Below are 144,179 nucleotides of genomic sequence, written 5' to 3' on the forward strand. Positions count from 1 at the left end.
TTATGCATATTAAAATAACTTTATTTCTACTACCATAACACAGTTTTTGAGATCATGTAGTGCCTCTCTACATATTCTATTTAAAATATAATTTGCAATTAATGCATTCAGTGGCAGATCCAGGCACCCTCCTCTAAAAAAACAAGTTGATGTTGTGCTACTAAAAACCAGGCGCCATGTAGCTAGCTAACTCCTAAAAATTTTTGGTTGTGCAATAATATATATTAGTAATTGATTTATTGTAATTCTCGTAATTTGTAATTCATGAAATCTTCATAAATATTCACTAACATTGCTATGCACTGCTAAGGAAGCGCTTGTTTTAAACAAACCGTTTTAAACAACATATTACACACAGAAGTACCTTCTAAACTGTTTATAGTTTAACTATTGTGTTTTTTCCCACAAATTCTCTCAACAAAGCCTCAGAGCTTCTCTTCATATTTGTTCACATATGTAGGGATATGCCCCCTTCCCAAATTCAAAAGGATAGGCTATTCCTAGTAGTCAACAAGGCTAGCACTGTTGTTTCTCAATAATAAACACCTATAAATCCCGAATTCACAAAGTCTAAGGAGAGTTGCCACACCCGTATTTCAGACTGCCAAAAAGAAACCACCTCAGAGCAAAGTTTACCTGTACAGAAATTTAGTACAACCTTCATTTGCTTTTATTGCTTACGCAAAAGCTGATTTTACCATTTAGCGATTTTGCTCACGTGGGTGCATATGGACAAACATAGATAGGTAGATAGGAACACACACACACACTTTTCCAAAATTTTTTTTCGGTAAACCAGGCATGAAGGCTGGCAGTGGGCGCACGCCTGGTTTAAAAACCAGATCAAGATACTCTAATAAAGCAGTCAGTCAATTACTCTAATAGAACAGTCACCACATACAATACTATTGAGAATCCTACATAGTTGTGATAATATAAGTTTACAAAAACTACCATCTGTAGCACTATCCCATGCATGGACACACTTAGCCTGCTGAGCATATTTTGCAAGTGAAATGCACATGGTATTGTGTATGCCATTCTTTAGATCTATAGTAGCTTATAGTTAACTGAATGTACTCATGACTGTCCCTTATCCCTATACACTCTTCATCAATGTAGTCCACCTGGAGAGCAGTATGATTTAGATATTAATATTTTGTGCATAAACCACTCTACATCAAATTTTCAGTCCTGTAACATGCCATAACTTTAGCTTCTAGGGGGTGCCCACACCCTACTCCATATGCCTACTACCATTGTGTACCCCTTTTCCAAATCCTGGATCCGCCCCTGGCATCCATGCATATATTATTTTGCCACAATTTAAACTGGTTTTTATACGCAATCTATCATATGGAGGGAAAATTTAGTGAATCAAACAATATAGCACTGTTGGCAAGATAAAATTTGACAATTGAAATTATTTGCATAGCATGTACCCTTGTTTACTTAATTACTAACTGCTACACCTATTGTGCCATGCCTTTCATCTACTATTCGAGACTGTGCAGCAATTAACTACAAAAGTCAGATTAACATCCACATTCTGAACAATGGATATTGTAGCACTTCCGTTTTGTCTAGACTTCAGGGTTCGAGGATACTCTGAGTACTACTTACTAAAGCACAGCACAGCTTGTAAGTTTGATGGCATGCACTGGAAAGAGTCTGGATCAGTGGTGCAGTGGCCCTTCAGTGGTGGCTCAAGGGATTGCTTGGTTCCATTAATTGTAAATTCACAGTCATTCACCAAATTTACCAAAGTTTATTGGCACCACAAAGTTTCCCTCTGCACAATATATGTTTTTGGTGTGTGAACAACATACTCAGCACAATTAAGACTTTAAGCTATATAAATTACACATGTATATACAGTACAACAATGCTGTAATTTTCTTAATACAATACTGTACTGAAGCCCTACATCATAGCAAAACATTGTCTGGTATAATTGAGGTAGTTGCACATAAGTGCTCAGAAACCTTCAGTGGGATAGAAAGCTGTTATATCACAGCATTCATAGGATATCTTAGTTATTAACATTTATCCTTGACTTTACCTCAACCACCACTTCTTCTGTGACTATAATTTATATTAAGTTACTTCACTATAGCCTGCACATACTTGAACATAACCTATGAGGAAGGTCAACAGATCCAACCAAATTGTTCCACTCATTGCACCTGTCGTAATGGAGAGTTTGAGTGTGAAACTGTGTTGTGCTCAATTGATGGAGCTACTTGTGTGGCATCTGGTGGTCCTCATTATCAAACATTTGATCTTCAGTTCTTTGACTTTCAAGGAAATTGTGAATATATCCTCACTACTCCATGTGATAGTGACGAGTTTATTATCACTGTACAAAATGGTGCACATAATGAGCTTGTGTCTTGTACTGATCAAGTTAACATCACAATTGCTAACACTGAGATAATACTGGGAAGAGGTGACCATGTTACAGTTAATGGTGAGAATAGGACACAAACTAATGATGGTGTTATTAACACTACAAGTGAAGTACAAGTGTTAAGAGTTGGTGGGAACACTCATGTTATTCTTCTTGTTCAAAACATCAGGATATTCTGGGATGGAGTATATCGTGTGGAGGTCACTGTATCTACCACATGGCAGAATAGACTATGTGGACTATGTGGCAACTACAATGATGATGATACTGATGATTTCATGACTCCTGATACTACACTAGCTGCTAATGCTGATGAGTTTGGTACTAGTTGGATCACTAGTAACACATCTAATTGTGGCCTTCTTGCTGAAATACCACGTTGTCAATCATCAATCAGAGGTATTGGAATACACATTTGCAGTGCATTAAGAGGGCAGTCCTTTTCAGCATGTCACAGTACATTGGATCCTCAAATATTTCTTGTTAATTGTGTTTTTGATTACTGTAATTGCAATGCTGAAGATCGTGAGGAATATGTTTGTGAGTCTTTAGCCACTTATGCTTCTGCTTGCAGTGCTAATGGAATAATTCTACCAAACTGGAGTGACACATATTGTCGTAAGCTACATAGTGTTTTACTTTGTATGTACCTCAAACTCTTTTCCCTTGTAATGTATGCAGTATGCAAATACACAGCATTACTTTATATGTGTAAAGTTCCTTATTTTATATTCTCCACCTATTCAGTGTCCGGCTGGGATGGTCTACCAACAATGTGGTCCTATCTGTCCTCAAACTTGCACTAGCATTATTGAGACTTGTTATGGTGGATGTGCTGAAGGTTGCTTCTGTCCTGATGGTCAAGTTATTGACGAACAAGGACAATGTGTGGATAACTCTATATGCTCTGCTGGTTAGTACAATTTCTATGTATGTACGTAGATGTGTGTATGTACTGTAAATGTTATGGCCAGCTGGCACTAGTATATCTGCAGGTATAGGAAACCTTCCTTGTTTCACAACTTTCAGCTGCTCCCTTGTTTCCCAATTTTTTTGTTTTTTGATCCCTAATCCAGCTTAAAATTCTTAAATTTTCCTTCTTCTTGTTATAATATATCTAATCAAAAACAGCCAAGCTGTAAAAAAAGGTGCGGCCCCCAAAAAGGCCATGGTGAAAAAAGATGTGAAATCCAAGGTGGCGGCCAAGAAATGGCTGTGATGGTAGGTTAATGGTAAAAATTTTAATAACGACAATTCAGATGAATTTTGTGCCAAGACCAAGCGGCACAAAATTCATCTGAATTGTCGTTATTAAATTTTTTACCATTAACCTACCATCACAGCCATTTCTTGGCTGCCACCTTGGATTTCACATCTTTTTTCACCATGGCCTTTTTGGGGGCCGCACCTTTTTTTACAGCTTGGCTGTTTTTGATTAGATATCACTTCTTTTTGTATTTGTATACTGCAAAGCTGGCCAATGGCTGGCTTTGGGTTTTTTTTAACCCATGTGTTTTTTCTTTACCACAAGAAGAAGAAAAGAACTTAAAGAAGATTTTTAATACTTCAATTATTTTTGATTTTATTAGTAATTATACAAATTATATACATATATTTATTACATGCCCATTATTCCCCACAGGATATTATTTTGCAGCTGATCTCTCTACTGGGTGACTTGAAATGTAGCTGAACTATCTATAAGGTGACCTCTTCTATAGCTGATCTCTCTACAGGGTGATTTGTTTCTAGATGAACTCTCTACAGGTGATTTGTTTGCAGCTAAACTCTCTACATGGTGGTTTCTTTGTAGCTGAACTCTCTACACGATGGTTTCTTTGTAGCTGAACTCTCTACAAGGTGACTTCTTCTAGCTGAACTCTCTACAGGGTGATCTTTTTGTAGCTGAACTCTCTACAGGGTGATCGTTTTGTAGCTGAACTCTCTACAGGGTGATTTGTTTGCAGCTGAACTCTCTACATGATGGTTTCTTTGTAACTGAACACTCTACAAGGTGACTTCTTCTAGCTGATCTTTCTACAGGGTGCTTTCTTTGTAGCTGAATTCTCTATATGATGGTTTCTTTGTAGCTGAACTCTCTACAAGGTGACTTCTTCTAGCTGAACTCTCTACAGGGTGATCTTTTTGTAGCTGAACTCTCTACAGGGTGATTTGTTTGCAGCTGAACTCTTTACATGATGGTTTCTTTGTAGCTGAACTCTCTACAAGGTGACTTCTTCTAGCTGATCCCTCTACAGGGGGATTTGTTTGTAGCTGAACTCTCAACAAGTGATTTATTTGCAGCTGACCTCTTTATGTGGTGGTTTCTTTGTAGCTGAACTCACTATAAGATGACCTCTTCTAGCTGATCTCTCTCCAGGGTGATGTGTTTCTAGCTGAACTCTCTACTGGTGATTTGTTGCAGTTAAACTCTCTACATAGTGGTTTCTTTGTAGCTGAACTCTTTACAAGGTGACTTCTTCTAGCTGAACTCTCTACAAGGTGATTTCTTTGTAGCTGAACTCTCTACATGATGGTTTCTTTGTAGCTGAACTCTCTACAAGGTGACCTCTTCTAGCTGATCCTTCTACAGGGCGATTTGTTTGTAGTTGAATTCTCTACATGGTGATTTGTTTGAGGCAGAACTCTCTACATGGCGGTTTCTTTGTAGCTGAACTCTCTACAAGGTGACCTCTTCTAGCTGATCTCTCTACAGGGTGATTTGTTTCTAGCTGAACTCTCTACAGGTTATTTGTTTGCAGCTAAACTCTCTACATGGTGATTTCGTTGTAGCTGAACTCTCTACACGATGGTTTCTTTGTAGCTGAACTCTCTACAAGGTGACTTCTTCTAGCTGAACTCTCTACAGGGTGATCTTTTTGTAGCTGAACTCTCTACAGTGTGATTTGTTTGCAGATGAACTCTCTACATGATGGTTTCTTTGTAGCTGAACTCTCTACAAGGTGACCTCTTCTAGCTGATCTCTCTACAGGGTGATTTGTTTCTAGCTGTGTGAACTCTCTACAGGCGATATGTTTGCAGCTGAACTGTCTACATGGTGGTTTCTTTGTAGCTGAACTCTCTACAAGGTGACTTGTTTCTAGCTGATCCCTCTACAAGGTGACTTCCTCGAGCTGATCTCTCTACAGGTTGATTTGTTTGTAGCTGAACTCTCTACAGGGTGATTTGTTTGCAACTGAACTCTCTACAGGGTGATTTGTTTGTAGCTGAACCCTCTACAGGATGGTTTCTTTTGTTACTGAACTTTCTACAAGACAACTTTTTCTAGCTGATCTCTCTACAAAGTGACTTCCTCTAGCTGATCTCTCTATAGGGTGACTTGTATCTAGCTGAACTATCTACAGGATGATCTGTTCATAGTTGAACTCTCTACAGGTTAATTTGTTTGTAGCTGAAACCTCTTGTTTCAAACTGATCTTACTGTAGCATAACTTCTTTGTAGCTTAACTCTCTACAGAGGGATTTTTTTTGTAGCTGAACTGTATATAGGGTGATTTGTTTGTACCTGAACTTTCTACAGGGTTTCTTTGCAGCTGAGTTCTCTACAGGGTGACATCTTCTAGCTGACCTCTCTCTTGTTTGTAGCTGATCTCTCTACAGAGTAACTTGTTTGTATAGCTGAACTCTTTACAGAGTAGTATTTTGGTTGCTGAACTCTCTACACGGTGACTTGTTTGTAGCAAAATTCTTTACAGAGTGACTTGGTGGTAGCTGAATTCTCTACAGAGTGACTTATTTGTAGCTGAATTCTCTACAGAGTGACTTACTTGTAGCTGAATACTGTATAAACTATAAAGTGACTTGTCTGTAGCTGAACTCTCTTCAGGGTTACTTGTTTGCAGGTGATCTCTATAGGGTAACTTGTTTGTATAGATGAACTCTTTACAGGATAGTTTCTTTGTAGCTGAACTCTCTCCACAGTGACTTGTTTGTAGCTGAATTCTCTAGAGAGTGTAGCCAAACTCTCAACAGGGTGCATGACTTGTTTATAGCTGAACTCTCTTCAGTGTGACTTGCAATGTTATGAATCACTACAGCGATATATTTGTAGCTGAACTCTCTATAGGGTGACTTGCTTCTTGCTGAACTGTCTATAAGATTAACTGTTTGCAGCTGAACTCCCTACAGAATATGGTAATAGAATTCTATAATGGAGTAAATAAATTAGCTGAATGCTCTATTAGGGTGACTGTTCTATTAGAGTATCTCGATCTCGCATTTGCTACACGGAGTTGGCTTTCAAATCATAACTCAGTGGTTTGTAATCCAATTCTTCTATACTACTGCAAGTACTTTCAATGAAGATTATTCCAGCTATACACCGATTTTCAGCTCATTGCTCTAAGCGGTTTGCCTAGTAGGCGTGAAAACTAATACTTTTTTATTCATAAAAATCGATCGCGTAATTGTGACACAGGTTGGGTTTTGTGTCATATCTCCGTGATCTTTATCTCGATTCCTTTCAAACCACCAAAAGGCACTCCTACGATGGTTACCCCATCTACATAGCTATTTTCAACTCATTCCATGAAGCGGTTTACCCTGTAGGCGTGACAACAAATCGATCTTGTTTTACGCGAATAATCGGTCATAACTCCTGAATCATTCACCGGATTTGCACCAAATTTGATGCTAGAATTCGCCTTTGTACTCCCCTTCTGTGTGCCAAATTTTAAGGCGATCGGAGTAAGCGTTTGCGTTTTATAGCAATTTTTGCAAGTGTGTGAAAAGACGAAGAAGAAGAAAAAAAAAACGAAGAAAAAAAAACGAAACTTTGGCCACTCGTATCTCGGAAATGGCTTGAGTGATTTCCTTCAAATTTGGAATGTAGACTGCCCTAGCTGGTGGGCAACTCTGCAGCAAATTTGTTTCCAATCGGATGAGGTATCACCGAGATACAAATGTGTGAAATGACGTTTTCTTTCTTCCTGTCAATATACTCACGGTGTGGCGCGCCGGCTTCTTGGGCCGCACGATACACTATCGTGTGTCTTGATAACACATTGCAGTCTGAAAACTCACAGCCAATAAATTGTACATTATAATTCCCGCAAAATTGTGCAACTGACTAACTGTTTGATGAATTCAGCCTAGGACAACTCAACTATGGTATCACCAGGGCCTTTTTGCCTAATCAGCACCCATAATGGACGATGCATCATGCATGGACTTATCTTTGGCCTGATTTGTGTCCCATTTGTTTCTCTGTTACCATGTAGGAATTGATTTGCAGGTAGCGTGCCCTAGTTTCCTTATCATGTTTACAGCTACAGAAAATCATCCATAATTTCCATAGTCACTAGATTGATTGTAGAGGTACATCATGTCCTGCTGTTCAGGTATGTAACTGAATAGTCACTTTGTTTTTAGTAATTGAAAGTCAGGGCACTTGATCAAATGGGAATTAATTTGGTGCAATTCTATCCTTAGACGTGGTATTAACATGTTCACAATTATATTCCAAAAAAATTTTAAAATTTTAAAAAAATCAAGTAAGTGTGCAAGAAATATTCAAAAATTTAAAAATTTATATAGAAATAGAAAGTAATGGGACAAGGAGGTTGCCTACACCTTCAGTTGCTGTATAATATACAGTAGTAGACATTTAACCCCAACAGGAGAATAATTGTAATAATGAAAACAATTTAATGTACACTACTGCATAGCTACAGGTATAGGCAGCCATCCATATTCATTTGCTTTCTACTGCATATCTATGATCCTATAATACTCTACTTTAATAAAAATTCCTAACAACATCTTTTGCCTTCCCATTCCATTCTCAATCATGCTGAAAGTATTCTGCCATCTTACTTACCATCCTAATAAGAGCTACTCCAATATGACAAACCACAAAATTAACTATTAATTAAAAAATGAAAGCTCTTTGAAAATTGCATTTCCCATTGTAGGTGCAGTATGCAGATCAGAAAATGACACAACATGGGGAATAGAATGGCCAACCATACCTGTAGGATCTGTGGCTACTGAAAAATGTCCTGGACCAACTGTATCATCTGGAGATGACAATGGTGAGTATTGTGCACATCTACTGTATGTAGATGTCACTACCTTGTACTAAACTTCTTCAGTATAATCTATAATCCTGTAGAATTTGAATTACAGATTCTGTCAACTATTCGTAATATATATTTTTTGTCTCTGCAAAGCTCAAGGTGTTCTTACACTAAATAATTATTGTGAGACTGTAATAATTACAGCACTTCTAGTACTAGTGGATTTGTAAATAATTTTGACCTTTTCTGTAGTTTCTCATTTGTGTACAGTACTGTATATACATACTGTATTTTGTAGGATTAGCCTCAAGGACATGTTTACAAGATGATCAGTGGGATAATAACATTAATGTTACCCAGTGCAACACTGTGGAGTTGTTGTTACTAAATGATCGAGCTAATGAACTGGAAGATCTCTTAAGGAATAGTAACAATATTGTAGACCCCAGTGTGTTGAGTGAAGTACAAGCTATTAGTGAGGAGTTAGCAATATTAACTGATACCCCAGACAGACCTCTAGTACCAAATGATCTTAACACTTCCAATAGTGTTCTGAATACTTTGATAAGGTAGTTCATTGCTAATACAATATCACACTGTTTGGAAAATGTGCACCACAGCAAACTTTGAATCATCATTTTGAATTTCTTTGTTGGTCTTCACACCCATGGCCCTAATTTAGCTTTATCTTGTGCAACTACTATGTTGTTCAAACAGCCTTTCTATATTTGGTTTTTCCTTACCTGAATCTGCACTAGCATCTAAGAGATGAATATTATGCTCAATTCCAATTGTTTTGTAGAAGCATGTTCACGGTGTAACTGTCTTTCCTTGTGTCTACATTATCCATACTAAGCGTTTGGGATATTTTAAGTATGTGATAATTTTGCTGGCAAAATTTTTGGCTCAATGGATGGATAAAAGCAATGAGCAAAATGCTTGCATAATAGGTGAAAGTTTTGTGAAGTGGACATAAAAATTGCACAAAAGATTGAGATACTCTGATAGAACAGTCACACGCAATAAAATATCAACAACACATGGCTAATCGTTACGGGAAAAGTAAGTGGCGACTGAGATACCCCAATAGAACAATCACATAAATTATGTTAGCAATATTAGCTAGCTTCTTGCTACAGTATATATGGTAAGAGGAAGTGCAGATCAAGATACTCTAATAGAACAGTCACTAAAGGTGTAATTATAAATTTGCACATAGAAATGGTCAATTAACAAAGTTTTATGCTGAGCACAATACATAATTCTTGAGAAAAATATGGTGCATAATTGGTGAAATATAAAGAATTGCTGAAAAGAAAAATAGGTGGGAAAAAAGCAAAATAGACTTGTCCCTAGATATTTTAAGGCCTCCTTTATCAAAGCACTCTTTGTTAAACAGGTCTGACATTAAATGGACTTCACAGCAATACTGGTAGCTGGCCAAAGCAAAAAAATTAACATAAAACAAAAGCTCAGGTGAATGAAAACTGACTGTAAGTGTTGCAAAAAATACCTGAATTTTGTTTCCATTAAATGCAGTGATAAAACTGGAAGGGTGGCTACAGTATCAATAGTGTAAGTAAAAAGAGAGGATAGCTTAGGCTGTTAGCTACAAATACATACAAAGATGTAATGTATTATACCAACAAAGAAGAACAACAGTATCATATCATCCATTGAGCAATACAGAAATTCTTAGATACAGAACCACATAATTATATAAATTCAACATGCAGAAAACCTTCCTATATAAATAATATTTATCTACATCCATAGCTACACTTGCTCTGTAGTTATGTGTTTGATCATGAAAGTAAATCATGGCAGGAATCCCTCAAGATGACACATGCGCTCCAAAATTCCGCCTTTATAAATCACAATAGAAACATCTGATGTAACAAAAAGCTTTTTTACAAAAGAATTCTGGTCTAATTAATGTCAAATCAAGACACACGGTAGTGTGTCGTGCGGCCCAAGAAGCCGGCGCGCCACACCGTGAGTATATTGACAGGAAGAACGAAAATGTCATTTTCACACCTTTGTATCTCGGTGATCACTTATCTGATTGGAACCAAATTTGCTACACAGTTGCCCGCCAGCCAAGGGAGTCTACATTCCAAATTTGAAGGAAATCGCTCCAGCCATTTCCGAGATACGAGCTGCCAAAGTTTCGTTTTTTTTTTCTTCGTTTTTTCTTCTTTTTCTTCTTCTTCTTCGTCTTTTCGCACACTTGCAAAAATTGCTATAACAAGCAAACGCGTGCTCCGATCGCCTTGAAATTTGGCACACAGAAAGGGAGTCCAAAGACGTATCCTAGCATCAAATTTGGTACAAATCCGATGAATGTTTCAGGAGTTATGACCGATTATTCGCGTAAAACAAGATCGATTTGTTGTCACGCCTACAGGGTAAACCGCTTCATGGAATGAGTTGAAAATTTCTATGTAGATGGATTAACCATCGTAGGAGTGCCTTTTTGTGGTTTGAAAGGAATCGAGATAAAGACCACGGAGATATGACACAAAACCCAACCTGTGTCACAATTACGCGATCGATTTTTATGAATAAAAAAGTATTAGTTTTCACGCCTACTAGGCAAACCGCTTAGAGCAATGAGCTGAAAATCGGTGTATAGCTGGAATAATCTTCATAGAAAGTCCTTGCAGTAGTACAGTAGAATCGGATTACAAACCACTGAGTTATGATTCGAAAGCCAACTCCGTGTAGCAAATGCGAGATCGAGATACTCTAATAGAACAGTCACCCTAATAGAGCATTCGGCTAATTTATTTACTCCATTATAGAATTTTATTACATCACAAGTTATTCTGTAGGGAGTTCAGCTGCAAACAGTTAATCTTATAGACAGTTCAGCAAGAAGACAGTCACCATGTGGAGAGTTAAGCAAATATACCACTATAGAGATTCAGAACATTACAAGTCACACTGAAGAAAGTTCAGCTATAAACAAGTCATGCACTGTGTAGAGAATTCAGCTACAATTAAGTCACTCTCTAGAGAATTCAGTTACACAGAATTCAGCTACACACAAGTCACTGTGGAGAGAGTTCAGCTACAAACAAATTACCCTTTAGAGTGATCAGTTACAAACAAAACACTTTGCAGGGTGTTCAACTGCAACAAATCAATTACCTTTAGAGCGATCAGCAATGAACAAATCAACACAAATCTACCTGTAGAGAGATCAGCTAGAAACAAATCACCCTGAGGAGAGTTCAGCTCCAAAAACCACCCTGTAGAGACATCAGCTAGAAACTAGACACAATGTAAGGAGTTCAGCTACAAGCAATCACCCTGTAGAGAGTTCAGCTAAAACAAATCAACCTGCAGAGAGATCAGCTACAAACAAATCACCTTATAGAGAGTTCAGCTACAAACAGATTACCTGTAGAGAGATCGGCTACAAACAAATCAACCTGCAGAGAGATCAGCTATATACACACAAATCAACTTTTACAGAGATCAACTACAAACAAATCACCCTGTAGAGAGATCAGCTACAAACTACACACAATGTAAGGAGTTCAGCTACAAACAAATCACCCTGTAGAGAGATCAGCTACAAACTAGACACAAAGTAAGGAGTTCAGCTACAAGCAAATTACCCTGTAGAGAGTTCATCTACAAACAAACCAACCTGTAGAGCAATCAGCTAGAAACAAATCACCCTGAAGAGAGGTCAGCTACAAAAAATCACCCTGTAGAGAGATCAGCTAGAAACAAATCACCCTAAAGAGAGGTCAGCTACAAAAAAATCACCCTGTAGAGAGATCAGCTACAAACAAATTGCCCTGTAGAGAGATCGGCTACAAACAAATCAACCTGCAGAGAGATCAGCTACACACAAATCAACTTGTAGAGAGTTCAGCTACAAACAAATTACCCTGTAGAGAGATCGGCTACAAACAAATCAGCCTGTAGAGAGTTCAGCTAAAACAAATCAACCTGCAGAGAGATCAACTTCACCTTATAGAGAGTTCAGCTACAAACAAATTACCCTATAGAGAGATCGGCTACAAACAAATCAACCTGCAGAGAGATCAACTACACACAAATCAACTTGTAGAGAGATCATTTGCAAACAAATCACCCTGTAGAGAGATCAGCTAGAAACTACACACAATGTAAGGAGTTCAGCTACAAATAAATCACCTTATAGAGAGTTCAGCTACAAACAAATCGCTCTGTAGAGAGATCAGCTAGAAACTGGACACAATGTAAGGAGTTCAGCTACAAGCAAATCACCCTTTAGTGAGTTCACCTTGTACATAGTTCAGCTACAAAAAAATTACCCTGTAGAGAGATCGGCTACAAACAAATCAACCAGTAGAAAGATCAGCTACACACAAATCAACTTGTAGAGAGATCAGCTACAAACAAATCACCCTATAGAGAGATCAGCTAGAAACTAGTCACAGTGTAAGGAGTTCAGCTACAAGTAAATCACCCTGTAGAGAGTTCAGCTAAAACAAATCAACCTGCAGAGAGATCAGCTACAAATAAATCACTTTATAGACAGTTCAGCTACAAACAAATTACCTTGTAGAGAGATCGGCTGCAAATTAATCAACCTGCAGAGAGATCAGCTACACACAAATCAACTTGTAGAGAGATCAGCTACAAACAAATCACCCTGTAGAGAGATCAGCTAGAAACTAGATACAATGCAAGGAGTTCAGCTACAAGCAAAATCACCCTTTAGTGAGTTCAGCTACAAACAAATCAACCTGCAGTGAGATCACCCACAAAAACGCACTTGTACAGAGTTCAGTTACAAACAAATCACCCTGTAGAGAGATCAGGTAGAAGAATTCACCTTGTAGAGAGTTCAGCAACAAAGAAACCACCATGTAGAGAGTTCAGCTGCAAACAAATCACCCAGTAGAAAGATCAGCTAGAAGAAGTTACCATGTACAGAGTTCAGTTACAAAGAAACCATCATATAGAGAGTTCAGCTACAAAGAAATTACCCCGTAGAGAGTTCAGCTAGAAGAAGTCACCTTGTAAAGAGTTTAGCTACAAAGAAACCATCATGTACAGAGTTCAGCTACAAAGAAACCACCTGTACAGAATTCAACTACAAACAAATCACCCTGTATAGAGATCAGCTAGAAGAAGTTACCTTGTAGATAGTTCAGCTACAACAATTCACCCTGTAGAAAGATCAGCTAGAAGAAGTCACCTTGTAGAGTGTTCAGTTACAAAGAAACCATCATGTAGAGAGTTCAGCTGCAAATAAATCACTCTGTAGAGAGTTCAGCTACAAAGAAACCGCCATGTGGAGAGTTCAGCCTCATACAAACCACCTTGTAGAGAATTCAACTACAACAAATCACCCTGTAGAGAATAAGTTACCTTGTAGAGAGTTCGGCTACAAAGAAACCACCATGTAGAGAGTTTAGCTGCAAACAATTCACCTGTAGAGAGTTCAGCTAGAAACAAATCACCCCGTAGAGAGATCAGCTGGACGAAGTCACCTTGTAGAGAGTTCAGCTACAAAGAAACCATCATGTAGAGAGTTCAGCTACATTTCAAGTCACCCAGTAGAGAGATCAGCTGCAAAAAAATCCTGTGGGGAATAATGAGCATGTAATAAATATATGTATATAATTTGTATAATTACTAATAAAATCAAAAATAATTGAAGTACTAAAATTCTTCTTTAAGTTCTTTTCTTCTTCCTGTAGTAAAGAAAAAAACACATGGGTTAAAAAAGCCCCAAAGCCAGCCATAGGCCGGCTTTGCAGTATACAAATACAAAAAGAAGTGATATCTAATCAAAAACAGCCAAGCTGTAAAAAAAGGTGCGGCCCCCATAAAGGCAATGGTGAAAAAAGATGTGAAATCCAAGGTGGCGGCCAAGAAATGGCTGTGATGGTAGGTTAATGGTTACATTTTAATAACGGCAATTCAGGTTAATTTTGTGCCGCTTGGTCTTGGCACCAAATTCACCTGAATTGTTGTTATTAAAATGTAACCATTAACCTACCATCACAGCCATTTCTTGGCCGCCACCTTGGATTTCACATCTTTTTTCACCATTGCCTTTATGGGGGCCGCACCTTTTTTTACAGCTTGGCTGTTTTTGATTAGATACTATATAACATTAAAGAAAAGTATTACAGAAGTATGAATAACAATGCCAAAATCTGAATTTCAGTTTGCCTGCCTGCCTACCTGCTATCTGCTTTCGTGACCTCAGTCAAAAGGCTAGAGACTAAACAACACATTGTATGACCACCATTTTATGCCACAGAATCAAAGTAACTAGTGGCATGTACTTTTTAGGTTCTGACGAGTGTCTGCTCTCTGCACCATGTCTTTCCTTTTATCTTCAATCAGCCTGGTAATTATCTTCAAACAAATGAAACCATACCAAGGCATTAATTTACCATAATATTAACACTTGCCTTGATGAGCATAATATATGACCGGATCTGTGAAAAAGTGTCTTATAGCCTTTCCAATTGTGTGTACTTGGCAACCCATAATGTAAAATGTGAATATGGTACCACCCTGAGATTTGGTCACATCATACTCCTAACATAGCACTATTTAGTGGTCTACTATGAAGGTGACAGGATAAAAATTCAAGGAGTTATGCCACTTATGAGTAGTCAAATTTAGGAATTTGGAAAGGCTATAAGACCCCTTTTTCCAGATCCAGTCACATAGAGTATTTAGATGCCACCAAATTATTCAAAGTGATTAAACCACTGTAAAAGATACTGGACACCCAGTAGATACTTGTAACTTCATGATAGGTTGAAGGGAATGCTGTACTTAATGATCTAGGTTGATTAATAAGGATCAAGTGCAAAGACCACACCTCTTATAAAACTGTTTATTCATATGCTATGTAGCACAATGAAAATAAGAAATAATGGCTATGCTCCATTGATACATCATGTTGGCAAGAGGTTCACTCTAGATATTACAACACAGCAGTCACCCTAATACAACAATCAGCAATAATATTCTATAAGACAATCACATGTTTATATCATAGCTGTATTATTGTAAATGAAGTAGGAATCCAAGCAATGAAAAGTAATGAAGCAAATCTTAGAAATGAATGATGGTATTACAGCATAGCTCAGTGGGAAAATTCCTACTTTGGCATTGAATATAATGTCAATGTAGAGATTTTCCCACAGCTGTGATATCATTACTCGTGTTTTTTTCACTACTTTTTATAACACTTAGATCCCTACTTCATTAATGTACTAATATTATTCTACATGCATGACATGCACTGGAAATGTGTATAGTTCAGATTGTGAAAACCCATCCCAATACATTTAAAGTGTTTGTAAATGTAACAAGGCTACCTGTAATAACAGGCACATTTATAAAATTTTGATGATTCATGGGTTTTATGCTATTGTGTTATGATTAATGTTTTACTTCGGTTTGTAATACAAATCACAGAATGCATAATATTCTGTTCTGGTATTAATATATGACTTGTTATGTGATGGGGTTGTAGTTTATGCCAACATTTATGTATGCCTGGTTGTCACAGGCTTATTCATATCATTACAGTATATTATGTTCAGTTGCAGCTAAGCCGTTCATCACCCATTTTTATCTCACTACGCAGTATCTTATCACTTGCAAGTAGAGATTTGGGAAATGCTACAATTGAAGATGTTGACCCAATAATTCAGGTAATCAATTTATGTACTAGTATGGTAGCATTGTATAGTAGGGGCCAAGCACAAAGGTACCTTCAAAGTTTTCAACTTTTTATTATACTGGTTGACTAACTAACTGACTGATGCATTCAGACAAGGAAGGTCACTAGTTTTGTTTTTCACTAACTTCAGCCCAACTGGTACCTTTTTGGCATACTAGCACTACATGCAGTGTATGGATCATGGAATTACCGTTGTCCTCCTTTGTGTCCCATTTCTTTTCACTGACAACGCAAAGTGTCATAACACACCAAATGGCCAGTCATTCCCAATTTCTGCATCACACCTCCAAAGTGAAATACGTAGCAGATTGTAGATTTGGGTATCATTATTCAGTTTTAGAATCATGTAAAGAGCAGAACATAGTCAAACACAACGTGAAATGATCATTGCTTGTTAATGATGCATGTTTTGTCATATAGTCGATTAAACCCCTTCCGTCAGACACAGCTTTTGTTTTTCATACAGTGTAATAGAAGTTCACTACCTCATACAGTGCTGCAGTAGTATTATTTATTAGAGATCATGGATTTCTCACAAAATGTATTGACCAGAAACCAGCTTTTATGAGTATTGCATGGTTAGATACAGTGTAGAATCAAGTCCAAAAGTGTCTTTAGAGCAGCCAAAGAACACTTTTGATAAGTTGCTATAAATTTAAAATAAATGACTATGTAACAGAGTTGTCTACTGACTGACTAACTACATAGCTGCCTGATTCCTTCAGACAAGCATAATTCAATAATGACTACGGCTATAAGCTTGATTTTTAAGTGTTAGATATGGCTTCAGCCTGACAGATGCCTTTTGCCATACCACAGTACATACAGTGTGTACATCATGGACTTACCTTTGTCCCCTTTTGCGTCCCATTTCTTATCATTGACAATGCAAGGTGTCAATTTGCAGGAGCTAGCACATGATGGTTTCCTACATTTGTAATGGAAATTATCTGACAGTGTATTTTCTGTAGTGACTGGAATGATTGCAGTGACGTGTCTCATAGTGCCCTTCATTTACAATATGTAATAGGCTGAATGTAACTAAAAGCAAAGTTAAATGGCTACTGCAGTATCTGCAGGTGTAGATGATCTCCCTTGTTTTGCAGCTTTTTTTATACCTTAAAATTTCTCTACTTTTTTTTGTTTTGTAATCATGACTGGCATACCATATGCATGAACAAGAAAGAATGGCATTATTCATCTGAATTCATGCCCCAAACTATCAACTACTGAAAAAGTGAAGTGGACATTTAATCACAAAACTGAATTAGAGATTAAATGGTCCACTAGTATATCTGCATCCTCCCATACTTCAATTCTTTTATGTCTAGATTCCTAAGTGAGCTTAAAATTCCTTCTACTTGTAATATAATAGGCAATGAATACCTAACTGAAGGTGATATTATTCAGTTTCTATTTGTTCAAACAAACAGTTGATATATCATTGTCTGTTTACTTGCTGTGTGAATATTTTAGAATGTTTCATCAACCGTTGACAACTTACTGGATGATTCAAATGCAGTATCATATGAAATGGCTGGAAATGTATGTCTGTACATGTTCAAAATTAATCAATTATGTGCCGTAGCAGTGAATGGTGTTGATTTGGTGCTTTAAAATGTATACACATTGTATTATTCATTTTAAGTTTCTTTTTCTTTGTAAAACAAATTATATCAAGCAGGGGTGTACATAGGAATTTTGAAAAGGGGTTTCCACTAAAAGTTAAGTGACTGTTATACTAGAGTAGTTTATATTGGACTTCATTCTGTAAAAGTTTAAAGTACTGAATTTTAATTCCTTTCCAGCATGTTGGAAATGTTCCTTTACACTGCTTGACATTTAGATTTAGTTTTCTTATTAGAGTATCTTGATCTTTTCACCAAATCATAATTCAGAACAATGCTATTATGTGAAAAACTATTATTTAAAGTTTAAAACGTGTCTTTTTCCATGATAGATTCCAGATTCTGGAAACCTGAAGCATCCATTTCTTAATGCTTAAAGTATAGTGCATAAAATACAAAGGGGTTTCCTGAAATCCCTGGAAACCCCTCTGGGCATGCTCCTGTCAAGTGTGTAACAGTTTAAGATGTACTTGAAACCTTTAATATGTTCACCTATGGTATTGCAAGCAGTTAAGGTAGTGAGTTCAAATCCAGTTGCTGGCAAAGTTTTTTATTTTATATAACTTTGTGCACACTTTCAAACATGACTTTGTTGCTCTGCTTGAACATTGCTGAATTGTATTATACCTTATTGTTGTATAAATCCATCTCTTCAATTAAATTTCATGCTTGGCACTTACATGATAGGACATTTACTGAAGCTACTTTGGTGGTTAATATAGAAACTAAAAGTTTGGAACATGACCCTCCACATAGGGTACGCTGAGACTGTTCTATTAGAGTATCTCAGTCCTTCATTTTTATTTGGATGGAGGAGGAGGCACATGTCCCCCTCTTCCCTACCTCCTTCTGGATTTGCTACTACTAATATATGCTGTAGCAACGTTTCAAGCCATTGAGAGTATTTTATACAGTAAACATCAATGCTACATATTGTTTCCAGTGCTATAATTTATGTGTGCAATGGATCGGAACCACTGTGAAAAGTTTTATTGTTTTGTTTTGTGTTAGATGAAATTACCAGTTGGCGAAGATTTACTACAGAACATCGAAAGCTTATCTGCAGCAGTTGGTGATTTCCTGATTGCTGCCGTCTCTGTTAACATCACCAACCAAACTAACATAACAATAGAAAGAGACAATATTGGTATGTGGTATATCATACTGTTTATGTGTGACTGCTTCCATTTCACATGTAGTTCTCAATGCTCGGTTACCACCAGTAGAAACAGAGTTGATAAATGATATAGTGTTTCCACTAGCTAGTGATACACAAGTCACTATACCATCTGATGCCATCATACAGCAAAGAAGTGTGGAAGGTTTGGTAAAATAAATGAATACTGTTTCACTGACAAAATGCAAATTGTGTATTATAATCTAGTGGAACTTCCCCATAGTATAATTTCATTGATGGATATGCACAGTGCTAAAGCCAGCCTTGGATACTAAGGCCCAACTTTTTTCAACAGGGCTGACTACTTTAGGCTGATAGATTGAGTTATGCTGTGATTATCTCTGACCAACTCTAGTTTTCTTACGTCACTGGCTACCTTTCCCAGAGCCTATTTATTACAGAATTTATACTGGTTAACCAAATGCTATAATAATGGTTTTGTTACAATGTTGAATGATTGTTCTATTCAGGTAAGTGGTAAAGTACTTTAAAGCATATTTGATGCAGGCCTTAATACCAGATGTGTGTGGAACAGTCCTATTTACAAATCCAATCACATTTGTGGAATGGAGCAGAAAGCATGACTTAGCATAATAAAAAGCATAATACGCTGGAGTGCTATGCCAGCATAATGCTGGCATATTAGGTGGATATTTCAAACTATGGAGATTAATTCCATGAAAATAGATTGATACTCCCTAATAGAGCAATCAGTGCAAACTGCAATAGAGTACTCAAATGCATTGTACATACCTCCTTTGATCAATGCTCTCTAATAGAACAGTCATTTTGTAGTGAAATACTCTAATAGAGCATTAACTGATTAAAATGTTCCATGATAATTGTCACAAATGTTACTAGCTTAGGAGCATAATGCAAGCATAATAGGACCACCGAAAGAGCATAATGGGTGAACATTTTGGGAAATTCCTGAAAGCATTTTGGACGAAATTTTGAGTATATTTGACTCAGGCCTATCTGAATTTGAAAAATCTTGACTTTGCTTTAAGACACATACACTGTACGTAACTGAAGAGTTAAAGATGCCATGTATCTAAACACCAAGTGGTCCAAAAGGGTCTAAGGTTTCATTGTAGCTACTTCTTAGATGCTTTGGAAGAGTTCAGTTGTTAAAAATTATTAAGTGTATAAATTATTAATTTAAAATTGCATTAAGAACTATTGCACTAAAACGCAAGAGATATGATTGTATATCATCCATTTATATGAAACAAATCCTCTTTTGTTTGAAATTATTATTCATTCAATATGAATTGTCTGCTATGCAAAGCAACCATATGTCACTAATCTTTAGCACAAAGGTCTGTTATTTCATTTTAAAATTAATGTGTTTTAGTTACTCTTTTATTATAGCTGGTATATAGTGAATACAGGTGAGTCGCAACTGTTGTGTTTAGGCATCTGGAGAATGGTTTGAAATATGCAGGGTTTTATTCTGGCAAGAGACCTGTACACAGATGTCTTGCTTAGTAAGACATCTACTGTAGCCACAAACAAATCACACACTTTGTGGGTTTCTCCAGTTACACACAGGCAGTTGTCAATAACTAACACATGCATTTCTAGGATTTTTTAGTGGAAAAGCACTCCTCAGGAATGATGTAATAATCACCTTTGCTTCACTTGAATCACTTTGGTCCATGTTTTTCAGGTAGTTTATTCATTAAAAAATCCTATAGCACTGCATGTATGCTGAGACAGATTATACGTAAGTACCTTGACTGTTGTATTAGGCCTAATTTATTAGCACATCTTAGTATTAATCCAGCTATTTGCAGTCTACAGTCAAGCTATCCCATGCAATAATTTTCCAAGGTCTGTGGTCTCAAAACTTGGTGTTTTCTGCAGATATTTTGCTAGCTAAGGGTTACACATAGCATAAGCACTTCAAAGTTTGTGGCTTCTATAAGGAAAGTGTCAATACAAAACTGAACACTTCTGTATGATTTCATTGCATAAAACAATCAATATCCACTGGTGTTTCTTCTACTGCTAGATTTGATGTTAGATATATTAGGCTGCAATTCTTTTGAAAAGATTTTTTCATCACATTTTTTTTGGTTGGGAGCACTATGTTGTTCTGAGAGCATGTTGAAGATATTGCTTTGTTTTGTTGGCCTGTATAGGGGAACCTACTGTAGTATAATACCGTATGTTACCCATTTTCATTATAGGTGATATTGAACCAGTTGTAAGTTTTGTTGCCAATAACCTACAGCGTTATCTTGTGGATGAATCACTGAGGTGAGCTAACAATATAGGTGTACCGATAATCGGATCGGCTATAATATCGGCCACCAATATAGTAATTTTTACCAATATCGGTATCGGTACAGAACAGCAGGAGGACCAATATTGCTACCGATATTTATACAGGACAATAGTTTGTACATAAACTGATTGTGCATTTTCTACGTTATTCATGTGGCTCTTTAGTGCCAGTGGCTTATTGTTCACTCTGAAACAAGCACTACGCCACGAGAAGCCATATAAATACACACGATTCTAGTGTCTGTTACTGCAAAGCTTATTACAGTTTTTACAAATGAAGCAGTTATAGAGTACCTTGTAATAAAAAAGGGTCACGGGATAATCAAGGAAGCTTGCTGTACCAGCTTTCTCACAAGCCATTAGAATGTGGAGTGATGTAGAAATATCCGTATAAAGCTTCATGGGAGTATACATAAAAATGTTTGTGGGTGCCTAATTGTCTGGATTGCACAATAGAAACCCAAGCTGTATACCATCACAGGCAGAGTATAGCAATGAATACATGCACATGTTGTTGTAAGGTAGGTAAATGTACACTTTTAACTATAATGCAAATATCGGATCGAGTATCGGTTATCGGCTTCTTTTGGTGGCATCAATATCGGATATTGGTACATGCCAAAAACCCATATCGGTACACTTCTAGCTAACAATATAATTATATTAATACAATGACATAATATTCACAATCACACATTTATACATTAAAGCATAAGTTATGCATTAAAAATGATAAGCAATATTGAGGTGTTCAAGTGGAGGTGATGGGACAATTGCAATAGTGGAAGTGATTTGTCACTAAATATAATGGTATTAACCATACTAGACATGGCTATTCTAATGTTCTGTATAATTATTAAATGGAAGAAAAATTAATAAATTTAAAACTAAGCAGACCCAAATTAATGCCTTTAAAGTGGATGATGTCATATAATGTCATCAACATCAATTCATCAGGGCTGATAAAAATAATTTCATCAAAATAAATAATATCTAATTGGTTTAGATAGCTACCCACTTGCTGTTATCTATTGAATTTTAATTACCTCAGTAATGAGAAACTTCAAAACATACTATGCATGACATAGTCTGAATATTGGGAGACCATTCCATAATTTGAATTAGCACACATTGAGTATTTTGTGCTTGATGCTAACAGTAGTACTGGACTTGTTGAAAGTGATGTCATTAGAAATGTTAACGTGCTAATTTTACATCCCATTAAACATATTCATGACATAATAAATTGTTGTGTTTTATTGCATAATACTGAATTTGTAGTGAAAACTGTAAACAAAATGAGGATAATAATATTATTTGGTGCTGTTTTACTTGTAAGTAGCTAGGGACACATTTATTATGTCGGAATAATTTAAGGAATGATAGGTAGTCAAAAGAATAGGCAGAATAATTGGTTGAGTTCTAGGAATAATTTGTGCAATATATAATCTTTTTTTTGCATAAACACTAAAACAGTGCAAGCATAAGAATGATTGAAAACATTGATATACTCTAATAGAGCAGTCACTTACTTTAATAGAGCAGTCAACTCCCTGTGCATAATTCTAATGTAGCAGCCACATTTGCAAAAAAAATCTTACTATGCTTGTTTTTGCACAAATTCCAGGAATAATTTTGAGAATAATAGGTACATGCAAATTTAAAAAGAATTGCCAGAAAAAATAGCTGGAAGCTCAAAAAGCATAAAAGATTCCTGCATACTTGTAAGTTGTCTCCACTGCAGTTCACATCATTATTGATACATAGTAGAAACAATTTATTCTGTAAAGTTTCACCCTGTACAAATTGCAAACATTCACTTCAGCCAGACCCTATTACTGTAGCTGGTACAAACTTGTAATGTTGTCATGATTGAATCACTGATAAGAACTTAAACAAGCCTGTTCAGTTAATTTATGTCCTACAATGAGGCTATTGCTGCTGTTTTCATAGTTAAATTCCTTACCTTGAGCATTGAGGCTATTACAATCTACCACCTGGTTTAAATACATGCAGTAACCACATAATTCCATAATAAAATAATTCCAAGTACATATGTAGTTAATAGCAAGTGTAAATCATTGTTCACTACCCAAAAACAGTCTCTGAGTAATTATTGCATAACTAAAATCATGCAAATTGTCATACTTATAATTATGGCTTCAACACTAGTATGGCTATCGACTCTGCCCCTTTGATTAGATTGGGCCACTACAAAGGAGAACAATGTTTATATTATAAAGAATTCTTTTAACTTGAATTGATATAGTATTCTTGAATGTTTGCCATATCATATATATTATACCAATTGACTTACGCTTGGAGTCTGTACCCTGTAAGAGTGTTTATAGGTAGATACCACTTGAGAATCTGCACCATTGTATAGCTTTTTATCGTGCAAGTGGGTAAGGTAATAAAGGGTACCAATTGCAGCAATGTTATATTATGGTCTGGCTGGACTGTTTGAGTTACTGTAATTGGTCTGGTTGGATCACTTGTGGTTTGGATCATCTACAGCAAGTCTATAGAACATGAGCATGGAACTATGGGATTTAGAGACCACATATTTGGCCAATCATACTTCAGTATCAAACTTGTTGAAGTTTAATTTTTATCCCTTATTGTATACTAAATATTCAGAAATCAATCCTAGATACACCTGCATCAAATATGCCAGCACAATAAAATGCATAATAGGCTGGAGTGTTATGGCAGCATAAAACTAGAACATTGTACTTGACTCCTTAGATTGATACACTCTAATAGAACAGTAATTTTTTAGTAAAAATATTTTAATAGAGCATTCAATGATTAAATGTTCCTAGATTATTGTAAGAAATGTTGTTAACCTACAGTAGGAGCATAATGCAAAATACTGAAGAGTATAATAGGTGAAAATTTGGGGGATTCCTAAAAGAATTTTGGACAAAATTTTAAGCATATTCCTAGATCAGCCAATAGTGGTGTTTTAAAAATTGATTAATCACTAGAAGCCAGTAAATCTGGCTACTCCTGGTTGTGTTGAACAATACAACTCAGCGGTAATGCCATTTGTAATGATTACTATGTATAATAGAGGTACGAAAAATATTTAGTAATACTTAAGCATTAATATTAAATGTCTGAACATTAGTAGCTTTAAAAAGCACTTGTTATGCATGTAAAGTCAAGCCCTTAAATTACTCCTGAAAAAAGGCTTCTTGCAGGAATTCTAATCAATATTACAGTAAGTTTCCATTATTGTGAATGATATATACTATACCAATTGCAGTATTAAAATGCAATATTGCATTTAGACTAGTTTATAGTAACATGTATAAAATAAAAATATGCTTGGTTGATCTTTTATCTAGCAACAGCAACACTTTTGCTACTAGTATGATCTTATCCAGTCAGATCTCAAATGAAATGATAGAACTACCACCCAACAGTACTGTATTGTTGAGATTTGATAATGTACGATTGTGACAACAAACTGTGTAATACTATGTACAGTATACACTAATAACATTGTTTTTAGAAATGTGACTTACAAATATTACATAATTAATGGCTATATTAATTTTTAATTTTTAGTTTCTCAATAGCAGTACATTCACCAGTTTTCAATGTGCATTTTGGGATTACAACCTTCGAACTGTCAAGTAAGTTAACAATGCAATATTCACTATTCACTGATTTAAATGTAAGTATATTCTAATGCATTTACATATGTCTGAGCCTGTAAAATGGGCATGTGGACACAAACTACACATCGGGTCATACCATAGAGCCATAGATATTTGTGACCGGGCCTGCAAAAATAGGGCATGTGGCACTGCTTGAAGGTTCTTAGTTTACTAATTTGTTAACTGCTTTACTGTAGTTGTATCCAGTTATACTGATACTAAAATATCAGTAACTTTAAGTATATGGAACATAATTGTTTTACTAAGTTTTAAACTCTCAGTAAAACATCAATGAATGCAGGTTTACTGAAAAACTACTAAAATAACAAAACAATTAACTGTTCCATATACTGAGGATATACCACTCTACTAAGCTAAGAAACTTCAAGCAGTGTGGGCACATGAAAGTTGCTCAATTTTTCAACCTTTCATGGCTCATAACATTTGATAACAGTAAGCTATGGCCATGAAATATTCAGCACGTATGACTCAGATTGCAGATATTCTATTCCAGTACTGAGATATGACTCATTGTGTGACAGGATATATCCCTAGAGCAATTAGTCTATGGAATCACCTACCTGATCACCTCGTGGAAACTGATAATGTCGATACTTTTAAATCTTTACTATTATAGTTACTTACATGTAACTAAGTTTATTGAAAAACATTTAGTTTGTTAACTAATCATGTACATTATACTCGTGATTGAGGTTTGTACATTATACAATAATAATAATAATGTAGTTTGTGCCCACATGCTCTATTTTTGCAGGCCCGGTCACATTTGTAGGCTCTAATATCTATGACAGAACTGGATATGATACATTGTAGTGACTTGTATAAAGTTGTATTACAAAGCCATGCAACTAAAAACTCAACACTGCCTGGCCATAGCATACAGCAAGTAATAGTTGTATCATGAACCAAAGTTATTTGTATAATATAATTTATGTGACGAGCCTACAAAAATAGGGCATGTAGGCACAAACTACACCCCACCACATAACATCTCATATCTCAGTTCTCAGATAAACTATTTTAATTCTGTAACTTGTATTTTAAAGCCAACTAAATTTGTAATTAGTGTTAAAATGTTCATGGCCAAGCAATAATGGAATGCAAGGTTATGAAACATCAAAGTTTGAAAAAGTTGGCAATTTTTATGAAATGTCCTCATGCCTTATTTTTGCAGGCCCAGTCACACATATGAAGGACATGGGTGTACATATCAGGAAAATCATGAGAGCATGTGATACAACTGATATGTACCATGCCAATTACAAGCCAATAGCCCATGGTGGGCAACTAATCACCCAAGACAATATATATGAAACTAACAACTAAATTTATTACATAGACCAACAGGTAAAATTTGATTATGGGTCAGCAGAAACTAATGTTGTGACTACATTTATTAACATGAATGGGCAAGTCCTAGAAAACTTAATTTTACAAGTATTATAAACCCACCGCATTGTTTACAGACTGTTTACAACATTTTACTAAACATCTAGAGAGGCAAGCTTCACTGTAAAGTAGTTATTCTTGCAAAAAACAGCCAAGTTGTATAGAATGGGTGGGGCCTGGGTGAAAAAGTTGTGAAATCAAAGGTGGTGGCCACGAAATTGCTGCAATGGCCTTAATGATAATAAATTTTACTAATGGCTCTTGTGCATTATTCAAATTTATTATCATCAACATCATTGCAGCCATTTCGTGGCCACCACCTTTGATTTCACAACTTTTTCACCCAGGATTTTGGAAGGCTGCACCCTTTTATACAGCTTGTCTATTTTGCATGGATTTCACTTCTTCTTATACTTTAAAATACGTATATACCACAAAGCCAACCATAAACTGGCTTTGAGGTTTGTTTTTGCACAAATCATTGTTCTTCTTATCTAGAGATGCAATGATGATGATATAAGACAAACTAGTATACTGCCAATACAGAAATATACCTACTGATCCGATATACCAAAGCCAAAGGATCTATGTTACAGCTATAATACTGATAATTGCTCTATAATTTCCTGCTTGCTTGTTCATGGTTATATAAATTGTATTATAGTGCCTGTATTTGGTATAGTTCCTTCAAGTTAGGTATACAAAATAATTATTTGTCTACTAGGATTTTGTAGTAACTGTTCTATTAGAATATCCCAATTTTTCATGCAAAACATGGTTAATTGCAGTTGCTTATTTTTAACAAAGTAAATCCTACCCCTTTTATGTTACAATACAATTTACAGCTTGTTGTCACAAGTTTTACTTGCATAGCACTTATTATGATGATTGTGATGATGACGATTGGCGCGAGTAGGTCTTAATAGTAGTGATCTACCCTGCCAATCTGTACCAAAATGACTATACTATCAGCTTTAATTTGATGAATTTGGATGAATACTAGGGAAGTTACAGTGGTGCATTGCAGAGTTTGTTTGATTACTTTTGTAATACTGTAATAGAGTGCACATTTTTTTGAGGATTTCTAACAGAACACACATAGAGTGTTCTAGATTTTCCATTGATATACATCTATGAAAATTACTATTGAGTATATACATACTAGATTTTAGCTAGAATTTGCATTAATAAAGTAGAAATTAAGTGAGATGAACATTCATGATTACAGCGGCACAGTGGTTAAAGATTTGGGTGTTCATTATGGAGGTCCCTGGTTCAAATGCTGGTACATTTTCATGCACATTTTAAACTCCATGTTGAATGTTCTATTAGAGTATTTTGACCCCATGATTTACAGTTGTTTGGTTTTTGTTTTGTAACTCTATACATAGTTATCAATGTGATTTATTTTCAACCACAAATGGTTTGAGCTATGATGGTTGAAATATATGCATACTGATTTTCAAGTTATTCCCATAAGCAATTTACCCTGTAGGCATGACAACAAGTTGGCCTATTTAATGTAAATAATCATCCATAGCTCTATGACTATTAATCAGATTTACACCAAACTTGGTATGTGATTTTATTGCAATATGTTCTTAAAGTGTACCAACGCTAAAGAAAATTGAACAACACATTTACATTTTACTATAGTTTTATAAGTGTGCGAAAAGAATAATCTAAGTCGCCCAAACCCCCTAACAAAAGAGAAAAATGAAGAAATTAAGCTGAATTTTGAAGGCTCATATTTCATGATCATGTTAGGAAATCTTGCTCAAATTTGATATGTGGGGTGCTGAAGGTGGAGGGAATTTGCTGTATAAAAGCTATTCCAATTTAAGGAGGGAGCACAGAGCTACATACACGTGAATATTGTGTTTTGCTATCTCTAAATATACTCACGGTGTGCCATGCCTGCTTCCTTGGCCGCATGACACACTACCATGTGTCTTGATCTTAAAATGCTGTGAACTGCTTGTGAATATGATATAGCATTACAGTAGTTCTCAACTGAAAGGATGGCAAGAGTAACAAATTGCTTCTGTCTGAGTGTTTTAAGATGCAGAATCAGACATATGGCTTTCATCGCATGAGCAGTAATAAACTCCCATAATCAGGTTGAGTTTTTATTAAAGAAGCTAGTGGCACTGCTCCCAAATCAAGGCCATGGTACAAGTAAAATGTACCATAACCAGTCATAAATATCTACCAAGGATAGCTAGGAGTTACAAGATATTTACCCTGAAATTTGCCTTTGAAGTTAGCTGGTATCATGGTACATTGACATAAAAGTTTTTAGCAGCTTATTTTAAATTGCTGTAATATCAAGAATACTGCATTTAAATGCTATGTTGATTATATTTCTTGCTCTATTGTAGTGGTAAAACAGTGGGAGGATGGTCTACTGATGGTATCATACAGGATAGTAGTCCAGGTCTACCTGTATTGTGTAATACTACTCATCTAACCAGTTTTGCTGTACTTGTTAGTAGTGGAGGTAGTGAAGTAAGTTCCTGGCTGTTTGTACAGATATTTTACTAAAAGTTTATAAATGTCCAGAACTTTATGTTAATTGTGCGTCATTTGTACTAGTAATAGCATGGGTAGCAGTGAAATTTGGGATAAATACCACGAATGTTGTATTGGAAATGGGGATAAATTTCATGAGGCGAAGCCGAGTGAAATTTACCATTTCCAATACAACATTCGTGGTATTTATCCCACATTTCACTGCTACCCATGCTATTCCCAGTTAATACCATACTCACTGCATATACGCATGCTGTGCATTAGTGTTTCCATGTACGTAATTTGTTACTATGTACTAAACACGCATCAACACTAATTGGCGCTACATTGTTAACATAAATTCTAGCCAATGAAATTGCAATTACAACTTTTTCACTGCTACCAGTGAAATACAGGATAAATTTCACTGCTACTATTGAGACTTTGTATGGGCAGTGAAACAGGTATGGTATTAGCAAAGTGAACTGATTGCATGCTTGCAAGTTATTGGACTTAAATTGTTTGGCTATAGAAAGTCATTTATTTGTTGGTAATTGCAAACTGTACTTAAACATTAGTTTGTTAAACTCATAAAAAAATCGTCACTTTAATGGAAGTGCATTAACCTTTATAACAGCAGCACCTATTCATAATGAAGGCTTGAGTTTGTATGTACCATCAACAATCTAACCACTTAGCTGCCCATTTTCTTCAGCATTTCAAACTAGTGTCCATTTGGTTCTACTTGGGGTACTTAGAGATAATGAGTTATTCTCTAGAATTCTTATGGATATAATTACATGAAAATAACAAGGAGAAAACATCCTGACCACCTGGTAGACTCCTGTAAGCGTTCGAGCGTAAATTGGATGGCTGTAGGTTCGAGGCTACCTAGGTCCAGTCATGGATTTTTTCTCCTTTCTCCAACTTTTCAAACACACCTTAAGTAGCTAAAGTCTTTGAGCAGGCTGTAGGACCAGGTGTCCTACAGACCTTCAGCACTTGTGCTGTAAAGCATTAATAAATAAATAAATAAAAAAGACATAAATCCCATACACTGTAGAAATGTAAATGAATAACTTAAATTATGCACAGAGTGGCACACTGAACATTGCTTTACCTTTAATGTAGAGAAGACGCACTGTCATGTGTCTGGTAGTAATTTTGTTTGTCTAATAATATGCTATTTTCTCATTGTTGCATTTCAGTGATTGCAGTAGTAAAACTTTATGGTGTATGTATGTTCTACTGTGCATGCAGATGTATTATATAATTATACACTGTATACAGCATATAGATGTATTAATAATGCTGTGTGTTTCCTAGGGATCCCTATCACTTCGTATAGTCAGCTATATTGGATGTGGTATATCTATTGTGTGTCTAATAGTGACCATCATTATTATAATAGCACTGAGGTGAGTGGTACTGTATACAAACTTATAATTATAAATAATAGTTATACGGGCACAATGTGGAGTCTATGAAATTTATAAACCAGAAGGCCCAAATCTGTAGTGCATGAGCGAAGCTAGGGTACTACTAAGGGTGTGGGGTTTTATAAACTCCATAGACTCCACATTGTGCCTGTAAAACTGTGTTAGGTTCTATTTTATATTACACGGCCAGGCATAGTATAATAGAAAACAAGGTGGAGTATATGAGATTTATTTTACTCACCCAAAACAGTCTTAATAGAGTCTAAAGGTTGTGTATGCGCAATAATGCATTAATACATGTAATTGATTATAACATCAGTAACCTGTATTGCACCCTAATGAATGTTGTGTGACCATTGCATATTGTTTTGGCAAAGATGGTGTGATACAACACATGCCATTCGTTTCTACATGGGGATAGCTATTTTGTTCTGAACTGCAATGTTCTGACTCACTTCTGAGGCAATGCTGCAATAGATTTTAAGTGCGCTCAAATTTAAATAATTATCTATTTGTATAAACGTAAACAGCACTAGATTTGCTGTTAATTAATTAATTACTTAATTAATTAACCTTTTGGCCCTGAAGTTAATAAAAAGTGTTTTACTAAATGCGAACACCACTATAGTGGCTCTCACAACACTCATGTGTTCAGAGACATATATTTCCTAAATGGAATATCCTATGAGTAAACAGTCTGGACCACATTACTCTGCAGTTAACAACCATTTTCTTAATAATTGAATCTGGGAAAGAAATTTTGGTTGTATCTAAGACAATACTTACAATGATACTACCTGTCAAAAAGGACAGAAGAAATAAAAGGGATTAGTAAAAGTTATGAAATTGTAGATCTATTCATTGTGAGTATCTTAATGCTAACCACAGAGGAATAGGTGGTCCATACACAGATTAACAGGAGCCCATGTGCTATATGCCAATATGCATAGTTTACATAAAATAAGTATCATTTTTAAAAAATACTAAAGCCACTATAGTAGCATTCAGGGTGAAAGAGTTATACAATCATTTTAAATGTCAGGATTGACAAATTAGAGTTAAATGTCTAGTATCTGCAAGTACACTGTAGATTTACACTAAGTTTATAAATTGAATAGTTTGCCTAAAAATACAACTAAAGGTTAATATCATTAATATAATGGTTATAAAAGGCACCACATTACTCCAAACTTCACTCCTGCCTCACAGTATTGTCTTAATAAATACCTGTAAGTAGTATTTTTGTCTTTTGTTACATATACATTTGTGTTTAGAAAAAGAGCATTTAATGGAAAACAGCATTTGGTACATCTAAACCTCTCAGTTGCTCTCCTGCTTGCATTAATTACATTTGTAAGTGGAGTGGAAACTGCCACAAACAATAGAGTAAGTGATTCTGTATGTGTGTTCATGAGTAGTAGGGATGCATCAATTTTTCTCAGAGTAACAAGAAGACAAAACCAAGGAGTGAAATTCTGGCATACTAGTAAAAACTCAAGCAAAACTTTATATAGACTTATGTGTGTTTCACAAAATTGCAAGCAAATACGATACAGTAATATCACATCAAATTAAGTTGATTATCCAATAAAAGGGCCAAGTCGTGTGTCATTCTGTCCCTCCTTCAGAATTTTGCATTATAAAAGATTACAATATTCTAACAGAGTAGTCATTAGCTGCATTTACTCTAATAGAACAGTCACTGCAAAAGCATTATTCACATAAAGACTTGCATGTGGTTTCTGTTAATAAATTTTGAGTATGGTAGAATGCCTCTGGAAAAACAGTTAGCATAATATGTAGGAAAGAGGTGTTAAAGAATAGGAAAAATAGAGTTGATCCTGATCCCTAATGGGTAGCGTATTAATCTTAGTATTGAGTGTATTGTACATGTAAATAATTGTAGAATAGTATGCAAGCATAGGGTGCATGCTATGCAGAATTAAAGAATATAGTACTAAAGTTTATTTTAAAAAATTATATGTGACCGGGCCTGTGAAAATAGGGCATGTGGGCACATAAAAATTGCCTAATTATTCAAACTTTGATATAATATCATAATTTCGTATTCGATTATTACTTGGATATGAAATTTTCAGCACTTATTAAACATTTAGTTGGCTACAAGGTACAGAAGGAAAATATTCTATCCCGGTACTGTGATACAAGATATTATGTGGTGGGGTGTAGCTTGTGCCCATATGCCCTTTTTTTTGCAAGCCCGGTCACATATATAACATGTCTTAGCAACTACGTACCTGTATAGCTATCTCTCCAAAAAGGACAACTTTAAATTCCCTTACCAACAACACATTTATAGCCAATACAACTGTTTAATACCCAAATTTTCCTAATTTTGAAATAGGGTCTGTACATACATAGTTTATTATTGGTTTTCTATTTTAGTACTTTAGTACAGCAAGTATTACTGCTATATATTGTATATATCAAGTGTGGCTTTTTCTTTATTCTTCTAGCCTGGCTGTATATTTATCACATCTCTATTACAATACTTATTCCTGGCTGTATTTTCTTGGTCACTGTGTGAAGGAATAATGGTCTTTGCAATGTTTGTGGCACCATTCTACAATGGATTGTTTCAAAAACTGTTGTTCTATTTAATAGTTGGTTGGGGTAAGAATGAGTTCATGCTAATTGCGCTTGTAGTGTTCTAGCCACTACTCATTTATTATCCACAGGTCTTCCCATACCAATAGTGGTAATATCTGCTGGAGTGTCACATAATATTTATGGATTGTACGATGATGATGAAAGATGGGCGTAAGTTTGTCTAGATGCATCATACAGTTTACATTGATTAAAAATTATTAACACAAAAGGAATTATCCAATTCTTGAAATTTTGTGTGTAAAAGGGGTTCAAATGCAAATTTCTGTGCCAATTGTGGTTAGAATTTGATAAACATTAATTTTTGGTAATGTGAATTTGGCCATTCACATACTATAAATTAATTTGTTTTATCTGCTGAGAGCTATTTGTGCTTCATAATGATATTGAAGTGTCAGTGTGTGTTTTATGCAAATACGTAGAACAAGTGTAAGGAAAATTTACTTTTGAAAGGCAATGAAACAAGAGAGGTCATCATCACCTGAAGCTATAATAGTGCATTTTCTACTTCAATCATATTCAGCCTGTCAATAGTGTAGCAATAACTGAAGTACAGATTAAATATCTACCAGCACAGCAAAACTCTTGTACTGATACTGTCTGATACTGACTTCTTATTTACTTGTAACAAATGTTTTTTCAAGTACAGCCTACATAGCCTGAGGCTAAAGTAAAACACTATTCATAGCAGTAGTCTGTTACTGTGTAGATTTGACAGAAATGAATGATAGTCTCAAGACTGAGAGCAATACGGAGTAAAATACGGAGTTAGTATCACTCAGTATTATGAGTTATTCCATGTAGTACAGTTAATAGGTGTATGTAGATGACCTCCCTTGTTTCACTGCAACTCAAATGTAAATTTTCAGATTTTCCTTATACTTGTTTGTTTACTTTTCAATAACATGATTTATAACTGGTGAACCTGGATCAAAGGGAAAAAATAGCATCGGCTAGACACATTGATACAAAACTGAATGTGTCAACTGACTATCATATACTGATAAGCAATGTGGCCATTCTGCTTTTGTTTTCACTATTTTCCCACATTATATTATTATTTGTTAATTGGTACAAGGAAGACAAAGTCTTATAAAAACCAATCTCAAATACATCTAAATAAAATCAAACTGGCGGTCATATAAAAATACATCTAATTTAGTCTTAAAGATCAGTACATTAGATGCAGATACAATTTCATGGGGTAAGGTGTTCCAATCATTGACGATTCTCTGTGAAAAACTATGACCTCTAATAGCAGTGTTGAAGCGATTTTTTGTAAAATATGCAGCATTACAAGGCTGCTGAGGTCCAGTCATGGATTTTCTCTCCTTTCTCCACCTTTTCAAACACACATTGTGTAACAACTTAAACAGGCTGTAGGATCAAGTGACCCACAGACCTTCAGCACTTGTGCTGTAAAGCCTAAATAAAATTACAAATTAGTATAAGTACTTCTGCAATCAATCCAGCAACTATAGAAGTTGTGCCTAAACTAGGCCCCGGCCTATTATGCCCAAAATTTTACCTATTATGCTTTTGAGCAAATTTTTACCTATTATGCTTTTGAGCATTGTTCAAAAATTCAGTCTATTATGCACAAAATTATGCTCTTAAAAATCAAGATTATGCTCTGGAGTTGGCTGTTTTATTAGAGTATATCAGTCTTTCCTGACTGTTGTATTAGAGTAAGTGACTGTTCTATTAGAGTATCTCAATCTTATTTCTGCAAAGTGTGAATAACCAACAAAGAAACAATTTAATAAGATACATTGCATGTTTTACAACATGAAATGCACTAATAATGCTATTGGCAGTGATTATTTGCTTTCTTTCGGGTGTGAATACTGCGCATTTTAATTAATTTTTCAAATATCGTCCCTATTATGCTGGCATTATACTTGATGATTTTGGTCACCTATTATGCTTTAAATTAGCAATGCTGGCATATTATGACCACTGGAATATTATGACCACTGACATATATATGCTGGCATATTCGGCCGGGGCCTAGCCTAAACATGTGCCCCTGTTATTAATTACTGTGGCCAGTTTGCTTCATTTTTCAGCTAAGTGTTACATGCTTTACAGTACAGTGCCTCTGCAATCAAACCACTGACTAATGAAATTACAGATGACGTTTGTAATAGCTAGCAATGAAGCCACTATGCATTATACCACAAAGAAAAAACCTACATGTAATGGAGAAAAAATGGGACACTTAAGTATTCCATGATGCATGCATTAATTTGTTGCTGCTGTGGTTGGAAAAAAGGCATGAACAGTGAAAAAAATCAATTGCAAGCCTATATATAGCATCACTCATTGTCCAGTTGTGCATGGTTGAAGGCATCAGTTGTTCAGTTCAGGGGCAGTGGAACAGGCCAAAGCATGAGTGGGCTGACTTTGACAATGAATTTTACACAGTGAAGTTTGAAACATACAACAGATATGAATGTCATTCATGGGAGTCTGGGCTTGGCCCCAAGAAAATGTTCATATTTTAGAAGCTCTGAGAAAGTATATTAGATGACTTCACTATGTTATTACAATTTGCATATGAATTAGGCAGCTACTTACAGTTTTGAAACTAATGTAAAAGTGACTGTTCTATTGGAGTGGTTAACTGTAGCAACTCAGTCTTTTCTTGCAAGTATTGTCCAAGAAAAGTGGAGGTACCATGGTCTCACCTGGGACCCCTTGTTTCCACTGCTTATAAGATCATTTAGTCAATAATAGTAGAAAATACAGTAAAATTGAAATTTCATAAAACATGTTAGAAGAATAATAGGGTTGCTACGTATGAAGGAATTTTGGGCTTGCTTTTGTCTAACCAATTCTGCCAACCTGGCAGAAAGAAAATGTAAAGCTGGTTTTAATTTTGGTGATATTATTGGACATAAAAGTTCAAGCCTTAATGATCTATACAATGCAGCACTATAATACTGTATGATAGATTTTATCACTATTAGATGTTGGATATCAGATGATGATGGAGCAATATGGGCCTTTACTGCTCCAATGATTGCCATTATAATAGTGAGTTGATGTAATGAAATGTGTTGGTATATTAAAGTGTATCTGTATACAGGTCAACTATTTCTTTTTGGCTGTCTCAGTATATAACATCTACAAAACAAGGAAATACCACCAAAACTTGTCTATCAATGAAAAGCGTAAATTTGATATAGCTCGGTATGGGGAATAATACACACGTACATAATGTAGAACTTCAGACATACACACAGTGTATAGGAGCTACTTTAAACATTAAGAATACAAGACTTTATGCTTCCCAAATCAGTAATTTACCACAGAATAGGAGGCACATTAATGACAATGGTTTTTCTTTTAAATTATAGCAACAACAATATTATTATTGTATTGGCATTAGGTTGAATTATTCAACTAATACAATGTTTAAACAATGTAAGAAAGTCTAGTAATCAAGACACACAGTAGTGTGTCATGCGGCCAAGAAAGCTGGTGCACCACACCGTGAGTATGTTTACAGGAAGAAACAAAGCATGATTTTCACACACACATACGTAGCTCTGTGCTCCCTTTTTGAATTGGAATCATTTTTATACTATATACAATTTCCCTCCACCTTCAATACTTCCACATACCAAATTTCAGCAAGGTTGCCTAAGGTCATCGTGAAATATGAGCCTTCAAAATTTGGCTTAATTTATTCAGTTTTTTCTTTGTTTAGGGGGCTTAGATTATTCCCTTTGTATAGTTTACAAAAAAGCCATTATAAAATGAAAAGCACACCTCAATGTTCTAGAAATTTGGTACTCTTTAAGAATGTATTGTGGTACAATTATGTACTAAGTTTGGTGAAACTCTGATTAATAGTCATAGAGCAATAGGCAATTATTTGTATTAAATAAGGCTGACTTGTTGTCACACCTACAGGGTAAACCGCTTACGAAAACAACTTAAAAATTGGTATGCATGTAATACAGTACTATTGCAACTTCTCTAGTATTCCATCAAATCAAAGACGATATTATAACCATTTTGATACAGATCAGCGAGGTAGTACACTCACTACTTGAAGTTTCTTAGTTTACTACAGTGGTATATCCCCAGTATATGGAACAGTTAATTGTTTGGAATTTTAGTAGCTTTTCAGTAAACCTGCATTCACTGATGTTTACTGATAGTTTAAAACGTAGTAAAACAATTATGTTCCATATGCTTAAAGTTACTGACATTTTACTATCAGTATAACTGGGCACAACTACAGTAAAGCAGCTTAACAAATTAGTAAACTAAGAACCTTCAAGCAGTGACTGCTACTAAGACCTACTCATGCCAATTGTCATCATCAAAATAAATGCTATACTAATAAAACTTGTGAAAACAGGCTGGAAATCATATTCTAGAAAAAAAAGTGCAGGATTTGCTTTGTTAAAATTAAGCAACTGCAACTTATCATGTTTTGCAAGACACTCTAATAGAACAGTCACTGCAAAATTCTAATAGACAAATAGTACATACAATCATGTATACATACCTAACTTGGAAGGAATTTACTAAATACAGGTATCATATACAATTTTATATAACTATGAACAAGCAACCACAAAATTATATTGGTATATAAATTAGCATTGGCATCAGATCAGTAGGTATTTTTGTGCATTAGTTTGTCTTCATGATATCATCTCCATTGCATCTGTAGAGAAGAACAATGATTTCAGTAAAAGCAAACCTCAAAGCCAGTTTATGGTTGGCTTTGGGGTATATATTTAAAATACAAAAAGAAGTGAAATCCATGCAAAAACAGCTATACTGTAGAAAAGGGTGCGGCCTTCAAAAAGCCTGGGTAAAAAAACTGTGAAATTAAAGGTGGCGTCCATGAAATGACTACAATGATGTTGATGATAATAAATCTAATCCAAAACAGCCAAGCTGTAAAAAAAGTGTGCGGCCCTCAGAAAGGCTATGGTGAAAAAAGATGTGAAATCCAAGGTGGCGGCCAAGAAATGGCTGTGATGGTAGGTTAATGGTAAAAATTTTAATAATGACAATTCAGGTAAATTTTGTGAAGCGGCACAAAAATTCACCTGAATTGTCATTATTAAAATTTTTACCATTAACCTACCATCACAGCCATTTCTTGGCCGCCACCTTGGATTTCACATCTTTTTTCACCATAGCCTTTCTGAGGGCCGCACACTTTTTTTACAGCTTGGCTGTTTTGGATTAGATTTCATTTCTTTTTGTATTTGTATACCCCAAAGCCGGCCTATGGCCAGCTTTGGGACTTTTTAACCTATGTTTTTTTTCTTTACTACAGGAAGAAGTAAAGATGAAGTAGATATACTTTAAATATTTTATCAGTAAATGTACAAATTATATATATAATACATATGTGACCGGATTTGCAAAAAGGGACCTTCCACACACATCCAATTTGCCAACTTTGACAATTGATAACTTCAGATTGGAAAGAGCTATTGCCTTGAAATTTGGGCAGTGGTGATTTCTTTGCAGCTGAACTCTCCACATTATGGTTTCTTTGTAGCTGAACTCTCTACAAGGCAATTTCTTCTAGCTGATCTCTCTACAGGGAGATTTGTTTGCAGCTGAACTATCTACAAGGTAACTTCTTCTAACTGATCTTTCTACAGGGTGATTTGTTTGTAGCTGAACTATCTACAAGGTAATATCTTCTAGCTGATCTCTCTACAGGGTGATTTGTTTGTAGCTGAATTCTGTACAGGTGATTTGTTTGCAGCTGAGCTCTTTACAGAATGGTTTCTTTGTAGCTGAACTCTCTACAAGGTAATTTCTTCTAGCTGATCTCTCTACAGGGAGATTTGTTTGTAGCTGAACTATCTACAAGGTAACTTCTTCTAGCTGATCTCTCTACAGGTTGATTTGTTCGTAGCTGAATTCTGTACAGGTGATTTGTTTGCAGCTGAGCTCTTTACAAAATGGTTTCTTTGTAGCTGAACTCTCTACAAAGTAACTTCTTCTAACTGATCTTTCTACAGGGTGATTTGTTTGTAGCTGAACTATCTACAAGGTAATTTCTTCTAGCTGATCTCTCTACAGGGTGATTTGTTTGTAGCTGAATTCTGTACAGGTGATTTGTTTGCAGCTGAGCTCTTTACAGAATGGTTTCTTTGTAGCTGAATTCTCTACAAGGTAACTTTTCTAGCTGATGTCTCTACAAGGTGGCTAGTTTGTAGCTGAACTCTCTACATGGTGGTTTCTTTGTAACTGAACTTTCTACAAGTTGACTTCTTCTAGCTGATCTTTCAATAGGGTGATTTGTTTGTAGCTTCACTCTCTACAAGGTAACTTCTTCTAGCTGATCTCTCTACAGGGAGATTTGTTTGTAACTGAACTCTCTACAGGTGATTTGTTTGAAGCTGAACTTTCTAAATGATGGTTTCTTTGTAGCTGAACTCTCTACAAGTTAACTTCTTCTAGCTGATCTCTCTACAGGGTGATTTGTTTGTAGATGAATTCTGTACAGGTGATTTGTTTGCAGCTGAGCTCTTTACAGAATGGTTTCTTTGTAGCTGAACTCTCTAAAAGGTAACTTCTTCTAACTGATCTTTCTACAGGGCAATTTGTTTCTGGCAGAATTTTCTACAGGGTGATTTCTTTGCAGCTGAACTCTCTACATGGTGGTTTCTTTGTAGCTGAACTCTCTACAAGGTAACTTCTTCTAGCTGATCTCTCTACAGGGTGATTTGTTTGTAGCTGAACGATCTACATGGTAACTTCTTCTAGCTGATCTCTCTGCAGGGTGGTTTTTTTTGTAGCTGAACTCTCTAAAAGGTAACTTCTTCTAACTGATCTTTCTACAGGGAAATTTGTTTGTGGCTGTATTTTCTACAGGGTGATTTGTTTGCAGCTGAACTCTCTACATGGTTGTTTCTTTGTAGCTGAACTCTCTAGAAAGTAATTTCTTCTAGCTGATCTCTCTACAGGGTGATTTGTTTGTAGCTGAATTCTGTACAGGTGATTTGTTTGCAGCTGAGCTCTTTACAGAATGGTTTCTTTGTAGCTGAACTCTCTACAAGGTAACTTCTTCTAACTGATCTTTCTACAGGGTAATTTGTTCGTGGCAGAATTTTATACAGGGTGATTTCTTTGCAGCTGAACTCTCTACATGGTGGTTTCTTTGTAGCTGAACTCTCTACAAGGTAACTTCTTCTAGCTGATCTCTCTACAGGGTGATTTGTTTGTAGCTGAACGATCTACAAGGTAACTTCTTCTAGCTGATCTCTCTACAGGGAGGTTTGTTTGTAGCTGAACTCTCTACAGGTGATTTGTTTGAAGCTGAACTCTCTAAATGATGGTTTCTTTGTAGCTGAACTCTCTACAAGTTAACTTCTTCTAGCTGATCTCTCTACACGGTGATTTGTTTGTAGCTGAATTCTGTATAGGTGATTTGTTTGCAGCTGAGCTCTTTAAATAATGGTTTCTTTGTAGCTGAACTCTCTCAAGGTAACTTCTTCTAGTTGATGTCTTTACAGGGTCACTAGTTTGTAGCTGAATTCTCTACATGGTGGTTTCTTTGTAACTGAACTCTCTACAAGGTAACTTTTTCTAGCTCATCTTTCTACAGGGTGATTTATTTGTAGCTGAATTCTTTACAGGTGATTTGTTTGCAGCTGAGCTCTTTAAAGAATGGTTTCTTTGTAGCTGAACTCTCTACAAGGTACCTTCTTCTAGCTGATGTCTCTACAAGGTCACTAGTTTGTAGCTGAGCTCTCTACATGGTGGTTTTTTTGTAACTGAACTCTCTACAAGGTGACCTCTTCTAGCTGATCTTTCTACAGTGTGATTTGTTTGAAGCCGAACTCTCTACAAGGTAACTTCTTCTAGCTGATCTCTCTACAGGGAGATTTGTTTGTAGCTGAACTCTCTACATGATGGTTTCTTTGTAGCTGAACTCTTTGCAAGGTAACTTCTTCTATTGATCTCTCCACAGGGCGATTTGTTTGTAGCTGAACTCTCTACATGGTGGTTTCTTTGTAGCTGAACTCTACAAGGTGATTTTTTCTAGCTGAACTATCTCTTTCCATAGTTGCATGAACTCCCTACAAGGTAACTTCTTCTAGCTGATCTCTCTACAGGGTGACTTGTGTGTAGCTGATCTCTATACAGGTTTCTTATTTCTAGCTGATCTCTTGAATTCTCTTCAGGGTGACTGCTCTATTAGGATGACTGCTCTATTAGAGTATCTCGATCTCGCACTTGATGCACCAAGTTGGATTTCGTGTTATAACTCCGTGGCTTTAAGTCTGATTCTTCTACACCATTGATGAGCCTTTCTAAGATGATTACTCCATCTGTGCAACGATTTTCAAAGCATTACCCTAAGCGGTTTATCTGGTAGGCGTGGCAAGCAGTCGTTTTTTTATTAGCTGATCTCGATTGCGTAATTGTTACACACTGTTGGTTTTTTCGTTGTATCTTCCTGGTTTTTAGCTCGATTTCTTTCAAACCACAAAAGGTTTGAGGTTCAATAGTTAACCTATTCACCCACCGATTTTCAGCTTCTTCCCATACGCGGTTTACCCTGTAGGCGTGACAACATGTTGGTGTTATTTTTCGTGAATAATCGCTCATAACTCTTTGCCTGTTTATCGTATTCCAGCCAAAGTTGTACCGAGATGCGCCTGTATATCCCCCTTCTGTGTGCCAAATTTCAAAGCAATCGGATATGGCGTTCGAGTTTTATAGCAGTTTTTGTAAGTGTGCGACAAGAAAAAGAAAAATAAGAAGAAAAAAACGAAGAAACTGAGCCAATTTTTGAAGTCGCATATCTCGGGAACGCGCTAAGCGATTTCGCTCAAATTTGGAATGTGGAGTGCTGCAGTTGGAGGGAATGTCCACAGCAAAAATCGTCTTGTTTCATCAAGGAAGCACAGAGCTACGGAGGTGCGAAAATTGCGTTTTCTTTCTTCCTGTCAATATACTCACGGGTGTTACGCGCCGGCTTCTTGGGCCGCACGACACACTACCGTGTGTCTTGATTTTAATAATGGCTATGCGCATTATTAAAATTTATTATCATTAACATCATTGCAGTCATTTCATGGCCGCCACTTTGACTTCACAATATTTTTTCACCAGACTTTTTGAAGTCTGCACCCTTTATACAGCTTGGCTGTTTTTGCATGGATACATATATACAGGAAGTACAACCTCTGTGTTTACAAATTGTATAACGTCATACAGAACTGTACTGATCAGTATTCTGGCTCTTCTTCCCTTACTTGGAGGTACTTGGATATTGGGATTACTGTTCCTGTTTGATAGTGATTCTGAACCACTGGCCTGGATATTTACCATATTGAATTCAATGCAGGTATATTATTTGGTCAGTGTTGCACATGTACAGATAAATACAGTGGGATTTGAGATTGGAAACAAAACATATATAATGCAATATAATACTTAATATTATTTGACGTCACAAAGACTTTGAAATTTTGCAGATTGCACCTCAGCTTCCAATCTTTTCCTCATAAAAGAATGCAGCCAATAAGCAGATGTATAGCTATGAAAAATACTTAGCTATGAAACAGAACTTCCCCAAACTTTTTCATCTATGATACATTTTCCTATACAGTAGTACCCTGCACTTAAGCTTATGATAATGCTATTATTGTGTTGGTTTAGGGTGTAGCGATATTCTACTTCCGTGTAGTGAGGAATCAAGAGGTATGCATTACATGTGGTTTTTTGATTTTGTATTTTACATGTAAAGTTATAGATTGCCACTTGCTACAAGAAAGGCTGGGAACAAGTCACAGCATTGACAAGCAGCACTGTTGCAACACCTAAGGTACTGTGGTAACACTAATTACTAGTCCTTCGTCAAATACGAATACCAATATAATAAAAAGCATAATAGGACAGTCAGTGGAAAAGTGCAAATTGTAATAGAGCACTCAAATGCATTGTACATAGCTCCTTAGATCAATACTCTCTAATAGAACAGTCACTTTGTAGTGAAATACTGTAGTAGTCTAAGAGCATTCACTGATTAAAATGTTCCAAGATAATTGCAAGAAAATTAATATAATGGGAACCAGAAGAGCTTAATAGGTAAAAAATTAGGAAATTCCTGAAAACATTCTGGGAAAATTTTTGAGCATATTTGACTCAGGCCTATATACTGATTACCAAGGTACAGAATCACTATTAATTTACAAGTTACAGCTTTAGAGATACTATAAGTTTATATGGTAACTATGTGTTATCACTAAGCCCAGACACCGTGTATGCATTGATAATCTTATCTGCACAATAATGCTGATATCCAATGTCGAATGTAATGGCTTCTTTTCCTATAATAGAATATATAATAATTATGTTATAGCCCAGTTTTGATTTAATTGTGTGATGGCATTGTACATTAAGATTGTAGATTAGTCATTTAAAAATCACAAGAGATTATTAATAAGATACTCTAATAGAGCAATCTAACAAACTAATAGTTATTCTGATGTAAAGTGTTGCACACTTTCAAATTGAAAACAAAGTTAAAACATTAATCATATTAATTTTATGTATGAAGATACTGTACCATGAATCTAAGTCTGACAAAACAAGTCATACCGCCTTTCCATACATTTAAGTTTGATTCCACATAACTTCCCATCTCTTTGATGATGAACTAAGAACCAATTCTATTTCATGCATGCAAACTACAGTGTAGCTGGCCTCCATGTGCACTTTAACAAAATACGTATTAGAGTCATAAATTATTGTCAAGTTACTTGAGTCTAGGAGTTGTGTTTGTCTTTAAAACAGATTTCAGCAGAGATTTTAGAAGTAAAACAACTTATTTACTGTATTCTGTTATTCTGCTATTCCGTTATTTCTTATTTGGCAATTTACAAATGCACTTGACAGCCAGCTGCATTGAAACCCTTATGTGTTACCGTGGGTCAACACCTATGGAGTACTGGAGAAAGAATGGGACTCAAAGGAGAACAAAGAAAGTCCATGATGCATGTACTGTAGCTGCTGCTTTTGGTGCAAAGGGATGTCTCAGCCCAAAGCAATGTTGAACAGTAAAGAAATCAAGTCTGTAGTTTTAATGTAGTCTAGCTGGAGCATTAGTTAGTTTGTTAGTTAGTCAGCAGTTGAAAATTTGGTTCAATAGGAATCTTTTAAAAATCCATAGAAACTTTTTGGAAGGTGTGGGTTACTCTGAAGGAATTTTTGACTTGGTTATACCTAACCAATGATGCAAAGCTGTTACAAAGGAAGGCTAGTTATTGGATGAAATTTTTGGACAAAAAATCCCAATGATTCCTATTATACAAGAGTATGATAAACATGTAAAGTAAAGGTAAATGAATTTTAAAAATGGTAACAGGTGTCAATCTCTAAGTTAGAAACTTTGAAACAAAGGTCACGGAGCAAAGAAAAAATGTGGGAGGAAGGGATGGAGCAACAGAAAGTTGCATAGTAGAGCAAATACATGTACATAGATGTTATTCTTGGGAGTCTACAGGAATGACCTTAGATTTATATACTCTAAAGAAATCTGTTATAGATTATTATTTTGTAACTGTTGCTGCAGTAACATAACTGTTGCTGTAGTAACAACTTACAAAAACATGTGAATATTCTTTAGAGTAGTTGACTACTCTATTAGAGTATTTGATCCTTTAATAGAGTATTTGATCCTTTAACCAACAAACTTCCCCTTTTACCACCTATATAAATATGCTCTAAAATTATTCATAGTTGACAGTACTACACTGGTCAGATGTCAGCCACTTTATACAAACCAGCCACTTTACAAAATTTAGTATCCACCCATTTGGAGAAGCATCAAACAGTACAGTAGTACTGTTTAAGTAGGGATCATCCCAAAGTGACGCGTGTTGCCAATATGGCCGCCTTTAAAAATCATCCTAGAAAATATTACACGACAAAAATCACCTTTGCATAATACTATTAGTCCATCTAACATGAAATACAGCATTGGAAACAAGAAAACATTTACCGGTTACCGGATAATTTTAAAAAATATGGAAAAACTCAAAATATAGTCTGCCTCACTGCCTGACCACATTCGCAAGCCTAGAGGCCAAATGAAGTAGTGCATGGCCACCATTTTATGCCACAATAACAAACTGACCGGTGGGATGTGCCTTTTGGGTTCCGATGAGTGTGTTCCCTCTGCACCTTACCTTTCCTTTCATCTTCAATCAGGTTGGTTGTCTTCTTCTTCAAGCATCGAAACCATATTGAGGTGTTAATTGTCCATATCAACACTTTTTCCTGAGCAACATAATTATTTAAAACGTCACAAAATTATTTCAGAAAGCGCTTACACTGCTGAATAAGTGGGGCACTTACATGTGTAATTTCCAGTCGATGTAGTCTAGTGTTGCACATGATCACTTCGTCTTTGGCCAATGCCTGGACTGCAGTTGATGAAGAGATTTGTTACTTATAAAAGATGGACTGATACTCGACAGCTTGTTCCTCTGAACGTGCACATTTGCTGCCAAACGAGATTGATCAGCGAGTGATTGGATAGCCTACTGACTACTAGAGTCGATAGTTTCTCCAATGAGAAGATTTTATTTTTACTTCATCCTGTTACTCGAGACAACCTAAAGGGCCTGTTCGTTCAAACAAGTTCGCGATCTGCAAGTACTGATTGGGATCCCGTTCATCACCACGCCCATCAATTTAAGATATAGGTGGACTAATAATGATAGAGTACAGAGACCACACCTCTTAGCAATCTAGATGTTTACTTAGCAGTAAACAGGATGACTTCACCCCTTATTGGTCTGCTAGCCTTGGCTGACTTGAGACACACTCTAATACAACAGTCACTCTAATACAACAGTCATGTATGATATTCTAATACAACAGTCACAAGCTACATTGTAGCTAGCTGTGCCGCTACAACAAAAAAAACTAAGCAAACTAGTATTTCTTTAAAATTGTTAATTTAAAAGATCTATGCAATAACAAGTGATGAAACAAGGTATGAATGATGGTATTACACAGCATAGCTCGGTAGGTAGTCCCAACTTTGGCACATTAGCTATAACTGTTTCAATTGTTTTGCTCAATGCTGAAGTAGGGACTTACCCACTGAGCTATGCTGCAATACCATCATTCATATCTTATTTCACTACTTTTTGTTGCATAGATCCCTACTTCATTTATAAATTAACATTTTAAAAAATGCTATTATATATAGAATCATCATATTGCCTGCTTAAAAATTTTCAGTGCATTCATATGATGATATCAACTGTATCCAGGTAGTCTCATTCAACGTTTTTGCTTGTGGAAGGATTTTGAAGCGTGAACTTTGTAGAAAATTTACCAAAATTCCTGGAATCACTGGTGCTGTTCCAATGTATATACTGTAAAACAATTACCATAGTAATACATTGACAGCACTGGGAGTAAGCGAGAAACAAAGAGTTTACTCATATAGTTTCATAATTCAGATACAGAGAAGAATAAAACAATGGCTAACTGACTGGGAAAGTGTGATAGAAATGAATCACACAACTTTCTTGGTACACATATTAGGTGAATGACTTATAGTATGGATACAACTATTGTTTGTGTCTGATATAGAGTTGAAAGCTTGTCGTACGTCCATAAGCTCAGTGGTTTAAAATCATAAATATCACATAAACTTAATCATGGTGAAGATTGCAAAAGGGTTGTTACAAATAACTCACGGTATACATAGTGGCTCATACTTATTTTTGTTAACTTGTTACTTTCCTGGCCTCACAATTCACTACAATGCTTAAAAAATTGTTTATGCGTTAAAATTGTTAGAATACATGTACATAGTAAGCTCATTAGAGAATAGTGTACAGCAACAATGCTTCAAAGTTGATATAAAGCTCTTGTAACAGTATGAAATTATTGTTATCGGTTGAAATACAGATCATTATTAGGACTCAAACGAACGAATACAGTAGTACTTTTCTGTATTCGAATATTCCATTAGGCCTTAGCTGTTACATAATTATTCAGACTTGGTGTAAAGTTTCATTGTTATAATGTAATCCAGTAATTAAGTGGCCACTACCAAGAAGCCTCCAAACAGGTTTGTGGCTGCCATGAATAAATTGTGACCCACTCTGGGAAAACTGGTCTTATCAGCAAATTGGATTTTTCACTCTGAACACAAAGCTACATGAATAGACTACCTAATGTCACAATCAAGACTTAATTATATATATAAGTAGTCTGGTTATGCTGGCTACTTTTCCCAAGCCCAGTGGTAATCCGTACGTGCAGTGTGGTGCCTTAATGGAGCTCTGGTCAGCCTGGGGATGGCTGTATGTGGCTGTACAGCTCCGTACGTGGTGCTGAATAAATACCTCTGCTGTGAATTTCCTTTCATTTTAGCAAATTTTGAGACCTGAATGGCCCTTAACTTGGCCTAATTCATCCCTATGCTTTCCTTTTTAATTTTGTAAACAGCCTCTTGCCCCGCCCCCTCCTCTTTTGGAGCTCACCTGATACAGTTAACTAAGGTTTTAAAACTATCTAAAATTGCAGGAAACTTAGTTGTTGGCTACTTGCACAGTGGATGCTCTGAAAGGTAAGGAATTTGTGTAAAATGTGTGAAAATTTGGTACACAGAACTTCAACAATTGGCAAGCTACAACACATCAAATACTTAAGACCGGAGTTTCTTGATACTTTTAAATTGGCTAGAAGACCGGTTTTACCAGACTGGGTCACAATTATTGAAAAGAAAAACATAGCATAGCGCCCTTTGTTAAGGGATTGTCACAGTGATGTTGTCAGTAATAGAAAGTGTTTATAACAAAAGTAAGCCACAAATCCGTACTAAGTCTTGCACTTATAGCAATTCACCACAGCATTGGTACATCTTCATGAATTAGTGGCTACCTAATACTATTTCTATTCTTAAATTTATCACCACTGTCCTTTCCTTTCATTAGCATCATCTTCCACTACATTAATTGCTGACAGCTAATCTTGTGCCACTGTATAAACGATCACATGCAAATAACCGCTGGTTGATTGTATTATTTGAATACAATGCAAACGAATATCAATATGAATATTCAGATATTGGTTTGAGTCTCCTAGTCATTACCCAGAGAATATTTTAAGACACTGTAGCTTTACAGCCAGTGTGTGCTATATAAAGTATTGAATCATATGTGTTTATTATAAGCAACATTATAGTACAATACAGTAAATGAAAATAATTATTGTGTATATGTATATTGAATTTATTCAATAGGATACTGTGCTTGATAATAAACAAGCATTACCATCTTCTACTTCACCGCCATCAATATTACAACATGGTAAGAAGTTGTAGGAGTATCTGTAAAACTGATGACAAAAGGTTAAATCATTGATATAGTCAATTGTGTGCTATACTTCTAACAAGGTTGTTAAACTTGTAAACCAATGAACAGTTGATATTGTCTATTTGCACTACTAAATAAAACTTTATAGTAGTTGCATTCCAAGTCATTGAAAAGGAATTGTGAGGGCTGTATTAAAGGTTTAGAAATATCAACTATGCATTACCTTTGCAATAGCTATCAAGACACACGGTAGTGTGTCGTGCTGCCCAAGAAGCCGGCACGCCACACCGTGAGTATATTTACAGGAAGAAAGTAAATGCAATTTTCACACCTTTGTAGCTCCGTAATTCCTTATCTGATTGAAACCAAAGTTGCTACAGACGTGCCGGCTAGGTAGGGGAGTCCACATTCCAAATTTGAAGAAAATCGCTCCAGACATTTCCGAGATACGAGCGGCCAAAATTTGGGCTTTTTTCCTTCTACTTCCAGGGGCGCAGCCAGGATTTTTTGAAGGGGGGTTCCAGCACCAGCATTGAGTTACCAGAAGCAAGGGTCTGAGGCCCAGCCGCTGAGAGACTTTCAATATTTTAATGAATCAAAACTCAGCAAATTGCTATATTTTATGCAAAAAGTGCATTAATTGTGATGCATATAAGTGCCCCGCGATGAAGGTAGTACTAGATAAAGCCACCTAGTGGAAACAGACAGCATAACACATAGTAATCTGTAAGTGATAGTTATCTCACTGTGGTAAAAAAGCCATGAATCCACTAATACAAATGGAATGACTTACAATCAAAACAATATAACTACACAATTATACATAGCATGAATTCATTTTGCATAATACAAGTGATAAATTACTAGAGCTCTATATCTTTAAACACTGCACACCAAAGCTATATCAGTATGAGGTCATGCTAAGGTTTGAATTTAATGTTAGAATGTCTTAAAAACTTCATATGGACATGGATATAGTTACATGCATGTTCTATTAGAGTATACCTAACTGCTCTATTAGAATATAAACCTGACTGCTCTATTAGAGTATATACCTGACTGCTCTATTAGAGTATATCGATCTTTTAAAGAAGTTTTGAAATAGCCTAGGGCTCATGTTACCTCTGTAAATCCTTCCCTGAGATATGAATGCAAGCTTTATCAATTGTTGTGCTGTGCCATTAAACTATACTACTCACTCATTTTCTCCTACCACACTAAATGGTGTGTTAGGATCCTGCTTGCAGAAGTCAAAATTGAACCCCAGGAACCCCCCTCCCTACGCCCCTGAGTCTTCTGTAGAGAGTTCAGCTATGAACAGATCACCCTATAGAGAGTTCAGCTAGAAAAGTCATCCTGTAGAGAGATCATTTAGAAGGATCACCTTGTAGAGAATTCAACTACAAATAAATCACCCTACAGATAGTTCAGCTACAAACAAACAAGTCACCCGTAGAGAGATCAGCTAGAAGAAGTTACCTTGTAGAGAGTTCAGCTACAAAATAAACCATCATATAAAGAGCTCAGCTGCAAACAAATCACCCTGTAGAGGGTCCAGCTACGAATAGATCACCCTGTACAGAAATCAGCTAGAAGAAATCACCTTGTAGAGAGTTCAGCTGCAAATAAATGATCTGTAAAGAATTCAGCCAGAAACAAGTTCACCCAGTAGAGAGATCAGCTAGAAACAAGTCACCCTGTAGAGAGATCAGCTACAAAGAAACCATCCTGTAGAGAGTTCAATTACAAACAGATAACACGATAGAGAGTTCAGCTAGAAACAAGTCATCCAGAGAACAGCTAGAAACAAGTCACCCTGTAGAGAGATCAGCTAGAAACAAGTCACCCTGTAGAGAGATCAGCTAGAAACAAGTCACCCTGTAGAGAGATCAGCTAGAAACAAGTCACCCTGTAGAGAGATCAGCTACAAAGAAACCATCCTGTAGAGAGTTCAGCTACAATCAAGTTACACTATAGGGAGATCAGTTAGAAACAAACCATCTTGTAGAGAGTTCAGTTGCAAAAAAATCATTCTGTAGAGAGTTCAGCCACCCTGTAGAGAGTTCAGCTAGAACAAGTCACCTTGTAGAGAGTTCAGCTACAAAGAAACCACCATGTAGAGAGTTTGGCTACAAACAAATCATCTGTAGAGTTCAGCCAGAAACGAGTTCATACTGTTAAAGAAATCAGCTAGAAATAAGTCACCCTGTAGAGAGATCAGGTACAAAGAAACCATCCTGTAGAGAGTTCAATTACAAACAGATCAAGACACACAATAGTGTGTCGTGCGGCCCAAGAAGCCGGCGCGCCACACCGTGAGTATATTAACAGGAAGAAAGAAAACGCAATTTCCACACCTATGCAGCTCTGTGATCCCTTATCCGATTGGAACCAAATTTGCTAGAGACGTGCCGCCCAGTTAGGGGAGTCTACATACCAAATTTGAAGGAAATCCCTCCAGCCATTTCCGAGATACGAGCGAACAAACTTTCGTTTTAATTTCTTCCTTTTTTCTTCTTCATCTTCATTTCGCGCACTTCGCAAAATTCGCCATAAAACACGAATGCGTGCACGGATTGGGCTGAAATTTAGCACATTTAAAGGGCTCATTTAAGGCGGATCTCCGTACCAACTTTGGTAGGAATCCGATGAACATTCACGGAGTTATTACCGATTATTTGCGTAAAATAAGGTCGAAGGTCTGTCACGCCTACAGGGTAAACCCCTTGGAGGAATCAGTTGAAAATTGATATGTAGATGGAGCAACCATCGTAGGAGTGCCTTTTTGTGGTTTGAAAGGAATCGGGATAAAGACCATGGAGATATGACACAAAACCCAACCTGTGTCAAAATCACGCGATCGATTTTTATGAATAAAAAAACTATTAGTTTTCGTGTCTACCAGGCAAACCGCTTAGAGCAACGAGCTGAAAATCAGTATGTAGTTGGAATAATCATCATAGAAAGTTCTTGCAGTAGAGTAAAGTATCAATTATCGGACAATATGATGTTCGGACAGCTGCCACCCACTTCCTGGAAATCCTGCAGCTTAGGTTATTGTACCAAAAGGTAGGCTACAATAAGCAATAATTATCCTCCAACAATCAGCTTTGTGTGATTAAAAGCTTAAGAGTTACAGCCAATAGTATGCTTAGTCCGATAAAATCTATGCTCGGATAAAACTATCAGTTGTCGGACTTTGATTTTTACTATCAGTAAACAATGTCCAATTTATTTCAAATTTGTATGCAATATACCTGTACTCATTAGCTACTAATGGCCAAAAAATGGTTTCGTTATCTTTAGCATAGAGGGAGTACGAGCCCCCCAATTTTTAGCGGTATTGTCGGACTCCCTCCGCTTTAATTTAATCATGCCCACCAACAGAGTTTGTATGATTTTGTAACAAATGCACCATTGCTAAACCACAGAAAAAGGTAAATAAATATCTCTCAAGAGTAGAGGTGTGCTTTAAAGTTGATATTCAGGATATTTCCATTGGAACGCAGTATTTTTGACTCCTAAATGAAGGAGATGCGCGCAAGGTGGAAAAATGAAGTTATGCAAAACCACCTTCTGACCACCTACATATGCTAGTCTTGGTGTCCTATCACAAATACTGTCACGAAAATTGAAAGGCTTTTCTTTCTCTATCTTATATGGGTAAAACAAAAAGGACGAAAATGTTGCTTTGTGCATCCATAAAAGGTAGAAAATGGAATATCTTTTCATTTCTAGGTGGTATTCGCGACTGAGGCACCAAGACTAACAAATGTGGTTGGTCAGAAAGTTGTGCCTCGTAATTTCATTTTTCCACCTAGCGTGCATCTCCTTAATTTAGGAGCCAAAAATACTGCGTTCCAATAGAAATATCCTGAATATCAACTTTAAAACACACCTCTACTCTTGAAAGATATTTATTTACCTTCTTCTGTGGTTTAGCACTGGTGCATTTGTTGCAAAAAGCATGAACTCTGTTGGTGGGCATGGCTAAATTAAAGCGGAGGGCGTCCGACAATACCGCTAAAAATTTGGGGGCTCGTACTCCCTCTATGCTAAAGATAACGAAACCATTTTTTGGTCATTAATAGCTAATGAGTACAGGTATATTGCATACAAATTTGAAATAAATTGGACATTGTTTACTGATAGTAAAAATGAAAGTCCGACAACTGATAGTTTTATCCGAGCATAGATTTTATCGGACTAAGCATACTATTGGCTGTAACTCTTAAACTTTTAATCATGCAAAGCTGATTATTGGAGGATAATTATTGCTTATTGTAGCCTACCTTTTGGTACAATAACCAAAGCTGCTGGATTCCCAGGAAGTGAATGGCAGCTGTCCGAACATCATATTGTCCGATAATTGATACTTTACTCTAGTACAGAAGAATCGGATTACAAATCACTGAGTTATGATTCGAAAGGCAACTACGTGCAGCAAATGCGAGATCGAGATACTCTAATAGAACAGTCACCCTAATAAAGCATTCAGCCTCATGTATAATTTACACAGTTATATTACATTGCAAGTTATTCTGTAGGGAATTCAGCTACAAACAAGTCACCCTGTTCTCAGATCAGCTAGAAGAAGGTACCTAATAGAGAGTTCAGCTACAAAGAAGCCATCATGTAGAGAGTTCAGCTCAAATAAATCACTCTGTAGAGAATTCAGTTAGAAACAAGTCATCCTGTAGAGAGATCAGCTAGAAGAAGTCACATTGTAGAGAGTTCAGTTACAAAGAAACAATCATGCAAAGAGTTTAGCCGCAAACAAATCACCCAGTAGAAAGTTCCACTATGAACAGATAACACTGTAGAGAGTTCAGTTAGAAACAAGTGATCCTGTAATTAGATCAGCTAGAAGAAGTCACTTTGTAGAGAGTTCAGCTACAAAGAAACCACCATGTAAGAGAGTTCAGATGCAAACAAATCACCTGTAGACAGTTCAGCTAGAAACAAGTCACCCTGTAGAGAGTTCAGCTAGAATAAGTTACATTGTAGAGAGTTCAGCTACAAAGAAACCACCATGTAAGAGAGTTCAGATGCAAACAAATCACCTGTAGACAGTTCAGCTAGAAACAAGTCACCCTGTAGAGAGTTCAGCTAGAATAAGTTACATTGTAGAGAGTTCAGCTACAAAGAAAATACCATGTAGAGAGTTCAGCTGCAAACAAATCGCACTGTAGAAAGATCAGCTAGAAGAAGTTACCTTGTAGAGAGTTCAGCTACAAACAAATCACCCTGTAGAGAGTTCAGCTAGAAACAAGTCACCCTGTAGAGAGATCAGCTAGAAGAAGTAGAGAGTTCAGCTACAAACAAATCACCCTGTAGAAAGATCAGCTAGAAGAAGTTACCTTGTAGAGAGTTCAGCTACAAACAAATCACCCTGTAGAGAGTTAAGCTAGAAACAGGTCACCCTGTAGAGAGATCAGCTAGAAGAAGTTACATTGTAAAGAGTTCAGCTACAAAGAAACTACCATGTAGATAGTTCAGCTAGAAACAAGTCACCCTGTAGAGAGTTCAGCTAGAAGAAGTTACATTGTAGAGAGTTCAGCTACAAAGAAACTACCATGTAGAGAGTTCAGCTGCAAACAAACTGCCCTGTAGAGACAAACAAATCGCCGTGTAGAAAGATCAGCTAGAAGAAGTTACCTTGTAAAGAGTTCAGCTACAAACAAATCACCCTGTAGAGAGTTCAGCTAGAAACAAGTCACCCTGTAGAGAGATCAGCTAGAAGAAGTTACATTGTAGAGAGTTCAGCTACGAACAAATCACCCTGTAGAAAGAAAAAATTACCTTGTAGAGAGTTCACCTACAAACAAATCACCCTGTAGAGAGTTCAGCTAGAAACAAGTCACCCTGTAGAGAGATCAGCTAGAAGAAGTTACATTGTAGAAAGTTCAGCTACAAAGAAACTACCATGTAGAGAGTTCAGCTAGAAACAAGTCACCCTGTAGAGAGTTCAGCTAGAAGAAGTTACATTGTAGAGAGTTCAGCTACAAAGTAACTACCATGTAGAGAGTTCAGCTGCAAACAAATTGCCCTGTAGAGACAAACAAATCACCCTGTAGAAAGATCAGCTAGAAGAAGGTACCTTGTAGAGAGTTCAGCTACAAAAAATCACCCTGTAGAGAGTTCAGCTAGAAACAAGTCACCCTATAGAGAGATCAGCTAGAAGAAGTTACATTGTAGAGAGTTCAGCTACAAAGAAACTACCATGTAGAGAGTTCAGCTAGAAACAAGTCACCCTGTAGAGAGTTCAGCTAGAAGAAGTTACATTGTAGAGAGTTCAGCTACAAAGAAACTACCATGTAGAGAGTTCAGCTGCAAACAAATTGTCCTGTATAGAGACAAACAAATCACCCTGTAGAAAGATCAGCTAGAAGAAGTTACCTTGTAGAGAGTTCAGCTACAAAAAAATCACCCTGTAGAGAGTTCAGCTAGAAACAAGTCACCCTGTAGAGAGTTCAGCTAGAAGAAGTTACATTGTAGAGAGTTCAGCTACAAAGAAACTACCATGTAGAGAGTTCAGCTGCAAACAAATTCCCTGTAGAGACAAACAAATCACCGTGTAGAAAGATCAGCTAGAAGAAGTTACCTTGTAGAGAGTTCAGCTACAAACAAATCACCCTGTAGAGAGTTCAGCTAGAAACAAGTCACCCTGTAGAGAGATCAGCTAGAAACAAGTCACCTTGTAGAGAGTTCAGCTAGAAGAAGTTACATTGTAGAGAGTTCAGCTACAAAGAAACTACCATGTAGAGAGTTCAGCAGCAAACAAATCGCCCTGTAGAGAAATCAGCTACAAACAAATCACCCTGTAAAAAGATCAGCTAGAAGAAGTTACCTTGTAGAGAGTTCAGTTACAAACAAATCACCCTGTAAAGAGTTCAGCTAGAAACAAGTCACCCTGTAGAGAGATCAGCTAGAAACATGTCACCCTGTAGAGAGTTCAGCTAGAAGAAGTTACCTTGTAGAGAATTCAGCTACAAACAAATCACCCTGTAGAAAGATCAGCTAGAAGAAGTTACCTTGTAGAGAGTTCAGCTACAAACAAGTCATCCTGTAGAGAGTTCAGCTAGAAGAAGTTACATTGTAGAGAATTCAGCTACAAAGAAACTACCATGTAGAGAGTTCAGCAGCAAACAAATTGCCCTGTAATGAATTCAGCTACAGACAAATCACCTTGTATAAAGATCAGCTAGAAGAAGTTACCTTGTAGAGAGTTCAGCTACAAACAAGTCATCCTGTAGAGAGTTCAGCTAGAAGAAGTTACATTGTAGAGAATTCAGCTACAAAGAAACTACCATGTAGAGAGTTCAGCAGCAAACAAATTGCCCTGTAATGAATTCAGCTACAGACAAATCACCTTGTATAAAGATCAGCTAGAAGAAGTTACCTTGTAGAGAGTTCAGCTACAAACAAATCACCCTGTAGAGAGTTCAGCTAGAAACAAGTCACCCTGTAGAGAGTTCAGCTAGAAGAAGTTACATTGTAGAGAGTTCAGCTACAAAGAAACTACCATGTAGAAAGTTCAGCTGCAAACAAATTTCCCTGTAGAGACAAACAAATCACCCTGTAGAAAGATCAGCTAGAAGAAGGTACCTTGTAGAGAGTTCAGCTACAAACAAATCACCCTGTAGAGAGTTCAGCTAGAAACAAGTCACCCTGTAGAGAGTTCAGCTAGAAGAAGTTACATTGTAGAGAGTTTAGCTACAAAGAAACTACAATGTAGAGAGTTCAGCTGCAAACAAATTGCCCTGTAGAGAATTCAGCTACAAACAAATCACCCTGTAGAAAGATCAGCTAGAAGAAGTTACCTTGTAGAGAGTTCAGCTAGAAACAAATCACCCTATAGAGAGTTCAGCTAGAAACAAGCCAAACGTAGAGAGTTCAGCTAGAAGAAGTTACATTGTAGAGAGTTCAGCAGTTTAGCTGCAATCAAATTGCCCTGTAGAGAATTCAGCTACAAACAAATCACCCTGTAGAGAGTTCAGCTACAAACAAGTCATCCGGTAGAGAGATCAGCTAGAAGGATCACCTTGCAGAGATATCAGCTACAAAGAAATCACCCTGCTTTATCTTTTCTTCTTCCTGTAGTAAAGAAAAAATGACAGGTTAAAAAGCCCTAAAGCCGGCCATAGGCCGGCTTTGGGGTATACAAATACAAAAAGAAGTGAAATCTAATCCAAAACAGCCAAGCTGTAAAAAAAGAGTGCGGCCCTGAGAAAGGCTATGGTGGAAAGATGTGAAATCCAAGGTGGCGGCCAAGAAATGGCTGTGATGGTAGGTTAATGGTAAAAATTTTAATAACAACAATTCAGGTGAATTTGGTGCCGCTTGGTCTTGGCACAAAATTCACTTGAATTGTCGTTATTAAAATTTTTACCATTAACCTACCATCACAGCCATTTCTTGGCCGCCACCTTGGATTTCACATCTTTTTTCACCATAGCCTTTCTCAGGGCCGCACTCTTTTTTTACAGCTTGGCTGTTTTGGATTAGATAATCTTATCAGCTAGAAACAAGTTACCATGTAGAGAAATCAGCTAGAAACAAGGCACCATGTAGAGAGATCAGCTAGAAACAAATCACCCTGCAGAGAGTTCAGCCACCCTGTAGAGAGTTTAGTTAGAACAAGTAACCTTGTAGAGAGTTCAGCTACAAAGAAACCACCAAGTAGAGAATTCAACTGCAAACAAATCACCCTGAAAAGAGTTCAGCTACAAACAATGAAAGTTTCAGCTACAGTTCAGTTATGTAAGAAGTCACCTTATTAACAACAGTATGTGATAATCATCATTCAATGTTAAATATACAAATAGTTCATCAGACAAAAGCTATGCACACTCCTTTGTTCCACAATACCTGCATTAAAGAAAAAAAAAACAAGTTAAAAGGAAGCATCAAAGCCATATGGCCAGTTTTGTGGCTTGCAATACAAAAAGAATTGATATCTAAACCAAGACAGCCAAGCTGTAAAAAAAGAGTGTGGCCCCCAAAAAGGCCAAGGTGAAAAAAGATGTGAAATCCAAGGTGGCGGCCAAGAAATGGCTGTGATGGTAGGTTAATGGTTAAAAATTTTAATTATGACAATTCAGGTTGTGTGTGTGTGTGTGTGTGTGTGTGTGTGTGTGTGTGTGTGTGTGTGTGTGTGTGTGTGTGTGTGTTGGTGCCGAATCCTAGTGGAGGAGGCAACGCAAATTCACCGAATTGTCATAATTAAATTTTTTTGCCATTAACCTACCATCACAGCCATTTCTTGGCCGCCACCTTGGATTTCACATCTTTTTTCACCTTGGCCTTTTTGGGGGCCGCACTCTTTTTACAGCTTGGTTGTTTTGGATTAGATATATTATACAGAAGGAAAATCATTGTTGTAGTACTACTACTAGAGTGTGTGTGTAGTCCTGTTTTATTCAGTCACATTTTATGTTGTATTGTTGTTTCCACATAGAGATTGCAATGAACTCCTCAGAAACTCAACTGATTAAAGATGACAAGTCTTCTTGAAGCAATTGATGTTGTATTGTAAAGTATACATTACTTTATAGTTAGTGCATACAATAATGATCATGTACTGTATTATTAATATATAGATGTTGGCATTGTCATATATATATATATATATATATATATATACCTGTATATATTATTAGTGGTTAGCTATTTATTATACAAAACAAAATGTCAGGTATATGCTTGATCTTCACTAGATAGCATTGAATCAGCTGTTACAGTATAATAATTTTACTTTATAATTGAATGGCTATTGCTTAAAAATCCAAAGCATTGTCAAAATATTTGGTATAAGATATAGGAATATTTGGTTATAATAATATTATTATTTTTCAATAGTAGCTACTGTACTGTATATGCTGTGATTTACCCATCTAACTTTGTCTGTTGCAACTGTGTACACTATATCTTCATCACCTTCCAGTAATTGATAGAGGCATTGTGTATTTGAATTTGTTATTGTAGCTCAAAATAATAGCACCAGATAATTACTAGAAATAAGTCGTGCTGACAAATCGGCACCCAATTTGACATGAATAGATGGAATGCTTCAAAGGTGCCAACTTTATATTTGGTGAGAAACGAAAAACCATTTAGAAAGTTTAAAAGTCAAAGTCAATAGTGTTTGTTTAAAATATGCTAGCTTGTCTAAGTTCTTTGATCAATACTTTGCTGTACTGTCTTATCTTTGAAATGAAAGACATCACGAGCTTTTAATGGCAATAGTGGCTAAGAAGAAAATTATTCCACTTAATTTAGAAGCTGTAGATGAGAAGAAGTATGCTCAAATGCTAACCCCGTAATATATGCTTTTGACTTTTTACATAAGCAGTTAAACTTGACGGATAACTAAAGGTTAAATTGACTGAATCTGGTGTCTGATCATCTGAAAACTCTGTCACTGAAGATAGATGTCAAGGTAAAATTTTGAGCACAGTGCACTTACAATGCCACCACATTTTTGCTGTTAGGGGAAGCTTGAACAAGTCTCTTTTCAGTGTAAAAAAGATGGAAGCTTTCATATTTGCATAATGTGTGTGGTCATAAAGTTCCACATTTTCATGGAGAGTTCACTTATGTACGGTAAGTTAACTTGTGTGTTTAATCATATTATCCTTGTTGCTTCGTATTAATAGATGGCCGCATGCCACTTGAGCTGCTCTTTCATACATCCAAAAATTCTGTAAGGCACAACAAGTGGCACAAGAATTGTCTTCTCTTTCTATATCTGGAAAGTGGCAGGAAATACCGTTTGTCCAAAATATTGATGTAATTTCTGGTGATCACTGTTAAAATATTATACTTTCAGAACAGGATGACACTGGTCTAGGGTGTAGTGTTTTGAGCAAAATTGCTTAATGGAAGAGATGTGTGCTTCAGAACTTCCTGCAGTATCTGACAATACTTCCTTCCACTGATCAGTCAAATTAGAATTAGATGAAAATGCCAAAAATAAATTGGTTCTTTTCTCTAAAGAACTGCCGCATATGCATACATCATACAGCACAGAATCTGATGTGCATATGTCAAGATACCAATACAGCACAAGAGTGCTGCATTATAGTGTACTTAGTCATGTTCTGAAATTGCTCTTTTGATTAGAATATAACGTAATTTATTGCATCACAATAAATTGAAGTTAGCATGCCTGCTGTCATGCAGAGTGTGTATATAGGATAAGTACCTGAATATAGTTATGATGACCTAAGTGCAGTGATGTTAGATTGGTTGTCAAGATATGCAGCTTGTAAATTAGTTTAACAAGTTTCAGGTGCCATGCATGCCATCAAAGATTGAATGATCTTGCTGTACATCCACCCACCCGTTATAGCACAATCAATGTCAAGCTATTGCTACCTTTGCAGTATTGTGATGTCTATCATTACATAGATGAGTGTGTTGTATAGAAATTGCACCTTTCTGGAAAATAGTGTCAGGAGATGCTTATGTGGCTATGTGCAGTATAGCTACAGTATGTCACAGTGCTGAAGGTTTGAAAGTGCACTGGAACTCCCCAATTTGGTACTAGACAAGCTGTTTGGTGTATAAATGTTTAATTTTGTTGGTCAAAGATGTCTTGTGATAATGAATCCTACAGACAAATAACTCTAAGAAAAGCTGAGTGTTGATAGGTAGGCATACAGAGTTACAGGTAATTGGGATGCCAGGTATCGCTGAATGAAATGGTGAAGAAACGTTTGAATTACTAGCTATATACAGTATTATACAGAAAGACCATTGTTATAGTACTACTACTAGAGTGTGCAGCGTAGCCCTGCTTTATTTAGTCACTTCTCATGTTGTATTATTGTTGTTTCCACATGGAGATTGCAATGAACTCCTTCTCGGTAACTCAACTGACTACTAATGGGTCAGATGACAAGTCTTTTTGAAGCATTTAGATGTTGTATTATACAGTATACATTACTCTATACTAGCTATAGTTATTGCACTCAATATGATCACAGAGTTTATAAATCCTAGCTGGTATTGTAATACCTGATGTATTGTTTAGTGATTATAGCTATTTTATTATACAAAACAAAATGTCATGCATATATTTGGATAGCATTGAATCATTTGCTATTATACTTTAATATACTGTATATTGGAATGGCTATTGCTAAAAAATTTTTAAGCATTATCAAAGTTAAAAAAATGTTGAATTAGATGTTGATATAGGAATATTTGGTTATACACTGTAATTTAACAGTAGCCACTGCACTGTGTATGCTGTGACTTACCCATGTATCATTCTGTTACAACTGTGTATGCCATAATTTCACCACCAATGACTGTGACATTGTGCTGCTATTGTACCCAGATAATACAGTATTTATTAAAATATGCTGACAAATTGGCATCCAATTCAACATGAATAGATGGAATGCTTCAAAGGTGCCAACTTTATGTTAGGTGAGAAATGAATAACTATTTAGGAAGTATAAATGCCAAACAAAGCCAAAAGTGTTTGTTCACAGTATGCCTGCTTGTCCAAGTTCTTTGACCAATTTTTTGTTGTACTGTCTTGCCTAGCTTGAAATGGAAGACAACATGATAGTGGCAATGGTGGCTAAGAAAAAAGTTATCTAATCACTTGATTACGAGATGTAGAGAAGCAGTATGCTCAAATACTAACCCATATGCTTTGGACTTCTTAAGCAGTTAAACTTGAAGAATAAGATTAAAACTGAATCTGGTGTCTAACTGTAATTTGTTTAATTTTTGTGCAAAAAAACTTTGTGATAAAATTTTTTGTGTAAAATATTTTTGTATGATTTACATGAATACCTGCTCTATTAGAGTAGATCGATTTTATGTAAAAATTTTCGTGCATGAAATTTTTGTACCAGTGTTGCATACAGAATTATACAATCAAAAATGCAAATTACAATAGCTATCATCTGAATAATTATATACTGTCAATGAAGATAACTGTCAATGTAAAGTTTGGAGCACAATGTGCTTACCATATGCATACCACCAGATTTTTACTGTTAGGGAAAGCTTGAATAAGCCTCTTTTTTGTTCCACATTGGTAATGAAAGATTCATATTTGCAAAGTGCATTTAGTTATAAAAATTCCTCCAATACTTCCATATACGTATCTCCATTGAAGGTTCACTTATGTATACAGGTAGTTAACTTGCATGTTTAAATCATATTATACTTGAGCCGCTCTTTCACAACATCCAAAATTTTGTAAGGCACAGCAAGTGGCACAAGAATTGTCTTCTCTTTTATATTTGGAAAGTGGCAGGAAATGCCATTGTCCAAAATATTGACGTAATTTCTGGTGATCACGGTAGCTACAGATACACCTTCTGAACAGGATGATGTGTAGTGTTTTAAGGAAAATTGCTTAACAGAAGAGATGTACTTCAGAACTACCTGCAGTATCTGACAACACGTCCACTGATCAGTCAAGTTTAAATTTAGATGAAAATTCCAGAAATAAATTAGTTTTTATTTCTAAAGTACTGCCACATGGATTAAAAATGTAATTTATTGCATCACAATCAATTGACCTATGTAAGTGCAGTGATGTTGTTATGTTGGTTATCAAGATACACAGATTGTAAATTAGTTTAACAAGTTTCAGGTCAAGTGAGATGCTATGCCATCAAATTTGAATGGTCTTCCTGTACATCTACCCACCCATCATCATGGATATAGATCAGATGTGTGTGTCTTGCTGTTTGTACATCATAATATGGTCATATACAAGGTTTGTATTTAGTTTCACGACTTCATAATAGTTATATACGTGAGCTAGACTGTGTGTATATGAGCACATATACTGTATGTATATAATATATAAAATAAAGTCTTTAATAAATAGTGGTACCACCATTGCCCCCTGGGGTGTGCCACGGCAGCCAACATGTTAATGTACTTCATTACCCTGAAGTAGTGTATGTATTATAATGTAATTTAGTAATTTAAAATAACAAAGTAGCTACCGTCAATGCCAGTACCATTGGTCAATGCCATAGTATACCACATGGTTAGGAACACGGTGTGATCATTTCTGCTAACAACTAATGTGTTTCCAGCTTACAGATACACTAATGTTTTGAGGAAACTCATCACACATAATCGAAAGTATCATGTTGTAGGAAAGGTTGTCTCTAGTGCCATGTGTTTTAATTTACTTTGTAAATCTGAGTACTATTACTCTGGGTCCTGTAATGTGCAAGAGGAGGGTAGTGAGAAAACTGTTAGTGGACTACTGTACCTAGGAAGAAACAAAACTATATATAATATTCTTCCATGAAGAAACATCCCACTGAGAAAGAAAGAATTAAGAATGTAAGGTTTGGGATAACTGGTTTTTATTGTGTAGGGCATAAAACAGTTAGCTATATATAAATTTACTGTCAAAAAAAGCTAAAGTCATTTGTTTTTGCTGACTGGTTACTCCAGGACCTGTGATAGGCCATACAAGAAGTCCAAAATCCTTTACTGCAAAACCAAAGATCCAGTACTAGTAACTACAGACCTGTGTCATTAACTTGTATTTGCTCAAAACTATTAGAGCACATTTTCTATTCACATATTTATGCTCATCTTAGTAAATATAACATCTTGTGTGATCAACAACATGACTTCCGCCAAGGGCAATCGTCAGTTATTGCTAACAATAAATTATTTCACTGAGAACTTAAACAAAAAATGATCAGACTGACGTTTTTTTTTAGATTTCTCTAAGGCATTCAAAAAAGTATCCCACCAGCATTTGTTCTACAAACTTTATCATTATGGTATCCGAGGAAAATTACTAGACTGGATACAACATTTTGTTCTACAAAGATCCCAGCGTGTAATAGTTGAGGGTCAGCAGAATGATTCATCTACAGTAACTTCCGGTGTACCCCAGGGAACTGTCTTGGCCCCACTACTCTTCCTGTGCTTTATTAATGATTTTGCCAAATGGGATATTATCAAAACTTAAACTGTATGCTGATGATGTGTTATTTTATGCTACTATTCATTCAGAGCAGGACTGCCAACAGTTACACAGAGATCTGAATTCTCTCGGAAAGTGGGCTGATGAATGGAAAATGGTATTTAACCCTCAAAAGTGTGAGTTTCTCAGAATAACCAACAAAAAACATCCAATTCTAAACCAATATAAAATTTAAAACAAAGAAATTAAGGAAGTTGCCCATGTTAAGTACTTAGGTGTAACAATTAGTCACAATCTTACTTGGTCTGAACATATAAAGCAAATTACCAACAAGGCTACCAGAACTAAAGGATTTCTGCAACGAAATTTGTATAACTGCCCACTTGAAATTAAAAGTAATTGTTACAAAGCGATGCTAAAGCCTATATTAGATTATGCAACCATTATTTGGTCACCATACACACAAAAGGATATTAATATGATAGAAAGAAGTCAAAGGCAAGCAGCAAGAATTGTGATGAATAACTTCTCCCATTATGCCAGTGTTACACAAATACTAACAAACCTTAACTGGCCGACTCTTGTTGAATGTAGAGAAGAACAGAAAGCTATTATGATGTTTAAGATCACTAATCACCTCATTGACATCTCGGCAAATTCTTACCTAACACCTGTACCAATGTTACATGATAAAAGAGGCCATTGCAAGAGATTTATACAACCAATGACAAGAATTGATTCTTATCTATATTCCTTCTTTCCCTCCGCTATCAAACTCTGGAATTCTCTACCCCAACACGTGATTGACTCTAAGGACATTGATCAATTAAGCAAAGACTAGCTGGTCTAGCAACAATATATGTTAATATTGATTAAGCTATTTGTAATTTGTTTGTTTGTTTGTGATCTGTGCATCATACTCTTTTCAGAGGTCTGTACAGTAATAATATAACAAAGCAATTAGCTAGATTTGAGCAGTTACCAACATAATAACTTGACCTAATACATCCTATGTATGTTCAATAGTAATGAGACTTGACGCAAGGCAGTGCACATCACTACAGCTGGCCACAAGTGCATTACACAATCAAGGTATTAGCCAAACTATTGCTACCTTTGCCATTGTATAGAAATTGGAAACAGTGTCAGGAGATGCTATGTGCAGTATATTGTAGCTTTCTTGCAAAAGACGTAGCCAGGTGCATTGTTCTGAATGGCAAACAAACTATAGCTAGCTTTGTGCTAGATATTTTGCAGTCGATGAACCCAGGACTGAACGTACAGATTGCCATTTGTTATAATTAGCTATGTTTCTGTATGTTGTTCATATTAAACTTAATTTTCTTACTAATAAAGGGGAATAACTATTGCTAATCCAACAACTGAATGTGTTACTGTATAATACTCTCAATAGCAGCTTGACGTATTATATTGAAATACGTCAAGCGATTAGCCAATAGAATTAGTATTACACTTGTTTGTCAAGGTTCCATGACAAAAATCTATAATACTAATTTGATTGGCTAAAATAGTGTGGTGTGTTTATATTAGAAGTAAATGTCCGATTTGACAACTATTGTTACCATAGTGATAGATGCCCCCAAGGCATGACACAACATGGTTGCTTAGCAACGGTTGCTAGGTAACAGTTGCTAAGGTAAAAGTCATTTTGAGACTATAGCAACGGTTGCCAGGCAACGGTTGCTAAATGTGATTGGTCTTTTGCAGTGGTTATTTTTTGAATTTCTGTTGCCTAGTAACAGTTGCTATGGTTGTCGGATTAATTTGCAATAGGACGGATGGCTGTGGTATTCGGGATTAATAGTTTTCGCACTGTAAACAGGAAGGAAATAGTGCTCGGCTTTGCCTCGCACTATTTTACTCCTTCCTGTTTACAATGCTCGCACTATTAATCCCGAATACCACAGCCATCCGTCCTATTACATATACTAATAGAAATCAAGCAGATAAAATAATGACATTGTATGTCATGTGTTAAGTGCACTGGAATTCCTCAATTGGGTACTGGACAAGCTAATTAGGTGTGTAAATGTTTGATTTCATTAGTCAAAGATGTTTTGTGACAATGAATCCCACAGGAAAATAACTCCAAGAAAACAGAATGTTGATAGGTAGGAATATAGAGTTAATTGGAATGTCGGACATCACTGAAATAAATGGTGAAAAATCTTATTGTTATATATAAAGACATATGTAACATGGCAACAAATTCAGGGGTACCATTAGGTGATATAGCCACCAGCCACTAAGGAGCCAGCTCAGCCCTGTATGTACTCTCTTGTCTGGACTACATGCCCTCAATAATATTACAATTTCAAATAACAAAGTTTTAAATTACTTCCACTCATGCAGATCTTTTAATTTGCTAGTGCTTTGTAGTATACAATGATGGTCAATACAATATCTTATTCATTGTTTAATCAAAAGATTGAACATACACAGTGCACTATTAATAGAATAATTGTGGACATGAGTTGCACATGCTTGTCCTAGATATTACAACATTCTATGTATCATCACTACTGCACTCATGCATCAAGCTCTATTAACCAGATGATTTGGCTGCACACAACTGCATGCATAAAAATCAAAATCACTCATGACACAGCCTTAAGTGACTAACCAGTTTGGCAATTGTTTCAACTAGTGCTGTTCCAAAATGCTGACAGTGCCACAGAGGAGTTAAGGATATGTAACACCTCTGATCTCGTTTTGAAAAGTTACAGGAGGACTTAAATGTGTTTTACCACTGGAGCCTCAATAATCAGTTATACTTTGGTGTACCCAAATGAATTTTACTAGGTTACCACACCTCAAATTGTCTACCTCATACTACCTTTGAGACACTAAACTTGTTACAACCCCAACTCGTAAAGATCCTGGAATCACAGTATAGTCAACTTTATCCTGCACTATGACCAAATTATTGGTAAAGCTTACAAAAGTTTCAATTTTAACTATAAAACATTCAAAAGGTCTCCTGCCCTTCCAATTCATGCCAAGAAAATTATATTTTTCACTTATGAGATCCAAATTAACTTACTGCTCACACCCTACTTGCTGAAAGACATATCAAAGTAGAGTGATTAGTATGACTCTCCCGCTCCTTCTTCCCTTAAATTAAAGTCTCTCCCACACATGTGCACAATACCCAAACTCACAATTCATACACAGTACACACACATAATAATTTGTATTGAACGAAGGATATTTTATTTGATTTCCCAAGTACACCATAACTGATTGTACTCTTGTTGTGGCCTACTATAACCATTATCATCAGTTGGGATAGGCATCAGAAAATGATTGTGCATCTACATTCATCGAATGTTTTAATTATACACAGCATAATTTATACACAAATATAATATATTATACTGACTGTATTTATTTCGTCTATGTTTTGGTGTTGGAACAAATTTTACCTAAGCTCAAACAAAAACAGATCACAGGCCCCAATAGTGAATAACATTGAAGCCATTTATAGATTTGAGGTCCATTTTGTCTTGATATAGTGAGTTTTTTAAAATACTTGTTCCAATGCTGACTAAAGGTGGGGCTAGTACAGGTAATATTGGAACACTATTTTTGCTGTGATAATGGAACTGATTATTACTGAAATTTACCCTCATTAAGGTGTAGAGATATAACTTTTTCAACATTTCTATATAATTATATAATTCCATGTACTTATGTTGTGTACTGTAAAAATAACCAATACCTTTGAGCATTGCTAAAAACATACAACCAAAACGACAGCATTCCAAATAAGGATTGTATTTGAGGTGTACATGTGTCTGTTTTTTTATTAGAGAATACAGGTACTTACTGACTGTGTTAGAGTAAGTGACTGCCCTATTAGACTATCTGGATCTTTGTAAATACCCACTCAAGAGACTCATCACAACAATACGTACATGTTTCTGAAAGTGTGTAGCTATTGTGTGTGTTTTGCAATTGTCTAGATTAGATGGACTGCCGGTGCACCACTCCCAGCACCAGTTGGCATCTGCTGGACAACTAAAAGACCAAAGTTTGGACTCATCAAAGTAACCCATCTCTGGAGAGATGTCAGCAGATCATAGTGAGATGGACCTGCTACCACGGATGCACACTGTCGCCGAGTGCAACAGAGTGTTCATCTTATTCCATTTTATGCCTTCTATTGAATGCATGCATTCAAAGCATTACAAATCTTGATTATAATAATATACCCAAGCCTAAATTTATAAACATGTATGAGAAGTGCAACAATTTGGTGCAGGTGGTTGATCAGTTTTACATCTATAATAAGAAACAACAGTCACACCCATTGAGGGAAGCCCCACTTATTTATAATCATATTTGAGGTTTGCAGTGTGTTGACTCCCTTTGAATTATCTGCTAGAAGGTCTCAACCATTTTAGAGAACCTACCCAGAGGTCTCGATCTCGTTGTGGACTTAAAGACCTCGTTATCTCTGAAGATTTTATGCGTACCCTTTTTGATAGCAGTCATGTAATGGATCATTTATGATCTAAATCCAGAGCATGCTCATGTCTTACCAAGTGCAAGACACACATTACCACTATTGCCACAAACATTAAGTATCACACTTCCTCATGTCTTCAGAACTTGTAAGCTCCTGGTATAACTTGTCCCTTATGCAGGCATCATCACTTAAACTATATAGATCTACAATAATGATGTAACGTTATTGTGATTGCTATAGTGCACTGTGTTTCTTATGAACAAAGATGTTGTAAAGGGCATGGGAGTAGTTGGTTTCACATTGCCATAGTAAATTAAGGAATGATGCGTTAGGTGATTAAGCCTGTTTAAGTTACAAGGATCAATATGATCTGTAAACTGGTAAATTTGTGTTGTAAACACTGGTACTCCCACACAGATTGCTAGTCTTGTGTGAGGTATGTGGCTACCACAGACTGAGACACTATTTGATGCTGGTGTGACTAAACTGTATTGTAGTTTTCATACTCCAGTTTAGACACTTAGAATTCTACTTCATTGTAAGGCAGCATTTGAAAAAGAAAACTAATGAATGGTGGTCTACAGGCACAAATGCCGTAGTAATATTAGGAAACTAGACTTACAGTAAGTGGTCTCACCAGCCAGCCTGTATTTTTCTTTGGTCGTCTTTTTCCAGACAAATGACAGAATAATAAATACAATTAGGCTGGCAAGACTATATGTGACCGGGCCTGCGAAAATAGGGCATGTGGGCACAAACTACACCCCATCACTGTACAGGTCATATCTCAGTACTGGAACAGAATATTTGTATTCTGTAACTTGCACCAGTGTCAATTAAATGCTTACTAACTGCTGAAAATTGCTTTGCCATAGCATAATGGTACAAAACGTTATGAACGATAGAAGTTTGAAAAAGTATGCAAAAATCATGTGCCCACATGCCCTATTTTTGCAGGCCCAGTCACATATAGAATGTGCTCCTGTTTAACAAATGGAAAAGCTGTACATGTCACCAATGTTCATTGGAATAGATTGATAGGCTGATAGAGATAGTGAAAGCAGTAATGCTGTTAAGACTGCCTGGATACAGACTTTATTGTAACAGATTGTTTACACAACTGCTGCTGTAGAATACATCATCATCATCATCCATGCAAATAGTCAATTTTGTTAGTCTTTTCTGAAGAACTAAAAATAGCAGGAAACATATGCATGCTAATAATGGTGGTTTGCTTTTTCTTTGGAAACCATGACAGTAACTTGGTGTGACATAAATTGTAGGAAACGAGCTCTCGGTATATGATCAGTTTCCACTTTCTAGAGAAATCTGTTGAACATTAAGAACAAATCCCTAGGAGTGTATATACCACACTATTGAGGAAGTGTTTTATATGACTTCCATGTTTGGTCTGTTGATTCAGGGAAATTGTTATGCTAAGATTTAGAGTATTACCATGATCATGTGTACAGTATGATTTTACATCAAGGATAAAGGTTGAGTTCATACTGTAACAGACAAGATGATCATGACATTTTTTCCAATAAAATCAACAATGACATTCATACGTACAGTATATTCAACTTGTTATCATAGTCACTATAATATTATTTCTGTAAAAATAATAAGTTTTGATGATAATTTTATCACCACATGAGATAAGTATTTTGTCCTTACAGCACAAATCTTGTTTAGGCATTCTTGTCTATATAGTTATAATGTCTCAATCTTGTAACAAACTGAGAGGGTTCAGGATATTCTCAGAGTAGTGAAGTTGCTATGAATGTGGTACCGCTGGTATGAACTTTAGTCATGACTATATAATTGCATATAATAAATTATGTGACTATGCCTGTGAAAATAGGGCATGGGCACAAACTACACCCTGTCACTCTACAGGTCATATCTCAGTATTGGAACACAATATTTGCATTTTGTAACTTACATCATAAATCTGGCAAATATATGCTTACTAGCTAAATGCTGAAAGTTGCATTGCCATAGCATAATGGTACAAAAAGTTATGAGTGATGAAAGTTTTAAAAAGTAGGCAAAATCATGTGCCCACATGCCCTATTTTCGCAGGCCCAGTCAAATATATAGACTTGTCCTCTGGTATGGATAGTACTAAGAATTAATATAGTCACCAAACCTTATAAGTGTTTACTCTTCTTGTAGCTATAACTTCTTGATATTACAACACTTTTGTGTGCATTAGTTTGTTCATTATTGTTGGTAGAGTTTTGAATGTAAAAATTATTGACACTACTCTTGCTCGATTATAACTATGAGATCCACAACTGCAAGACGAAGTGACTGATCATTATTAAATCCTTTTGTCATAGGCTAGGTATTGAACCATCACTGTTTGTTTCAGGGATATACAGTATGGCCACAAACTATTAGCAATAATTTTAAATACATTAGCAATACATGCCAGAGCCTTTGACAAAAGCCCTCCAGCATGCAGCTGAACTACAATAGGATAACACTATAGTTACATGTACGGCCAAAACAGCAATAACTGATGCCTACAGATTTGAATATATATTCAGCATAATTTTTACTACAGTATCATGCATATTCATTGTCATCACATCAGGAAGTACGTCCCTCGGTAATGCCATTGCTTGGTATAGCCGGCATAATTATATTACAGTCCATTGAACATTTATCACAGATAGCTAAATGGAAAAAATGGCAGGCAAAACAAAAAAAGCTTATACTCACCTATACTATAGTATTATTGCTACTACTTTCAGGAAAATAAAAAGGCTAAAGCCTGCATGGTTCACTGATCCCTGGTTTTTTAAAAAATGGATGTATACAGTGTTCACTAAAATGAGGACTACAGCATGTGGGGTCACACTATGAACATGCAGTTCATGTTGATAATACTCTGATGCACATGCAGTCAATGAATTACTGGTTTTGATAGTTAGCTACTGGCCATGGGTGGTTTTGAGATTCAATACAAGAATGATCAACCTCAGATGGTATCACTCCAAATTGTTAGCTACCTTCAAATGCTAAAGAGCCACATAGCTATAGCTAGCTAGCTAAATTCACAACATGAATGTTTTGCTAAACCTATAAGGAAAATCATTAGCTGGCTTCAGACAACGACAAGCTTTAGTACAATCCGGCATTTCTTCACAACTATTACGGAAAACAATGTGGTAGCTACGTGCGCATAGATAGCTGCAACCATGGGATATCGAAAACAATGTCGCCTGTAACGACTCACCACAAACAGATCTTTGTAAACTCATTGACACACTCTCATATAGCTAATACACGTCATATTGGGGACTGGTAGCTTACTGTTAACAGAGAAAGGAATTCGCTAGTAACAACTCGAAAAGTGACGTGGCGTGATGAAAGTTAACCAGGCGTTTCATTATCACTCTGAAAAAGCTCCGGGTGGCAGAACAACTTTGCAATCGAACTACCCGAATATTTCGAGGGGAAATGTAGGTATATGTACACTGTAAAGTTTATTATTATTATTATTATTATTATAAAATTTTTCGAGGTTGAGCAACGTTGATAAAAATATGCGGATTTGCAAATGCAATTATGGAGGATCGGGAATAAAATTTTCGCTGGTAACCGATAAATCAGCGAAATCCCCCCCCCCCCCTCGAAATAATTATTTAGACTATACGGTACCAGACCCTCTCGCAGCTACTGAGGCGCTTATAATCAATTGATAAGCGCCGCGGGAAGAGTGGGTCTGGCCACACGAGACTATACAGCCGGATACTAGAGCTCTGGCCGGATACGTATCATAGTATAATAAGATCATCACTGAATCCAGAAATCATTTAATTTTGGGCAGTGGTTACTGAACCAAGTCGGTTCAATAAGCCGGACTCGCTATCGAACCGACAGTAAAACTTAATTTTAATACTCGAAAGTCAACGGAAACTAGACGTACTGTATAGTGGATAGCTACAGAGGAAGAATTGTAGTAAAATCATGTTCACCCTTTCTCAAAGATGGAGACGATTTTGGATGCTCCTTTGCTTGATTTTCTGCTTTGTTAATGATTCACAACAACAACAACAACGGTGAGTTACTTAGTCATAATATTCGGAGATAGCAGCAACCGTCGTAGCTACGATCTTCATCTTTGTGTGTGTGTGTGTGTGTGTGTGTGTGTGTGTGTGTGTGTGTGTGTGTGTGTGTGTGTGTGTGTGTGTGTTAGTCTCGCGTGGCCAGACCGCTTTTTTCTCTTTGTCATTGGGTAGGGAGAAAAAAGGGTCTGGAATACTTCGAATCCCACAATCGTCTTGACACATCATGAGGCTACGTCACAAGTATGCAACCCATTCGCTTATATTATTGTTATATTTATTACTGTGCAGCAATCAAAAGATTATAACGCACAGGTGTGATCATAAAAGTTACTTAAGTTATTACAAAACTCATTAGGGGTAGAGGAATGCTTAAACCCCATTGTAGCAAGAATACCACAGCACAACAATAAGCAAAGAATCAACTTACCTAAACAACTAATAATCGAAACAGTCTATCATAGCTTCAAAGGCAGCTTTAGATGCTGATAGAGGTTTATAAATACGCTTGTAATTGATTGATGCAAGCGGCTGCTATTTGAAAATTCCGGCTTACACCTAATTATCCAGGGAGTGCCAAGACAAGTTGCGGGATTTGAACTGTTCCAGACCCTTTTTTCTCCCTACCCAATGACAAAGAGAAAAAAGCGGTCTGGCCACACAAGACTGTGTGCATGTGCTTTCATGCGTGCGTGCGTGCATGTGTGTGGCATGTGTGTAAGGGCAAATTTGCATACTGTGTACGAACTATGATTGCTAGCTATACTATAAAAACGAAGTGTGAGAGAAAGCAATAACTCAAATTACTTTACTACAAATCTAATGCATTACCTAAGTAATAAAGGAATCAATATTAAGTAGTTTTATTACTACAATATTACTAATCCACTGAGTAATGCCTAGCCACAACAAAGTAACAAACCCAGCCTCAAATTAATGAATGAAGCTTATTAACCGGTCACTTGAATACAATTATAAACAAGATTTATACATTGTCCAACAACGGATCATGTACCATGAAACCACCTAACTTCAAAGGAGAATTTCAGGGTACATATCTCGTAAACCCTGGCTGGCCATGGTTTAACTTAAATGTACCATGGCCTTGATATGTGATGAGGCAATGTTGTTTGTTTTTATAAGAATCCTGGCAGTATTCGATTGTGGGAGTTTATTATTGCTCACGTGATGAAAACCATGAACCCAATTTTGCATTCTAAAGCACTCAGATGGAGGCGATTCGACACCCTTACCACCGTATGAGTTGACAAATGGAAGCTTAAGGTGAGAACTGGTGTCATGGTTAATTCACAATCGCGTGTCCATGTATTTAATTACATACCATGCCTACTTTTCGTATATCACGAGGTAACCACTCTACAGTGAAGCTTACCTCTCTAGATGTTTAGAAAATGTTGTAAACAGTGGTTAAACGATGTAGCAACTTTGAAACATCTGTTAAATCGCAAAATTGAGTGTTTCCATAATATTCATAGGATTTTCCTGTTTATGTTAACAAACGTAACTACAATGTTACTTGCTGCTGACCCATAATCGAATTTTACAAGACTGTCTATATAATAAATCCAGCGTGTTGCATCGTATTGGCTTGGGTGATTAGTCGCCCACCACAGTAGGCTATTAGCCTACATGGTACATATCAGTTGTGGGTACATGATACAACTATTGTGAGGAAATGTCATGGTAAGAACACTGGTTTGCTCAATACGCGTAGGATTACTCGGGAGGAAGACGATACAAATACCACACTACAACTCTTAATGATCACATGTACAAGCGTGGCATAATCACGTGATTACAATCTATAAATAACTTACATTACGTATTCTACAATTACTACTAATAATAAATGTTACTAGTTCATCTCGACATCCTCCGGGGGGGCGCGTAGAATTTTGGTCCACTCTGAAACTTGCATTCTTCCCCTTCTGGCTGCATCTCTCTGGGGACGACTATCAGGTAAAGTGGAGGAGTCGGTAGAACATCTCTTGCTGCTACAAGTAGAATCATCAGATTCTGCATTGGTCACTTCAGGTACAGTAGAATCCACATTAGTGTTGACTTCTAGTGGGTATAACTTAGTGATCGGTCTGTTTGTTTTACCGGTTGAGGTGCGTATGTTTGCTGCACGAATCAGTCCATCACCACCAGGTATCAACTCTTCAATGACGGCTAATCTCCAGTCCACACGGGGTTTATCATCATGTATTAACACAATGTCACCTGTCTTGACCTTCTGTTGGTTGTTGCCGGAAGTCTTATGGGATTCTCTTAACGATGTCAGATATTCATGCTTCCATCTGGAACGAAAATGTTCTATGATCAGTGCCTGTTTCTTAGCTCTCTTCCGGATCTGTGCTTCATCTCCAATAGTAGGATCTGTCAGTTCATCTTCCTCAACATATCTGTAGGGTAGAGAGGTAATTCGTCTTCCATAAAGCAAATCAGCTGGTGTTAACGGATCTGGGTCACGGACATCACTTGAGACATAGGTGAGCGGTCGGTCATTTAGAATGGCTTCAATTTCTACCACTAGAGTTTGTAGGGTTAGGAGATTAATGTGTGCTCTGCCCAAGACTTTCTTAAGGCAGCTCTTCGTTAGCCCGATCAACCTCTCCCAGAACCCCCCATACCAGGGGGCCCTCTTTGGTATGAACTTCCAGGTTATTCCTTGTTTACTCAGAGTGTTTGCTAGATCTATTGAATTGAACAGCTCAGTTAATTCCTCCGCAGCCGACAGGTAAGTGGATGATGCATTGTCGGAAATAACAATTTGAGGTAAACCCTTGCGACTGGTAAATCTGCGAAAAGCAAGTAAAAATGTTTCAGTTGACAGATCGGTGACTACTTCCAGGTGTATAGCTCTGGTTGTGGCGCACGTAAATAAACAGATATAAACTTTCACCTCATCTCTGCCTTGTTGGACATAGAGTGCCCCAGTGAAGTCTACTCCAGATACTGTAAATGGGGGTAAATCTTGTGTTCTAGATTGCGGAAGAGGTGCTGGATCTGGTGCCATGTATGGCTTTCCTTGATGTCTCTTACATATGGTACAGTAGCGCAGTAAGCTTTTAACATATTGTCTTGCTGTGGGAATCCAATACTCTTGTCTTATGGCAGTAACTGTGCTATTGACACCAGTGTGGCACAGTTTGATGTGAGTATTGAGTACGATGAGAGCGGTAAGATGGTGTTTAGGTGGTAATAGGTACGGAAACTTGGTAAGTTGACTCAGTGGTGCATTATGAATTCTCCCTCCACATCGGATAAAACCATCATCATCAAGGAAAAGGCGTAACTGTCGCAGCAATGTCAATTGTTTGCTTCTTTTGGAAGTGGACATGAGACTGGATATCTGTTTTCCGTACACTTGAAGTTGACAGCTCTTCACCCATTTCATCTTAGCATGATACAGTTCTTGTGGTGTCAGCGTTCCTGTTTGCTTGGTTACACCAGGTTTACAGTTTGCTATGAAACGGGACATAAGCAGTGGTGACAATAAGCTTACCAAGTCTGCTGAACTTCTTCAGATCAATGACACAGTGTAGTCCCAATGGTTCAGTGGTAGGCTGAAATGGCAGGAGTAAATTCTTCAGCAGTGATTACAGAAGCATGACGTTGAATGTCTGGTGAGGACTGCCATGTTGGCCAAAGGGTGTCTCTTGTAAGCCATGATGGGCCAGATGACCAAAGTGTAGACGACTTCAGTACGTGTGAACTCAGTCCCCTGGTCAGAAGGTCAGCCGGATTGTCATCAGTTGGGCAGTATCTCCACGGTGTATTGCTAGTAAGATCCTTAATCTCAATGACACGGTGAGAAACGAAGGAGGGAAGCTTCTTATTACTTTGAATCCAGTAGAGGACGATCTGACTGTCTGACCAAAGGTGTAGTGGTATGGCCTGTAATGAAAAGGAGTTAACAATAAACTTGCTTACCCTGCTAGCAAGTACAGCAGCCATCAGCTCCAATCTTGGTAAAGTCAAGGTCTTTACTGGTGTTATTCGGGACTTGGCAATAATGAAGTTTACTTTGTCTCCAGCTGTGAGGTAAGCCACGGTTCCGTAAGCTTTCAAACTGGCATCAGCAAAAACATGTAGTTGTAGACTTGCATCAGAATTGTTAGTAGCAGAATAATGTCTCAGCATGGAAACAGTGGTAGCATCTTCAATTTCATGGGCTATGGTAAACCATTCATCCTTAAGGCTGTTCTCCAGTGGGTCATCCCAACTGATCTTGTGTTGCCAGAGTTTCTTAAGGAACAGTTTAGCCTGGACTGTGACTGGAGCCAGGTAACCTAAGGGATCAAACACTCTTGATGATTGCTGGAGTACCTGACGCTTTGTGACTACAATACTAGTGTGGTTCTGAGGAAGGATCATCTTTGGGATAAAGTGAAGCTTATCAGTAATGGTGTCCCACTGCAAGCCAAGTACATTGACTAAGGTAGTGCTATCAGCCACGTTCTCCTGTTGTGCTAGGGTGTTGAGTTGGGTACAATTGGATGCCCAAGCTCGAAGATTAAATCTTGCCTCAGACATGATGGATCTAGATTCACGATAAAACTCAGTGGCTTGCTGTGGTGTAGTACATCCTGTGATTATGTTATCAACATAAAGATTTCTTAACATGTTAGCTGCTGTTAGAGTGTGTGACTGTTGTAGGTGGTGAAACAGTACAGCATGTAACATAAATGGTGAACTGGTTGCACCAAACAATACTACTTTGAAACGGTACACCTTGAATTCACTGTTGGGGTTGGTTACATCTGACAGCCATAGGAATCTTGTGAAGTCCCTGTCATGGGGGTGGAGCTGGACATGAAGGAAGGCCTTCTCAATGTCTGTTGAGATACCAAAACTGTGACCTCTGAACCTAAGGAGGACAGAACACATGTCAGTAAGAAACGGTGGGCCAACCTCTAAACAATCATTTAAGCTTGGTGAGTCCTTGGATTCATGACAGCTGCAGTCGTAAACGATTCTTATTGGCGTTGTAGTTGAGTCCTTACTGACTGCATGATGTGGTATGTAGTGACAATTCTTGGTGAACGTTGGTGTTGGTACTTGTTCAATAAAATCTCGTTGTTCTTGTTCATTCAAGATGCTGTCATAAACATGTAATAGTTTAGGAGTTTGCACTAACTTATTAACTAGGGAGCGTGTTCTTTTCTCACATATAGATCTGTTACTTGGTAAGGTAGGATGATTTTCCTTCCACGGAAATCTTGCAGTATAGGATCCATCATCATTTCTCAAAATACAAGAGTCAATGTAGGACTGTACGGGTTCATTGTCAGTGTTACAGGAAGGTGATGTACCAGATGCCTCAATAGCCCAGAACCTTTGCAAGTCATATTCGTTGGTCTGTAGAGCAGCAATGTGGAGAGCACTTGTGGTTATGTCAACAGATTGTGGGAGTGGCCCTGAAAGTACATATCCTAATTTCGATTTCATGGCTGTGGGTCCATTTCCTCGGATGATGTGATCTTCAATGACGTCCCAGTATTGATCTGCTCCAATGAGCAATGACAGCTCAAATTCTTTCTCAGAGGTGACTGGGTGGGCAAGTGTGAGTCCTTGTAGGTATGGTAACTGGGTAAGTTGCGATTGAACAGTGTTCTGGAGAGGGGCAGCAATAGTTGGTACAATCAGAACAGATAATGGTAGCTTGATGCCAGTCTTAGTTTCAAGATAGATCTTTGCTACTTCCAAATGTTGAGGTGATGGTGTCTGTGACGCAAATGCTGATAGATAAATCATCTCTTTCTTGAGTGGCTGTAACTGTAACTGTAAAGTGTTCGCCAGAGACTGTGACATGAAAGATCGTTGTGAGCCTTCGTCAAATAAAACATTTGCTTCAGCACGATAATTAGAACTGGAAACAGTGGCAACAGCAGTTTTGAGTAAACATAAATTTCTGTTGTTAGAGTGAAGAATTGTCTCTTGTGAGGTAGAGGAAATGGTGGTAACTGCAGTGTTTGGCAAAGCTGGATTCTGTGTAGTAGTCTCAGTGGTAGGAGGTGGTACTACAGTTGGTGGTGGTTGTCATTGCTTGGAACTTATCTCACTATCAACAGCTGTGCAAAGACTTGTGTGGTGCTTACGTTTGCAGTTGCGGCACCGGTTCTTTGTTTGGCACTGTGAGCTCTTGTGATGAGCTAGGCAGTTAAAGCACAGTTGTTGTTGTTTGACTATCTCCAAATGTTTCTTAGGGTCAGTAATAGCTACACAATTGGATGGAGGGTGAGAACCAGAACAATAAACACATGGATACTTCCTCTTGATCTCTGGGTTACTAGTGTTATGGGCGTTAGCAAGGAATGAAGCAGTAGGATGCTTGTGGGAGGTAGATGTAGTGGTTTCTAGAATACGAATTTCCACAAGTAGTGCACATTGTAGCTCACCAAGTGTCCATTCTTCACTTCGCCGCTCTCTGGCTAGGTTTCTCTTAATCTCAGTAGGCAGTTTTCCAAGAGTGATGGGCACAAGTAAATCGCCGTAGGAGTCACTGTTCTTTCCAAGTGCAGTAAGGCTTCTGGTGTGGCTCTCAATAGAATCGTGAAACTGTTGCAGGCTAGTGAGAGAGTTGCTAGGGCTTGGTAGGTCGATGAGTGCCTGCATATGAGCATTGACCAACTTGTGAGGTTGAGCAAATCGACTACGAAGCAGTTCAACTGATGGTAAATAATTGTTATTGGTGAGAGGAAAACCTGATATCACTCTGGCCGCATCCCCTTGTAATTGAGCTCTGAGATAATTCAGTTTCTGTACTTTGCTTAATACAGGGTTTGAGTTGATGGCCGCATCAAAACTGTCCCAAAATGGTTGCCACATTAGGGGGTCTCCGGTAAACATTGGAATGTTAAGCTTAGGTAAACGACTCACATTGTATCCAGAGACTGGGTTCTGTGGGGGTGTTGAGGCTGTTGAATCAGTGGGTGGCTGTTGTGAAGTGTCTTCTATGCGAGTTAGGTCTCCTTGTTTAGTGACAGACTGTAAACTAGTGTTTGTAGGTTGAGGGGTGACTGGTGGTATTGAGGTCGTCGGAACATCTGTAACTGCAGGCGGTACTGGTTTTGAGGGACGAGTTGTGTGAGAGCGAAGTAGAAACTGAAGTTGAGCAATCTTTTTGACGATATTGGTTTGAATTTCTTCACACTCGTAGATATCTGTCTCTAATTCTTCTTCTTGTTCAATCAGCACTGTTATTTTTCCATCGAGGTTCATCAAAATTTCTTTCCTGCGTTGTAAACCTTGCAACGTGGTGGTCAAAGTGATCGCTTGAAGGTCTGTTAGTAGCTCACTACTGCCCTTCTCTAGTACTTCTGTGACGCTTGTGAGAGTCTTCGTAAGATGTGATTGGTGTGCGCGACGAGAGGCGCGAAGCTTCTTGAGTTCCTCCATGAACAAACTGTTGAACACGTAGCGGACTGGTCACAGCACCAAAAAATGTGAGGAAATGTCACGGTAAGAACACTGGTTTGCTCAATACGCGTAGGATTACTCGGGAGGAAGACGATACAAATACCACACTACAACTCTTAATGATCACATGTACAAGCGTGGCATAATCACATGATTACAATCTATAAATAACTTACATTACGTATTCTACAATTACTACTAATAATAAATGTTACTAGTTCATCTCGACAACTATTACATGTCACATGATAAGGTGGTAGTTATATTGTATGTGACAGCTTAAGGCTGTGGACACAAAGTAATATAATATGTAATATTATTATAGTTACTTTATTTAATGGGTAATATGTAACTGTAATTAAATAGTTTTAGCTACAAGAGTAATAGTAAAACAAAAAAGTAGTGAGTTATTTTTAAAAAGTAATTTCCCCAACACTAGTTATAAGTACCAATAAACCATAAAGTCAAACAGATGAAACTGTAAAATTGCACTAGAAGTAGCTAAAACAAAATAATGGGTCTGTAATAATTTTGCAACTATTATAGCTAATTACTGATTCACGATTAGATATTACTACAGTATAGAACTAGTACATGCCGGAATTCTTTTGCTTTCTTACTGTAGCCAGATTTCCAGAATCGACCTACGAGATTTTAAACTTGCTGCTGACCCCTTGACTGATTCTGAAGCTACGTTGCAACAACAATTTATTACTGTAGCAATGTGTAGTCAGCATTGCTACATACAGCTATGTTTGTATTAGCTAGTTACAACAATAATATTATAATTTAAGCATAGTCACATAGCGATTTAGTATGCTATACATTAGACCCAATAGTAGGAGTACAATTAATCCCAAATCGCATGGTTTGTTTCTGTAATTGCACTGTAGAGAAGCCAATGAAATAACAGAGTTACACATGTCTTTTAAGTGCAACAAGAAAGTGATATGATGAATAGCCAATCAAAAAGCTGTCAATAGAAGCCTTTTAAGTGCAACAAATGTTGATATATTTAAAGTAGCCAATCGGAATGGCTGACATGTGAATCATTTTAAGTGCAACAATAAATGATAATAATAAATCAATCAGATTAAGAAGCCTTTTAAGTGTTGGAAGAATAATGCAATTGCCTGTTAGAAGACACGAAACTGGATAGATGTGTATTGCAAACCATGAAGGGTGATCACTACATGATTAGTAGACAATAAAACACATTTTCATCCAATTATGGATTGACTGTAGTCGTAACCGCTAAAATTGCACTCGGCTTTGCTCTTGAAATTTTAACTGATACTCGTACAATTATTCCCTAATTGCACTCAAATGTGTGTGATAACCTGTACTATTCATTTTTGATTAGACAATGTGTCCTTTAATCTAATCAATATGTTAAACCACCATTAATTTTAGTGATTGTCTGATTTCATCAGAATTTCTCAGATATGGTGTGTTGGCAGGTGGATCACTTTACCATTATCCAATATCCCTAGATATATATTTGCACAAAACAGCCAAGCTGTGAAAAAATTGTGCAACTTAAAAATACTGGTGAAAAAAGTTGTGAAATCAAAGGTGGCAGCCAAGAAATGGCTGCAATGATGTTAATTCAAATAATTTTAACAATGCACAACACAATTTAGCATTAACATCATTGCAGCCATTTCTTGTCTGCTGCCTTAGATTTCACAACTTTTTCACTTAGGAATTTTAAAGTCGCACCACTGTAAAATTCTGCAAACTTCATTGTCAGAGCTTGCACTGTGAAAATATTCAGTTTGATAATGACTTCATTGTACTCTACAATGCTGCTACTGGTTACAGCAGCATGAGCACAGAAACTTAATTATTATCAAATGTCTTTACCCCATTATACTCTAGCCTAAAGAATGATTTAACGAAATAACCACAAATTTAGTTTTAATTTACCCAACCAGCTACAAAGTGAATGTGTTCAGTAAGTTACTTTACAATGTATGACAGGAAACTTTGACAAAAGAAACAGTTTATGAAGCAACAAACTCATCAAATATTAATTTGTTAGACATCCAAAAGTACTGTACCTTTAAAAGTACATGTTCATATCTATGATTACTGATTACTTGAATAATTTTAGCATTTAATTCGTCAAAGTTGATGGGTATAGATTCAGCAAATTTTCTTCCATCAAGTTTAGTAACATGTTTTTTAACTCCCTGCTACACAAGTTTTCACTAGCCCTTTTTATGGGTCCCTAGTGGGATAATGACTAATAAAATTCCTTGCATGGTAATATACAGTGCTCGGTAATATCATATAATGGTAATGATTCGCAGAACAAAATATTAGCAAATAATCTACTACTTCTCCATTAGCGAGAATAGGTCGCAATTTATTACATAAAGTAATTTAATAATTGGGTGTACGCCGCAATGGATTAATCATGTATAGGACGCTCGACTATATGGCTAAACTCTGACATGTTGCATACGTGTACTAGTAACCATGCATGATCGCTGCTTTGCTGGAGAAGTAGCTCGAGAAGTAGGCATTTACGATAATGAGCGCGGATGATAGGCTCACCTATAGCCTTAGGGGCGGCACTAAAACCAAGGCTAAGACATGCCATTTCAATACAGTGAATCATTGGGCTGCAATTATAATTGCCCCATTTCTCTTGCATGAGTACATATAGCACTGATTTTTTCACTGTCGCTGAAGTTTGCATCGCTGTTCGAATTTGAATCACATGGTCTTGCACCTCACTGGCTATACCGTCATGCATATATAGCAGTTTAGCGAGTAACAAGGCGAGTAGCTACCCGCTTATGCACTGGTTATATGAATGCTGCATCAACTGATCTGTGAAATAAGTTTTTTTAATTGTAGGAAAAGTTTTGCAAGAAAACATTCGCGGTTGCATCTAAAATTGCAAAAATTCACGATTTTTTCTTTGCGAATCATTCCTGCTATAATTATGGTATTAACATTAATACTGTAGTCGAATAAAAATACTATAATTATTAGGTCACTTTGTTGTGATGGTGACATCTCTTCTTCAGCTGCTATCAAGATACCATAATAGTGAACTACAGAATAATGCTTGCACTAACTTCTTACTTCCAGCATAATTGAGGTTATATACCTGACTAAAATTGCTAACATATCATATGATCAATCTTATGACTACCTAACTACATCTGCCTGCTGTAATGTAGGTAGGTATATAGCTATAATTATAATAGAAGTAGACAGCAGTTCACTTAAATCAGACAAATGACATCACTTTTAATAATATTAAGCTTAATTCTGGAATCACTCTATTACAGTTTTGATTATTAGATGTAACACAGCAGACCATTTTACTGTACAACATAAGGCAACTGACACCATAATAGTTTTAGTGACAATAAAGCTTCTGGAACCACTCTATTATTTTATCTGAATACCACTGGGACCTCTAATGAAGAAAATATGTAAGAGTACTGCAGACTTGTAAATTACTACATCATTAAATTTTGTGCAGAGTTGTCTTGGGTGAAATAGAGCTATTTTGGGAGTTATTTAGGCAATAAGTAGTGAAGTCATTAAATGATCTCTAACCATTAACAAGCAATATAATTATTGCTTCAACCTATTTTTTCATTATCCTTTGTAGTATTTACGGTACCAAATAAGGTTGAAAATATGAGCAGTTGGATGTATCACAAGTGCTCACAAAGGGGGTGGATGGTAGGGGTGGGATAAAGAGGTAGACAATTGAAGTACGTACAGACATGGAATTACAGGGCTGTGTTGGCTCCTTATGGGGCTGATATGCAGCAAAATCAACACAAAAAATGCCTGGTCAACTATATCAGGCCATCCACCAGTACAACACTGGTTTCTTGTCAAGCCAGGTCCTTCACAAGGCCAGAAACCGTCATTTGAGCTCGCCACACAACCTAGAAAAACATCTCTTAAAACTAGCATCAAGGATAGTTTGAGCAATGCTGAGAGTCAAAACCAATAGTACTGTATGGTAGTGCAGCTATCCATTGGTGGTGTTACTGTAGTTTGATTTTGCCTGATGTGCGATTTGGACTGGTTTGGAAAATCTAACAAATAGTTGTTACTACTGTATAAATGCATTTGGTGACTACAGGAAAGCGTAATTATGATAGAGATATTACTTTGTAGCAAATTAGGCTTTCCTGAGAATACAATGTGCCATATGGGGGCTGCTGTGTGGAAGCAATCATATTACCAAAAACAAGCTTATGGCTGACTTTGGGGGTTGTTTTTACATTTCTACACAGACACAATGGTGATTATTGAAGACTCTTTAATATATTGTAATGCATGATGTACTTCAATATTAATTTTGGTAATATTTTCTAATAAAGTGCACATTTTGAAAACTTCTAATACAACATACATACAGTGTTCTAGAACAATCTAGTACTTCTATTGGTAGATCTATAAAATTGCAAACATTTACTTATTAGCAGAATTAAACTATACAGAATTTTTTATTTATAAAGCAGAGGTGATCAGCCAAGATAGCAGTGGTTAAGGATGTGAGTGTTAGGGATGGATGTCCCTGGTTCAAAGTATGGTAAGTTTTTGTGCACTTTTTTATCCCATTGTGACTGTTCTTTTGATCACATGATTTTACTTGTTTGGTTTTTGCTATAAAGCTTTGTAACTGTAATTCTATTGCTATTCAAAGTAACAAAAGACACTGCTAAGATGATGAGCCTATGTACACACCAATTTTCAAGTTATTCCCATACTTGGTTTATCCTGTAGTCGTGACAAAAGTTTGATCTTTTTTACGTGAATAAACACTCATAGCTAATTCCTTGGATATCCTTCAGATTGACAGCAAACTTCATATGTGAATTCACCTTTATATGTTCTTCAATTATGCCAAAGATCAAGGTAATTGAAGTACTATTTCAAAGCATGCAAAAATAAATTGAAGCCCTGTACATCATAAGAAGAAAAAAATAAATTGAAACTCTGAATGCCCATATCTTGCAAATGACTGTTGCGAATTTAAACAAATTTGCTGTGTGGCCTACCCTACCTGGCAGACAGATAAAATAAGTTATCCAATAGGATATTCAAATGATGTGTAACAAGTTGAAGTGGATAAGTTACTGTTTGTAGAGTTGATGTGAGAGGAAAAATTGTTACTAGTGTGATCAGAATTGTAGCAGAATTGTTGCTAGTATGTTGCTAGTGTGATCTGAGTGCTAATGTTAAGCACCCATGCATATATGGTATACTTGTGCTTGACACCTGTTTGTTAAGAACAAAGTTGAAATTGCTCATGCTATGTATAATGGCAACAAATAGCTGTTAGAACAAACCATAAGGATATCAGTACACTCTATGCCTTGTGAGGTAATGTCTAGCAGATAATACCAACTGTAAAAATAGCTGTACTCGAGTACCAATTGTACTCAACTATTTGATTGAATACTGGTATCTAAATCACCTGAAAAATGTGGTAGGCATGATATACATAGAATGATACACCATGTACTCATCTAGCAGGGACTCATTGTGGTCATTCACAAGCATATGCACTTAACAAACGTACTGTAGCAAATAATCCCTCCAAAAATGAGCATGTAATAATCAGAATCTACGATAGCTATGGCAGGTAGTAAAAATTATAACATTCAAACTCCTTGAACATACCTTCAGTAGCTACAGAACACATCTACTGCAGTTTGTATAAAGTAGTCACTGCTGCCATTTAGTATAATGTGTGTGTGTGTGTGTGTGTGTATTAGTCAGTAGGTTCTTTATCATGGCCTGCAGTGATAAAAAATCTGCAATTTATATTTATATTCACAATAGTGTATAGAATTGATTTGACTGCTGACATTATTTCCATTAATATTTTCATCTAATGCTGCTTTTATCTATGTCATTTACCTACTTTTCATTACAAGAACTACATTTGTATCTAACATTTAGAAAGAATTCAAATTTTAAAACTGTATACTCTGTAATCTGTAATTCACCTTTTTCATTGTAAAGGATACGTTTTGCACCCAAAACCTGCATAAAATATTTCTGCACAAAGTTATAAAGCTACAGTATCTTCACCAAGTATCAACAGGGTGACTTGCTGAATACATCATTGGTGAAAATATTGGCCTTTGACTAATTAAAATTCATTTTATACTACTAGTGCTACATGCACTGTGGTAGAGCACACTTGTGTAAAGCAAGTGTTGATAAATAAATGATTATTTTATTTGAAATTTTATGAGTGTTAGATAAAGTAAATTACAGTATATTGTCTTTGTGTAGTTGAGTACTCGTAGTGGTGAAAATGCGCATTTTACAGGTGTGAACTATTTGAAAATTCTGACAGTACTTGCTATGGTTTACTACTGGAAGAGTACTATGCTGAAGATGCCATATTTATTGGTCGATCTGATTTTGAACTTATCAGAAATATCCTTAATTCATCTGCAAAAGACAGCCCAGTATGCCAGGATTTTTTCAACACAGCTCTTTGTTTTTTTGAGTTTCCACCATGTGATTTCACTGAAACAAATCAATCTCAGTTACTGCCAATTTGTCATGATAGATGTCCAGAAATACAAGCAGCTTATGAATACTGTTTTGAGAGATTAGATTTTTCAGCAATAGACTCTGAGACGTATCCTTCCTTAGGTCCCATTATTGAAAATTTTAATTGTTCCAGTTCTGAGACATACTATGTCAATAGTGATATACCACTAGTTACTTCTGATACATCCTGTAGTAAGTTGCTACATACTGTACAGTATGTACTGTACATCTGTGTGTAAAGGTGTTCATGCATATAGAATCTGATATACACTTCGTCAAATATGCCAGCATAATAAAAAGCATAATAGGTTGGAGTGCTATTCCAACACAATTCTAGTATATAGCTTAATTCCATGAAAATAGATCAAACCTCACTAACAGAGCAGTTAGTGAGAACTGCAAGCTGCAACAGAACATTCAAATCCATTGTGCATGTACATTGTTCACTCTTTAATAGAACAGTCACTCTGTAGTGAAATACTCTAATTATTCAGCTTTCACTGCTTAAAATGTTCCAAGATAATTGTTGGAAATGTTGCTAACCTAGGAGGATAATGTAAACATAATGGGAAGACTAAAGAGCATACTGTAATAGGTGGAAATTCCTGAAAGTATTTTGGGAAAAATTATGAGCCTATTTGACTCAGGCCTAATGGATACACACTCTAATTATATATGTAGCTATAATTCACTGAAATATATTTATGATTATTTCTAGGCACCAGTCTATTATGCTTTTAATTTTGCCTATTATGCTATGCTGTAGTGCTTTCCTATAATGCTTGTAATTATGCTCAAATTTTTCTGCAGTTCCCATGTTTTGATACTTTCTAATGGATAATGATAAACTGTTGCTTATGAACAACTGACTAAATGTAAAAGTTAATGCTCGTTGTGCATTAAGAATTTGGCTGCATTGTAAACTACAATAATAGTCATGTCAAATAACTATGCTTCACTGCGGCATCAACTTTTCTGTCCACCTTTTTCAGTGGCATACATTTTTGCTTACAGTATGACATAATTATTCTGCCTATTATGCTAGCATTATGCTTGATACTTTCAGGCACCTATTATGCTCAAATTATGACAGCATAATAGACCGGTGCCTAATTATTTCTCAATAGTGGTTAGTGCCCAAGGGAAAATATAATATATATTTATATATTTCAGTGGTACATATTTATTAAATCAAATAGCTGTGTTATAATTATTAGGCTGTGCAAACTTGAGCACGTGTTCCTCATCTGCAAAATGTGTCAGGAATCATTTTTCATTTAAGGAAATATTTATATAGTGGACATTTGAGAAATGCATCAGGTTGTCCCTTCTGGTAACCTCTAGCCATTCCACAAGCCTTCTGGTAACTTATATGTTTACTGGAAATGTTACAGAATAACACCCAGCATTGTCACTTGGTGCTCTGCAGAAACTGGTGCCATCTTGTGAGCTCTTAATCCATCCACTTGGACATGCACCTCCTCTGGCAAAGTTGACCCTAGCAATTCTAGTCCATCCGCCAATATTACCACGTTGTTCCAAATCGCAGTAGACATAACGTTTGGGATCATCAAGCCAATAATATCCTGACTTGCCATGAGGTTCTATGTTTCCATCGTAGATCTCCTTACAAGATGTACTTGAAACAAAATTATGACTAAACTCATGACTGTCGCACTGGTCAATAGCTGTTGCCAATGATACAGTACACTACTATCACTAGAGCTATCATTTTGATGTAGACTATAAATCAAAAACTGATGACTCTTCTTTCATGCGAAGTGTTTACAGTCTTCTGTAATCTAATAACTGTCTTCCCACACTATTAACTTGTTAATTATGCAACCTTAATAGACCATCAAACAGTTATTCACATAGGTATTACAGTAAACACTTATAAGGTTTGGTGACTATACTAATTCTTAGCAGTATCCATACCAGAAGAGAAATTTACACAATTTATATAGTCATGACTAAAGCTCATACCAGTGGTACCACATTTCATAGCCACTTCACTACTCTGATAATATCCTGAATCCTCTCAGTTTGTTACAAGATTGAGACATTATATTTTTTAATTTTATTTATTAATGCTTTACAGCACAAGTGCTGAAGGCCTGTAGGACACCTGGTCCTACAGCCTGCTCAAAGAATTTAGCTACTTAAGATGTGTTTGAAAAGTTGGAGAAAGGAGAAAAAATCCATGACCATCTATACAGACAAGAATACCCAAACAAGATTTGTACTGTAAAGACAAAATACTCACCTGGCGTGGTGATGTAATTATCAAAACTTATTATTTTCAAAGAAGTATAAATTGACATGGCTATGGTAAAATATAAGTCGAATATATATATATGGATGTTATTGTAGATTTTATTGTAAAAAAATGTCATCTTGTCTGTTACAGTATGCACTCAACCTTTATTCTACCATACTATGTACATGATCATGGTTACACTTTAAATCTTAGCAAAACGATTTCCAGTTTAGTTCCAGACCAAAGAGGTTGCACATGATAAACATGGAAGCCATATATACAAACACTTCCTCAATAGTGTGGTATATATATACTTCTAGGGATTTAGTCAAAATGTTAAACAGACTTCTCTAGAAAGTGGAAACTGATGAAACCCACCCAGTGCTCGTTTCCTACAATTTATGTCACATCAAGTACGTAGCTGATTGTTTCTGTCATATAGTTACGTGTTTTCCAAAGAAATACCAACCACCATTAATTCCACGTTTCCTTTTATTTTTAGTTCTTCAGAAATGCTATCAGAATTCACCACTTACCTGGATGATGATGCTGCATTCCACAGCTATTGCAGCAGTTGTGTAAAAAATCTGTTTTAATAGAGACTGTATCCAGGCAGTTTTAACAGCATTTCCTATCTACATAATAGGAAATCCATAACGCATTTCTGTTGTTTAAAACTCGCTGCCATAAACAAAGTAACCAGCCAAACAGAACGCTATCAGTCTCTGCTGGGCCACGGCACTCAGTGGGGTGCAGCAATTTCCATAGCAATGCCAGGTACGCCTACTTTTACTGGTGTCCGGATTCTCCGGAAACCCCAGCCACATAATTTTTTTGCATTTTCTCAAATTGCAAATTTACACTGTTCTTTCTCCTAGCGCCCTACACAATACCACTCAGAATTTACACCACCGATAGCCTATTTCATTGGCTACAATTCGGCACCAAGCATGTTAGAATCCGTTCTATATGCTACTGAACGGAACCTTTGAACGCCCATGCTAAAGTGGTATATTAGGTGAATATTTTAAACTATGGAGCTTAATTCCATGAATATAGATCAATACTCTGTAATAGAGCAGTCTACTCTCTAATAGAACAGTCACTTTGTAGTGATGTATATACTCTAATTCAGCATTCACTAATTAAAATGTTCCAAGATAATTATCCAATATCTAATAAATGTTGTTAACTAGGAGGGTAATGCAAACATAATGGGAAGGTATAATATATTAATGCTATTACCTATACTTGGCTGGTGCTTTGCTCAGTTTGCTGTGAATCTTCCAGGTTGAAGTCTTGATTAAGCACTTTGTAACATGAAGTGATGAACTTTACAATGATCATAATATCATTAGGTTGTTACTTCTGCTAATATCGTTATTAAATAATTTCTTGGTCACATTCTTTAATTTTGCAACGGTGTCAACTTTTACTTTTTTGATAATCTGCACACTATAATAGTTCTAGTTTTAAATATATCATTTTTATGTTTTAATTAGTAAAATTAACTTGATAAATAATATCAAAAATGCCTAAAACTTGTACCATACTTCACATTACATATGTTTTTGGTGCAAAATAATACCAAAATTTTCCTGTATAGATGATCATACAATGAAAGAAATTTTACTGACTGGTATCTCATAGCTCAATCTTTTACAATACTGGTAGCTACATATTTAGCCATGTTGCTTGGTGCTTGAAGTGTTTTAGTTTAAAAGCCAATACTTAAAATATTAGAGGCAGTAAGCTACACAGTGATAATTTGCTTGCATGTGAAACAAAATCATGTAAAATATTTTTGTATAATATTGTATACAAATTAATTGTTTTACAACCAAACCAAAGTGAAGTAAAGCAGTTCTTGTTACACACGGTCGATTAAGGTATTGTTGTCTCGGATGTAAAAACATCACTAACAGCAACCTAGCTAAGTTTTAATGGAGGACGTCTAACCCAGTCATTTAATGCTGAAAAGCAACTACTACATTGTTATCACTGTAACAATATCTGGCTAGTTCTACTATTGCTGAAACTGAACTCCTGAGTTACGTGTGAAATATACCTAGGTAACATTGTTATATATATATGTACCACTCTGCGTGGGCAGTTCAAAGGCACTGCCAGTGCCATATTTCTTATATTGCACTGCTGCAGACCGCAGCGAGTGCATTATAACTTATAACGCACTGGTTGCGGTTTTGTAGACCACAACGAGTGCATTATAAGTTATAATGCACCGACCGCAGTGCAATATACAGATATTGCACTGGCTGCGGTTTTGTGCAGCATAGCACAAGTGCCGGTGGCGAAGACCACTAAGACACCTCACCTAATAGGTGGAAAGACACTTCACAGATCACTTGAATTCTTTTATAGCTCAACATGTAAAGGTCGATTGTGGGCCATAACGTCACCAATACGTATAATGTTTACAAGCAGCCAATGGCGATCGAAAAAGCCAACGCGGGTGGCCACAACTCTAGTCTACATATATAAAAACGTACTTATACACCTTACTAGTCTGGTGCCATCTTAGCCCAGATTAAACTGTAGTCCACTTCGACAATGACTCAATAAAACAAATATATTCTAAATAATATTAACCTTTACGTTCGATTGTGGTAACCAGTTTTCTCATGCCACCAGATTCGAGTTTAGCCAGTGTGAATAGTAAGAATTAGACTAGCATCGTTTAGTAGTTAGGTTTTGTTTACTTAAACCGTCTATTTAGCTGCTTTTTTGCTCGAGAGAATCACTATGGCGATTAGTCTGGTGCTTAGTCTATATGGCACGCTGGCATGCTGAGCACTACATGATGAGAGTCGAACAGCGAATGCAAGTTAGTGTTATAATTATCCCATAGCGTATTAACTTTCAATATCTCAGGTGGCTGCAGTACTGCAGGGGGAACGTCATCGCAACGTCTGGCTTGGTTACCCACAATCGATGTTAGAAACCTGGCCTTTATAAGTGTTACAGCTGTCTTGTGAGACTCCCCCACCTATTAGGTGAGTGGTACATAACAGTTATACAACGTGCACTCGTGCTCTGCCTGTATAAACGCACTTGCCTTCGGGCCTGACGGCCCTCAGGCTCGTGCGTTTATATCAGGCAGAGCACTCGTGGCCGTTGTATAACTATATAATATATATATACATATTGCTTTACACTGTAAACTTGTTGACTCTTTAAAATTAACAAAGAAAATCCAAAATGTACATTAATGTTCGCAATTTGCCCTTACTTTATTTTGTAAAGTTGCATGTGTTTACAATGGTAACGCTGTGAAAGTTTGCATAACTGTTACAGATGTACACAAATTCCCAATGACAGTAGTTGTTATGATGTACTAGTGGAGGAGTATCATGCTGAAGACTCGCGGAATTTGTTTCGCTCATCTAAATTTGGTGACATCATAATTGCAATTGGAATTGCTGTAAAAGATGAACTATGTCAATCATTTATTGGTGCTCTTTTATGCTTCTTTGAGTTCCCTGCATGTGACCTTAATACTTCAGAAGAGCTACCAATCTGTCTTGTTAGATGTCTGGAAATACAGGCAGCTTACCAACACTGCTTTCAAGGACAAAATCTAGCAATAGTAAATCCTAAAAGAGATCCTACTATAGGAAATATCACAGAGAACTTTAATTGTTTAGCTCCAGAGACATACTACTTCAGTGATGATGGTGTGCTAAATATTTCAAATACTAGCTGTAGTAAGTTTATGAATTACTGCCTTTTATACATGTGTGTACACTGTACACATGAAAACATATCAACAGACAAGAAAGACAGCTGACATGCTACTGTACATTAATATGAAAATAATGGGAGCAATTGTCACTGGGTGTGCAAAAAAGGCACAAACCACACCTCATAATATTTATGGCAGATATCATAAATTGTGGTAGTACTGTATAGTAAGGATCCCCCAAATCACATGAAATACTGCATTTCACCCATTAAAATCATCATTATCTAACATGGCAAAAAGCACTTTTAAATAGAGTTTTAGTGTCACTAAAACCAGAACAATCAGTGACCAGATTTTACAAATCCAATCCAAATCACACATCAGGCAAAATCAAGCCAACACCACCACTAGATAGCTACACCACCAGTCCATTGGTTTTGACCCTCAGCATTACTGAAACTATTCGAGGCTGGTTTAATAGGCTCTAGCCTACTATGCTCAAAATTTTAAGGCTTTTGAGCAGAGCAGTGCTCAGAGATCAAGCTCATTATGCTCAAAGCTACAGTATGTTTTCAAAATCAAGATTTTGAGAGCTGACTGTTTTATTACAGTATATCAACATTTCCTGACTGCTGTATTAGAATAAGTGACTGCTCTATTAGAGTATATCTGAAATTGTGGAAACCAACCAAGATATAAAAAGTTTACCTAGTCATAACATATGTTTTATAATGAATTGTGCTCATTAATTGCTTTCTTTTTGGTGTATGCAATGCACATTTTATTCACATTTGTGACTATTGTGCTATCATTATGCTTGTTGCTTTTGCTTACCTATTATGCCAGCATAATCTGCTGGAGCCTAAGCTTTACCAGACTTCTTTTCTGGGTAATGTGGAAAGCTGAAATGGTGATTCCTGGCCTTGTGAAGGACTTGGCTACTCGAGAATCAGTGGTGCAAAGGATAGTTGGACAATTAATTTCTGTGTGGTTTCTGCTGCATATCAGCACACAGTCTTGTAATCTCATGTCTGGACTTTAATGAGGTACACCTCCATTTTGATATCTAACCTCTTGTAGCTACACAATTCCGCTTCACCTTCCGACCCTTTTTGAGCACTCATTAATCCAACTACTTTATCTTATTTGGTGAGAAACCTTACAAGCAGCTACAGCTACTGGAAGCTAAGTAGCTAATCTGAACATTTAGTTGATGCATCTCTTGTGTAACTTTCATACGCATGCTCGATTCCCTCGGCAAGTTAAGATGGCTTAAAACTGTTTACTCAAAGCTACTATAAAGATACGATTTGGCTGTTAAGGAGCTAAGCACACAGAAACATACTTTGGAATCACTTCATGACCAGTGCTGGCTATCATACCAATACACAAACCAAATGTCTTTCCACTGCTCCTGGATCCTTGGTAGGTCACATGATTCTCCAGATATAAAACAATTTTAGCTATTGATCAAATTGTTCCTAAATTGAAGTGAAATCTCCATATTAAAGTTAAACACTGATTTAGCAAAGATACCATCTCACTTATACATAAGAAGCACAAGTCAACAAAATTGAATCCATCACCTACTGTCATTGCTAAGTATGGTTATGTCAGTAAAATGGTCTGGTCTAAAACAAGGCTGATGGTAAGAACAGAGCTATGTCTTTTTCTAGCTGTTGCCATAATGCAGTAATAAAATTCTAGCAATGGGTAGCTAAATATATTTAGGAGCAATGGAAAGAAAAAATTATCCATAAAGCAAGGTAGCTACTGTAGATCACTAAAAGGACATAAATCCTCAACCCAGTTGACTGGGCCTGTGAAAACAGGGCATGTGGGCACAAACTACACCCCTAACATGATAGGTCATATCTCAGTACCAGGATGAAATATTTGCATTCTGTAACTTGTGTTAAACAGCCAACTAAATGTCTAATAAGTGCTGAAAATTACATGGCCATAAAATAACAGCACAAAAAAGTTATGAGTCATGAATGTTTGAGAAAGTAAGCAATTCCACATGCCCTGTTTTTGTATGCCGGTCACTACTGCTAGTATATAAATTATAGGCAACACTGTGAAAAATGAGGGATGTAAAATAGTATTTCCAGTGGCTTATTGAATACAAAAAAGCTTGGTATAACCTGTAGTATACTAACACTCTCATGTAAGGCTTTAGTTAATGTGCTAAATATACTGAAACCACATTATGTGATGGTACGTATAGTGTGGGCATTATATTAGATATAAGCTATTTCAGGTAATGTGGTAGATATTAACTGAAACCATATGTGATTGCATGGATTTGCGAAAAGGGGTCTTCCACACACATCCAATTTACCAACTTTCACAACTCATAATGTCAGATTGGAGCAGGCTGTTTACTTGAAATTTAGTCAGTAATTAGCACCAACATAGCTTAGTGGATGGAGAAACTTTCAGGTTTATATGTTTCTTGAACATGGGTTTATGGTGTTTGAAGTTCATACAATTGGATGTGTGTGGAAGACCCCTTTTCGCAAATCCGGTCACAATTGTGCAATAGTATAGTATAGATTATACTAAACTATAATATGAGTATAATACAGGGTTTATATTAAGGCTTATTTGTATTCAATAAGCCACTGGAAATACCATATTATATCCCACCTTTTTCACAGTGCAACATATTAGTAGTATATTAAATATTTTAATTTGAGTCTTCCTTCACTGTGTTATGAAGCGATTAAAACATGTGTAAAATTATTTATGTAGCACGGTTTTTTACCCAATGTAATTCAAAAGCAAATATCTCAAAACCAGAATTATGCAGGTTTTCGCTCAGCAGGTCACATATGTGATAATGAGCACAAGAAGTCATTAACATGCAAAGTACAAATTAACATCAGTGTGCACGTGGTAGTAAATAGATAGAATATTGAGTGAAAAGGTACGTCCATGATGCGTGCATTGTATATATAGCCACTGAGATTCAGTAGGGAGATAATCAGGTTTAACTAATGGTGAGCAGTGAACAATCTATAGCTTGCAGTGTTTAGTTTGAGCCAATTATACTGAAAGCTAGCCCATTATGCTTTTGGGCAGTGTTCAGAAATGCAGCCTATTATGCTCACAATTATGCTTTTAAAATCAAGATTATGCTAGAGACCTGACTATTTTATTAGAGTATATCAGCATTTGTTGACTGCTGTATTAGAGTAAGTGACTATTCTATTGCTTATCCAAGAAATAGAAAACACTTACATTATACATTTTCTTGATATGAAATGCAGTAATAAGGTGTAGTGTGTATGCTTTTTGGCACATACATTTTGCATTTAAAAAATATTGGAAATTGTCCTATAATGCTTAATGCTTTTGCTAACCTATTATGCTTGAAATCATGCTGGCATAATTGGCACAAGCCTACGAAGTGTTAACCATAACATTTTTCAAATTGTATTTGGCTGAAAGCACAGAACCAACCTTACCAATAGGCTGAGTAGGTAGCCTGCCTAAGGCCTAAAAGGGCCTCCATGTTCCAATTAAAAGAGCCTCAAATGCTTATACTGACTATGAATTTATGTGTAAAATGAGTCAATTGCATTCATACTTCCTTCTATGCAGCCACAAGCACTTCTAAGAATTTGTATGAATACCATCTCATTAGCAATAATATCCATGTATTTTGTTTTCTGCCAATTAAGGAGGATCCTCCAAATTTCATTTTGCCTTTATAGGGCGTCAAAGATGCTAAAGGGTTAGTCATTCAATTGTTTGCATTCCAAATAAAGAACTCCCTTAAAACACTCTCAATGCACATTTGGGATTGCTTATACATAGCCAATTGTGCCAAGTTGTTATTAAGGGAATATGAGGATGCCTCAGGATGATGCTTGATGGTTATTTTCGGTTGAAAATTATAAACCTTCATGATCCCTACTGTAACAATACTGATAACCATGTATGATAATTCATGTTATTGTATGTAATCATTCCTCAACAGTAAATGTGACTGGGCCAGCAAAAACAGGGAAAGTGGGCACAAATTACACCTGTAATGCTAAAGGTCATATCTCAGTATTAGAACAGAATATTTGTATTCTGTTACTTGTATCATAAAGCCAATTAAATGCATATTAAGAGCTGAAAATTGCATTGCCATAGCATAATGGTACAAAAAGATGTTAGTGATGAAAGTTTGAAAAGGTGGGCTAAAACATGTGCTCACATACCCTATAGCTATTTTCACAGGTCCAGTCACAAATATTAATAATAATCATTTGTGGTGTATCTTTCCCCAGCCAATATTACTCACTTGAGTTTTCCAATCCCTATTGAGGACACAGTTACACCCACTCCTACACCTACAGGTCAGTCATGTGTCATTATGTTGTATCTCCAAGAGCAATAATAATAATGTGGTGGTGAGGGAGCAAGGTCATGTGGGGTGGCTGTTTAAGAAGTACTTAAAAATTTTTTGACTATAGTAAACACAGCTCATTTAGAGGTTTACTATATCACTTTGTCCCTTACACATATTCAGTTGGTCACCTGCGCACCTTCAAATAATTTCATAACGATAAACTGCAGTACTTAAGCCTTCTATGTTTTATTCAAGCATTGTGTGAATAAGACTTGGAAGACACCATGTATAAACTGCAGTGTTGTGTGCATCAGTCTTGAACAAATTAGTTTATCAGTTTTGGTGTTAATCAAAGCTGGCTAACTTCACCTCTCACTGTCATTAATAACTTGTTCTTGGTAGTAAACACTTATTTTCAGTTTAATGTTTAATGCTACGTAATTCAGTATACTCATCTTATCTGTGATCTGCATAAATATAATATGGTTATAGCTCTTAATAGCATTACTGACACACTGCTACATAAAACAGTACTGTAAGATTGTGATAGTCACCATTACTACAGATTACTGTTAAAACATGTGATTGTCTACCTTATTATAGCATCACTTCCAGAAATAGCTCAAAGGGCATTATTGGTGTATATACCTCAGATCCAGTGTTTATCAAAGGGGTGCCTCAGGGTAATAAGTGTATGAATTTTAAAGAGCAGTGGTTGTGGGGAAGCTGCACCCCCCAGAAGCTAAAAGAGTTTTATAAAATATGTTTCAGGACTTGATGTAGAACAACAGTTCAGTTAAGCATAAAATGTAATAACTATAAATTGTATTTCCTTCTGCATTGATCAGGAATTGTAGGGATATGTGACAGTTGTGAGGAGCTAGTTCAGCTATGAGCTTGAAGAATGGCATACAATGGACCGTCATTTGCAAAAGTTTCTAGCAGGCTAAATGTGGTTTGAGGGTACTTAATAGTGTTCTATAAGAGTATTTGACTGACTTCTCTGTTACAGTAGAGTACCTCAAATTTTAGATTTATTTTCGTTTGATTTTTGGGGGAGAGGGGGCACACACTGCGTTGAATCTGCCACTATCCTTATAATATGTAGATACATCAACATGACCCTTGTCATCTCCTACAGGTCATATGTCATCATCAACATCTGATAGTGGTAAGTGATCAAACATATTGTACTTTATTAAAGTCATTTTAATACTTGTTATAGGCTCCACTCTGTTTATAGTCATCACCATAGCAGCTGTCATTGCTGTAATCACGTTTGTTGGACTGCTTGTGTTGTTTGCCTATAAGTTGAAAAGGTAAGAATTTGAATGTTTCAATATTATGTGAATGTTATTGTGTGCCCTGTTTATTATGTGTTGGATGGTAACTCAGTAATATCATAAAACCATGAGATTTATAACAATGAAATGACAAACATTTTTTTATTGATATGACTTACGTATGTATTTAGCAATAATAATGACTAATAGAATTGCTGTTTTTGTTGTCCTACAATATTTAATAGTAATCTTGTTCTAGGCTACAATATGTTACATGATGTGATGTAACCTAGCAATTCAAAAGCATGAATTCTAACCATAATTTTATTATGGTTAGAATTTTGTTGATGAGCAAACATGTGTGTGCTTATGAGAAAGAGAACAGAGTCTGCTACAAATATTATGATTGTTACATTTGTAATGATTTTACTGACATAGATAAAATATTTATGCATAAACAATGGATTAATAATGAAGTAGTTCTGCTACTGAAAATACGTGAGTGGATTTGTACATTTTTCACATACTATATTTGACCAATTTTTTGAGTTTTGCATTTTATATCATTGGATATGACTACCTGAAGTTTTCCATGAGTAAAGCTTTTGTATCTGGCTATATTGTGGTACAAATACGGTATCAGTTTAATCAGTGTAAGGAGTCAACTGTTATCACATTTTGTTTGCTTACATGTAAAATGTGTGGAAAAGGTATCTTTTTGCAAATCTGGTCACATATTGTATGAATTTATCAGTTTCTATATTATCATTTTTTATAGAAAACTGAATATGTATAAAGCAACAAGAAATGCAATAAATGAAGAGAAATTAAAGAAACTGATGACCCAATTATCACTGGTAAGCATGCATGTTAGAAATCCGATCATTTTAGAATGATTTTAGCTTTTGATGTATCAATTTCAAATCTATTTATTTTAAGAGTCACATATTAGCTATAATTCACAAACCAGCTTTATTTAGTAATATTCTATTCAACAAAATGTTAAATGATTGCTCTATACACTTCTCATAAAACAATGCAATTGCTCTCCTCATGACTTGTATTTTTGATGAAGTGCAATTGCAGATTTGGGATAATTTACTTCCACATGGGTGATTTACTCTCAAAGGGCAGAACATTTTGCAGCTTAAAAGTAATGATAACTTGAAAATAGAATTACACATTACCTTCAAATATAAACCAAGTTGTTTTACCTTTACTTTGGTACTACGTTTTAGCAAGTTACGTAATCCCTCAGAGAGACAAAGACAAATTTCTGCACAAAAATGGCCATAAAGGTCACCAAAGGTCAAATCTGCAATGGCACTACATAAAAAGTAAATGTCATCAGGGGTACTTGGTATATGGAAAGTTTCATGGTTTTAGGTGATTTGTCTAGTTTTGGGGTCTATACACTGCTACACTATAAAGAGCATGTATTTGATTATCTTGTCAAACATTCCCAGCATCTGTAGCTGCTTGTACAGTTTCCTGCCAAGTAAGATAAAAATGTGACGACAGGTTAGATGAGCAAAGTGCACAAAAAGGGAAAGAAAGTGGTCGGGAGGACAAGAGATACACTTCAAAGTGATTAGAGGCCGTGATTGAAGCCCAGACATGAGGTTACAAGGCCATGCAGGCTCCTTAGTGACTGATATGCAGCAGAATGAACACAGAAAACGTTTGACCAATTGTATTAGGCTGTCAACCAGTGCACCACTTATTCAGAAATTTCGATTCAAGCTTGCCATGCAGGACAGCTTTTCAAACCATCCTCAAGTAGTTTGCTGAGGGTCAACACCAATAGTATGGTAGTGCATTAGTGATGTTAGTTTGATTATGAATTTAAGTACGTTTTGAAAAATCTGGTCACACAATAAAATATTGTTGCAAACAGATATATTTCTTGTGAATGCTTGATTAAAAGTCATATTTAATATTGTGGTGCTTTCAATGTTTGTCAGAATTCTTATGTTTAATTTTTTAGCTGGATCATGACAATGACTATGCTACAATTGGTAGAGAACGGCCAAGCACATGTGAAAAGCTCAGTCATCACGAACAAGGAGACATGACTGATGACTATGTTCTACCCAGAATTGATGAAGAATGTGTTTCAGTTTTTGATGACTCAAAAACGGAAGAAAAAATGTTGGAGTGTATAACTGGTCACAATTCTTTGTCTAGAAATTGTGAAGTTGTCACTGAGTCTGGACTATATTTTGAAGACCACACTGTACCACATGAACAAGATGGTGATCATTATATGTCAGAGAAACATATGGTGCATGCATTTGATAATGATTCCATTTTGTCCACATCAAGTATTAACTCTGATGATGATGAAGAAGAGACCCCATCACATCCTGACTATTATACTGCAGCTCAGAGGACTGCATCTCCAATGGCTAGTGACTGTAGAAATGAAATGGGACAATGTTCTGATCACTGTAATGCCATTAAACAGGATGGTCTTGTATCTGAGGATGGTGGTGTGGCTGATGATGACTGATGCGCTATATTAGTAGACATTCATCGTGCAATATGTCAGTACATTATGTGGTCCACAAAACTATAATTATGTAGCTATACATTCAAGACATCTCAAATTTCATCACACCTACTCTGCACTTTATAGTGTACTTATAGCACATTCTGTTGTCTGTACTGAGTGCTTGCATTTGCAAAACAGGGTTTTTCCATACACACACATCATCATCAAAGTTATTATAACTTATATAATTATAACTATAGACTGCTAATACCCATACATTTTATATTACAATAACATGTTAAGGTGCTCTCATAGACCACACAAAGTTTTGGTGTTGCAACGAATATGTGTTTTTGTTTGCAAAATAAATAAATAAATAAATAAATCTTTAAAATTGTATAAGAAACAGTGTCTATTTAGATGAAATTCTATGAATTTATTTTAAAATACCAGAATCAATTGTGTAATATGCCAACTGGCTACATATGTATGTTAGTTACTGTTTTTTTACTTGCTTTACCAATTAGGCATTGGAGGGCAAACACTGGAGGCATGCAGATTGCAGAGCCTGTATGAGGTGTTTACCACAAGCCAAGGAACTACAAGATAAGAAATAGTGTACCCTTAATTTGATTCAATATAATTATGATTTACTCGTGATAGTTGGCAATAGCGGTATTTCCCTGCCAGAGGCATAATTGAAATACATTTACAATCAACAATGTTATGTTATTATATAGTTATACAACGGCCACGAGTGCTCTGCCTGCCTGTATAAACGCACTTGCCTTCGGGCCGTCAAAACGAGCCTGAGGGCCGTCAGGCCCGCAGGCAAGTGCGTTTATACAGGCAGAGCACGAGTGCACATTGTATAACTGTTATGTACCACTCACCTAATAGGTGGGGAGAGTCTCACAAGACAGCTGTAACACTTATAAAGGCCAGGTTTCTAACATCGATTGTGGGCAACCAAGCCAGACGTTGCGATGACATTCCCCCTGCAGTACTGCAGCCACCTGAGATATTGAAAGCTAGTACGCTATGGGTTATATCACTAACCTGCATTCGCTGTTCGACTCTCATCATGTAGTGCTCAGCATGCCAGCGTGCCATATAGACTAAACACCAGACTAATCGCCATAGTGATTCTCTCGAGCGAAAAAAAGCAGCTAAATAGACGGTTTAAGTAAACAAAACCTAACTACTAAACGATACTAGTCTAATTCTTACTATTCACACTGGCTAAACTCGAATCTGGTGGCATGACAAAACTGGTTACCACAATCGAACGTAAAGGTTAGTATTATTTAGAATATATTTGTTTTATTGAGTCATTGTCGAAGTGGACTACAGTTTGATCTGGGCTAAGATGGCACCAGACTAGTAAGGTGTATAAGTACGTTTATATATATGTAGACTAGAGTTGTTGCCACTCGCGTTGGCTTTTTCGATCGCCATTGGCTGCTTGTAAACATTATACGTATTGGTGACGTTATGGCCCACAATCGACCTTTACATGTCAGGCTATAAAAGAATTCGAGTGATCTGTGTAGTGTCTTTCCACCTATTAGGTGAGGTGTCTTAGTGGTCTTCGCCACCGGCACTTGTGCTATGCTGCACAAAACCGCAGCCAGTGCAATATCTGTATATTGCACTGCAGTGGATGCATTATAACTTATAATGCACTCGTTGTGGTCTACAAAACCGCAACCAGTGCGTTTCTGCAGCAGTGCAATATACAAATTATAGCACTGGCGGTGCCTTTGAACTGCCCACGCAGAGTGGTACATACAGAATTAAACACCAATACAGGAAATAAAAGACAAAATTTTAAACATAGCTAAAATTAATAGAGAACAACTACTGTAACAACAAAAATGTGATAAATCAATCTAATTATGTTGAAAGTCACTGCTAGTGTACAGCACGTAGGAATTCCAGTATTCAAGATTTTTGATTAAAAATTTCTGTATATCCCCAATAGAACAAAATAACAATGCAAGTTCAACTTTGGATTGCTCTGTCATCTGAGATCCTATGGAAATGAAAATCAACATGCATGTGGTTTGCCCACGGCTAAACTTTACAATTGGTAGATACACACAATGTCCAGAAGTGCCTTGTGTAGAATGTACTTATTTCTAGAACTGTACGGACTACAAGATTAATGGTCTTGCACTAGTTAGAACTATTGAATAAATTCTCAAAATCCATACATATGTTTAATCATTACAAACACTATGCAGTGGTCACCACATATTTACTACATCTGTGTTAAAGCTTTTGATGCAATTTACGTGTTCTACTGTAAATACATTTTAAGGCAATACCATGTGTCCCATGATTAAAAGTATTTGGGACCCCCATGAAGCAGGTACATTCAAGTATATAGAGCAACTTGGGGTGGGTATTACAATGCAGATCATTGTATCAGCCTTGATAGCTAAATTGGGCAGCTCAATCACCTTTTAATTCAAAGTACTACCATAACACCTTAGGAATCATTTCTTGATAAAACAATACTATGGTTTCATTTCAGTGGTTGTGCAAAATCAATAAAATTGATGTAATCTATGTTACACTTTATTGACCAGTTCAGTATAGTGTATATTATGCACTGTGCAATACTCAATGAAAGTCACTGTAATTAACACTGTTTAAAGAAGGCTGTTTTAAATTAACCACTATAAAATTCTAATGGTAAACCAAAAAAATGGGAACTTTTTACACCCTATGATTTACTTTAGAGTAAACAAACTAGTATAATTTGCAGTGACTGTGGATTTGCTTATTGGTTTACTCTGGACAAACAAAATGTTCCCATTAAGTTGGTTTACTGTTAGAATTTTTATATACAATGATATAGCTACTAACAGTGAAGAATGTTCTTCTTTAAACAGTGTGTAAGAATGTGCTGTATAAATTTAATGACAGTAATTGTTTCTCTTTCCAGAGTTTTATGCTTAAAGTTTGCTAAATAGTTAAGCATTCAGGAATTATGTACTTTGTGCAGCCAAAACTTCTACAGTAGCTTTTCTACTTAATGTGCAGCTTCATTAGGATGGTTATTTTGGGAGTCTGTATTTGTGTCTCACAATATAATATAATGCATTCGCACCGTGTGTATGGAGTCTTTTATAGCGGTGTAGTAACACAAAAGTGATAGAAGAATAATAAGGGCAAGTTACTATATATCAACCAGTTGATGAAGTGGTAAATGCTCCATAGAAGGGTCAGAGTGCAAAAGAGAGTGCAAAGAACTGTGAACATACATAAAAATGGATAGGAATTTGCTGACAATAAGTCAAGTTTCATTAAATTTTAGTCTCTTGCAAACCATCTTTAGTAGCATTAGGCTAGTAAAATGAACTTCAGAATTGAATTGTACAGCAAATGTACTGTAACGGTCTATCACGTACTTAGAAACATCTGTACACTTTTCAGCATTAATATTAATTTTGTAAATTCCATGAGATGGACTTACTTTGTGCTACATAGATGTATTGGGCACGTAGTTATGTAGTAGAGCTCACCCTATGTAAATTTCATCTCTGAGTATAATAATTATTTGAAATAAACGGTGGATGTCTTCCTGCATTAAATCATTGATAATCAATCCCCTGCGTGTTGACAAATAAACCAGATTTCTTTCACAATAGTTTTAAAAAACTGCTTAATTATGGTTTGTAAAATTACCAGAGTAATCCTCATGTTTAATGTATGACAGTTGATTAAAATACAGAATACTGTGAGTAGTATGTCATGCAGCTCAATAGGTTAATAATAAAGTTGATATCTCATGCAATGATTGAATCTGAAGCTCATCAATGCTGTAGCCAATAAATTAGGTTGTAACTGCAATAGACATGTACGTATATAACTACAGTGTTATTTTCATCGATTCAAATCAGCTTTTTCAGTATTATATACATCATGCAATGTTTTAGATTACTTACTCTCTTATGCATACACAGTATATAAGCTTTCAACTTCTTCATCTTGAATGTTATAATTTTCACATTGCATTCAAATTAGCAACACTTAAAAGATGTTGTTGTTGTTGTTTTTAATTCTTTAAGTATCTGCATAAACAAACATCAAAAATCATACACCGTTTTTGTTTATTTTGATTCAAAATATATTTCAAATATGTAATGCATAATAATTATTGTTATGTTTATTATGAACATTTCAATTTTAATTTACAATTTATAGTTTGATAAATAAACATTTGTATGTTTGTGTGTACAGGATTATAACTATATAGCTAGAGTAATTAGACAAGTTTTATTAGATTTAGAATTGGGGTATTTACAGTAGGTTTATTAAAGTAGTGTATATCTAATCCAAAACAGCCAAGCTGTAAAAAAAGTGTGCGGCCCTCAAAAAGGCTATGGTGAAAAAAGATGTGAAATCCAAGGTGGCGGCCAAGAAATGGCTGTGATGGTAGGTTAATGGTAAAAATTTTAATAACGACAATTCAGGTGAATTTTGTGCCAATTGACCAAGCGGCACCAAAATTCACCTGAATTGTTGTTATTAAAATTTTTACCATTAACCTACCATCACAGCCATTTCTTGGCCGCCACCTTGGATTTCACATCTTTTTTCACCATAGCCTTTTTGAGAGCCGCACACTTCTTTTACAGCTTGGCTGTTTTGGATTAGATTTCACTTCTTTTTGTATTTGTATACCCCAAAGCCGGCCTATGGCCTGCTTTGGGACTTTTTAAACCTATCTTTTTTTCTTTACCACAGGAAGAAGAAAAAATGAAGCAGATGTACCTTAAATATTTCTGATTTTATCAGTAAATTTACAAATTATATATATAATACATATATTTATTACAGAACTGTCCATGGTGGTTTCTTTGTAACTGAACACTCTTTAAGGTAACTTCTTCTAGCTGTTCTCTCTACAGGGTGATTTATTTGTAGCTGGATTCTGTACAGGTGATTTTTTTGCTGCTGAGCTCTTTACAGAATGGTTTCTTTGTAGCTGAACTCTCTACAAAGTAACTTCTTCTAACTGATCTCTCTACAGCGAGATTTGTTTGCAGCTGAACTCTCTACAGGTGATTTGTTTGCAGCTGAACTATCTAGATGATGGTTTCTGTGTAGCTGAACTCTCTACAAGGTAATTTCTTCTAGGTGAACTCTCTACATGGTGGTTTCTTTGTAGCTGAACTCTCTACAAGATAACTTCTTCTAACTGATCTTTCTACAGGGCAATTTGTTTGTGGCAGAATTTTCTACAGGGTGATTTCTTTGCAGCTGAACTCTCTACATGGTGGTTTCTTTTTACTGTAGCTGAACTCTCTACAAGGTAATTTCTTCTAGCTGATCTCTCTACAGGGTGATTTGTTTGTAGCTGAATTCTATACAGGTGATTTGTTTGCAGCTGAGCTCTTTACAGAATGGTTTCTTTGTAGCTGAACTCTCTACAAGGTAACTTCTTCTAACTAAACTCTCTACAGGGAGATTTGTTTGCAGCTGAACTCTATTCATGATGATTTCTTTGTAGCTGAACTCTCTACAAGGTAACTTCTTCTAGCTGAACTCCCTACATGGTGGTCTCTTTGTAGCTGAACTCTCTACAAGGTGACTTCTTCTAGCTGATCTTTCTACAGGGTGATTTGTTTGTAGCTGAATTCTGTACAGGTGATTTGTTTGCAGCTGAGCTCTTTACAGAATGGTTTCTTTGTAGCTGAGCTCTCTACAAGGTCGTTTTTCTAGCTGATGTCTCCACAAGGTCACTAGTTTGTAGCTGAACTTTCTACATAGTGGTTTCTTTGTAACTGAACTCTCTACAAGGTAACTTCTTCTAGCTGATCTTTCTACAGGGTGATTTGTTTGTGGCTGAACTCTCTACAAGGAAACTTCTTCTAGCTGATCTCTCTACAGGGAGATTGGTTTGTAGCTGAACTCTCTACAGGTGATTTGTTTGCAGCTGAGCTCTTTACGGAATGGTTTCTATGTAGCTGAACTCTTTACAAGGTAATTTCTTCTAGCTGATGTCTTTACAGGGTCACTAGTTTGTAAATGAATTCTCTACATGATGGTTTCTTTGTAACTGAACTCTCTACGAGGTAACTTCTTCTAGCTGATCTTTCTATAGGGTGAATTGTTTGTAGTGGAATTCTGTAATTTACAGAATTCCACTACAAACAATTCACCCTATAGAAAGATCAGCTAGAAGAAGTTACCTCGTAGAGAGTTCAGTTACAAAGAAACCATCATGTAGAGAATTCATTTACAAACTAGTGACCCTGTAAAGACATCAGCTAGAAGAAATTACCTTGTAAAGAGTTCAGCTACATAGAAACCATTCCGTAAAGAGCTCAGCTGCAAACAAATCACCTGTAGAGAATTCAGCTACAAACAAATCTCCATGTAGAGAGATCAGCTAGGAGAAGTTTCCTTGTAGAGAGTTCAGTTACAAACAAATCACCCTGGTGAAAGATCAGCTAGAAGATGTCACCTTGTAGATAGTTCAGTTACAAAGAAACCACCATGTAGAGAATTCAGCTACAAACTAGTGACCCTGTTATCACCTTTACTAAAGGTGATTTTTTTTGCAGCTGAGCTCTTTTCAGAATGGTTTCTTTGTAGCTGAACTCTTTACAAGGTAACTTCTTCTAGCTGATGTCTCTACAGGGTCACTAGTTTGTAAACAAATTCTCTACATGGTGGTTTCTTTGTAACTGAACTCTCTACAAGGAAACTTCTCCTAGCTGATCTCTCTACATGGAGATTTGTTTGTAGCTGAATTCTCTACAGGTGATTTGTTTGCAGCTGAACTCTCCACATGATGGTTTCTTTGTAGCTGAACTCTCTACAAGGCAACTTCTTCTAGCTGATCTCTCTACAGGGTGATTTGTTTGTAGCTGAACTATCAACAAGGTAACTTCTTCTAGCTGATCTCTCTACAGGGTGATTTGTTTGTAATTGAATTCTGTACAGGTGATTTGTTTGCAGCTGAGCTCTTTACAGAATGGTTTCTATGTAGCTGAACTCTTTACAAGGTAACTTCTTCTAGCTGATGTCTCTACAGGGTCACTAGTTTGTAAATGAATTCTCTACATGGTGGTTTCTTTGTAACTGAACTCTCTACGAGGTGACTTCTTCTAGCTGATCTTTCTATAGGGTGACTTGTTTGTAGTGGAATTCTGTACAGGTGATTTTTTTTTGCAGCTGAGCTCTTTACAGAATGGTTTCTTTGTAGCTGAACTCTTTGCAAGGTAACTTCTTCTAGCTGATGTCTCTACAGGGTCACTAGTTTGTAAACGAATTCTCTACATGGTGGTTTCTTTGTAACTGAACTCTCTACAAGGAACTTCTCCTAGCTGATCTCTCTACAGGGAGATTTCTTTGTAGCTGAACTCTCTACAGGTGATTGTTTGCAGCTAAACTCTCTACATGATGGTTTCTTTGTAGCTGAACTCTCTACAAGTTAACTTCTTCTAGCTGATCTCTCTACAAGGTGATTTGTTTGTAGCTGAACTCTCTACATTGTGGTTTCTTTGTAGCTGAACTCTACAAGGTGATTTCTTCTAGCTGAATTATCTCTTTCTATAGTTGCATGAATTCCCTACAATATAACTTCTTCTAGCTGATCTCTCTACAGGGTGAATCGTTTGTAGCTGATCTCTCTACAGGGTGACTTGTTTCTAGCTGATCTCTATACAGGTTACTTGTTTCTAGCTGATCTCTTGAATTCTCTTCGGGTGACTGCTCTATTAGAGTATCTCGATCTCGCACTTGCTACACCAAGTTGGATTTCGTGTTATAACTCCGTGGCTTTAAGTCTGATTCTTCTACACCATTGAAGAGCCTTTCTAAGATGATAACTCCATCTGTACAGCGATTTTCAAAGCATTACCCCAAGCGGTTTACCTGGTAGGCGTGGCAAGCAGTCGTTTTTTATTAGCTAATCTCGATTGCGTAATTGTTACACACTGTTGGTTTTTTCGTTGTATCTTCCTGGTTTTTAGCTCGATTTCTTTCAAACCACAAAAGGTTTGAGGTTCAATAGTTAACCTATTCACCCACCGATTTTCAGCTTCTTCCCATACGCGGTTTACCCTGTAGGCGTGACAACATATTGGTGTTAGTATTCGTGAATAATCGCTCATAACTCTTTGCCTGTTTATCGTATTCCAGCCAAAGTTGGTACAGAGATGCGCCTTTATACCCCCCTTCTGTGTGCCAAATTTCAAGGCGATCGGATATGGCGTTCGCGTTTTATAGCAGTTTTTGTAAGTGTGCGAAAAGAGGAAGAAAAATAAGAAAAAAAAAAAAAAAACAAGAAACTAAGCCAATTTTTGAAGTCAAATATCTCGGGAACGCTTGAAGCGATTTCGCTCAAATTTGGAATGTGGAGTGCTGAAGGTGGAGGGAGTGTCCACATTAAAAATCTTCGTGTTTCATCAAGGCAGCACAGAGCTACGGAGGTGCAAAAATTGCGTTTTCTTTCTTCCTGTCAATATACTCACGGGTGTTACGCGCCGGCTTCTTGGGCCGCACGACACACTACCGTGCGTCTTGATACATGAAGTATGCGACAGTAAGAACTATTTATATAGTACGTATCTAATCCAAAACAGCCAAGCTGTAAAAAAAGTGTGCGGCCCTCAGAAAGGCTATGGTGAAAAAAGATGTGAAATCCAAGGTGGCGGCCAAGAAATGGCTGTGATGGTAGGTTAATGGTAAAAATTTTAATAACAACAATTCAGGTGAATTTTTGTGCCGCTTCACAAAATTTACCTAAATTGTCATTATTAAAATTTTTACCATTAACCTACCATCACAGCCATTTCTTGGCCGCCACCTTGGATTTCACATCTTTTTTCACCATAGCCTTTCTGAGGGCCGCACACTTTTTTTACAGCTTGGCTGTTTTAGATTAGATTCATTTCTTTTTGTATTTGTATACCCCAAAGCCGGCCTATGGCCAGCTTTGGGACTTTTTTAACCTATTTTTTTTTCTTTACTACAGGAAGAAGAAAAGATGAAGTAGATGTACTTTAAATATCTAATCAGTAAATGTACAAATTATATATACTGTATAATACATATGTGACCGGATTTGCGAAAAGGGGTCTTCCACACACATCCAATTTGCCAACTTTGACAATTGTTAACTTCAGATTGGAAAGAGCTATTTCCTTGAATTTTGAACAGTCGTGAGCACCACTATAGCTGAATACGTGGTGAAAGTTTCAGGTTAATATGTTACTGGAATACTGAGTTATGGTCTCCAACGGTTACGGAATTGGATGTGTGTGGAAGACCCCTTTTCGCAAATCCGGTCACATAATATTATATTGATTACAGAAATCTCCATGGTGGTTTCTTTGTAACTGAACACTCTACAAGGTGACTTCTTCTAATTGCTCTCTCTACAGGGTGAATTGTTTGTAGCTGAACGATCTACAAGGTAACTTCTTCTAGCTGATCTCTCTACAGGGTGATGTGTTTGTAGCTGAATTCTGTATAGGTGATTTGTTTGCAGCTGAGCTCTTTACAGAATGGTTTCTTTGTAGCTGAACTCTCTAAAAGGTAACTTCTTCTAACCGATCTTTCTACAGGGCAATTTGTTTCTGGCAGAATTTTCTACAGGGTGATTTCTTTGCAGCTGAACTCTCTACATGGTGGTTTCTTTGTAGCTGAACTCTCTACAAGGTAATTTCTTCTAGCTGATCTCTCTACAGGGAGATTTGTTTGTAGCTGAACTATCTACAAGGTAACTTCTTATAGCTGATCTCTCTACAGGGTGATTTGTTCGTAGTTGAATTCTGTACAGGTGATTTGTTTGCAGCTGAGCTCTTTACAAAATGGTTTCTTTGTAGCTGAACTTTCTCCAAGGTAACTTCTTCTAACTGATCTTTCTACAGGGTGATTTGTTTGTAGCTGAACTATCTACATGGTGGTTTCGTTGTAGCTGAACTCTCTACAAGGTAACTTCTTCTAGCTGATCTTTTTATACTGCATATTTGTTTGTAGCTGAGTTCTCTACAGGGTGATTTGTTTGCAGCTGAACTCTCTACATGGGAGTTTCACTGTAGCTGAACTCTCTACAATGTTACTTCTTCTAGCTGAACTCTCTACAGGGTGACTTGTTTCTAGCTGAACTCTCTATAGGTGATTTATTTGCAGCTGAACTCTCTACATGGTGGTTTCTTTGTAGCTGAACTCTCTACAAGGTAACTTCTTCTAGCCGATCTTTCTACAGGGTGATTTGTTTGTAGCTGAATTCTCTACAGGGTGATTTATTTGCAGCTTAACTCTCTACAAGGTGACTTCTTCTAGCTGAACTCTCAACAGAGTGATTGATTTTTTTTGCAGCTGAACTCTCTACATGGTGGTTTCTTTGTAACTGAATTCTCTTCAGGGTGATTTGTTAGTAGCTGAACTCTCTACAGGGTGATTTGTTTGTAGCTGAACTCTCTACAGGGTGATCTGTTCATAGCTGAACTTCCTATAAGGTAACTTCTTCTAGCTAATCTTTCTACAGGGCGATTTGTTTGTAGCTGAGTTCTCTACAGGGTGATTTGTTTGCAGCTGAACTCTACATGGTAGTTTCTTTGTAGTTCTACAATGTGACTTCTTCTAGCTGAACTCTCTACAAGGTGACTTGTTTCTAGCTGATCTCTCTACAGGGTGACTTGTTTCTAGCTGAACTCTCTACAGGTGATTTGTTTGCAGCTGAACTCTCTACATGGTTTATTTCTTTGTAACTGAACTCCCTGCAAGGTGACTTCTTCTAGCTGATCTCTCTACAGGAAGATTTGTTTGTAGCTTAACTCTCTACAGGTGATTTGTTTGCAGCTGAACTCTCTACATGATGGTTTCTTTGTAGCTGAACTCTCTACAAGGTAATTTCTTCTAGCTGATCTCTCTACAGGCCGATTTGTTTGTAGCTGAACTCTCTACATGATGGTTTCTTTGTAGCTGAACTCTCTACAAAGTGATTTCTTCTATAGCTGATCTTTCTACAGGGTGATTTGTTTGTAGTTGAACTCTCTACATGATAGTTTCTTTGTAGCTGAACTCTCTACAAGGTGATTTCTTCTATAGCTGATCTTTCTACAGGGTGATTTGTTTGTACCTGAACTATCTACATGATGGTTTCTTTGTAGCTGAACTCTCTACAAGGTAACTTCTTCTAGCTGATCTCTCTACAGGACAATTTGTTTGTACCTGAACTCTCACATGATTGCTTCTTTGAAGCTGAACTCTCTACAAGGTGATTTCTTCTAGCTGATCTTTCTACAGGGTGATTTGTTTGTAGCAGAACTCTCTACAAGGAAACTTCTTCTAGCTGATCTCTCTACAGGAAGATTTGTTTGTAGCTGAACTCTCTATACATGATTTGTTTGCGGCTGAATTCTCTACGTGATGGTTTCTTTGTAGCTGAACTCTCTACAAGGTAACTTCTTCTAGCTGATCTCTTTACAGGGTGAATTGTTTGTAGCTGAACGATCTACAAGGTAACTTCTTCTAACTGATCTCTCTACAGGGTGATTTGTCTGTAGCTGAACTCTCTACAAGGAAACCTCTTTTAACTGAGCTCTGTACAGGGTGAATTGTTTGTAGCTGAACTATCTACAAGGTAACTTCTTCTAGCTGATCTCTCTACAGGATGATTTGTTTGTAGCTGAACTATCTACAAGGTAACTTCTTCTAGCTGATCTCTCTACAGGATGATTTGTTTGTAGCTGAACTATCTACAAGGTAACTTCTTCTAGCTGATCTCTCTACAGGGTGATTTGTTTGTAGCTGAATTCTGTATAGGTGAATGGTTTCTTTGTAGCTGAACTCTCTACAAGGTAACTTCTTCTAGCTGATGTATCTACAGGGTCACTAGTTTGTAGCTGAATTCTCTACATGGTGGTTTCTTTGTAACTGAACTATCTATAAGGTGACATCTTTTAGCTGATCTTTCAACAGGGTGATTTGTTTGTAACTGAACTCTCTACAAGAAAACTTCTTCTAACTGATGTCTGAACAGGGTGAATTGTTTGTAGCTGAACTCTCTACAGGGTGATTTGTTTGTAGCTGATCTCTACACAGGTTACTTATTTCTAACTGATCTCTTGAATTCAGTTCAGGGTGACTGCTCTATTAGGATGACTGCTCTATTAGAGTATCTCGATCTCGCACTTGCTACACCAAGTTGGATTTCGTGTTATAACTCCGTGGCTTTAAGTCTGATTTTTCTACACCATTGAAGAGCCTTTCTAAGATGATAACTCCATCTGTACAGCGATTTTCAAAGCATTACCCCAAGTGGTTTATCTGGTAGGCGTGGCAAGCATAATAATAATAATAATAATAATAATAAAAATTAGCTAATCTCGATTGCGTAATTGTTACACACAGTTGATTTTTTCGCTGTATCTTCCTGGTTTTTAGCTCGATTTCTTTCAAACCACAAAAGGTTTGAGGTTCAATAGTTAACCTATTCACCCACCGATTTTCAGCTTCTTCCCATACGCGGTTTACCCTGTAGGCGTGACAACATATTGGTGTTATTTTTCGTGCATAATCGCTCATAACTCTTTGCCTGTTTATGGTATTCCAGCCAAAGTTGGTACAGAGATGCGCCGTTATACCCCCCTTCTGTGTGCCAAATTTCAAGGCAATCGGATAACGCGTTCGTGTTTTATAGCAGTTTTTGTAAGTGTGCGAAAAGAGGAAGAAAAATAAGAAGAAAAAAAAAACGAAGAAACTAAGCCAATTTGTGAAGTCGCATATCTCAGGAATTCCTGAAGCGATTTCGCTCAAATTTGGAATGTGGAGTACTGAAGTTGGAGGGAATGTACACAGCAAAATTTGTCTTGTTTCATCAAGGCAGCACAGAGCTACGGAGGTGCGAAAATTGCGTTTTCTTTCTTCCTGTCAATATACTCACGGGGTTGCGCGCCGGCTTCTTGGGCCGCACGACACACTACCGTGTGTCTTGATATGTTAAATCTTTGCACTCCAATAAAATATCTTGTTAAAAATTAAAGGATGAGGGTCATTTACTCCAAACTGACTTATTGTGTGCTACTACTGATGGTTGCTTGTTCGGTATGTATCACAAACTGTACAGTATACTATGTGTTGCCTGATGATGATCATCGAATTACTAGTAACCATACCAACACCTTGCGACACTACCTCATCAACTCTGAGAATCACTTCACTTCTCATACTCAGTTCATATTCCTACCAGGTAAACATCATCTTCATAAAATGCTGCTAGTCAAAAGCGTCTTAAATATAACACTACAAGGAATCAGCCCACAGAAAATGTACACTACAACAATTTATTGCACATCTAGAGCTCATGTTAGTATTATAGATTCTGAAAATGTGAACATAAAATATCTCAACATAAAAGAATGTGGACATTTTGGCACAAATGGTGCATGTATTGCTTTGGACATTTTCAACTCTTCAAATGTAGTAGTAACAATTTTTTTGATTACCTGCAAGTTTCATCAATGTGGATTGGCAGTAATAAATGCTTTTAATAGTGTGCAATTACTCAATGTCACATCAAGTCATTTAATGATAGCTCATAACAGGACCAGAAGTAACAGCAATGTGACAATATGTGACTATCAGCACATACGACATCCCATATTTTCACAGAACGCTATTATTATTTTCTTAAAACAGAACTCCAATGACATCATAATCCAATTGTCAAACATTACACTGAAAGAAGATAAAGCTATAACAATTATCTGTTTACTTTCTACAGGTAAAACTATCATCACTTTTGCAAGAATAATAGTATTTGGATTGTTGATCAAAGAAGAAGTTATTGTAGTGAGTACGTCTGATCATTTCTATGATTATAACAACAATCAAATGACTGCTATGATTATTTTTCGTCAATGTCATTTTGAGAATATAAGGAGTGAAATTCAAAACAATGTACCAACATTATTTACAATTATAGAAAAACATTCTTATCAAAGTTATTTGTTTTTGTCTATTATCATTTCAAGCTGTAATTTTGCAAACATAAGCTCAGCTTTGTTGTTTAAAACACATTTGGAAACAAATATTGTTTCACCAACCTCTACTCTACTTCTACAAATTAGTAATTCTTCATTTTCTGTAATCGAGGATACTACATTTGTAATATTAATAGAAGGTGCACACCTGGTGCTAGAAGGACCAGTAACATTCACAGAAATAAAAAGTGAAATGTCCATAATACAAATTGTTAAAGGTGCTATAAGTTTGTTTGGTGAAATAACATTTTCATTTAATCAGGCATATGCTTGTATTGTGATTGATTACATCACTATTTTTGAGAATACCATGCTAAATGTTACAGCAAATAACTTTTCGGTTGTATTTTGTACAGAAAGTGTATTTGCAAAAGCTAATGTTAATACACTGTGCACATTTCAGTACAGCACAAAGAAAACAAGCATAATACAAAGAGATGATCAACCAGCACATAAAGTACAAAATTATAACTACTCAATTTTATTACAATATAACAATGGAAAATTTGTGTCAAACAGAAGACATGCATTTTCACATTGTGACTGGATTAGCGATTCAGTTTTTATCCAATCAGACCCTTTTGAAATAAATCAACGTACTGTACACATTGTCAACAACTCAATGGCACTAGAATGGACTAATCCTTCCAGTATTTGCTACTGTATAAATGACCAACACTACAACTGCTCCTCTGATGAACTTGGACCAGTTTATCCTGGACAAACATAATTATAGCCTAAGTTTGTTAAGCATTTTTAGCTCAAACCTTAGTAGTGCAATTACAATTGATAATACTCTAAATAGAGCATGTAAAAGTCACAGCATAACAGACAGAATTCTGCTAGTTCCTAACACTTGTACGAAGATCAGTTATAACATATTACATAAGAAAGGGGGAAGTTGTAATATATATTTACAAGTATCAATAACAGCATCATTTGTGGATCATAAGCTTCTCTCAACAATGTTCGGTTGGAATTTTGTTCAAGTATATAAAATTAAAATATTTCTATGCCCTCTAGGGTTTGCACTGAATGAACTGTTAAAAATCTGTCAGTGTGATGAAATTCTAAAATCAATTACAACTTCCACAGACAGTTGCAACATAGATACTCAAACAATTCTACGTTCAGCCAATAGCTGGATAATATAGGAAGAACAAATAGTAAAGATAACAGTCATACTTATCAAGTGTCCTTGAATTGTCCTTTTGATTATTGTTTACCTCACTCCTCACACCTTAGCCTCTCCGATCCTGACTCTCAGTGTCAGTTTAACAGGACTGGTGTGTTATGTGGAAGATGTAAAGAAGGTCTTAGTGCTGTTTTTGGTACTTCTCAGTGTAAACAATGCTCAAATTCCTATCTGTTTCTAATTATCCCTTTTATTGTTTCAGGAATCGTTTTTGTCATATTTCTTTTCATTTCCAATTTTACTGTTGCTGATGTGAGCATAATTTTCTACGCTAACATTGTCAGCATTAATGGTGCTACATTTTTCCCAATTTACAAACCAACAAAATTTGCATATTCATTTATTTCCTTCATTAACCTTGATTTGGGTATTGAAGTATGCTTTTACAATGGTATGGATGATTATGCTAAAATGTGGCTACAATTGATATTTTCCATTTACCTCATCTTCATTGCTACAATATTCATCATAACTAGTCGATACTCTACTAGAATACAGAGACTCACTGCGCACAGAGCCCTACCAGTTCTTGCTACAGTATTCCTATTGTCCTATACTAAGATATTGCGTACTGTATCCAGTGTCTTGTTCTCTTATTCCACAATAACTAGTCTTCCCAGCAAGAACACTACACTGGTGTGGTCAGTTGATACAGAAATTCAACTGTTTGGACTTAAGTTCATTGTTCTGTTCATTGTGTGTCTTGTTCTATTCCTGATACTATTACCATTCAATACAGTTCTAATATGTACAAGGACATTATCACGATTTAATTGTATAAATCATTTTAAGCCACTTTTGGATGTTTACCAAGGCCCATATAAGGACAAATTCTATTATTGGACTGGTTTACAGCTACTATTAAGAGCAGTATTTTATGGAACATCAGCTCTTGATAGGAATACTAATATGATGATGGGTATTCTTATACTTGGAGTAGTGGAATGCATACATGGAGCATATTTCCCATTGAAATGCAAAGCAAAGAACCGTCAAGAGTTAATGCTACTTCTTAATCTCCAAGCACTTTTTACAGTTTCAATTTACAACACTTCTAACTCGGTTGCAGTCAACATACTGGTTGGTATTGCTCTGGTACAGTTTGTGGTATTTACGCTTTACCAAAGAGCATTGTTTGGAAAGGTCAAAACAGCAGTTTACACATGTTTGTTTAATAAATTAAGCTTTGCACATAGTTTCAGTTTTATACACACACATGAACCTAAAATATCTCAACAAGCCTTACAGTTACACAATGCGCCTCCTGATGTTGCATATAACTACAAAGAATTTCAAGAACCATTAATTGGATTGGATAAATGAAATTATGAAGCAAACATTATCTTAGACAGTACATTTTAAATTTATCTTTCTGCACTTATTTCTATCATAGTTCATTGAACACTTTTCTCACCTCTTTCATGTGCATTATTTGTATGTAATAATTTCAACAATTATGGTAATAAGTTGTTGTGTATCCTGCACTGTGATGAAGAGATGCTGAGAAAATGATACCTGAAATTCAGGCATTAATATTATGCAAGCCTTGCAATAATTATGATCCTTGGTACTCTTATACTGTGTAAACTTAGTATACTGTAGTATACTAAGTGGTATACTAAGTTTACACAGTATAGTGTGTAGTATACTGTGTAAACTTAAAAATGTTAATGAGCACCATACTATGGACATATAATATTATGGTATATAAACATGTACAGCCATTTTGATTCTTTTGTAAATGGAATGTACTTGAATAATATTGCATGCAGTGAAGGACTTGGCTAGTGGAGAATCAGTGGTGCAAAGGATAGTTGGACGAGCAATTTCTGTGTGGTTTCACTGTGAAAAAAGGTGGGATATAAGATGGTATTTCCAGTGGCATGTTGAATACAAATAAGCCTTAATATAAATCCTGTATTATACTCATACTATACTTTAGTATAATACATATATATTATGGTTTCAGTTTATTTACCACATTACCTTATGTCTAATATAATTCCCACACTATACCATCACATATATGGTTTCAGTATGTTTAACACATTAACATGAGATTGTTAGTATGCTACAGGTTATACCAAGCTTTTTTGTATTCAATAAGCCACTGGAAATACCATTTTATATCTCCCTTTTTTTACAGTGTTTCTGCTGTGTATCAGCACACAGCCCTGTAATCTCGTGTCTGGACTTTAACAAGGTTTTGATATCTAACCTCTTGTACACCACTCCGTTTCACCTCCCACCCCTTTGTGAGCACTCATTAGTCCAACTGCTTAGAAGCTACAAGTACTGGAAGTAATCTGAAAATTAATAAATTGATGCATCTCTTGTGTAAATGTCATACACATGTTCACTTCCCTTGGCAAGTTATGATGGCTTAGAACTGTTTACTTAAAAAAGCTACTATAAAGATACGATTTGGCTGTTAAACAGTCAAACACACAGAAACATACTTTGGTTTCATGACCAGTGCTGGCTGTCATGCCAACACACTAACCAAATGTCTCTCCACTGCTATGGGATCCTTGGTAGGTCACATGATTCTCCAGATATAAAACAATTTTAGCTACTGATCAAACTGTTCCTAAATTGAAATGGAACCTCTGTAAAGTTAAACACTGGTTTAGCCAAAATACTATCTCAATTATACATAAGAAACATAATTCAACGAAATTGAATCCATCACCTACTGTCACTGCTAAGTATGGTTATGTCAGTAAAATGGTCCGACCTAAAACAAGACTGATAGAGCTATGTCTTTTTCTAGCTGTTGTCATAATGCAGTAAAGAAATTCTAGCAGTGGGTAAATATATTATGAGCAATGGAAAGAAACAATTGGCCATAAAACAAGGTAGCTACTGTAGATAACACTAAAAATGTAGATAAATTCCCATTCAGTTAACAGGGCCTGCGAAACCAGGGAAACTCAGCACAAACTACACCCCATCACATGATAGGTCATATCTCAGTACCAGGATTAAATATTTACATTCTGTAACTTTTGTTAAATAACCAACTAAATGTCCAATAAGTGCCAAAATTAGGCCATAAAATAACAGCAAAAAAGTTATGAGTCATGAAAGTATGAGAGAGTATGCAATTTTTGTGTCCCCACATGCCCCGTTTTCGTATGCCTGCAGTGACTACTGCTAGTATATATAAATTATAGAGAACACATTAGTAGTACAATTATCAATTTGAGTCTTCCTTTACTGTATATGTGTTATGAAGGGGTTAAAATGTGTATAAAATTATTTATGTATCACACATTTTTTACCCAATGTAATTCAATAGCAAATATCTCAAAACCAGAATTATGCAAACCAGTTGGGTTTTCGTTCAGTGGGTCACATATGTGATACTGAGCACAAGAAGTCATTAACATACAAAGTACAAAATTAATTAACATCAAGGTGGTAGGTAGTAGAATATTGAGTGCAAAAGTAAGTCCATGATGCAAGTATTGTATAGCCACTGAGATTCAGTAGGGAGATTATCAAGTTTAACTAATGGTGAGAAGTAAACAATCTAAAGCTTGCAGTGTCTAATTATACTAAACACTAGCCTATTATATTTTTGGGAAGTATTCAGAAATCCAGCCTATTTACTCACAATTATGCTTTTAAAATGAAGATTGTGCTCCAGACCTGACTATTTTATTAGAGTATATCAGCATTTGCTGACTACTGTATTGGAGTAAATGACGGTTCTATTACAGTATCCCTTACACCTGTGAAGTTTGTCAAGAAATAGAAAAACACTAACATTGCATTTTCTTGATATGAAATGCAGTAATAAGGTGTAGTGTGTTGATATTTTGTTGCTTCTTGGCACATGAATTTTGCATTTTAAAAATCTTGGAAATTGACCTATATTGCTTAATGTGTTTGCTAACCTAATATGCTTGAAATCATACTGGAATAATTGGTACAAGTCTATGAAGTGTTAACCATAATGTTTCTGTATTTGGCTGAAGGTACATAACCAACCTTACCAATAGGCTGAGTAGGTAGCCTGCCTAGGGCCTAAAGGGGCCTCCAAGCTCCAATTAAATAAGCCTCAAATGTTTAGACTGACTATGCATTTATGTGTAAAAAGAGTCAATTGCATTCATTCTTCCTTCTATGCAGCCACAAGCACTTATAAGAATTTGTATGAATACCATGTAGCAATAATATCCATGTATAATGTTTTCTGCCAATTAAGGAGGGCCCTCCATGTTTAATTTTTCTTTTATAGGACATCAAGGATGCTAAGGGGTTAGTCATAGGCGGATCTGAGGGGGGGCCAAGGGGTGATTTGCCCCCCTGGCCCTTCTCTTGCCCCCTTGGACCTGCAGTACTATATTGATACCAGAAATTAGAATCATCCATTCACACTGTACTCAGAAGTATAGAAAGCCAAAGGGCAAATAGAAGACAACAGATATAAATGTACTTTACAGTTATAGTTAAACTGTACACTGTAAAGAAAGTGAGGCAAATAAATTTGAATTTTTGTGCACAGATCGAGATATTCTAATAGAGCAGTCACTACTCTAATAGAACAGTCGCAATTCTTCTAATGTCATCAATTTACAATTTTACAAATCACAACCAAATTAACTACTCCTTCTTTTAATTTAGTATACACTTTACCATCAAACAGGTTTATCTCAGATAGGCTAACCAATCTTACAAAGCATACACTTTGTTAGCTAAGTGCTATCAAATATGCTCTCAAATTCAAACCTAGGAGGTCCAATTTTAAAAAATTTTCTCCAACTCCAGTCTTAAAAACTGTATGTCCATCCTCCATCCAGCTACATGCTGAATAAGGTTATGCAAATGAATATAACTTGTGTACTAGAATTCCATTCTTATCCGCTTAGTGGAATAAACAGCATAAATCGGATGGCTGCAGGTTCGAGGCTACCTAGGTCCAGTCATGGATTTTTTCTCCTTTCTCCAACTTTTCAAACACACCTTAAGTAGCTAAAGCATTAAAGCATTACACACCTTCAGCACTTGTGCTGTAAAGCATTAATAAATTAATAAAACACTGTTGTGCACTAAAACTTCTTTCCCCCCCCCTGACAGTGTCTCCTAGATCCGCCTATGGGGTTAGTCATTTAGTTGTTTTGCATTCCAAATAACAAATTCCCTTAAAACACTCTCAATGCAATTTTGAGATTGATTATACATAGCAAGTTGTACCAAGTTGTTAGTAAGGAAATATGAGGATGGCCCTTGATGGGCATTTTTGTTGAAAATTATATAAATTCATGATCCCTACGGTAACAGTGTAACCATGTATGATGATTCATGCTATTGTATGTAACAATTCCTCAACAGTAAAATTAATGTGACCGATATCTCAGTATTAGAACAGAATATTTGTATTCTATAACTTGTATCATAAAGCCAATTAAATGCATAAAAATTGCATTGCCATAGTATAATGGCACAAAAAGATGTTAGTGATGAAAGTTTGAAAAGGTGGGCTTAAACATATGTTCACCCTATGGCTATTTTCACGGTCTAGTCACAAATATTAATAATAATCATTTGTGGTGTATCTTTCTCCAGCTAATATTACTCACTTGAATTTTCCAATCCCAATTGAGGACACAGTTACACCCACTCCTACACCTACAGGTCAGTCATGTGTCATTATGTTGTATCTCCGAGAGCAATAATAATGTGGGGGTGAGAGAGCAAGGTCATGTGGGGTGGCTGTTAAATTAAAAAGTACTTAAAAGGGAAAGGAAAGTGGTGGGGAGAGCAAGAGATACACTTCAAAGTGATTAGAGGCCATGAATGAAGCCCGGGGGGAAGCTTTGGGGGAGGGTGGAGCTTTGGGGGCTGAAGCCCCCCCTCCTTCATATTTAGGCTTTACTTGATCAATATGCTGAGTATTATAATGAAATTTTGTCTTAGCATAATTATATGATTACTAATAATACAAATACTCATAAAACCACCTTATAAACATCTTTCCAAGGTATTATCAGTGGATTTATGCTAACGTTTATGTAACAAGGACCCGGATCAGCATTGGAGGTGTACAAGATCGAGATACTCTAATAGAGCAGTCAGCTAACTACTCTAATAAAACATTCACTGGAAACATGTAGTTGGTTCTGTTATGGAATTTTTCCAAATCTGCCTGCACCTATACATACATACAATGAAGTGCATTGGTCTGTTTAAAGTGCTTCATTCATCTACTTGTGCAGTTTGTATGTATGGCAATACTTAATTCAGGTACACAATTTCCATTGAAAATGCTCTCAGATTCAATCTTGTATTGTTCAAATTTCAAAATTTTCCACTTTCAACATTATTATTCTAACATGCACCTATTCAGTGTTGTGCAATTGTGAGAGGGGTGCATCATGTACTTGGTTGTCTGTACCTACCCAAACTTTTCCATTAACAAAATGCTTCAGAGAGCCATACCTATAATCTAAAGGCAGTATATGAAATATCTACAGGCAGAAAATATTATGAATTTTATGTGGAAATGTCTCCAAATTGCAGTATTTTAGCATCTATTTTTCAAAAATTTCTTGGGGGGCATCCCCAAACCCCCCTAGTTTCAGCATAACACACCTCTACCCAAGAGATTAGTACCTTGAGTTAGCCCCCCCCCCCCTCCCCCTTTAATAAATCCTAGATCCGCCCATGGTTTTTAGCAATAATAATGACTAATAGAATGGCTGCTTTAATTGTCCTACATTGTTTATTAGTAATCTTGTTCTAGGCTACAATATGTTACATGATGTGATGTAACCTAGCAATTCAAAAGCATGAATTCTAACACAGCAAAAATAGTGTTCCAATACTACATATTCTGACCCTGTCTTTATTCAGTATTGGAACAACTATTTTAAAAAAACTCCCTATAACAAGACAAAACAAACCTCAAATCTATAAATGACTCTAGTGTTATTCACTATTGGGGGCTATGGTCTATTTTTGTTTGAGCCTTGGTAGAATTTTTGGACTATTACTGTAGTTCCAACACCATAACATAGACGGAATAAATACAGTCAGCATTTGTGTATGAATTATGCTGTGTAACCATATTATGGTTAGAATTTTGTTGATGAGCAAACATGTGTGTGCTTATGAGAAAGAGAACAGAGTCTGCTACAAATATTATGATTGTTGCATTTGTAATGATTTACTGACATAGATAAAATATTTATGCATAAACAATGGTAAATAATAATGAAGTAGTTCTGCTACTGTAAATACGTGAGTGGATTTGTACATTTTTGAAGTTTGCATTATATATCATTGGATATCACTACCAGAAGTTTTCCATGAGTAAAGCTTTTGTATCTGGCTATATTTTGGTACAAATACTGTATCAGTTTAATCAGTGTAAGGAGTCAACTGTTATCACATTTTGTTTGCTTACATATAAAATGTGTGGAAAAAGTATATTCTTGCAAATCTGGTCACATATTGTATGAATTTATCAGTTTCTATATTATCATTTTTTATAGAAAACTGAATATGTATAAAGCAACAAGAAATGCAATAAATGAAGAGAAATTAAAGAAACTGATGACCCAATTATCACTGGTAAGCATGCATGTTAGAAATCCGACCATTTTAGAATAATTTTAGCTTTTGATGTATCAATTTCAAATCTGCTATAAGCTATTTATTTTAAGAGTCACATATTAGCTATAATTCACAAATCAGCTTTATTTAGTAATATTCTATTCAACAAAATGTTAAATGATTGCTCTATACACTTCTCATAAAACAATGCAATTGCTCTCCTCATGACTTGTATTTTTGATGAAATGCAATTGCGGATTTGGGATAATTTACCTCCACATGGGTGATTTACTCTCAAAGGGCAGAACATTTTGCAGCTAATAAAAGTAATGATAACTTGAAAATAGAATTACACATTACCTTCAAATATAAACTAAGTTGTTTTACCTTTTATTACTTTGGTACTACGTTTTAGCAAGCTATGTAATCCCTCAGAGAGACAAAGACAAATTTCTGCACAAAAATGGCCATAAAGGTCACCAAAGGTCAAATCTGCAAAGGCACTACATAAAAAGTACATGTCATGAGGGGTACTTGGTATAGGGAAAGTTTCATGGTTTTAGGTGATTTGCCTAGTTTTGGGGGCAATATATACACTGCTACACTATAAAGAGCATGTATTTGATTATCTTGTCAAACACTCCCAGCATCTGCAGCTGCTTGTACAGTTTCCTGCCAAGTAAGATAAAAATGTGACAACAGGTTAGATGAGCAAAGTGAACAAAAAAGGAAGGAAAGTGGTGGGGAGGGCAAGAGATACACTACAAAGTGATTAGAGGCCGTGATTGAAGCCCAAACATGAGGTTACAAGGCCATGCAGGCTCCTTAGTGGCTGATATGCAGCAGAATGAACACAGAAAACATTTGACCAATTGTAATAGGCTGTCAACCAGTGCACCACTTATTCAGAAATTTCCATTCAAGCTCGCCATGCAGAACAGCTTTTCAAACCATCCTCAAGTAGTTTGCTGAGGGTCAACACCAATAGTATGGTAGTACATTGATGATGTTAGTTTGATTTTGGATTTAAGTATATTTTGAAAAATCTGGTCACACAATAAAATATTGTTGCAAACAGATATATTTCTTGTGAATGCATGATTAAAAGTCATCTTTAATATTGTGGTGCTTTCAATGTTTGTCAGAATTCTTATGTTTAATTTTTTAGCTGGATCATGACAATTACTATGCTACAATTGGTAGAAAACGGCCAAGCACATGTGAAAAGATTAGTCATCACAAACAAGGAGACATGACTGATGACTATGTTCTACCCAGAATTGATGAAGAATGCATTTCGGTTTTTGATGACTCAAAAACAGAAGGAGAAATGTTGGAGTGTATAACTGGTCACAATTCTTTGTCTAGAAGTTGTGAAGTTGTCTGGACTATATTCTGAAAAGGATGATGACCACACCAACAACACTGTACCACATGAACAAGACCATTATATGTCAGAGAAACATATGGTACATGAATTTGGTAATGATTCCATTTTATCCACATCAAGTAGAAACTCTGATGATGACGATGATGAAGAGATCACATCACATCCTGACTATTATACTGCAGCTCAGAAGACTACATCTCCAATGGCTAGTGACTGTAGCAATGAAGTGGGACAATGTTCTGATCACTGTAATTCCATTAAACAGGAAAGTCTTGTATCTGAGGATGGTGGTGTCACTGGTGTGGCTGATGATGACTGATGCTGTACTACAATAGTACATGACATGTACACATTGGTAGACGTTCACTGTGCAGATCATAATATTATGTTAGTACATTAGGTGGTCCACAAAACTATATTTATATATTCGAGGAATCTCAAATTTCATCACGCCTATTCTACACTTGTAGCATACTATATAGCACACTCTGTCAACTGTATTGAGTGATTGCATTTGCAAAAAGCACACACACATCATCATCATCAAAGTTGCCATAACTTCTATAATTAAATATAGACTGTAAATATACAACTGACTTTTATTTTGGTAAGATTTTGGATTTTCAGTATATTATATCGTGTGCCTGAAACCACAGGCATGCACGATGCTAACATAATATTATTAGAAAAGGAAAAATTATGAATTTTAAGGTTGATTAGAGTAGAAATATAAGGTAATGAAACAAAGGAGGCTACCTGCACCTAAAACATATACAGACACACTGTGTCATCAGTGTCAAATGTATGTACACATGTTGAATAGACACTGCACTGAAGATGGTAACTAAATAGAATCAGTGATGTCTTATTGTGGTATAAAGATCATGTGATTCTGTAGCAACTGTATGTTGTATACAGTATAATTGTGACTGGGCCTGCGAAAATAGGGAATGTGGGCACATAAAAATTGCCTACTCTTTCAAACTTTGACTTTGTATTCCATTATTGCATGGCCATGAAATTTTCAGCAATTATTAGACATTTAGTTGGGTTTAGAATGTAAGTTATGAAATAAAAATATTCTATTCCAGTACTGATAAATGATTGTTATGAGTATAATAAATGCGGAGACTGCCTGCTGGCTACATATGTTAGTTATGTTTGTTGTTTTACCTGCTTTACCAGTTAGGAATTGGAGGGCGAACACCGGAGGCAGAGCCTGCATGAGGTGCTTATAAGCCAAGGAACTACAAGATTAGAACTTTATTTGATCATTTTGGTATAGTTATTATTTAAACTCTTATCAGTCGAGAATAGCTGTACTTCTCTTCCAGAGGCATAATTGAAACACATTTACAATGAAAAAATTAATGAATTAACACCAATACAGAAGGAAAAGACAAAACCAAACGTTAAGCATAAATGTGACTCACACTGCGAAAAAGGGTCTTATAGCCTTTTCAATTGCAAGTACTTGGAAACCTGTAACTTGACTTGTGAATGTGGTATCACCCTGAAAATTTAGTCCCCTTATAATCCTAACATAGCACTATGGCTTGGTGTAATATGAAGGTGATAGGTTGAAAACTTGAGGAGTTATGATTAGTCAAACGTGATAATTTCGAAAGGCTATAACCCCTTTTTGCAGACCAGGTTACAAATAGAGAACAACTACTGTAACAACAAAATGAGATAAATATGTTGAAAGTCAATGTTAGTGTACAGCATGTAGGAATTCCAGTATTCAAGATTTTAGATTAAAAATTTCCGGAAGAACAAAATAGCAATGCATGTTAACTTTGAATTGCTCTGTCATTTGAGTTCCTATGGAATGAAAATCAACATGCATAGGGTTTGTCCATACACAGATCATGGCTAAACTTTGCAATTGGTAGATACACACGATGTCCAGAAGTGCTTTGTGTAGAATGTACTTATTTCTAGAACTGTACAGACTACAAGATTAATGGTCATGCACTAGTTAGAAATATTGTATAAATTCTCAAAATCCATACTTAGGTTTAATCATTACAAGCACTATTATGCACTGGTCACCACATATTAACTACATTTGTACTAAAGCTTTTGATGCAATTTAAGTGTTCTTCTGCTGTAAATACATTTTAAGGCAATGCTATTTGTGTCTCATAAAAATGTATTTGGGACCCCCATGAAGCAGGCACATTCAAGTACATAGAGCAACTTGGTGGGTAATATAAATAATGCAGATCATTGTATCAGCCTTGTTAGCTAAATTGGACATCTCAATCACCTTTTAATTCAAAGTACTTCCATAATATCTTAGGAATCATTTCTTGATAAGATAATACTATGATTTCATTACAGTAGTTGTGCTAAGTAATTTATACCATAGATCAACCTGTAGCAGTACCAGCAGAAGCCATCAACTACCAGACAATGGAAGCCCTTGTATACCAACAGAAGCCATCTGAGACTCCTCATGTAACATTATCCCTGTTTAGCATTGTTCATAAGAGGTGATAAGTATTATGGCCTCATATAATTGAAAGGAATCCTATCTTTGATACATTGTATTCTTAATACATGCCCATATACAGGGGCGGATTCGGGGAGGGGGGGGGGGGGGGGGGGGGATTTGGGGGCTGAAGCCCCCCCCCCTTCACTTTTAGGCTTTACTTGATCAACATGCTGAGGATTATAATGAAATTTTGTCTTAGCATAATTATATGATCACTAATAATACAAATACTCATAAAACCACCTTATAAACATCTTTCCAAGGTATTACCAGTGGATTTATGCTAAAGTTTATGCAACAAGGACCCGGAGGTGTACAAGATCGAGATACTCTAATAGAGCAGTCAGCTAACTACTCTAATAGAACATACAGTGGAAGCGTATAGTTGGTTCTGTTATGGAATTTTTCCAAATCTTCCTGCAGCTATACATACAATGAAGTGCATTGGTCTGTTTAGCTTCATTCATCTACTTGTATAGTTAATATGTATGGCAATACTTAATTCAGGTACACAATTTCCATTGAAAATGCTCTCAGATTCAATCTTGTATTGTTCAAATTTCAAAATTTTCCACTTTCAACATTATTATTCTAACATGCACCTATTCAGTGTTGTGCAATTGTGAGAGGGGTGCATCATGTACTTGGTTGTCTGTACATACCCAAACTTTTCCATTAACAAAATGCTTCAGAGAACCATACCTATAATCTAAAGGCAGTATATAAAATATCTACAGGCAGAAAATATTATGAATTTTATGTGGAAATGTCTCCAAAGTGCAGTATTTTAGCATCTATTTTTCAAAAATTCCCTGGGGGTGGCATGCCCCCAGACCCCCCTAGTTCCAGCATGCTTTGCATGCTGGGAAGTGTGCTTCGTGCACCTATACCCAAGAGATTAATACCTTGAGTTAGCCCCCCCTTTTATAAATCCTAGATCCGCCCCTGATATACATACTGTATTAAATGTATAATCAATGTAACCTCATTCCATGATAAATGTACGGTATAGACAAATGTAACTGGGCCTGTGAAAATAGGGCATGTGGGCACATGATTTTTGCCTACTTTTTCAAACTTTCTTGACCCATAACCTTTCGTTATATCAGTACGCTACGGCACTGAAATTTTTAACCCTTAGTAAACATTTAATTGGCTTTATGATGCAACTTACAGAATGCAAATATTCTGTTCCAATACTGAGATAGCTATACCATACGAAAGGAAATTTTGACGTCAAAATTTTGATGAATTGGTTTAATCCATCAAATTTAAATTCGTCAAATGTTTCGCCCTTAAAAGTACAGGTTTTGCCTACAATTTCTTGATATTCGTCAACATTTTATTATTCAAATCTGCTGAAGTCTGAATTCGTCATATTTTTCTTACGTCAAAATTTCCTTGCGTACGGTAACCTGTATTGTAACAACGTGTAGTTTGTGCCCACATGCCCTATTTTCACAAACCTGGTCACAAATACATTTAGCTGTTTCATCCAGAATCATCCTCATCTAGCTAGCTGTGGTGGCATCATTGATCCATACATAACTATAGTCGATGGTTGGAAAGTCATTACATTGCACTGTTAGTATACAGTAGCTATAGTATCGGTGGTGCTGGTGGTGGACAGAACATGATGGGACGAACACACGACTTATATAAATTTAAAAATTGCTCTCCTCCGGCTTCCTGTTCTTCACTGTTGCATCACTACTCTTCCCATTTTATTCCTATTTTCCTCCATTTTCATAAAACTCTGTTGACTCAGAATCAGTACCCACAGTAACAACATTCAAAGAGCGATTTGATGATTATTAATAAGAAATGGGCGCTCACAAAGGTCTGTGGCCTAGCCTGGCAATACTAGTCATTTCAGCATAATAGTAATAATAACCTGACCGGAAGGTGAATGATGATCGTACAGGGAATTTCAATTCCGTTTGAAAATTATACTGTTTGCGTGATGACGTCAACAAGTTTACAACAACGTAATTACATCATCACTCAAAACGCCTTCAAACGGAACTGAAATCCCGGGTATGAACCGCGGTAACCCCGGGTTGAATGTGGTTTCAACGTAGCTGATTTAAAGTACAGTGTACTAACCATATGAAAATATTGTGTAGCTACCTAGTAAGTTCGTTTGTGCTTAATTAAGTGGTGGTCTAGTCAACATCGAGCAAGCTACTTCGGCGAGCAATACAACCCCTAGCTACTAGACGATAAAGAAGTGGCAATCAAAATGTTGGTCTTCCTTAGTGCTATCTCTGTGATCTTCATCAGCAGCTGTTGTGGCCAAGGTATGCTTATGCATGTTACAGCATCTCATGAGTGGTTAGCTAACTTACTGTATTTTACTGAACTACGGACTAACTATAGAGAGAGAAACCATCGAGACGTTATTGTAATGACTATAAATGGCTGAGTGAGTCCTAGAAGACACACAGCCACACTGAGATTGGTCAGTAATTAAAACACCTCACGAGTGGGTGTAGCTACGTATAGAATGGAAATGAGAACTTAAACAACTTAGCTAGCTAGTTACAATAAACGTAGCTAAGTAATTAGCTGTAAAGAGGATGAAAGTGGTCAACATTCAAGATTCTCCCGACCATCACTGGCTAGTTTAGCTACCAATCAAGGGGCAAGGGCGTCTGGATTCAGTGGAATGGAATGGTGGAATTGAATGGAATGAAACGGTAATTAGATAATTTCACCTAGTGCTAACTTTTTTCTAAAGACCACCTCCTAACAAGGACAAAGCCTTTCTGCAGGGTACCATCCCACCATCTTTACTAATTTCTCCTTACTATCCTGACATTGTTATCTACGATGAAACATGCAATTTAGTAGCATTACTGGAGTTGACAAGTTGTCTACTAGACACCTTTCATCATCTTGAATCTGCGAGAGACCGCAAATAATCTAAGGAAGAATATCTCTGAATCTTGTCAGAATTAGATTGCCTAAGAATCCCATCGCATTATGACACTATTGAGCTTAGTGTTCTGGGCAAACATTTACCATTAACAGCACTATATAACACCATGAATTTCTTTGATCAGTTAATCTCAAAGTCACACTGTATAGGAAATTTCTTGACGAAGCTGCAAGGATTATAATCTTAACATCAAGGAAGATATTTCTGGCTAGGAACTGTCCAGAATGGACAGATATTTATATTTTGCTCTATTTATTGTAATTTTCTTTGCCATGCCCGTTTGCCATAATTATGTGGTTACGTGAGTCCGAGGACACACCACATTATTTATTTTTAAGTGTATTGTTCATATTTTTTACATCAGTAATGATGTTTTTTTCTCACCTCTTATAAGACCGTTATACTTTAATGTCTAAATTGCTGCTATCCTGTTGCATCCCCATAATATTATATTGTTGCTGCTATCTTGTTGCATGGTCTTAATTGTGTGCCACACACCTGGATTTATGACACAACAATAACCCCATACTAAAACAGCTTCACTGTACAAAGAAGATTTGTGACATTTATCCACAAAACTAAAAGTAACTGGCAACTAATTAAAGGAAATAATATCTGCTGAGGCCAAGAAATGAATGTTAATACTGGCAACTACAATTTATATAACATTGGTCCTTTATCATTGACTCGTGCAGTCTGGCTGCATTCCTACATGTAATTAATTCCCTTCAAGCCTAATTGGCTAGTAATGTGGTGCCTTTTTCGATAGTCATTGTAGAGTAGAAAAAATTAGCCATAATAATTGCCAATTAGAGGCACTTACAGGTAGGGATGCAGCAAGACTGTGATAAAGGACTAAACTATAGTTACTGTAGTTGCCAGTATTAACACTCATATCTTGACCTTACCAGATATTAGCTCCTTTAGTTGTTAGTTACTTTTAGGTTTGTGGACACCTTTTCATTGCACAGCCGAGCTGTTATTGTATGTGGGTATTGCTGTATCACAAATCAGATATCACTCTGACTTTTCTAGGCATGTGGTACACAACTAATCAATAAGACCATACTATGGGGATACACAGACACTCTAAAACAAGATAGCAGCAGTAAAGGAAAATGGTCTTTATAAAGAGGTGGTCTTTGTTAGGATGTGGTTTTATAAAGAGGTGAGCCCTGTGTGAAATCATCTAATAACCATTCCATTCCATCATTTCATTCCAGTCCACCATTCCATTCCACCATTCCATTCCACCATTCCATTCCACCATTCCATTCCACCATTCCAGTCCACCATTCCATTCCACTGAATCCAGGTGCCCATGTACTGGTCAATAACAATTTTAAAATATGGCATGCTAGTGTTTCAACCAAATGGCTGTCAAGTTGACTCTGCGGAATAGCTAAGCCAGGCTGTTCTGAATTCACACGAAGTGCATGTAGCTGAAATTGTGGTGTGTTGCTCAGCAAACACTTTTGCTTACTTTTAAGATCCATGCACAGCATAGCTATGACATTTCATGACAGGTCCAAAGAAGCCTTTCATGGTGCCATGAATTTTTCCAATAATTAGACTTCAATTGGCTAGAGAACTAATGTCATATCTTTAATTTTTAAATTCTACTTTTTGACTATGGTTTTGAGTTGCTCAGATGCTTAGATGTCCCCAAAGCATCATTTTAGCTAGTACTGACAACAAACAGTGTTGACAACAACAGACAGACAACTCAATTACTTTACCCCTTGTGAATAAGTGCAGGATAGCAAATAAGTAGCTAGCTAGTTAAAGATATTGAGAAAAAAGAAACAATTGTGAGTCATAGCTAGCTAGCTATAAATGACAATTTAGCTAACTCATTGGTGTCTTGTAAAATCAGCAGATTTATTCTAAAACTATATGCAATAACAGGACCATAATTATAGTATTCTCAAAAGGGAGTTCTAAATTGAAGCAGTATCCAATCTCAGATGCAGGGGTCTAGGGATGCAGTCCCCAGACGCTGAGAAAGGTCCTGAAAATAGCCTCAAATTCAGCAATTCATCACAATTAATGCAGAAATACATCTACATACACTGATTAACAATCTTTTGACACATTAACACAAATTACTATTGATAATGGACCCATTAAACACTGGTGCAAGTGGGACTCAAATATGCTGTAGCTACTGCTTATCCATATTAATTGCTGCACTGCTTGTACATTCCGACTGCTCAGGGTCATTGTGGTACTGTAGGCTCTATAAGCTATGGTTGTGTATATAGCTATGCCTTACAATTCACAAGCATGTTACCAATGTGATATGTCATACCATAATGTGTTAAATATGAAAGCAACTGACAGGCTTGCATTCTTTCCAGTTTAGAATTTGTGAACTTAATGCAGCAAAGCATACTTACTGCTACTTGCATTGTAGTTAATAGTGCCACCAGTCTACTGAGGCAGCCATAGTATCCCACATCTACTTTGGTGTCCATCATAGTGATACTGGGCTGTTATTAGAAGACATTTAACAAATTATGATTGAAAAATAAATAAATAGTTTATGGCTGTGTGTGTAAGTAGATTAGTGGTAGAGAGAGAAAACCATGCACTATGTGTATTAATGGCAACATTAAAGTGGTTTCCATTTACACAGATAACCATGAAGTGCTATATATGGATGATAGCAGCATTTAAGTTGCGTAAAATGAATGCCAGATTGAAGATATTAGTTAAAATAATTGTTTTCAGTAAAAATAAAATGTGCTCCTATAAAATTAAGGGTTCAGTTGAACCCACTGGGTAAAGGCCTGAATAAAATTCTAAAATAATTGAATAGCATAATGTTTTGGATGCATGTGTGGACGGACCACTTTACATGGGAAGAATGTTAGATGTTATGGAGGTCAAATGGGATATGCACTGTAGTTAGGGTATTGTTGGCATATACTACTGTATATTTTAGATTTTCTAGAGTTTGATAACAGAATAATATCCGGCAAAAATGTTACTGGATTTGCAAATAGGTACCTTTGTCATACACAACATTTGACTCATTTTTAAGCTTCATCAACTTTTGATCATGACATAATTGCCTGAATTCTTCCACGATTGTAGCTGTAGTATATTTGGCTGCCATTTTGATACTAAGAACAAGTGAATCAGTGTAAGGAGTCAACTGTTACACTATTTTGTTTGCTGGTATGTAAAATGTGTGGAAAGATACCTTTTCACAAATCTGCATGATCACAAATAATGAAGGCAATCCAGCCAGCAACTAATAACTCAAACATAATAAAGCACTACATAGGTTGCATTTCTTACAGTACTACAAATGACATCCTGAAACCAAAACACAATATGCATGATCTTTTATAATTGGCAGTTTCCTTTTACACACAGTGGTGCCTTTTCCTCATGTGAACACACAAAAATGACAACTTTTCCTCATAAAAGATCGTGTTTTGGTTTCAGGATGTCATTTGTAGTACTGTAAGAAATACAACCTATGTAGTGCTTCATTATGTTTGAGTTACTAGTTGCTGGCTGGATTGCCTTCATTATAATAATTACAGACAGTAAACACACTGTAGATACAGTTACATACGTTACAGTATAGACAAAAGTGTGAATACACTTGAATGTAAGAAAACTGTACATGACATCAATAATGACTACTAATCCTTGAAAGCATTTCTGGTATATCCTACTATACACAATAATTATTTAGAACAAGCACTCACAGCTATATGGTTTCTATACATGTATAATACTGTATATACCGTAAGTAGTAGAGTAGTGTTCATGTTCTTATCCCCAAAAAGAAAACCTATCAAGCCCATACATGATATCCTTCTTGTTCACTAAACTAATTCCAGTATATGAATTCAAATGAAAGCATGAGAAACAATTGTACAGACTTGGCATATGGGTGTAAGTTCATACGTATATGTCTGTGCTTCTATTATTTTCTAAACCAAAACAGCCAAACTATAAAAAGGATGCGGCCCCCAAAAAATCCAGGATGAAAAAAATTGCAAAATCGAAAGTGCAGCCTTTTTCACCTGAATCATCATTACTAAGATTTTGGAATTAACCCAAGTGAATAAAAGGTACAATTGATGTCTGCCTCTAGATATTATATCAACAATGTTTTCTTATCACAAATATGTAAATTTAAAAGGTGGCTACACCAATAATTATTAATCATCCATTGAAAAATGTCATGATGTGTTGAATTGTTTGTAGCAATCCAAAGAAATGTATTTATATGGGTATGTATGTCTTCTTACATAGTTTTACAATATACTGAAATACAAAACTTTGATCGTACTGTATATCAAGTAATTATAGATCTATCCATTATCCATTTAGTAATAATTATAGATCTATCCATTATGCATTTCATTGAGTGTACACTAACCACACTAAGACTAGTGATTACATAATACCGTCTCTTAAATATTTGTGCACCTATATTTATTACAGTATAAAGATGACATTTTATACTGAAAGATGACATTTTTGTACTCAACAGATTTTGATGTTACCATTGTGAGTACTCCAGCTGGTACATCAGTTAGTGGATCTACTGACACATTTGACTATCCCATATTGAGTAGTGTCACTCTGATATGTACTGTGACATCCACTGGTATGGCAATACCTACAGTGACCAACTACCAGTGGAACACTGCTGGATGTTACACTAACATCAATTACAATGGTGGTGTTCCAGGATGTTTTCCACATGATCAAATAACACAAAATGTATCTGATAATTCAGTGACTGCAGAAGATGCTGGAACTATCACTTGTACTGTGACTATTGATGGTGTTGATTACACTAGTAAATCTTTTACTCTCCGTATATCAGGTAAGTATGCAATTAAGTGTATTTGGTTATCTAACGTATGCCTGCCATTCCAGCAATGAAATTATATTTGCAGGCTTCAAGCTTTTTTACAGGTCCAAAGTGAGATGTACAGTACTTCCATTATGCAAATATCTGTGCACCAGCTCAAGCAAAGATTCTGTAGTGATTAACTACATCACTTATACCCATTCATTTTATGTTACAATAACAAGTTAAGATGCTCTCATAGACCACACAAAGCTTTGGTGTTGTAGCGATATGTATTTTTGTAAAAAGCATCTTTAAAAATAGAACGTTGTATAAGAATCAGTGTCTATCTAGATGAAATTCTGCGAATTTATTGTAAAATACCAGTTTCAATTGTGTAATATGTATTGTAGCTTAATACTCTTATCAAAGATAAGCCTTCTTATTTCATCAGAAAGTATATTATAATCCTTTAAGCAACATTTGCTTTAGTCCTTATTCATACAACTTTGAGAGATGGTCACATATAGCAGCCCACTGAGTCCAGTACTGTTTAGAGTAAATACTTGACTCCTTGGTGCATTCCAAAATAAGTGTTAACTAGTAGAAACCAAGCCTACGTCATTACTGATGTCTTATTTTATGGCAATGGGTATTAATTTAAAATTTTGCAGAACAGAAAAAGTAGAGAACAAAGTAACAAACATGATCAAAAGCCATAGTAGCTAATGCATATAAGTTTTTTATAGCAATGCTGTAAATTAATAATTATTATAATAATTGGTTTTTAAAGTGAATTTGCTTCCTAATGATTTTATTTATCAACAACTTTGATAAAAAAGTAGATTGCCACTGGACAAAGCATGATGTATCTCCTACCACTTTCACTGCATTTTGTACTTGCTATAGAGAGTGAGCTTATTCATGTGTTATAGTAACTTATAACCCTTACAGGCAGTGTAATCACTGAAGCAGTTAATGGAACTGATTCTTTTATTGGTAATCCTCTTCTTAACTATCCCTATATTACTGAGAAAGGTGGTAGTGGATTACTAGCTCGTTGTGTGACTGGACTGGGTCCTAGCGGTAATGATAACACAGCATTGGGAATATGGTTATTACATAGAACTCGAATACCTTATGGAGAATGTGATGGTCCTGTTGTTCAACCACGTGGAGCTAACATTAATGATTTTGTTGGAGTGGTCGACTTATACCAATGTGGAGAGTTTACTGCTGCTGTAGAAGGTGTATATGAATGTATCATAAGAATCAGTACAAGGGCATCTCGTCTTGCTAGAGTTGGTGTGTACTTCAGTGACAGACGTGAGTTACAGTATTTGATGTATCATTTGTTTAATTGTACATTATCACTTCTGAGTTTCATTGTTAACCATGCATCTCTTATTATTTAGCTGCTCCAACAGTAGATCCTCCATCACCATCTACAGTAACTGCTACTGTTGGTTCTTCCCTCACCTTGTCCTGTACTACAAGAGGTTCTCCTCCAGATGGCGTGGATTGGAACAAGGATGGTGTTGGTGTACCATCAACTAGTATCACTCCATTGATCCATAATAGGACTACTGTAGTGTACCGTGCTGACTACACTATTGATAGTGTCACTGAAAGTGATAGTGGAACATATTTGTGCATTGCAGTTAATCCTATTGGACAGAATATTGGAACAATCACTGTTACTGTAACTGTAACAAGTATGTTATCACAATGCATGCACGTATACAATAATATTATTTTGCACAGTTTATTATTTTACAGCTACCCACCTCACCAACCACGCATTTTATAGCTGATAAACTACATAAAAATCCTTAAATAGCTCACTACACACTGTTCTAATACTGTGACTGCTTTATTAAAGTGACATATTAGAGTATCTCAATCTTGGTATACTAAACAATTTTGGAGGGGGGTCAAGAGCCCCCTGTATCAGCCCTTGACCATTGTCACCACATGTGCAGTCGGTATAACATTATACTTCAGCTGGTACACCAACTAGTGGATACACTAATGCATTCAACTATCCCATATTAAGTATGTAGTGTTATTTTGACACTGAATATCTCCAGTTTTTGTGTATTTCTGTATACTGATTTGTGCATATCAGATGTCGGTGTCCATACTGATACAGTATATTTTTAATTGGTGATTAAAGTGTAACATTTTTTTTTTAGCTTAACTGTAGTTCTAAATTTTGTGCACGATAAAGGTAAACAAGTGCACTGCAATACAGTATGTGCATAACTTAATATAATACATGTACATGTAGATGATTGTGATCCTAATCCTTGCATGAATGGAGGTACTTGTTCAGATGGAATTAATACTTTCACTTGCAATTGTGTTAATGGATTTTCAGGGGAGAATTGTTCAACTAACATAGATGATTGTGATCCTAATCCTTGTGTGAATAATGGAACTTGTACAGATGGAGTTAACTCTTTCACTTGTAATTGTGTCAATGGTTTTACTGGAGAGAATTGTTCAACTAACATAGATGATTGTGATCTTAATCCTTGTATGAATAATGGAACTTGTACAGATGGAGTTAACTCTTTCACTTGTAATTGTGCCGATGGTTTTACTGGAGAGAATTGTTCAACTAACATAGATGATTGTGATCCTAATCCTTGTATGGATAATGGAACTTGTACAGATGGAGTTAACTCTTTCACTTGTAATTGTGCCGATGGTTTTACTGGGGAGGATTGTACAACTAACATAGATGATTGTGATCCTAATCCTTGTATGAATAATGGAACTTGTATAGATGGAGTTAACTCTTTCACATGTAATTGTGTCAATGATTTCAATGGCACAAGATGTGAAACAGGTACTGTATGTGTACTTGGTAAATTGAACAGGTTTACGTCATGTACATGCATATCCATACGAAAACAGCCAAGCTGTAAAAAACGGTGTGGTCTTTAGCTATTATTTTAGGTGAAAAAATGTGAAATCAAAGGTGGTAGTCCTACAATGATGTACTAATACAGTGTAATTCAGTCCACAATCATTAACATCAACATAGTTTAATGGATGTAGAAATTTCAGGTTTATATTATGTTATTTGAACACTAAGTTATGGTTTCCCAGGTTCATGGAATTGGATGTGTAAGGAAACCCCTTTTTTTGCAAATGTGGTCACATAAGTATAAACAATCATTTTAAATATATATTTAAATGAAGAATGAAATAGGGATCAAAGCGAGATGAATGGTGGTATTTCATCATTTCTCTGGGAGAAAATCCATACATTGGTATGTTACAACAACTATTATCTAATCCAAAACAGCCCAAGCTGTAAAAAAAGAGTGCGGCCCAGAGAAAGGCTATGGTGAAAAAAGATGTGAAATCCAAGGTGGCGGCCAAGAAATGGCTGTGATGGTAGGTTAATGGTAAAAATTTTAATAACGACAATTCAGGTGAATTTTGTGCCATGACCAAGCGGCACCAAATTCACCTGAATTGTTGTTATTAAAATTTTTACCATTAACCTACCATCACAGCCATTTCTTGGCTGCCACCTTCGATTTCACATCTTTTTTCACCATAGCTTTTCTCAGGGCTGCACTCTTTTTTTACAGCTTGGCTGTTTTGGATTAGATTTCACTTCTTTTTGTATTTGTATACTCCAAAGCCGGCCATAAAGCCGGCCTATGGCTGGCTTTAGGGCTTTTTAACTTGTCATTTTTTCTTTACTACACGAAGAAGAAAAGATGAAGCAGAAAAGATGAAGCAGGGTGATTTCTTTGTAGCTAACCTCTCTGCAAGGTGATCCTTCTGGCTTATCTCTCTACCGGATGACTTGTTTGTAGCTGAATTCTCTACAGGGTGATTTGTTTGTAGCTGAACTCTCTACAAGGTAACTTCTTCTAGCTGATCTTTCTAAAAGGTGATTTGTCTGTAGCTGAATTCTCTACAGGGCAATTTGTTTGCTGCTGAACTCTGTACATGGTAGTTTCTTTGTAGCTGAACTCTCTACAAGGTAACTTCTTCTAGCTGAACTCTCTACAGGGTGACTTGTTTCTAGCTGAACTCTCTACAGGGTGATTTGTTTGTAGCTGAACTCTCTACAAGGTAACTTCTTCTAGCTGAACTTTCTACAGGGTGATTTGTTTGTAGCTGAATTGTCTACAGGGCAATTTGTTTGCAGTTGAACTCTGTACATGGTAGTTTCTTTGTAGCTGAACTCTCTATAATGTAACTTCTTCTAGCTGAACTCTCTACAGGGTGACTTGTTTCTAGCTGATCTCTCTACAATGTAACTTCTTCTAGCTGAACTCTCTAGAGGGTGACTTGTTTGTAGCTGAACCCTCTACAGGGTGATTTGTTTGTAGCTGAACTCTCTACAAGGTAACTTCTTCTAGCTGATCTTTCTACAAGGTGATTTGTCTGTAGCTGAATTCTCTACAGGGCAATTTGTTTGCTGCTGAACTCTCTACATGGTAGTTTCTTTATAGCTGAACTCTCTACAATGTAACTTCTTCCAGCTGAACTCTCTACCGGTGACTTGTTTCTAGCTGATCTCTCTACAGGGTGACTTGTTTCTAGCTGAACTCTCTACAGGGTGATTTGTTTGTAGCTGAACTCTCTACAAGGTAACTTCTTCTAGCTGATCTTTCTACAGGGTGACTTGTTTGTCTCTACAGGGAAATTTGTTTGCAGCTGAACTCTCTACATGGTAGTTTCTTTGTAGCTGAACTCTCTACAATGTAACTTCTTCTAGCTGAACTCTCTACAGGGTGACTTGTTTGTAGCTGAACCCTCTACAGGGTGATTTGTTTGCTGCTAAACTCTCTACAAGGTAACTTCTTCTAGCTGATCTTTCTACAAGTTGATTTGTCTGTAGCTGAATTCTCTACAGGGCAATTTGTTTGCAGTTGAACTCTGTACATGGTAGTTTCTTTGTAGCTGAACTCTCTACAATGTAACTTCTTCTAGCTGATCTCTCTACAGGGTGACTTGTTTCTAGCTGAACTCTCTACAGGGTGATTTGTTTGTAGCTGAACTCTCTACAAGGTAACTTCTTCTAGCCTGATCTTTCTACAAGTTGATTTGTCTGTAGCTGAATTCTCTACAGGGAAATTTGTTTGCTGCTGAACTCTGTACATGGTAGTTTCTTTGTAGCTGAACTTTCTACAATGTAACTTCTTCTAGCTGAACTCTCTACAGGATGACTTGTTTGTAGCTGAACTCTCTACAGGGTGATTTGTTTGTAGCTGAACTCTCTACAAGGTAACTTCTTCTAGCTGATCTTTCTACAGGGTGATTTGTTTGTAGCTGAATTCTCTACAGGGCAATTTGTTTGCAGTTGAACTCTGTACATGGTAGTTTCTTTGTAGCTGAACTCTCTACAATGTAACTTCTTCTAGCTGAACTCTCTACAGGGTGACTTGTTTCTAGCTGATCTCTCTACAATGTAACTTCTTTTAGCTGAACTCTCTAGAGGGTGACTTGTTTGTAGCTGAACCCTCTACAGGGTGATTTGTTTGCAGCTGAACTCTCTACATGGTAGTTTCTTTGTAACCGAACTCTCTACAATGTAACTTCTTCTAGCTGAATTCTCTACAGGATGACTTGTTTCTAGCTGATCTCTGTACAGGGTGACTTGTTCCTAGCTGAACTATCTACAGGTGATTTGTTTGCAGCTGAACTCTCTTACATGGTGGTTTCTTTGTAGCTGAACTCTCTACAAAGTGACTTCTTCTAGCTGATCTATCTACAGGATGACTTGTTTCTAACTGAACTCTCTACAGTGTGATCTGTTCATAGCGGAACTTTCTACTGGGTGATTTGTTTGCAGCTAAACTCTTTGCATGATTGTTTCTTTGTAACTGAACTCTCTACAAGGTAACTTCTTCTAGCTGATCTCTCTACAGGGCAATTTGTTTGTAGCTGAATTCTCTACAGGGTGATTTATTTGAGCTGAACTCTCTATATGATGGCATCTTTGTAGCTGAACTCTCTATTAGGTACCTTCTTCTAGCTGATCTGACTACAGGGTGACTTGTTTGTAGCTGAATTCCTTACAGAATAACTTGCAATGTAATATAACTGAGTAAATTATACATGCAGCTGAATGCTTTATTAGGGTGACTGTTCTATTAGAGTATCTCGATCTCGCATTTGCTGCACGTAGTTGCCTTTCGAATCATAACTCAGTGATTTGTAATGCGATTCTTCTGTACTACTGCAAGAACTTTCTATGATGATTATTCCAGCTACGTACTGATTTTCAGCTCGTTGCTCTAAGCGGTTTGCCTGGTAGACACGAAAACTAATAGTTTTTTTATTCATAAAAATCGATCGCGTAATTTTGACACAAGTTGGGTTTTGTGTCATATCTCCATGGTCTTTATCCCGATTCCTTTCAAACCACAAAAAGGCACTCCTACGATGGTTGCTCCATCTACATATCAATTTTCAACTGATTCGTCCAAGGCGTTTACCCTGTAGGCGTGACAGACCTTCGACCTTATTTTACGCAAATAATCGGTAATAACTCCGTGAATGTTCATCGGATTCCTACCAAAGTTGGTACGGAGATCCGCCTTAATGAGCCCTTTAAGTGTGCCAAATTTCAGCCCAATCCGAGCACGCATTCGTGTTTTATGGCGAATTTTGCGAAGTGTGCGAAATGAAGAAGATGAAGAAGAAGAAAAAAACGAAGAAATTAAAACGAAATTTTGTTCCCTCGTATCTCGGAAAAGGCTGGAGCGATGTTCTTCAAATTTGGTATGTAGACTCCCCTAACTGGGCGACACGTCTCCAGCAAATTTGGTTCCAATCGGATAAGGAATCACAGAGCTACATAGGTGTGAAAATTGCGTTTTCTATCTTCCTGTTAATATACTCACGGTCTGGCGCGCCGGCTTCTTGGGCCGCACGACACACTATCGTGTGTCTTGATTCTGTTCAATTCCATTATATAGTATGAATTTTCCCACAGAGCTATTGTATTGCTTGGAGTACACTATTATAGTAGCTATACTTAATGAAGCACAGCAGCAACAGTAATCATGAAACATGTTCATCAAGAAGTACAGTGCATAGTGATAAGCATATCATATGTTACATAATAGTAGTTGTGTAAGTACGAGTCTGTATGCTATGCATGTTATATTATTCTCCTCTCAAAAATCTTGTGTCCTCACATATGAGGGCACAAGATGAGGGCACAAGATTTTTGAGAGGAGAGTAATATAACATACACCCTGTATATAGCATACAGACTAGTGACTTTATTGCTCCCTAACTTGCAAGTTAAGGAGCAACAAAGCCACTATCTTGCTGGTGGGTGCATGATGTCAGGAGCTAATCAAATCCTATAGACAAGGGAGCATGTAGCTACTATTCCTCCATTGTGGCACTTAACGTTATTTGTGTAGTGCAGCGGAAACGTGACGTATTCAAGCATGCATCTCTGCATAATATCCTAATTAAGAATTTTTAAAAGTTACTTATAAGTATGTGGCAGCCATGTTTGAATTTTGCTGTTTATGGAGTTACCTTGTCCATAGGATTCAATGCTCTCTTGATGACGTTGGGGGTAAGTAGCACTACTGGCTGAGATAGCAATGGTATTGATAGTTGAACTGCTGGATGGGGCAGTAGAGCTATTATTTGGAGTAGCTGTAGAACTGCAAGGTGAAGCGGTAATAGTAGAACTGTCAAGTTGGGCAGTATAGTTGAACTGTCTGATAGACTGGTATACCCTTCCACAGATGGCACTGATCTTTGGACTATTTCTAAATTAAGCAGATGATTCTTTTTTTGCACAGCAGGAGGCAGTTGTGAAGTGGGAGTGAAGAGTTGCTGTGTAGTAGCTTAAGTTGTTATGGTGAATAACTAGTGGCTTAACAAATGAATGAGATGGTCCTATATCTATCAGTTTAATTCAGTAATTCACTTTGTTTATCCCATCCAACATTGTATATTATCACTACAATATAATGTGTATTTGTGCATATGTGGTACACTCTAAATGTGTTGTACTTAGCATACATTCCTGTGGTGTATGTGATGTGTAGGAGATGATAGTTCACATTTGCCCATTAGTTAGCAAATGTGAACTATCATCTCCTACACATCACATACACCACAGGAATGCATGCTATGTACAACACATTTAGAGTGTACCACATATGTACAAATACACATTTATGGTCCTTGCCACTGAGATGAAACTCTTCTATCTGTCTGCTTTGGGGAATCTACTCCCTGTATTATCAATATTCCTGCGTCAAATATGCCAGTATAACAAAAAGTAAAATAGGCTGGAATGCTATGCCAGCACAACACTAGCATATTTCAAATTATGGAGCTTAATTCCATGAAAATAGATTGATACTCCCTAATAGAGCAGTGGAAGCTGAAAACTGCAAACTAGCACTCAAATATACTGCAATCCACTTTATTTGATATTCGTGATAAAAAATTTCATGTAGAGATATTTTTGCATGATTTACGTGAATGACTGCTCTATTAGAGTAGTTCGATCTATGTAAAAAAATTCGCGTAAGAAGTTTTCGTACAAGTTTTGCTTACAAAAATTATTTTTCAACAAAAAAAAACAAATTATGGTAGCTGCTTAGATTGATACTCTCTAATAGAACAGCCACTTTGCAGTGAAATACTTTAATACAGCATTCACTGATTAAAATAAGGTCACATAAACTTAATTATTAGTTTCTCATCCCTGCCCACATCACCATTTTTCTTACCTCATCAAGGATTTTTTGCACCACTGGTGGCTAAGGGAGGCCAATTAACACCTTTTAGTTAGTACCTTGCTAGAGCAGTCTAAGAAAATCACATTTTGAGTCATTTTAACTAGTTAACTCAGCTATCTAGTTAGTAAAAAATAAATAAAAATCCGCCCTCCTGCACTGCTATTTTGCTTACAGGAGGATGAGAAACTAATAATTAAGCTTATGTGACCTAATTGTTAGAAATGTTGCTAACCTAGGAGTACAATGGGAACACTGAAGAGCATAATAGGTGAAAAATTTCAGAAAACATTTGGAGCAAAATTTTGAGCATATTTGAATTATCTAAGATTTGTGGAGACCTCATTGAGAATTATATTCTCTTGAACGGCTACTACAATATTGACTGGTCTAATCTTTTTACACTAAGTACTGTACACCACATAAGAGGCCATCACTTGAAACTTAAAAAAAAACAACAACCAGACTGAGGAGTGGAATTACTTACCATCCGACATAGTCTCAGCACCTATATCTTCCTTTAAACAAAAACTTGATGAGTTCTGGGAAGTTACAAGACATGGAATTATGAACAAAGGCCTGGAGCCTAAACTTTTATTTTTGAACAATTGTGTATGTATATCTATAAATAAGTAAATAATTTAACACTCCACGTCCTATGTATTAACAGTGTCTACACACTGTAATTTTTGCCCTTCTGCATAGATTGGCACAATTTGCGCCAGTGTACCATTAGTGCCCACAACCAAGTCTATGGTCATGTGGGCCTGATTTGATTGTGTGCTTTTGTAGTTAAACTGTAACAATGGTTAGTAAATTATTTTCCAGATGATTTTTAACATTGATAACCCTACCTATGTTTGGGGGGAACTATAGAGGTTCATTTTTCATTGCCAACCCTATAAGTGGTCTGCGTTGTAAGTAGTTAGTTAGTTAGTTCAGCTATGAGCCTAAACACGGCATACAATGATCATGTACATTTAATATTCCTAGTACACTAACTGTGGAGAGTTCTTAATAGTGTTGTATGTGCTGACTGTTCTATTAGAATATAGTGATCTCAAAAAATTTGCTAAGGGGGAAACATGTGCCCCCCTTATGGGTCCCCTACTGTTTCAATTTGGACTGGGCCTG

General features: G+C 36.4%; 5 protein-coding genes across 5 annotated transcripts in view; 3 read left to right on the forward strand and 2 right to left on the reverse strand.

Moving 5' to 3' along the window:
- Positions 1-1,556: 1,556 nt before the first annotated feature.
- On the forward strand, positions 1,557-68,308 carry LOC136247743 (uncharacterized). Its single transcript, XM_066039570.1, has 28 exons — positions 1,557-1,641; positions 2,117-3,078; positions 3,128-3,323; positions 8,344-8,463; positions 8,747-9,017; positions 16,073-16,139; positions 17,645-17,713; positions 18,808-18,943; positions 18,996-19,118; positions 21,169-21,238; positions 24,842-24,909; positions 26,129-26,233; positions 26,294-26,363; positions 28,725-28,851; positions 30,181-30,272; positions 31,568-31,679; positions 32,771-32,927; positions 32,993-33,074; positions 35,894-35,960; positions 36,013-36,116; positions 42,141-42,270; positions 42,585-42,626; positions 42,679-42,750; positions 48,196-48,262; positions 63,290-63,374; positions 67,187-67,270; positions 68,110-68,128; positions 68,204-68,308. The coding sequence occupies exons 1-28, from the start codon at positions 1,557-1,559 to the stop codon at positions 68,306-68,308; spliced, it is 3,687 nt and encodes a 1,228-aa protein (XP_065895642.1).
- A 5,339-nt stretch (positions 68,309-73,647) lies between these two features.
- LOC136247744 (uncharacterized) lies at positions 73,648-75,276 on the reverse strand. Its single transcript, XM_066039571.1, has one exon. It carries the CDS (start codon positions 75,274-75,276, stop codon positions 73,648-73,650), a length of 1,629 nt encoding a protein of 542 aa, XP_065895643.1.
- Positions 75,277-75,350: 74 nt separating this feature from the next.
- Positions 75,351-79,196, reverse strand: LOC136247745 (uncharacterized). The gene is made up of 2 exons (XM_066039572.1): positions 77,897-79,196; positions 75,351-77,818 (listed from the first exon to the last, which is right to left on the reverse strand). The coding sequence occupies exons 1-2, from the start codon at positions 79,194-79,196 to the stop codon at positions 75,351-75,353; spliced, it is 3,768 nt and encodes a 1,255-aa protein (XP_065895644.1).
- Positions 79,197-89,249: 10,053 nt separating this feature from the next.
- LOC136247746 (uncharacterized) lies at positions 89,250-100,054 on the forward strand. Its single transcript, XM_066039573.1, has 7 exons — positions 89,250-89,257; positions 91,351-91,760; positions 96,025-96,093; positions 97,228-97,257; positions 97,312-97,405; positions 98,148-98,226; positions 99,357-100,054. Exons 1-7 carry the CDS (start codon positions 89,250-89,252, stop codon positions 99,879-99,881), a joined length of 1,215 nt encoding a protein of 404 aa, XP_065895645.1. The 3' UTR covers positions 99,882-100,054.
- A 36,779-nt stretch (positions 100,055-136,833) lies between these two features.
- LOC136247748 (uncharacterized) overlaps positions 136,834-144,179 on the forward strand; it is a 14,727-nt gene continuing 7,381 nt past the window's right edge. Inside the window, exon 1 of the mRNA XM_066039574.1 lies at positions 136,834-137,146. Within this exon, the coding sequence (XP_065895646.1) occupies positions 136,834-137,146 (313 nt within the window). The remainder of the gene's footprint in view (positions 137,147-144,179) is intronic.

Source organism: Dysidea avara, chromosome 2 (assembly GCF_963678975.1).
Source record: "Dysidea avara chromosome 2, odDysAvar1.4, whole genome shotgun sequence".
Taxonomy (NCBI): domain Eukaryota; kingdom Metazoa; phylum Porifera; class Demospongiae; order Dictyoceratida; family Dysideidae; genus Dysidea; species Dysidea avara.

Bases quoted from the DNA above. Each gene is read 5' to 3' on its own strand.
- LOC136247743 (XM_066039570.1), top strand. From the start codon at position 1,557: ATGGATATTGTAGCACTTCCGTTTTGTCTAGACTTCAGGGTTCGAGGA. The intron at 9,018-16,072 runs GTAGTTCATTGC...CTCACTACGCAG, and splicing joins GTTCTGAATACTTTGATAAG to TATCTTATCACTTGCAAGTA. The intron at 16,140-17,644 runs GTAATCAATTTA...TGAATATTTTAG, and splicing joins ATGTTGACCCAATAATTCAG to AATGTTTCATCAACCGTTGA.
- LOC136247744 (XM_066039571.1), bottom strand. From the start codon at position 75,276: ATGTCCCGTTTCATAGCAAACTGTAAACCTGGTGTAACCAAGCAAACA.
- LOC136247745 (XM_066039572.1), bottom strand. From the start codon at position 79,196: ATGGAGGAACTCAAGAAGCTTCGCGCCTCTCGTCGCGCACACCAATCA. The intron at 77,819-77,896 runs GTAAGCACCACA...CACCAACTGTAG, and splicing joins CCGGTGCCGCAACTGCAAAC to TACCACCTCCTACCACTGAG.
- LOC136247746 (XM_066039573.1), top strand. The intron at 97,406-98,147 runs GTAAGAATTTGA...CATTTTTTATAG, and splicing joins TTTGCCTATAAGTTGAAAAG to AAAACTGAATATGTATAAAG. The intron at 98,227-99,356 runs GTAAGCATGCAT...TTAATTTTTTAG, and splicing joins TGATGACCCAATTATCACTG to CTGGATCATGACAATGACTA.